Below are 144,179 nucleotides of genomic sequence, written 5' to 3'. Positions count from 1 at the left end.
GAGAGACCCATCCAGCTGGCAGGTGTGTTTGAGCTGTCGTTTCATTGTTGCCACGCTCCCCCCGAGTGAAACCCCCCCCCCCCCCACGGGCCCGATTTTCGGCCGAAAACAGTGTAAAAAATAAAGGGAAAATACATCAGCAAACGGGCTTCTCTGTTGTTTGTGCTTAGTGACTAAACAGCTCTGGGGAGGGACTGAAGCCGGGGAAGCCTCTAAACAGAGGCTCGCTTGTGGGTTGAACTCCGCTCGCTCGGAGAAAAAAAAATGGCTATCGCTTTGCCGGAAGATCAGAGGAGAGAGCCAGGGGGAGGGACTTTGTAGAAATCACAACAATGGTAACGCACAGAACTTTCCCGCTAGTGTTGCAGATTGATTGCAGGAGTGTAGCGCTTTCCGGAGGGTGAATCCACTTTTGGGGATTTCCCTGAAAGCGCTACAAGGAAGCGCTTTTTGCGGATCGGTTTCAGGTGTGTGGCAGATTGTCAACGACGTTGTGCATAATGGCAAATCAGTAGCGTTTTCAATTGGCAACCATTGTGCGATTTTGAAGGCATGCGAAAAGCCCCTTAGTTCTTGCTCTCTCTGTGGTCTTCATAACTTTGTGAGAGAAACAGGCAGGACTCAAAATCATGTCGTTAAATTTATGGGGGGGGGGGTTTGAAACTGGGTCTCCTAGTCTAATTGCTACATCACACTGACTCCATTCCCACACAGAGGTTCATTATATTATTCTTCCTCTTTTTCTTGAGCAGTAAGAATTGTATGGATTAGGTCTTTATTTCTACATGGGTAGCCTCACTCATTACTTTAGAGACATGGGAGGAAGAGGTGAATCATAATTAAAAACTGTCATCTGAAATGCTAGAGACATTGCTCTGTTCATGTGGGAGCAATTATTTGCAGTGTATAAAAATATAGGAGTAAGTTGCCCTCCTTTTAAAGTACTAATAAGCATAATTAAACTGAAGTAGCATAATGAAGTAAATGGAGCGAACCTAAGCTGATCTGTTAGGAATACTACTGATACACAGAAAGCATTTCAAGAAACTTTGTTGACTCCTGAAGAATTCATTGCCAGTGCTATCCCAAGTTCAGTTATACCCTTGATTTCTGAATGATTATGAAAGGTGGAACACTGTTTCAGATTGCGCAGATGCAAAACCAGATCCACGAGGATTTAAACGAAAGGCATTTGCTGGGTACTACTGCACAGCTACAACAGGGCAATTACTTAATTTTAAAAAATGGTGCACCATCGCCACCACCCCTGCCTCATATCACTAGCGACATTCCACCTTGCTTTTTAAAAATCATAGCTGCAGGAAAAAATACACCAGAGGAAAAAGAATGGTGCGTAAGGCAGGCACAGGATCCAAAGTCAATCTTAAAGGCTTACTGCTCTGTAAATCTGCAGTAAGCCATGTATGCATAACAGGCCATTATCTTGAATATGCTTTTTACACCCACAAAACAGAACAAAAGAAAATACAATTATAATTACAGAACGGGAGGCAAAAATGGATGAAAGAAGGAAAGCGAAAGCGATTTGATTTCTTGCTGCTGTGCATGCCTTTTTCTCACAATAGCGTTGCCACGTATTCAGCAGGTAGGAAGAAGTCCTCTGACAGATTTAATGTATGTCTTAGAACAGGCTGACATTGTTCAGCATTAACTAAAATACGTTTTCCCTGCACAGAGCTAAAAAAGCAAAACTCTGATCTCATCGCCATCCGCATCACCACCCATTAATCACCGCAATTTTCCAACAGGGCCTCAGTACATTCAAACTATTCTCATGCTCTCTAAATAGTCTTGAAAATTGGAATCGCGAGTAACTTTAATGTCCTAAATTAGCTGATGCCCTTATCCTGTGATTTGTTCTATATCAATTTGCTCCCGCATCAGGAGCTGATGCCAAGCCCAGATCAGAAGCCAGCTTGGTGCAGCGGTTAAGAGCGGTGGCATCTAATTTGGCAAGCCAGGTTTGATTCCCCACTCCTCCTCCACATGCAGCCAGCTGGGTGACCTTGGGCTCATCACAGCCCAGTTAGAAGCTGTTTCCACAAAGCAGTCTCTCTCAGGGTTCTCTCGGGGCAGTTGTAAGCTGCTTTGAGGCCCCTTTGGGCAGTGAAAAGCAGAGTATAAAACCAACTTTTCTTCTTCATCCTTAGATCATTTCTGAAAATAAATCCATCTGCTCATATTGGGGTAGCTCCTGCTCCTATCCTTCCACTCAGCCAAGGAAAGTTTGAAGCTTTTCTCAGTTTATGAAAGCTTTCTTGAACTTAAGTAGCTCTTCTTTAAATGCCAGCTCCTTACACTTGAGGAAGGGATCCAACCATTCTCCAATGAGCCTTCCTCAAGTGTAGGGAGAATTTTGGGGATTGAATTTTTGACTTAGAAAATAAAAAATCTGAAGTCAAAATTCAATCCCCAAAATTAAGGTCCATGTCAAGTTTAGCCAAACATATAATACTGTCCTTTAGTACAGGGGTCATCAACCCCCAGTCCGCGGCCCGGTGGCAGGCCGCAAAGGCCACGGTACCGGGCCACCACCAGCCACGCCTGCCTTCCCCCGCCGGCAGCAAGAAGGAAGGGAAGAGGCAGGCGCAGCCGCCGGCATGGCGGTGACGCAAACGCGCATGCGCACTGTTGCCGCGAATGCACGTTAGCGCCCCCTAGTGGCAAAAACATGCACGTGCAGTTGCCGCGCATGTGCATTAGTGCCACCTGGTGGCGAAAACACGCATGTGCGGCAATTGCGCATGTGCATTTTCGTAGCACCCGGGCCGTCGGCTCTTCCCTCACTCTGGAGGTGGTCCCTGACCTGAGAAAGGTCGGGGACTGCTACTTTAGTAAACTTAATTTATGCATTAAATGGATGAGGCTGGACTCACATGGGTTCTTACTACCACACCTATCTCTTCTAATGGCAACCAAGACATTGATATGCCAATGTGTACGGTCTGCTCACTGTGTTGCATTCCTCCCCACCACGATAGACTAGCAAATAGGGCCCTAAGTAAGACTGGGCTTATTGCATCTGTTCTGCGCTGCATGCTCTAAAGCAGGGGTAGTCAAACTGTGGCCCTCCAGATGTCTATGGACTACAATTCCTATGAGTCCCTGCCAGTGTTTGCTGGCAGGGGCTAATGGGAATTGTAGTCTATGGACATCTGGAGGGCCACAGTTTGACTACCTCTGATCTAAAGTGATATGATGGAATCCAGAGGAACTGAAGATGAGTGGAATAGGCCAAAGAGGAAATGACTGGAAACAGTGTTAGCAAGACCTCATGAGGTCTCAGTTATCTACCTTTTATGGCTCTGTGCCTTTAAAAAGGTAAAGGTATCCCCTGTGCAAGCACCGAGTCATGTCTGAGTAGGGCCTGGGGATCCCTAGTTTTGCAGCTCATCTCCAGGCGACAGAGGTCAGTTCCCTGGAGAATATGGCTGCTTTGGAGGGTGGACTCCATAACATTATACTCCACTGAGGTCCTTCCCTGCCCCAAATTCCACCCACTCCCATCTCTGCCTCCAAAGTGTCAAAGTATTTCCCAACCGAGAATTGGCAGTCCTACTAGAGTTGGATTGTTCATTTCAAAGTAAATAAAAACTTCAGGTAGTGCAAGTCTTCAACATCTTAGAACTTTTTTATCTCTTAAGACTACTTATCCCTCAAATAACTGTTCGAAACAATAGACCCAGTATGATTACTGTTTTGATAGAAGGTTGTCTAGAAACCCATTTGCGCACCTATTTGTGTGTCCCCCTCCCAATGAAATGAAAGAATGTGCGATTAACAAAACCATTGCACATCATACTTATGACAGCAATGAAATGAATTCAGCTATCTGAATTATGAGCTACTATTTTCTGAAGTGTGCAGGCTACATGTCTCACAAGTTAGTACAGACTGTGCTTTGGTGACCATCAAAGAACAGAATGTAAATTGATGTCCCATTTCTATTATTATTATTATTATTATTATTATTATTATTATTATTATTATTATTATTATTATAGAAACATAGAAACATAGAAACATAGAAACAGAGTTAGAAGGCACCTCATGGGTCATCTAGTCCAACCCCCTGCACCATGCAGGACACTCACATCCCAATAGCTCATCTACTGTAACCTGCCACCCCTTTGCCTTCACAGAATCAGCCTCTCTGTCAGATGGCTGTCCAGCCTCTGTTTAAAAATTTCTAATGATCGAGAACCCACCAATTCCCGAGGAAGCCTTTTCCACTGAGAAACTGCTCTAACTCTCAGAAACTTCTTCCGGATGTTTAGATGGAATTTCTTTTGAATTAATTTCATCCCATTTGTTCTGGTCTGTCCTTCTGGGGCAAGAGAGAACAATTCTGCTCCATCCTCCATATGGCACCCTTTTAAATACTTGAAGATGGTTATCAGATCCCCTCTCAGTCATGTCCTCTCTAGGCTAAACAGACCAAGCTCCCCCAACCTTTCTTCATACGTCTTGGTCTCCAAACCTCTCACCATCTTTGTTGCCCTCCTCTGGACACGTTCCAGTTTGTCAACATCCCTCTTCAACTGGGGTGCCCAAAACTGAACACAGTACTCCAACTGAGGACGAACCAGAGCAGAGTAAAGCGGTATCATCACCTCGTATGATCTGGACACGATAATCCATTTGATACAGCCCAAAATCCCATTTGCCTCTTTAGTCACTGTCACACTGCTGACTCATGTTCAATGTATGGTCTACTAAGACTCCTAGATCCTTTTCGCACATGCTACTGCCAAGACAAGTCTCCCCCATCTTATATTGGTGTATTTGGTTTTTCCTACCTAAATGCAGAACTTTACATTTGTCCCTATTGAACTTCATTTTATTCAGTTTAGCCCACTTCTCAAGACTATCAAGATCATCCTGTATTCTGTTGCTGTCTTCAGTTGTGTTTGCTACCCCTCCCAGTTTAGTATCATCTGCAAATTTAATAAATATCCCCTCTAATCCCTCATCCAAATCATTTATAAATATGTTGAACAACACAGGCCCCAGGACAGATCGTTGGGGTACTCCACTTGTCACTCTTTTCAAAGAAGATGCTTAACCATTAACAAGTACCCTCTGGGTACGATTTGTCAACCAGTTATTGATCCACCTGACAGAATTAGGATCCATACTGCATTTTACCAACTTGATATCATGTGGAACCTTATCAAAAGCTTTACTGAAATCCAGACAAACTATGTCCATGACATTCCCCTGATCCAGCAAGGTACTCACTTTCTCAAAAAAAGAGATAAGGTTGGTCTGACATGACTTGTGCTTGCGAAACTTGCGAAACTTGCGAAACTTGCGAAACTTGCGAAACTTGCGAAACTTGCGAAACTTGCGAAACTTGCAATAATGTTATTGTTATTGTTATTTGACTGGTATATTTATAGCACATTTCCCATCTTCAGATAAGGGGAAAAGACAATCAAAGTAAGTGCTTCTAACAAAGGCATAGTATCTAATTCAGAAGAACCATTTTAAAAACCCATCTGAAATCCAATGCAAAAGCATCTCCCAACTTGCGGGAAACATTTTTAATTTTTTAATATTAAACACGGAACCTGCGGACCTACTCAGTTTCCAACAGTGGCTGTCCTTGACTAATAAGAAATCAATAGCAATGTTGATACCAACGCCTTCCCCTTGCAGTGCCAGTGCTAGCTTGCCAGCAATGATAATATGATCTGGAGGAAAGCTGTCACTATTGCTTATAAACAGAATGTTTCAGTAGTTTGATCTGCTCTTTTCAGAAAGAAAGAAAAAATGAAGCCCACAGAAGCCCACAGAAAAGCCCACAGAAAATGATCATTACATTATCTTTTGGGGACAATGATCAATAAAATAAAAGGAACTTTCCGTGAAATATAAACAGTTGTTCCTTACAGGAAATCGTAATTTCTAATGCTTTACCTTATTCAAAAAATAGACATTTGATCAGCTATATATTTCTCCTGACTAATCTGCTATTTATGTCCCTTTGATGTCTTATTATTGTCTGACGTTTTCCATACTTTTAATTCCAAAGCAAACCAATTACTCCCCTGACATTATTGTTCTGTCTTCAAAGCATATTGCGGAGGATCATTTCTACAAAAATAGAAATGGAACTAAAAATAACCCCTATTGAGAGTTTATCAATTTTGCCTGTTGAAACTTTGTGATGAAGAATCTTTGTATCAAATCCAAAAAATGCATCTATCTTCTGGTGCATTCATTGATCTGCAATTACTGGTAAACTAAGGCCAATAGATTGAAAGGTATTAAGTGAAAGCTTTAGAAATGTCCAACCAGTTCAATTAATTCAGTGCTTCCTTTGAGAGGCGGAACAAACAAAACAGGGAAATAGAATATTTCTTGAGAGAAGAATCTTTTGATATGATCATTGAGATTAATTATTGCGGCACGTGTTAGGTCAAATTTGATGTCACACATCATGTTTAAATGCCAGTGCTTATTTTGAATTGGTATTCTGAAAGATCAAAATCTCATACTGTATGTAAAGGGATTCAAAAGAATGTATCATAAAATCTGTGCCACAAAGCTGTTGTAACTTAAGCATTTTCACACAATAGATTGTTTGGGTTGCCTTAAAGTCCATCTAATCCAACATCTATCTCACACAATGGCCAACCGGTTCCTCTGGAGGGCTAACAACAAGGCTTAGAGACTGAGACCATCCCCTGACATTGACTCCTGGTTCTGGGATTCAGAGGTTTACTGCCTCTGAATGTGGAGGTTCCCCTCAGTCACCACGGCTAATAGCCATTGATAGACTTATCCTCCATGAATCTATCTGATCCTCCTTTCAAGCTGTTTTTTCCTGTAGCCATCACTACTTCGTCTTGCAGTGTTCCTTATTTTAATCACTTTCTGTTTAAATTACCGTATATATTTGCATATAAGCCGACCCGCATATAAGCCGAGAGCCTCTTGTGGTGCAGAGTGGTAAGGCAGCCGTCTGAAAGCTTTGCCCATGAGGCTGGGAGTTCGATCCCAGCAGCCGGCTCAAGGTTGACTGAGCCTTCCCAGCCTTCCCAGCAGCCGGCTCAAGGTTGACTCAGCCTTCCATCCTTCCGAGGTTGGTAAAATGAGTACCCAGCTTGCTGGGGGGTAAACGGTCATGACTGGGGAAGGCACTGGCAAACCACCCCATATTGAGTCGGCCAAGAAAACGCTAGAGGGCGTCACCCCAAGGGTCAGACATGACTCGGTGCTTGCACAGGGGATACCTTTACCTTTACCTATATAAGCCGAGGAAGCTCATTTTGCCTCAAAACCTATTGACTTGCATATAAGCTGAGGGTGGGAAATGCTCCATCATCACAGGCTCTCCCATCCAGCATTGCCATTCCTTTTGCCATTGAAGGCAAAACAAAAAAAAAGATCAGAGTCCCTCAGTCAAACTGTTGATGTCATACAAGCTGCCAGAGCAAGCTCAGCTTGCAGTACACATTTGCAAAAGGCAATGCAATGACTGGCTGGCTGGAGCAGGCTTTTATTTCAATTACCGTATATACACACGTATAGGCCAAGGAGGACTTTTTCAGTTGCTGAAAAATCAGGCTTATACATGAGTATATAGAGTAGTATTTCCTTTTGTCTGTCCTGAATCTACTGTCCATCAGTTTCATTGGATACCCTTGAGTTCTAGTATTTTGGGAAAGGGGGATAAGGTTCACTTTATCAACTCTCTCCACCCATTGTATAATTTTATAAACCTCTATCATATCCTCCTTAGTTGTCTCTTTTCTAAACTGTTAAATAACCCTTAGGGCCTAGTATTTCACTAATACTGCTTCTGTTGAGGAATTCATTCCCCTGATGTTTTCTGACTTACCGGATTGTATCCAGTAGCACTTGCACCCTCAATTCTGTGATATAACCACAGATCTTCCAATGTTTTCACTTCTGGCAAGAACTTCTAATAAGTAGATATGGCAGCATTTTTAAACAGTTCTTTTGTCACCATGCCAAGTTGTGGCAGGCAATGCAACCTGGGGATGAGGTGTCCCTTGCCCTCAGGACTTGGAAGCTCTGTAGTCAATAGGCCAAGCCCAGTTGGCCTCTAAAGCCAAAGTACCACATCTTGAAGAAGAGATGAGTTTAGCTAATTTGCAAAAGCATTCAACTGCAGCCTTAAAACACGGTCAAACTGCTGCTGAGGCCGATGGTGATGTTTCTTGAAGTCATAATCAGATAGTGCAGTCAAATCAGGTCACACTTTATATTGGCCTGAATGCTGGAATTCACACAGCAACGTTATCAACTCCTGAAGTAAATGTCTACAGATAGATCCTCAGCTAGTTGATTTAACTGCCACTAATTGGCTGCCAACGATGCCAGCAGTCAAGAGGGTCCTTTTGCCCTTCAAACAACTTACTCTCCCCTTAATGTTGTTAAAAGTGGAAGCCTTTCTCATGTCGCACCAAATTACTGCTACTTGGGTGTTTTATGATATGACCGCTCAGCCACTTATTGCTAGAAGAAGAGCAAATGAGCTCCTTGTGATAGCTAATAGAAGCAAATGGCCTATAAAGAAGCCAGTGTCTAACTTGATAAAGAGGCTAAATTGTCCCACTAGTTACCAATACTTCTTATTCGATGCTAAACCATAACTCCTCTTCACCCCCTCTTGGGATCTCGACGGGTAATGATTCAGATGAAATTTGTTGGAAGACGGATGAATTTGAGAATATGTCAAATTGTTCATACTACAGTCAAGTCAGTCAGTCAAACCACCTGCACTACATCCTTTATTAGTAACAAACAATCCTGAGAAGGGGAATGAGGAAGAATGGTCTCTGATCCCAGGATTCACTGAGCCCCCAGCTATTCCCATGAAGAACTGTGAACCCATGTTATTCGTCAATCTTCTGCACTGTGACACTGAACTGACCTAATTACTCACTGATGATACTATGAGCCCTTCAGTTGCAGTTGTTAACACTGAGAAAGGGCTTGAACGATTGAATATACAATCCCATCCCCTTGAAAATGCGATCCCCACACTTCACTGCTGTTCAGCACAGGAAAATATGATCTCATGGGTGACATATCTGTACCAGTCACCTTAAATTCCATTGACTGACTTTTAAAGGGCTGTATATCTGAGTGGCAGTCAAAATTTGTGGACAACAACTTTGAATGATACGTAAGAAAATTTAACATCATCTTCCTCCAGGAACCATGGTGTCTGGACACTTTGTCCCCTCCTTTTCAGGGTTTTCACTCCTGTGCTTTACCAACTATTAAATATAGCCCATTTGGGAGTGGTAGTTTGGTGACCTTTATATCTGTTGACCTAGAGAAGGGGTGGCCAAACTTTGACTCTCCAGATGCCCATGGACTACAGTTTCCATGAGCTCTGCTGGCAGGGAGTCATGGGAATTGTAGGCCATGGGCATGTGAAGAGCCACAGTTTGGCCAACTCTGACCCAGAGGGAGAAACCTAGCTATTGTTTTCAACTGATTGTAAGTAACTCCAAGTCATACAAATTACTAGTAAACTACTGAGACATATCCTTTGAATCAATGTTTAGATACCTCCATTTAAGAACACTGGAGAAAGCAGAGAAACTACTCCCCAGTGCTGATGTGAGATTTTAATATCAGAGTGATCCAGGATGTTAATAGCTTTGTGAGAAAGGAACAAATCAAACTGGAGAACTTATGGTATCTCTTGTAGTCTTCCTTTGGATAGGGCAGCCTTTCTCAACTTTGTTACCACCGAGAACCCGAGAAACATTCTTCAGGCTTTGAGAAACTCCATAAGTGGTGTGATTATGCAGAATAAGGTTGGGAAGCATAACTGTGTACATGCCCACCTGGGGTCCCTCCCCTTCCCACCTCCTCCAGGCCTATCATTGGCCATTTTGGGAGGGGGAGGTCAACGTGACCATATATGGTCATATCGCGATAAATATATAACAAATTTTAAAAATATATGAAAAATGAATTAACTCCCACCCATTCAGGAAACCCTTCCAGGGATGTCAAGAAACCACAGGGTTTCACAAAACCCTGGTTGAGAAAGCCTGTGATACGATTTTGAACAACAGTGCTGTTTACTTTTCTGAACCTGGCTTTTAGATTTGGTTTGTGTAGATTTCATGACACTGAACAGGATAACTCTAATGCAGGCTTTGTCAACCAAGGTTTCATGGAACCCAGGGTTTCTTGATGGCCTCGGAAGATCTGGTAGCAAAGGAACCCACCTTTTTGTTTCAACGTTTTCTGCAAATGGTTATGTGTTTTCCTGGTTTCCCTTGTCTGTTCAGGACTTCAGTCTCTGGATCAAAGTATCCACTGATTTGGCCATGCTGAGAATTAGAAAAAATGCATGCCCAGTTACCAGGGGATGAATAAAATTGTTGTGTTTGGTGTTTGTTTATTTTACTTCATTTACACACACTTCCAAAGCAAAACTTTGTGGAAAATAAAGGTTTTGTCTGCCTGCATTTTGATAGCAGTCATTTTAGAAAGAACACAGTTCTTCTAGTTCTTAGAATCTTAAAAGGTATTTAAGGCAAAGGAAAAGCATGACAAATTACTGTCTTGTTGGACTTTTCCCAGAATTCTTTCTCCAGCAGCGAACAACATAATTGTATATTCTAAACAAAATACCTTTCCCGTGTCCAGAAATAACTGAATTTCCCTCCCTAGATGAACAGGCAGAAGCAAGGATTCTTCTTCTTCATTTATAATCAGTGCACGAACATTTTCGTTGTGAAGTAATCTGTAACAGAACACTAGTAATGTCTTTTTCATAAAGCAAAAGACAGTACTGTGCAGACTTTTTGTATATATTAAATAGATCAAATAATAGAGCCAAACTAAACATGAGACAGCTATGGGTTTATCCTAGGGGTTTCCAAAGTGGGCGGTACACCCTTGCTGGGGGGAGTGGAAGGATCCAGGGTGGTGGTGAGAAATTTTGGGGCAGTAGGGGGGAAGCAGTCTGACCCTTCCTGTTACGGCTACAGTTTCTTAGCAACATTCGAAGGTGGTTTGGCATTGCCTATCTCTCTGTAGCAGCAGCCCAAGACTTCCTTGGACTCTCATCCCAAGGCCAGACCTATTTAGCTTCCTGAAGAAAATGACAGCTTCAGAAAGGTGGCCTGGACAGGATCAGATTTCTGCTGAGCTCCTTTTCCTCTTCAGACTATGACCTTCCCAGGCTCCAGCCCAGATCTCCAAGAATGTCTTGACCCAGGGTTGGTAACCTTTCCCCAAAAATCTCAATCTTTGGGAGGCTGGAAAAGCCTTCTCCTGTTTGCATGTGGCCACTGGATTTTCCATTGCTTGCTTCTTTCTCTCTCTTTCCCCATCTAACTTTCTCCCCAATGAGGACCAAAGCGGCTTTTACAAAGAACTTATATATATACTACTAGGAAAGCCCATTTATAAAAACGGGCAGTTCCAGGGCCTGGGAGAAGGCTGGCCAGACCCCCCCCCCACTCACGGGGGGCTGTCCCATGGGCCAGGAGAAGGCTGTGTCCGTTTGTAGTAGATCTAACATCAGGAAGACAAGTGTGTTTGTGTTGGGACTTTTGGACTAGAGTTGGTCCTAGGTCCCTCCAGAGAAATAGAGCTGCACAGTAACAGAATATTGTTGGCCTTTGTGGATGAGGCACACATCCAGACTCATAGTGTTTCAGGTTTAAAAGAGAGAATCTTTACTGGGTAAGATTATTTACAGAAATATATATTAATCTGCTTTGTGCATTGTGATGCAATCCCACTTTTGTGAAAGCAAACTACCTCCCCCCATCACAGCGGTGAAGTGCAGCAGAAACTTTCCACCCCAGCTGCATGTGTGCATGCAGAACTCCAGGGCGGCCCATGTCCAGCAGGTCAAATCTTCCCCCATTTGTACATGGGAAGTGGTGGGACAGGCTGCCCTATCGCAAGCAGCCACTGGCAGCCTGGTGCATGCAGCCTCCACCTTTATAATAGGAGATAGTCAGACTACTAGGACTATCTCCTCTCTCTTTTTACAAAGTTGCTTATATTCACAATATAACTATTTATTCATTAAGCAGTTGCTGCTGTGCTTCTATTTTACATATTTAAACTCTGCCAAAAGTTGCAGCCCTCCAGAATCACATTCACTTTGGTTCTCTTTACACAATATGCCTACTGCATTGGCGGAAGCTGAACCTTCCAGTGTGTGGCTTCTGTGCGATCTGGTGGGCCCAGAGACTGAAGCGGCTTGCCATATGGGTGATATATAACCCCATGTGGTTTGTCTCCATCCTGCTGCCAAACTTTCCACTCAGCAGCAGATAGAAGAAAACAATCCATGCAGCGAATCGCACATGTGACTCACTCTGTGGAGCAGCTGCCCTGAGAGACACAAAAGGGCTGCTTTCACACAGGCATGATTCTTCACCGTGCACTTACTCATTTGTTGCACATGAAGGTGCATTCATCCATAAAGTGGCAATAGAGCAGTCACTCTGGAGCAGTGGAGTATTTCCTTGGTCTTCTGTTGTTCTTACCAAACCCCCCCCTCCCCCTCCCGCCGCTAGGACCATCAAAGGACTTTTTTCTGGCTTTAAAAAATAAAATTTAAAAGTAGTAGTGATGCTACTACTGATTTTAAATATTCGTCCCAGTGTTTTTGGACATCTTCCGGCAGTTTGTGGTTGACCAGATCTCTTAGCTTAGCCATTACCACCAGTGTTTTGGGTTTCATGCTCCATGAGTCCCTTTGAGGAGCTGCTGTTGCTTCCAGCCAGCAGCAATAATTAGTCTTGCTGCTGTTGTTGCATGAAAGAAGAATTCTCTGCACCCTGTTTGGGTATACCTGTAGGGAAAACATCCGAAACAAACTTACATTTACAGTATTTGCTGGCGTATAAGACTACTTCCCCCCCTGAAAAACATGCTTCCAAGTGGGGGGGGGTCGGCTTATACGCCGGGTGCACTTAAGTTGGGATAGACATAGCTGCCCATAGTGGCCTCCTGATGCCCGCCCACCTCATTCTACATACCATCCAGTATCGCGTGGTATCCAGCCCGGCCGTGGCGGGTCATCAGCATGGCTGCGGCGAGCATCAGCAGCGAGACAGGGGTGCCAGCCTTTTTGGCGTGACCGGCCTGTTCTGCTCAGTGGGAAGCAGCGGCGCTCCAGCCTGCCCCTTGTCTACGCACATGCGCACTTGTGCACTAGGCTCTTGCAGAGACGTTTCAATGGAGAAGTATGAATTTTTAAAAACATTAGTGGGCATCATGGGACCTTTAAAACATGGAGAAAGGGAATTGGCTGCTTGGATTGATTGACAGGAGGAAGCACGACATGTATAAGAAACGTTGCTCTCTTCCGCCATTTCCAGAAGCAGATGTGGAGGGTAAGATGAATGAAAACTGGGACTGGGAGGCACCATAAAATTCAGTGCTTTGACATTTAGTTGGCATAATGCTATTTTTGCTGCTCTGTGGAAATTGCCCTCAATTTTAATATCTTTTTCATTTCTTCATGCACTCTATTATTTTCTCAATTCCTTGTACGTCCACCACATATGATAAATATTATATTTGTATTCTGACTTTCCAGCATTTCTTGCTATGTCTTTGGATATAGTGTGCCACTTAAAGAACATTTTATACCAGTTTTGCTTTAATATGCTATTTAGAAAACTTAATGTCTTTAGTCCCTGGACTTTCCCATATGTATACTTTCTTGAAAATGTTGTGCCCATTTTATCATGTGATTTTTAAAATCATACAAGACATTTTGTCATACAATATTGCAGTAACAATTTATAAATTTTTCCTAATGTATGTTTTGGTTCTCCGTTAATTAATTGTTTAAAAATTATATTCATTCTTCTTTAGCTAGTTGTTCCTTCACTTTTAGTACCATTTGATGGTATAATAACCATGGAATGTTTCTTCCTTCATCTTGAACTGTTTGAATGTCCTGGCTAATTTTGTTTTCAATACTAAGAGAGAGAGAGAGAGAGAGAGAGAGAGAGAGAGAGAGAGAGAGAGTACCCAAATCCTGCGAGAAAGATTATTGCAGATGATTAATACTTTTATTTATAGATTGCCCACATTCTTGCCAACATAATAATGGGGTAGGGTCTGTAGAAACTGGCATCAGTGAGATAACAGCCTCTCCCAGTGTCATCCCCCCCCCCTTTTGTTCCATCAAGCAGCCATGGGAGCTTAGGCCTGATAGCAAGAGCTTGCCAGGCCTAGAGGGAATGTGGGCAGTGGGAATTTAAAATGCAACAGTTTGAGATTATCCATTTAAACCAGTGGTCCCCAACCTTTTTCAGGCTGGGGACCAGCGGCAGCAGGGTGGGAGATTGCCCGGCCGTGCACACGCAACGCGCAACGCGCAACGCGCAACGCGCAACGCGCAACGCGCAACGCGCAACGCGCAACGCGCAACGCGCAACGCGCAACGCGCAACGCGCAACGCGCAACGCGCAGCTGGGCTGTGCATGTGCGCATGCACCATGCGTGGCCGAAACGGGCATGTATGGCACTTTCGTGCATGTGCACACGTTTGTGGCCAGGCATGGCGCATTGCGCGTGCATGGCCTTGCTTCCCTATCCCCCCCTTCCACAGTAAGAAGCTTGCTGGGTCGCAAGCTTGCGGCCTGGGAAGTTTCTTACTGTGGGGGGGGGGCAGGAAGAGGGAGCTGCGGCCCGGGGACCACCGATTTAAACAACATGGAAAGCAAGGGGGAAATGTGCAAAATGATTCATGATAAGGAATTGAAATGGCAGCCCTTTATATGAATACTTATGCAGTGGGTTGGCATGGACTTTTTAATGCAATAGCTGACTAGTGCTTGGCCTAAGGAATGGGGGATGAAATAACAGACAATAACAGAGAGAGAGAGAGAGACTCCCTTCGCCCCTCCCCCTCCCCATTTACTTTCTTACCTTCAAGCTGCCTCCACCTCAGCCCCCACTGGCGGAAAAGGCCTGGCTGGGCCCCTGGGGGTGGAGCGGCTGCTGCCTTGGCCTCGGAGGTAACGTGGCTACTGCCTTGGCCACGGGCTGTGTTTCAACCACTGCCTCAGCCTCAGGGGCGGAGCAGGGGGTGCTAACTAGGCCCCTGAGGGTAGCATGGCCACTAGCTCGTCTTCCAGCAGCAGTACGGCAGGTGCTGCCCTGGCCTCCTCAGTTGCCTTGGACTCTTCTGGCGGCGCACTCCCTTGGGTGGGACTACAGATGTCACGTCTATTCATATCCGATTGAGAAGGCACGCCAGATGATGTTCCACATCAATAAAAGTCAGTATTTGCCAGGAAGGTCATATAAAATCAAAGGCATAAGTGGCCCAGAATTCCAGGTGGAGTTAGTTTTACAGGAATGTAGACAGTGAGATTATGGGGGAGGGGGGGGGGTCTAGGCATTCCACTTTTATTAAGCAATGACTTGGCCTTGTGGACAACAACAGGGACTGCAGTTGCCAGCAGTAGGCCTCAGGGTTCAAAAGGGCAGACATCATCAGCCAAGTAACAGACTGTGCTAGCCAAGGGGTGTCTGTGGCCACGTGCATTCCTTTTGAAGGGAAGCATGTGGCGGGGGGGGGGTAGCTTTCCCTTCCGCCTTACTGCCTGGAGATGAGCTGTACTTCCAGGGGATTCTCAGACCCCACCTGGGGGCTGTCATCCCTAAACCTCAGTGAGATACAGTGATACACAGTCACCCCTCCAATGCAGCCATTTTTGCCTGGGGAGCTGATCTTTATAGTCTGGAGATGAGCAGCAATTTCAGGAGATCTCCAGGCCCCACGTTGTTGGTATAATGCCTCCACATAGTGCCCCCTGGCCTATTCCAGGTCAAGAAAATATTGCAGAGAGGAAGTAAGGTAGCCAGGTAAGTGTAGATTCTGGAATTCCAAATTTCCTAGGTGTACATGAACCTGACTTGGGTCAAGACTGTTGTGCACAGGGAGACCTCCTCTCAGGGTTGCCAAGTTCCAAGTGAGGCACTTAAACCACAGCAAACTATGAGTTAGCGCCTGTTGTATTACAGTTTATAACGGGCTTTACTACTAATTTTAAAATAAGGGAGACAACTTGTTCTCTTTATGGCCACAGCGAGAAGCTATCAAAGCACAGTGAAAGCATGTATCTATGGCCAAGTCAACAGTGTATAGCTCAGGGGTAGTCAAACTGCGGCCCTCCAGATGTCCATGGACCACAATTCCCAGAAGCCCCTGCCAGCATTCGCTGGCAGGGGCTTCTGGGAATTGTGGTCCATGGACATCTGGAGGGCCGCAGTTTGACTACCCCTGGTATAGCTATTATGCCTCAGAATGAAGCCATAATTTTGCTGGCAAGTCAGCTGTTAGGCAGCAACCCCAAACTCTTAATTTGAATTTTATCACCAAAGCTCATGAACAAAAATGCTTTTATTATGAATAAAATTGTATCAAGGTTTAGTGTTCTGGTCATTTTAATAGGTCAGGTGCCTGTCAAAAAAAACTCAAACAGTTTCTTCTTTTTCTCTAGCTATTGCTTTATATATCACATGATTAGAAGGCCGAAAAAATAATGAATCATTGAGTTATTCAAAGCATACCTTGTTGGCATCCTTCTGTCCTTATGCTCCCTTTTCTGATACACTAAACAAGATACCATGTGTTTATGTTTGTTCATTAGGGATGCCATGTTTAAAAGGTACAGCTTGAGTTTCTTACTCATTAAAATAAATTGAGTGCCAGGATGTATTTCTCTGGATATAAATGGAACTTGAGCATATTTTGACAATTATGTGACATTTGAAATGGCAGTTTTCCTTCAGTCTGGCTTTGCTGAAATCCTCAAAGGCAGATGAGTCAATTTATTAGATTCATCCGAAAGGAATGTGATTTCCAAATGCTCATGTTGTTTGTTGGTAGTGCACTTACAGAAGCATAATAAAATTGATTCCAAATTAAGAACTATGAACAAATGGTCTGTACCATATAAATCCTCACTCCCACCCCAGATTTCACAGTCATACAAACTGTGAGTTGTACAGATGTGCTTCTGTTTATGTAAGGTGAATAATTATGTCTTTTTTCTCATTTCTAGAGAAATGAAAGGCATTACATGAATCGTCAAACAATTATTGAATCAACAATTGGTCAGATTCAGCCTAGAGAGGACAGATGCATGCTGCCAGAAAAATAACCTTGTTTCTCTTCTTTCTATCTCTTTGTCTTTTTGAGAGCCAGCTTGGTGGTGTGGTTAAGAGTGGCAGTCACTAACCTGAGAACTGGGTTTGATTCCCCACCCTTCCACATGCAACCAGCTGGGTGACCTTCAGGCAGTCACAATTCTCTCAGAGAGCCTCACCTACCTCACAGGGTACGTGTTGTGGGGAGAGGAAGTATAAGTATGTAAGCCATTTTGAGACTCCTTTTGGTAGTAAAAAGCAGGGTACAAAAAACAGCTCTTCTCTTCTTTTGGGACAAGATTGCACTCAAAATTCCCCTACCACTTATCACCACTTATCACTAATATTTTGAATTCTGCAAAACAAACATTTACCATAACATTAAACTATCAACGCTGTCATCATGTTACAAGGGGAGTACTTTTAGTAATCCAATATGAATACCTACATATTTATGTAAGAAGCAATCATCAATAATGTTTCCTTCATGGAGCTTGCCTGCTATAAATCAACTGGATTGATTGAACATAACCACTTTTCTTTTTCCTTTTTTCTTTTTTGCAGTAATACATAATTTCATTAATTGGGTATGGCTGAGGGTAAAGGCAGGCAAATAAATATTTCAAATTAATAAATCAGCTAATTAAACTATTCCATTGATGGAATAGTTGATGGAATTTGCAGGGATTTCCACTATGAACTTGCTAACATTTTAGCAATTAACAAAATACATCCAACAAGTTGATGAAAGAACTATCTGGTGTATTCTAATGCAGTCAGGCAGAATAATAACCAGAGGTGGTGCTGAGATAGCCTTACCTATGGCCTGGCCATGGCAGGCAACCCCCCTCCCCCTTTCCATTCCTCTGTGCTCATTGAACGGAGAAAATTGGGGGGGGGGGTTATATCACATGACATGGTGTTATCAGCCCCATGTTCTATTAATTTCCCCCAATCTCTATGTAGAATTCCTAGAATATTATTTGCCATGGTCACATAACTTCCAAGTATTTGCCCAGAGGTGATGTCACTGCATTGCCTGCTATTCTCCTTCACCATGTCCCTTCTACCAAGGTTCCCAGGATTCCCAGATACAGGCCTGGCATCTCTTTGCTGAAACGCTAAAAGAAAAGCAATTGACATTTGGATGTACCTTGTTTTCGGATGTACCCTTCTTACAATACATATTTTGAATCAAACGATTGACTCTAAGATTTTATCAGAGTTCAAAACGATCAGCATTTTGGAGTGGTTTTCATCTGTACACTCACTACATTCAGCATGGTGGATGACCAGGTACATTCTACAGATGCATGGGGACAATTTTCTGCCTTGATTAGATAATAGATACTCCAGAGTCAGTTAAAATGTAAATCTATGTGCTGTGTTTTCCCTTGCCCTGTGGGTGGTGGTTGCCAGCATTCACTGTGCTGGTGCATACTCACAAGCGACTATATTGTTAACAATGGTTCCCAGGCAACACTGCAAGAATGTATAAATCCAAATAAATATGCTCTGTTTACTGAGTCAGGCAGAGAGCCAAAATAGGTGTTGGGATGCTTGAGAATCAAATAGTCAAAGAGGTTAAATAAACAAACCTCAAAATATATTCAGCTTCAACATTCATGCTGAGTATACCTCACTTGAGCTGGCCCAGGATTTTATAACAGCTTGGTGTGGTGGTTCAGAGCAGCAGCTTCTAATCTGGCGAGCCAGGTTTGATTCCCCACTCTTCCACATGCAGCCAGCTGGGTGACCGTGGGCTCATCACAGCCCTGATAGTGCTGTTCTGACCGAGCAGTCTTGCCCGGGCTCTGTTATCCCCACCAGCCTCACGGGATGTCTGTTGTGGGGAAGAAAGGGAAGGCAGTTGTAAGCCACTTTGAGACTCCTTTGGGTAGTGAAAAGTAAAGTATAAAAACCAACTCTTCTTCTATGCCTTGGGTCTTTCCCAAAGGCATGGTGAAAGTGGCCATACCTTGGACCCAATCTTTTACACTGAATCACTGAGGAAAGGTTTAATTTCAGGGCTGAAGATCCATCCTGAGGCCATGGTCCGACCACTACTTATTCAATCCCAAAATCAAGGTGGCTCCAACACCCTGCAAAATAAAGGGCTTGGTTAAAATGGGCTGCCTGCAGAGGCTTATGAACCTTTCTGGGTTCTAGAATGCTCTGGGGGATTTTTGGATTCCAAAAAAATGCTCCATTGAGGTTGCAGTAGAAGCATGGAATGTGAAGCTCCTTAAAGCTATCTACAAGTTTGCCCCTTGATAACTACTTTTCCTATTGGGACAAACCTCATCTCCCAGGTTTATCACAGAGCTGAGTGATCTGAAAATGGCTGGAAGACATCTAGAATGGATGAAGAACTTGTACTGGTGGAGAACTTGTACTGAAACTGATAAGTCACGTTATATAGCTCACTAAGTCCTATGAAGTGGCAGTAAGAAATGTTACTTTTCTGCTACTAACCATCCATATGGAATATGATGTAGCCAATTATCACCCTGTCAATAATCTATCCTTTCTAGGCAAAACGAATGAGAGAGCAGGAGCAGACCAACTCAAGGTCTTATTTTTTATTTGTTTGTTTATTTATTTTGCAATTTCTCTTCTGCTCTAGTCCCTTTTAAGTCTGGTTTCAGTCCAGTCTTATCAACCAAGATGGCTCTGCTTGCTTTAGTTGACACCAGTTTGAATGGAGGCAAAGGTCAGGTTTCTTTTATCTGCCTTTGATACAGAGATTAGGGGAAATCCTAGGGGGCTTTCCGCACAAGGACCAATGTTGCCAAATGTTTTCAGAATGCAGAAACACTATATTAAATAGTGGAATTTTGTCATTCCGCATACCTTTAATTTTAGTGGAATATTGAAGTCCCAGTAATGTTGTATTCTGGTCTTGCTGGAATCGCAACAAAGGAAGCGAGATTTTGCTGCGCTTCTTCCCGGCGCTGGCCGCCAATCAAACAGAACAGCCAATGGGCTGTTGTGTTCATGCTCCCCAAACCCCCTTTTTTTTTTTTAAACGCAAACACACCAGTTGCAACGAATCTGTGTTCAATCGTTTCAGAAAGACCTTTTTTGCTGGTGTAGGAGCTGGCGTTTACACACTCCTCAAGTAACCCACCCCCCATGGGTGCGATTTGTGGCCGAAATTACGGGCAGTGTCGAACAAGGGGCTGTATTGTGCTTGGGAACTTTAAAGACACTTGCAGTAGGGAGCTTTGTTTCACTGTTAATCACCTCTGTGGAGGGACTTTAACCGGAGAAGCCTCGCTCGTTCATTGCTTTCACCGGTCTAAGGGGGAAAAAATGGTGATCATGTCTCCGGAAGTTTGGGGACATTCTTTCTACCGCTACATTGAGAACGCACATGTCTTTTGCTGATGTGTTGCAGCTTGTGCTCAGAAGTGTAGCGTTTTTTTCAGGGGGAATCCACTTTTCCTGATTCCCCAAAAAGCGCTACAATAAAGCGATTTTTGTGGGAGTGTTGCAGATTGTGTGCGACATCATGCAGAACATTGAATTAATAGCGTTTACCAAAGGTAAGACTTCTGCTACATTTAAGTCATGCGGAATGGCCCTAGGACATGACCCAGAAGTGATGTCACATCCTCCCTGAACTCCTAGGGAGTGCTTGGTTAACATGGTCTGCCCACAGAGGCTCATGAATCCTATTGGATTCCAGATGCTCTGGGTGATCTTAGGATTCCAAACAAGTGTTCTGTTGAGGTTGCAATAGAAGTATGGAATTTGAAGTGTCCTATGTGTTCCACATTCCTATTCACACTGATTTGCTACCTAATTCTTTGTTGTTTTTAATGACTGACAGGTTTCAATGATAGAAAGTCAATCTTAAATTAATTTGTCTTGTAATTCTGTTCCTGATACAGCTCCTTAGAACTGTTTCCTTGTGCCTAAAAGGTAAAGGTATCCCCTGTGCAAGTACCAGGTCATGTCTGATCCTTGGGGTGACGCCCTCTAGTGTTTTCATGGCAGACTCAATACGGGGTGGTTTGCCAGTGCCTTCCCCAGTCATTACCGTTTACCCCCCAGGAAGCTGGGTACTCATTTTACCAACCTTGGAAGGATGGAAGTCTGAATCAACCTTGAGCTGGCTGCTGGGATTGAACTCCCATACTCATGGGCAGAGCTTTCAGACTGCATGTCTGCTGCCTTACCACTCTGTGCCACAAGAGGCTCTTTCCTTGTGCTACTTCACCAAAAATAAGGAAAGATGGAAGAACTTCTGCCTAGGAATGGTGAAGGTACCTTGAGCCATGAGGAAAAGGGGTTATAAATATTTTCATTAACAAATAACAGTATAAACATTATAGAGCTCACTCTTGTTTCATAGAAGGGTTGCTTGCAGATTGATTTTATTTTCAAGTGCTTTCTCCTTTTTGTGTGTATTTGCAAAACAGGCTATTGTTTTTCTGGTTTTGCAAAATCTGCCTGAGATGAAGCTAGGATGAATCAGGACAGGTCTATTTAATTCCATTTTGCATTACAACAAACAGTTTCTTTTTAAAGGAATGTGTTAGATTCCCTTTGGCAACAGCTGAAAAGTGTGAGCTGGTGGCATATTTAGCATTTCTCTCAAGTCTAGAGAGCTGGAAATAAGCTGATCTGAAAATCAGGATGAAGGCTAGATAACTGACTTTAAAAATAGCCTCCACTACCAACCCACACATACAAAGCTATTGGTTCTATATCACAATTTGAGCTGTTTTGTTAACGTGAAGCGGTTAGAGCTTATAGGTTCAAATCTGGGGGCCAAATTTTACTCAGTTAGCAATTCTGAGGTAACAATATCAGAAATAATTTCAAGCTACAATTTATTTCTTCTTTTCTTCTTTTGCTTTCTTCGTAATTTAAGAACTAAGAATTTAAAAAAAATTAGCCTTATCAACAGTATAAATTTTGTTGTGGCCTCTCAGAAGTAATCTTAGCTAATGAACATCCACAATAGCTGAATATTTTAATAACCCTCTCAAAAGAAATTTCTCCCTGGCCTCAGCATGTTTTGGGGAATTGAAAAAAAACATGCATTTATGATAGGGTTGCTAGCTCTGGGTTGGGGAATACCTGGAGACTTTGGGGGTAGAGCCTGGAGCGGATGTGATTTGGAATGGGGAGGGGCCTCAGTGATGTATAATGCTATGGAGTCTACGTGCCAAAGCAGCCATTTTCTCCAGGGGAACTGATTTCTTTAGTCTGGAGGAAGAAAGCTATGAAACCAGATTTGTTTGTACTGGAATCCCACTCAGTGTGCATTATTGAGGATTCCTTCACTAGCTTGTCAAGGATTGGATAATAAACAGGACTTATAATTTGATTAATAACTTATGGCATTATTATTTAAATATACACAAAGAATTTTTTGGGGGGAGGGGTTGTTTTGTTGTGGTCTCACCTGGGGATTGACATCCCTAATTAAGGAGTCAATGGCTGATAAAGAGCAGTCACAAAAACACTGTTCTGGGGATGTCCTAAGAAAGTGAACTTGCATTTGAGCTGCAGTTAATGCATTACAGTGTGCAATCATGTACAATCATCTCGGTTTAAGAACCATCAATATGTGAAGATAGCGCGAGGATTCAAATTCAGCTGGATATTTAATTCCTGTGTAAAATGGAGAACATTTCCTTCTGGCCTCTTTAAGCAAGAGTAATTTGTTGAGTAGCTCTCTTGTCTTCTTTGTTAAAGGACTCAAGGGACTCACTGGATACAACTGAGTGATTCGAAAATCTACAGCTCTGTTCCACAAGGACCAACAGCATTCATGGGCTGCTGCTTGAGTGAAGGCAGGGAGGTCTCCATTGCTAAGCAATCTAATTTAAAATGAATTATTGTTTTCTGTTGGCAGAGCTTAAATATGCAAACGGGTATAGCACCAGCTGCTTAAAGAATAAATAGCTTTACTGAGAATTAAAAAAAAACTTTTTGAAGAGACAGAGAAAGAGGAGATAGAAACATAGTAGTATAACTGACTGTGTTCTTCTTCCTCTGAAAGTAAACAGAGAGGAAGTATGCTCAAAGGAGTAGGAAGTCTTCCACTGAGCCAAACAGGACACTGGAGGAATACCAAAAAGTTTCTAATCTCACTATGCAAAATACACATCTCCTCCCATGCCCCCTATAGGACATTCTTCATATGGTACTGAATAAAGCACACTACAGATCTTGCATATTCTAACGCTTTGTTCATCAAAGTAAAAATATTTGTTCAGCTTATTTAGTTGTATTGATGTATTTAGTTGTATCAATTTGGATAAAGAACAGTCCACGAAGTCTGTTTTTTTTTCCTATCTGTCAAGTTACTTACTATATTTGCTTTAATAGTTTTTAGCCTATCCGTAGAGTCCCACAAACATGCAGAAGCCCTACCTTGACTGGGCTTGCTCCCATTTTGTTGCTTGGTACAGTGGTTTAGAGCAGCAGCTTCTAATCTGGCAAGCTGAGTTTGATTCCCTGATCCTCCACATGCAGCCAGCTAGGTGACCTTGGGCTCATCACAGCACTGATAGTACTGTTCTCACAGTGCAGTCCTGTCAGAGCTCTCTCAGCTCCACCTGTCTCACAGGGTGTCTGTTGTGGGGAGAGAAGGGGAAGGCGATTTGTAATGCTGCTTTGAGACTCTTTCAGGTAGTGGAAAACAGGTATAAAAACCGACTCTTCTTCGCTCCAATAGAAACTTAAAACCGCCTGCAACCTCACAGGGTGTCTGTATTCCCCTCCTCAATTTTATCCATACAATAACCCTCTGATGTAATTTAGGGTGAGACTATGAAACTAGCCCAAGGTCAGTCATGGAGCTTCATGGTGAAATAGGGTCTCCCATACCCTCGTCTATAGCCATAACACCATGCTATTTGATTCCCCATGTGTCCACATGCAACCAGCTGTGTGACCTTGGACCAGTCACAGTTACCTCAGAGCTCTCTCAGCTTCACCTCCCTCACAGGGTGTCTGTTGTGGGGAGAAGGACGGAAAGGTGATTATAAGTCGCTTTGAGACTCCTTCGGGCAGTGCAAAACAGGGTATAGAAACCAACTATTCTTCTTGTTCTCATCCCTTTCACTATAATTTCAAACACACCAGTCCAGGACACAAAAAAATAAAATCATGGGCTGTCTTCTTCACAGTTTAAAAAGTTTTTCTTCTATGACTCTGTGTGTGCATGTATAATTAATGATGATCAAAAAAAGTAGCTCCCATTAATCCTTCCTAATTATTTAGCTTCTAAATTGTCAGAAAAATCCAAAAAAGCATATAACATCCCAGACTGGCAGGATGTATCTCACAGTGCAAAGCCCTGAGGATATTATGAAGTGTTAAGGTTTGAAGCAGGCCTGTTTCTCCTTCTGGTAGTATATAATACCCGGCAGTATCTCAACATTCTATGGCACATTCAGCCCGTGTGTGACCGGGAGGTCTGCTCTGCTTTTTCCTACTTGTCAAGTTACTTACGTTATTTGCTTTAATATTTTTCAGGAGTCTCACAAACATGCAGAAAGAAGCCTTACCTTGATTGGGTTTGCTCTCATTTTGCTGCCGTCGCCAAGTTTGTTTTTAGAAGGAATACACTGAAACCATATAAGGATCCCAATTTGCGCTGCAGTATGCCTCTTAATCTGCTGTGTTTTAAATACTGGCCTAGGAAGAGGACTTGGCAGAATTTGTAGAGCAATGGTCCCTTTTCTTAAGTAGAATGCCTTGCTTTCCACATTTATTTTTGGTCGATAAATAAAATGAATTCTGTTCTCCCCCTGCACAAAACTTTCCCTTTTAACTTTGTAAATAAGGTTGCTAGTCAAACAGAGATCAAAGTGCTGTGTTATATAAAGTCGCTCTTCCTTTGCACCTCCTACTGTTCTGTTAGACACAATTACCATTTCTGCACAAGGAAAATTTTCCTGGACAGCCTTGGCATGTTGGCGGCATATAGAGTCCGCTCCACATGACGTCGCCAACATCCCGAGGCTGTCCAGTAGCCAGGTCGCAATTTGGCCATTTTAACTCACAATTTCAGGAATTGAGAAAACTGGATTTACCACTCTAAATTTCACGAACTAGTGAGCAACCATAGATAAGACCATATGGAGGGGGAAACATGTGGTAGTCTGGCCAGCTTTGTCCCGCCCTCACAACCCCCCCTCCCCTCTCCATTTCCTGCTACAAGTAATTTTTTTTAACGGCACGGTCCGTGTTGCAGCGTGACCACAAACCTACATTGCCAAAGGTGAAATAAAATCTTTAAAGTGTCCACAATCTTTTTTGGGTCAGCCAGGCAAAACACAACCTATTTTTTGTTTTTTTGGAGGTGGGGAATGAGCTGGGTGTGATCGGGCAGCCTTCTCCCAATCATACTGAGTACTTTGCTTTTAAGCCAAACATTAACACAAGGTCTGAGCACCAAACATTAACACAAAATGTCTTTTTGGGCTTCAGTTACCTGTCCTGCCTTCTCGCAATTTGGGAAGGCAAAAACAGCCCTGTTTGCATTTTCTGGAGGTGGGAAATGAGCTGGGAGAGAGAGGTGGGTGGGTGATCTGGTTGCCTTCTCCCGATCGTACAGGGGTCTGAGCACCTTGTTCAAAAGCCAAATATTAGCACAAAATGGACTACAGTTATCATGTTCAGGGTCTCAGAAATCCACCCAGACAGAAATAAACTGCAAAAGAACATGAATTCCAAAAATGGGGGGGATGCTGTATTGTTCTGGCATTTCTCTAAAGCAACATGACAGTGTTGATTTCTATTAAAAATGCATCTATGTTGTGGCATTACTGCATAGCAACATGGAAGAGCCTTTAAAAAAATAATTTGAGAGCTGGGGGGGGGGGAGGATTTCAGTCCACGAGAGAAGTGCTGTGCTGTGATTGGTGGCTTGCTGTGACTGACACGTCAAGGAGTGGAGGGAGAAGTTCATGTTGCTTTCCTTGCAGCCTCGTCAGGAAGCAAAAAGTTAATGCTGTGATGAGGCAGAGGGGAAACACAAGAGGGGTCTCCCTGTGAGGAGGGCTGCAAACGCAAGATTTACCATCCCACATTTGCAAACAGGAAGCCTCTTGTGTTTTACCCCTCCGTGCGGAAATGGTCAGTATAATCACCTATATACATTGAAAGAGTTAGGGAACCCTGTTGCTGCATTGTAAAGCAAGCAGTCTGTTTTGATCCCAACCCAAGTATCAAGACAGTACAAAAATAGTTGTCCATTGCACACACAAAAAGTCTTGCTTTGTATTTAAATACTTGTTGATGATCCAGCATTTCAAGTTATTATTTTAACTCAAAATCGTAGTCCTTAAAAGTTCTCTATTCAGTTCAAATGTCACACAAAAACCATAGTTTAATTAAGATAACTATAGTTTGATGATTGTCTGAATATTTATGTTTATGTTTAGTAGGTTTATATCCCGACTCTCCCTACAAGTCAGCTCGGGACAGCTTACAAATAAAAAGGCAAATACTGCAAACTTTACAGTAGTCAGTACAATAAAACAGTAGAATCAATACTCCACCCCCAGTTAAAACTTAAAACAGTCAACCCAAAACAATAGCAATAACAAGATGGCGGACAAAAAAAACAACAACTCCCCAACCCCGCTGCCCGTATCACATCATTACAGCATATGGTGAATGTGGACCAGTCCATTAACTTTGTCTGGTTAGGGTACAACTTTAAGTTGGCTTATTAACTACTGTATTAGTTATGGTTTCCTGTGACGTACAACAGTGGACGTTCTGCCTCGTTTATTTATCTGTGGCATGTGTAGTTTAGCCAAGAGAATTGTCTGGCAGTCAAGCAAGGGATGTTTGAGATGGCTTGCCATTTCCTGCTAGTGTTCCTGGGAGGAATGATCACCCAGATCCTTGGAGGTCTCCCATCCAAATGCCAGGCACAGTCAGCCCAGCTCAGCTTCTGAGTTCTGATAGGATCAGGCCTGCCAGGGCTATCCAGGTCAGGGCATTCTGGCTCAATCCAGGCATGTCTTCAGTGCCACTTCTGCAGCAATGGGTACAAGGTGTGATTCCAGTTGTTCCTATATTTAAAAAGTTGGGAAAAGAGAGCAAAGCTGATGATTCCAATATTTGTTGAATGATTGAATCTGAATTATTGTCAAAGAGTTAAATCCTGTTTTCACAAACTGTCCATAGCTAAAATGGTTTCATGCCATGTCCAAACTGGGCCTTCCCTTCTTCTGGGAAGGTCAGAACACACTTTATTGGGTTGGGGTGGGGAGACAATACTTACGTGTGAGCTCAGTCAGATCACAGGTGCCCAATTTGACTTGTAATCACAGGTATGATCATGGTAACTTCTTTACCCAAGTAACTATCTGAACCATTTACAGTAAAGTCCCATTGTGAGTGTAGAAAAGCCCTCCTGCATAAATCAGTTTTTGCATAGTTGATGGAAAGCTATGAGGATGGCAGCTCTCTTAACTTCATCAGGCAGGCCATTCTATAAGGTGAGAATCACAACAGACATTACAAATGTATGGCCAGTGAATGATGGCCCTTCTCGGATGAATAAAGCTGTCATGGCAGAGCATAAAGGTAAACATAGTCCTACAGACATGAGGGCCAAGGTCATGAAGGGCTTTGTATGTTATAACCAATACCTTGAATTGAGTCCCGCAATTGATGGGCAGGCAATGGAATGACCGCAAAATAGATGTAATATGCATGCTTACGTCTGTCTCCTGATAACGGCCAAACCACAGCATTCTGCACTAACTCTGATCTCTGTGTTGATTTTGTGGGGAGAACAATGTAAACTCTTGATGTTAATGTGGCATGGATTCCGATGACCCAATTGGCTGTATCAAAGTAAGGGGCCATCCTACAGGCTATGCTGACCGCTTGGCTACCACATCAAAGGGAGATCTGGATAATGATATGTGGAGCTGGGCATCATCAGCATATTGATAACCAACCCCAAAACTACAAATGATTTGGCCTGAGGGCTTTACATAGAGAATGGAAAGCATGGGAATTCAGTCCCGTGAAACCTTTCAAGATGGGTTCCACACTGGTCTCAGACCCCTGAACCTGGTCCATTACAAATGATTTGAACCAGTTTAACACACGTCTCCCAAATACCTACTTCTGCCTCCAAGTGCCCCATCAAGATGGCATGGCCTGGTCTAGAATACCAAAGTATACCAACAGTCAAATACTTAAAGAAAATTGGTACAAAATGTTTTATAGGTGGTATGTAACTCCAAAAGTGATCGCTAAAATTGCCAAAAATTGTAACAACAAATGTTGGAAATGTGATGATAAAGTAGGTTCTTTTTTTCATATGTGGTGGAGATGTGAAAAAGTTTATAAGTTTTGGGCAAAAATACATACTATTATGCAGAAAATGTGGGGTCTTAGATTCCCTATGAAAGCTGAAGCTATGTTATTAAGTGTTCCTCCTCAGTGCCTCCCAACCCACACACAGAGCTTCTTCTTCTACGCGACGACGGCAGCAAGACTAGAATTGGCCAAGAAATGGAAAACGCAAGAACTACCCTCGACAGAAGACTGGCTGAATAAACTAGCTGACTTTGCCAAGATGGCTAAACTGACACTGATAATTAATGGAAAAACAGAAGAGGCCTTTCAAGAACAATGGGGCCCTTACCTGAACTATCTAAAAAAATAACACAAAGGGGATTGAAACAGGGAACCAAATGTATTAAATGAAGAGCATAGTCCTCTTTTTTCTGTATTGACAACATAGATTGCATATATCTTACTGTCTTTAATTTTGGAAAATAAAAATAAAAACTTTATAAAAAAAAAAAAAAAGATGGCATGGCCCACCCTTTTAAAGCCTGCAGTTAAACCCAATAGGAGCAGCAAAGAGGCATGACCTTTGTCTACATTCGGATGGATGTCATCAACTAAAGCTGGCGGAACCTGAAGCCAGACCAAAATGGGTCCAGAAAAAGAGGAGTTATTCAAGAATATCTGGAAGTGATCCACTACTGCTCTTTCAATCACTTTGCCTGGAAAGGAGAGATTAGAGCCTAGGAAATAATTAGCTTCATGTTTCTGTAGGGATTTGAGAGGAGGTAGTAATTGACTGATAACCACCCTTTTTGAGTGGCCAAGAGAAGGTGCCCAGAGTTAGTGATTGATTTGTGACAGATATTAAGAAGAAGAAGAAGCGTTGGTTCTTATATGCTGCTTTTCTCTACCCGAAGGAGGCTCAAAGCAGATTACAGTTCCCTTCCCATTCCTCTCCACACAACAGACACCCTGTGGGGTGGGTAAGGCTGAGAGAGCCCTGATATCACTGCTTGGTCAGAACAGTTTTATCGGTGCCATGGCGAGCCCAAGGTCACCCAGCTGGCTGCATGTGGGGGAGTGCAGAATCGAACCCAGCATGCCAGATTAGAAGTCCGCACTCCTAACCACTACACCAAATTGGCTCTCAAAAGGCGTAGTGATGTGGTCCCCATGTTATTTTAGCAGCCAGGCACTGTGTAACTAACTTTTTATCTTCTCATGGTCTTGAACTTCACTCCTAATCCTCATTCCACTTGATTTTATAATCTATTGCTGTCTGATCCACCTGTTTTGATGTCACATCCTCTCTAGTTTGTTTGCTTAACAGATCTGATGTCACAAACAATCTTGAATACTAAGATCAGTTGAGTAAATTCTAAGATCAATGGAATGCTTTTGTTATATTGAACTGCTATTTTCTAGGTTTCATCTATGAACGGCACCTTCTGGGTACAAACTGACTGTGTCAGTCCAGAGTCCCAAGCTCTTCGAATGGAAGTACATAATCACCCCTTGCTCCTTAGAATGAGAAGTTATTAATATGGGTTCAGAATTTGCATCACAGCATCAAAAGTATTGTAGGGTAGTACCGCTCACCATCATACTATTAGAGTCCAGTAGCACCTTTAAGACCAACAAAGATTTATTCAAGGCGTGAGCTTTCGAGTGCAAGCAGCCTTCGTCAGACTATGATCTTCTTACATGACAGGAAATATATAGCAAAAATCAATTCTGTTACATCTGTGTCACAACCATGGCTATATATTCCCTGTCATATAAGAAGATCATAGTCTGACTCTTTTTATTGAACTACTTCAGACCAACACGGCTACTCATTGAATCCATCATAGCATTAAACAAACAAAGAACAAGAATGTTACACTGATCTTTGAATGTTCTTGATATAACTCACATGAAGTTTGATTTTTATGGGCAGGATAAGAGCTACATAACAATGCTGCTTGCATGGAATATGCTGGCAATTATTTTGTTCCAAACCATGTAAATGTCACCTCGGTAGACATTAAAGAAAACATTTCTTGGAAATCACCTGCTGCTGTGTTGTGCTATAGAATATGTCTCTTCTGAGAATGATTATTCTTCTGACAGTGCAGTTCAATGCAGAGCAATTCCAATGGACTGTTTAGGATTGCACTGAAAGATTCTCAGGTTCTCATGGAGGGATGGAAGGGTTCCTGGTCACACAGCCTTTTTAAAAATAATACAGGTCTATACATAGCAGTAAGTTGACTTAAGGTATTTGAGAATTGTATGAGCATTTACCATAATTCTAGGGAGAAGGGACTACAGAACTCTGAGATTCAATTTTGCTTGCTGGGATGGCAGGCTAAAAATCTAATAAACATAAATAACAAACATAAAATATCTCTGTGCCCTTTGGATGCACGCTTTCTTTATATTTTTAAAACCCTTCAAATAACTTCAGAAGCATGTTATTAAAATGTTGACATACACAAATGAGAATATTATTTCTGAAAGTTCAACCATGGGTTTTTATGTACTGGTTCAGTTGCAAGATTACTTTAAAAATAGTATTCACAATGAAAGTAGAAGTAACAGCTACGGTATATTAGCAACAACATACCTTTCACTTGTAGGCCACTGGAAGCCTAGTTGAGACTCCTTCAGGTACTAAAAATTGGGGTACACAAAAAAAATCTCTTCTTCCGAAAAAAATCTTTTTTGTAGTTAATTACTTCAACATACCAGTATGAATAACAGGTGGAAATTCATTCATTGAATAGGAGGTTTTCTAGTTTAAATAACAGGGCCCTTCTCAGACACAGGGTCCTTCCCCCAACTGAAGCTGTGAAATTCCCCTGGCAGGACCTACACCTGGTCATAGATTAGCAACTGCTAGCCGAATGCTTTCACCTGCCCCCTCTGCATCCAGAGAGGGAGGAGGGGGAGGCTCATGCTCAAATGAACCTGTTTTCTCCATGGGGACTGCTGTCTGGAGACCAGTTGTAATTCCTGAAGATCTTCAGGACTCCCCATGAAGTTCCAAAACAAAAACTTGTTGATCCCACGATGTAGAAGCTGAGAAACAAATTGATAATTGGCTGTGTGATAGTCTGTTTATTCAAAATACACTTTATTGCACAGCCAATTTTTTATTCTTTTCTCAGCTCCGCTGGTGGTTGGCAACCTAGCTGGCTGCACATGGAGGAGGCATTAAATTAGAGTCCGCCACTCTTTACCCACTACACCACACTGAAGACTGAGTGGGAAGTGGGGGGAAGAGGAGGTCCAAACCATGGTTTATGCTTTTGCCATGTGGGCAGCTCCTACAAAGGCCACAATCCAGGCATGGGTCCTAGTGCACAGTGTATCCCTGGGTGCACTAGGCTTTGCCTTTAATAGGAAATAATGGAGTTTGGGTGCGGCACCCAAAGAGGGTACCCCCCAGAATTGGACCCCCTGTCCCAAACTTCTTGTAATTTGGGGGGTCTTCAGAGAAGAGGGTCCTCAAGCTACACTGAATGTTTTAAGTCTCTAATTCAAACCTCCACCCTCCCAGGCCACAGACAATATGGAAATGTGAAAATTGCCTTTGACTGTAATGGTGCCTTTGAGTTTAATGGCTGAATCCCTTTGGAGATGTCCAAATTGATTCAGCCAGCCCTGAATCTGAATCAGCTGATTCAGACGGCTATTCAGCAGTCTGAATTGGGTCCCTCCAAACCCAAAAGAGGCTGATTTTTTTTTTTGGCACATGCCTACTGCCAACTGGACCAGTCTTTTCTGCCATATTAATGTGTGCCAACAATGCATTTTTAAGCCAACAACAGAAGAAAGTGATTTTGCATATCCCCAAACACTTAGAAGTGTTTCCAAGTTTAATTATGGCATTCCCAACACATTTGTGTTGCCTGCTGCCATTTTTCCCCAGGAAAATCTGTCAGATGCCAATACTAGGTGAAACAGCATATTAATTATCCATCTGATGAAGTCAAGAAATAGATTAACAAAGTCTTAATGGTACCCAGAAAAAACCTGTTGCAGGACACTTCCTTCCTTCCTTCCTTCCTTCCTTCCTTCCTTCCTTCCTTCCTTCCTTCCTTCCTTGTGCACCTACCACTGTTTCTCTGGGCACCAACTGCACACACACACATACACACAACCTCTAGCCTATCTTTCTCAGCCAATTATTTTTTCCCTCCAGTAATCCAAGGCTAGTGTTAAACTCATATTGATATGTGCATCTTGCTTTTAAAAAATGATGGAAAACAAAAACAATAGTGGAGCTTGTACATCAATGAAAGGGAAATGACTATTTACATTCTGCTAAGATGGCTACTGAGGAGTAAATACACCTTGAAGAATCTCTAGTTCCTACTTCAAAAAACACACTCAGCATGGATATGAGGGCAATCTAGGTGTGGCATCTTTCACCCCATTCATCACCAGGGTTGATTCTGCTGATCTGGCTGGCTAAGCAGATGACCCCTATCTTCCTATCTGCTCCATTTGCATCCCTCCCAATGCTGCACACTTGGTGAAGAAGACAATCAACCTAGGTAGGAGTATAGCATTCTTCTGTCAAGGATATAGGATAGCTTTGCTGCCCTGCTAGAAGCTCCAAATAAGTTTTTTAAAAAAACCCAATGTCTCTATCAACAAGATAGAGTTCAATGAGATCTGAACACAATGGAAAAATGGGCAAATGAGAACATGATGCAATTTAATAAAGATAAGTGTAAAGTTCTGCATCTGGGTCAGAAAAATGAAAAGCATGCCTACTGAATGGGGGATACGCTTCTAGGTAACACTGTGTGTGAACGAGTACTTTTGGATTGTAAACTAAACATGAGCAGGCAGTGTGATGCAGCGGTAAAAAAGGCGAATGCCATTTTGGGCTGTATCAACAGGGGCATCACATCAAAATCACAAGATGTCATAGTCCCATTGTATCCCCACTGGTCAGACCACACCTGGAGTACTGTGTGCAGTTCTGGAGGCCTCACTTCAAGAAGGACGTAGATAAAATTGAAAGGGTACAGAGGAGAGCGACGAAGATGATCTGGGGCCAAGGGACCAAGCCCTATGAAGATAGGTTGAGGGACTTGGGAATGTTCAGCCTGGAGAAAAGGAGGTTGAGAGGGGACATGATAGCCCTCTTTAAGTATTTGAAAGGTTGTCACTTGGAGGAGGGCAGGATGCTGTTTCTGTTGTCTGCAGAGGAGAGGACACGCAGTAATGGGTTTAAACTTCAAGTACAACGATATAGGCTAGATATCAGGAAAAACATTTTCACAGTCAGAGTAGTTCAGCAGTGGAATAGGCTGCCTAAGGACGTGGTGTGCTCCCCCTCACTGGCAGTCTTCAAGCAAAAGCTGGATACACACTTTTCTTGGATGCTTTAGGATGGTTAGGGCTGATCCTGCATTGAGCAGGGGGTTGGACTAGATGGCCTGTATGGCCCCTTCCAACTCTATGATTCTGTGATTCTATGAAACCGACCAATAAAGGAAGACCAATCACACAGGACAAATAAAGAAGAAAAATTAGGCACCGTAACACTATCTGGTTTTTCTCATTGGTATGCAGAATACATATTCCACAATTCAGAAGAGAAAAATGGGGGGGGGGGGGAGTTGCAGAGTGCAGACACAGCATTCAAAGTAACGCCCCATCTATTCAACTTCAGTGAAAATCTGAAGTCAGCTATTGCATGCATAATAGGCCTAGGAAAACTTGTTATTTCATACCTGTAAAAGCTACTTCTTGTCAAAAGTAGATTTTATTGGACTAGGCGAACAAATGTTCTGATTCAACATAAGACAGCTTGATAGAAGTACCTTCCATATGGATTGCATAAAAGGGGTTATAAAAACATATAAAGCATTAAAAATGATGAAGAGGGACTACGTATGTGAAAAAAGAAAGAATTTGCTAAATGTCAAGAGCAACCCTTTCCAACCCCCTCAAATATTCTGCTGTGCATTCTATTTGGTTGAAAGGTGGGACATCTATCAACTGATGTGCAGCAGTTTCAAAAAGAAATTACAACATCTGCCTTAATGTGACTGGTTTACTGTGACAGCCTAGTTAAGAATTTTTCTTTTCATATATTTCTCATGAGGACAGAATGGATTCAGTGTGATGTCTGTAGTATATTTTCATCTCTTCTCTATGAATTATTTGTGTTCCCATCTGCAATTTATTCTGAAAGCTTTCTTTTTGATTTCCTGTAGGATGCCGAGAATTTTAAGGATGGGATTTAGCATTCAAGTGCCTGCTGAGATGAAGGCTAAGACTGAAATTAATTCTTGACATTCCTGGGTCCTTACTAAATACATAGAAATAAGTAAACAAACAGCACATGTTTCATCTGCATAAGCAAAGTTCGAGGCTTGTAGATTTTTGCAGTAGGCAGCACTCACCGAACAAGTTTCAGATAGTGGTGCATTTCGGTAATTTTAGACTCTGGATTCAGTAATCTACCCCTCCCCATATAGCATTTAGTTCAACCCTAAGAACACTTTCCTGAGAGTAATGCTGTGCAGAAATTTGAGCAGATCTGCATAGCAACGCTCTCAATGTGTGTTACATCACCAAGGGCATGCTGAGCCATTAACGTATCCCGGGAACAAGCTAAAGCACCCAGGTTAGAAGGCATGACATCAGCTCCCTCATGGGGTTGTTGCAAGGACAGAAGGGAGAATCATGGATACTATTTCAAGCTTCTTGGAGGAAAGTCAGAATATGTGATAAGGCAGATGCAGAACATGGTCCACCTCAGCAAATAAAAAACAAAACAAATACATTCTTGGGGTGTAATGCATATTTAATCAGAAGTATGTCCCCCTGTATTCAGTAGGCTTATTCCAAAGCAAATGTGTACACTGGATTGCAGACAGCTACAAAATCCCCATAACATATGGAAGATGGGAGTCCAGAGAGAATCACTGCACACAAAAACACTCACAGTAGTTCGTAAAACACTGCACACCATTATTTAAGTGTCATGTGAGAGAGGTGTTTGGGGAGCATTATATGAGCAATCCTGTAACTTGTGAAATGGATGATGCATGGATTTTCCATGGAATTATAGCTTCTGTCCATGTGAAACACTGATGGGATCTTGCACCATAATGTCTGCAGGGAGCTAAAACCAAGGAGACATCTCTTCCTTATCCCAACTTGACTGTGGCCAGTGACAGACACTAGTTTCTCCTTTTCTGTGGAGGCAGCGGCATGCATGGACTCTTTGACCTTGGTGTAGTGCTAGAGCACCTGTAAGCAATCGCTGTACTTTTAAGGAAGGACTGCAGAAAGACTTAAAAAGCAAGGCAAGTGCAAGGAAATAAGCGTAAACAGTTGGAAGCAGTGGAAAGTTTAGGAGCAGGGATGGAGGAAGTAAACAATTAGTCAACTTTGTTTATGATCTGCAGAGATTGTGGAATAAAATAGCATTATGAGGTTCTGCAGGTCTTGGGAACACGAACGTCAAAAGTTAGGTGTTGAGCAGTCTGCCAGCTGGGAGAAGTGAAAGAATGCAATTAAGAACATTGCAAATTAGCCTTGCTGCCTGGAGCTGGAAGAAACTCAAGGATGCCTTGCTGTGTTCCTAAATAGAACAAAGTCAGAGATGGGCTGTGAAATCAGCCTTAAAAATGCTGCCTTGTGGTGGATGGGCCAGGTGAAAGGGAGGGCACTGGAATGCAAGTCTCACCTGGTGCTCCTGCTGAAAGGATGTGCAGAGGTGTTTCACCTGCCATCTCTGATATATGTGCTGCCAACATTCAGGACAAAAATAGTCAAAGTTCTGGGCGTGCCCAGGCAAGGAGGAGGTGAAGGAGAATATAGAGAAAATCAGAGAAAAGAACAAGAAGCTTTATAGATCAGTTAATTCTGGTCATCATTCTAATACAGAGAAGGTTTTCTGTCAATGTCAAAACGCATTTATTGTAAAAGCAAAGTGAAAATGACCCTGCAGTGTGAAGAAGCCCAGTAAAAATAAAAATGGTGCTTAACTAGGAACTGTTTTCTTACAAAAAAGATTGAAATGGAAAGCGTCGTGGTAAACTGAGCCAGCTTGGTGTAGTGGTTAAGAGTGGCGGCCTCTAATCTGGAGAATCGGGTTTGATTCCCAATTCCTCACTATGAAGCCAGCTGGGTGTCCTTGGATCAGTCACAGTTCTCTCAGAGCGCTCTCAGCCACACCTACCCCACAAGGTGCTTATTGTGGGGATGGGAAAGGAAGGCAGTTGTAGGGCACTTTGAGACTCCTTTGCGTAGTAGAAAGTGGGGTACAAAAAATCAGCTATTCTATTTCCAGCTTGTCCTTTCAAGCTTTGTTCTTCTGGGCCTGTAAATGTAAGTGACAGCTACTGTCTGAAACAGTTGGGGATGTATCCAACCATGCAGTTCTAATTCATGCATTATGGAATGTGTAGGTTGAGTGCAGGGTCTCCACAATGTCTGTAACAATCTGTAAGAAGCAGGATCCCTGTGGAAGAGTGGTTCTCACCCTTCCTTATGCCGTGACCCTTTAATACAGTCCCTCATGTTGTGGTGACCCCCAACCACAAAGTTATGCAAGTGTTCTTTCACAGAAATTAAAACGAAGCTGACCAATAGTGTGAAGATCCATTGTATATAAATTGTTTTTTTCCTGGGGTTTCTCAGTTCAGCTCTGCCTCTTGTCCCACCATGCCGATCTCGCTCTTTTCCACTGCTCCAGACAGACTAACGCTCTATCTCGATCTACCCCGCAAGGCTGTTATGTAGATGGCTCCCCCCCCCCCCTGCCAGCCAAGCTGCTTGCCCTACCGTGACCCCTGTGAAAGTGTCGTTCGACCCCCAGGTTGAAAAGCCCTGCTGTAGAGCTTGCTCCTGGGGCTTGTGACCAGTGCTACAAACAGGGAAGAAAAGCATTGGGGGGGGGGGGGTCAAGGGAGAGCAGGAAAGAACCCCTCTAGTCTTAGCTTCCTGAGAAAGGGCATATATGCTTCATGTCAACAAGGAGTACCTTAGTTATATTAACAGATAACTGATTCATAACCATCAGGGAGCAAGGTCATGCATAACTCTAACAGTAACTCTTCAACTTCTAACAGGATGCCTTTTAGAATGAACATAATGTTTAAATATAATTTGCATACAAATAACTTACCTTCAGTCACATAATAAAGATTCATGGACTATCCCAGATTCAAGACTTTATCATAACACTTTGGTATTTACTTGGATATCAGAATGGATTAAAAATCTGCTAGCCAGGGACCTGGCATTTGCGAAATACGGTTCAGCAGAAGGTATCCATCATTCACTATGGCCAATAAAGAGAATAGTGAAGGAAAAGATACTCACTTTCAGAGAAGTGATTTATTGAGGATTTGGACTAAATATTAAAATAGAATAAGCTCAAACTCTTATTGTTAAAATCTACACTTGAAGCTGATCTGATTTTTTCCAACAGGAAAAAAAAATACAATGTTTAAGATATAAAGATAAGTTAACCAACCAAGGCCAAATTAGGATAAATATTCAGTGGTTTGAATACCTCCCAATCACAGCTAAGCTTAAATCAGAGATGAGCAAACTTACAAAAACAGTGAGAATGATGACTGAATTTGAGATGATACTGCAACAAGATAATCTGTACATACAAGGTCAGGTTTATGAATTATTAGTTAAATTTCAAACAAAGTTAAAAATGGTATGGTGAAATGGATGCAGAACTTAAACTACAATGTAGGTTTAACTGAATGAGAACAATTATGAACTAAAAACATCAAACCTTCTAAATGTCAAACTTTGACTGATTATGCATGGGCCAGGAAAGGCAGGCCAGCACCTGCATGCCGCCAGGACTAATCTCACTTACGCATGACGTCATCGCCGTCTAAGCTCCCTCCTGGCCCTGGCCCGCGTTACGGCCTCTGATGGCCCACAGCAAGTGAATGTGGATTCTTCTACATTCCCTGTCCTGCCATGGCAGCCAGCAGAGGGCTTAGCTCTAAATGACCTTAAAATATAACTCTAAAATATAGATACGAGATTACAAAACTATGAAAATGCAATACTGTTTGACCGATCCGGCAGTCTACTTCAAGAAAGAGGAGAGCAGTGCATGGGATCCAGAGCAGATATCAGATCTTTGTTAAAACCTGGTGGAGAGATTGTGTTAAATTTCTTGTTCAATTCTAATTCAACAATTTCCTGTTGGATTCTGCCTTTAAAGTTACTTTGTAAGAGGACAGTGCTTTTAGATCAACAAGAGAATGACATGGAAAACTAATAAACTTGGTGGTTTCTGAATACTGCAATTTTAATGTCAGATTTACGTCCATTGTTTCTTTGGCATAAGCACTAATGTGCTTGTTCAATCAGAAAGTAGAAGACATTGTTGATACATGATTCTAAAAATTACATTGCTAGATGATTGCACTGGGAGAGTCTTCTAAATAGTTGGAAGAATAATAGTTTAGCAGCAAAAATATGCCCTTCTGAAATCTATCCCAGTAACAGCACCAGAGAGGAGTTTGGGTTCTCATTTAATTGTTGGCAGGGATGGGGGGGGGGGGGGGTGAGAATGAACAGGGGTAATGGCAAGGCCAGATATGAAAATGACACTGGAGCATTCAGCTGTACTGTGCTCTGGCTGTAAAATGTTGTACACTTCCCCTGAGAACTACATCTCATGTTTTGCTAATGATTTCTTAATGTTTAAAATCTTGCAAAGGTTAGCATTTGGGTAGAAGTTATGAGACCACAAATGAGCACAAAGTTAAAATAGTTTAAACATATTAATACGCTTGAATACACCTGGCATTCCATCAGGTATCTGGGAGAAAGTAAATTTGTTTCAAACCATAGGACAATGCCTTACGTTGACCTAATTGATGTGTTTTCTCATCTGTAAGTGCTCCATGATTATCCCAGTTTCGACGCTCTTAAAAACTATTGTCAATAGTTGAGGGCTGCAGTTGGAACAAATTCCTGGGAGTAAATGCCACTGAATAAAATAGGAATGCTCCCAATGTTCACCTGCAGTAGCTTTGCAATCATGATTTCACTTGTGACTATGCGATAAAACTGTTTGCGAAAATAAGCTAAGGGAGGCTCTATTGTGGATCCAGAATTTGGCTGCTTTCTACCTATCACCCTGCTAGCCTCTCTGCTGAACTGACTTTTTTGGAATAAATGTGCAAGCCCACACTTACCTTTTTCTTTTGCAATATATGGAAGAGAGCAGAAATATCATTAGGAAAGGTTGACTAACTTGTTCCTAAAACAGGCATTCCATCCCAAGTACAGCAGCCTTTTCTGAAGAGTGTTTCCTTTACCCCTAGCAATTGCTAACTGTTAAAACCATAAGGGTTCAGATGTGAATATCTGTTTGTGAGGTGGGTGATGCTGCTCAAATGAGTTTCTAGTTTTGCAGCCAGCTGGCAATTGCGGCAGGGAAAATAATGCTGATGTGGGTGGGACTGGGAAGAGGTAGACTTTCCCTTTCCATAAGGATACCACCTTGATCTTGATGCAATCTTTCCAAGGTTGGAAAAGGTTGAGAACTACTGTGCTAAACAATTCCCAGGCTTAAGACCCTGTTGGGCGGAAGTCTGTGAGGAGTCACACTGAAGAAAAATCTCTACCTTCAAGAGAAGAGATTGACCACTTACTACCCTTTGCTCACAAGAGTGAACAAGAACAGCTTTAAAAGGACATAGGGACTGCATGCTGCATTGCATTTAAACAGCCAATATGCGGAGGACAAGTTGTGACGATAATGACGTCGCAGGCCACTTCAACTAGCCCTTGATGAGAAAAGTGGAGTATAAATAACTCATAAGTACAGTGTGAACTCTTCATAGAGTAGCAAACCCAAATAACTGCTGTGTTGATTTTGTCACTTAATACATTCTCACTTTTAAAAATACACAAAACAAACATGAATACACAAGCATAGTACTCAACTTTGAAGACTCAGTAGCCTAAGATAATAAAGTAATTACAGCCTGAAAATCAGTATTATTTCAGTGATGAGGGACAAACTAGATGTTACCTTTTTTAGCAAGTTGGACTCTCAATCACCCATCGGCTGCAGGGAAGGTCATTTTGAAAATGGACCGGACTGCAGTCCTGCTTGAAACTGCACCATAGGGAGAGAGGGGCACCCCTTCCCCTCCACAACATGTCCCCAGCCAAAAGGAGGGATAGAATGCAGTTGCTTGCATAACTTTGCAATTTGTGGAATTTTTGGAACCGTTAGAGATGGCAGAAGACAGCAGAACAAGTGCCCAGAGAATACGGGCTCTGCAGTGCTAGCTCATGAAGTGCCCTGAAAAGTACTAAGCAGGCGTATAAAAGTGCATTCGGTAAGCAAAAACTGTCCCATGATGCCGTCAAGGCCATGCCTGAATGTACTTTGTATAATTAATGTCACATCTGCACAACAGCCCACACAGTCCATGGAGAAAGAAACAGAAAAGGAATCTCTGGCTTCGTTTTGCTCAGGGACTTCCATAGCCATGCAGAGAACAAGTTCATTTAGCTCATTTTCCCCAAAAAGCCATTTAAATTGATGCCACCAACCTATGGGCTAAAGCACAGGTAGACTGCAGGGACTAGGTGAATGCCTTTGCCATGTAGGCAAACTCGGAAGAATATGAATTGGATCTTCGATTTCCCTTTTCGTTTTGACTGCCTCATTCATTTGACGGACTTCTCTTTGATTTAGCACCACTTTATCCGGTACAAATTTTGAACTCATCTCAGTTTTTCATCTCATTTCCATAAAAATGTCACACTGATTGATCAAAATACAATGCGAGGCACTTAAAAAAAACGAAATAATACAAACGAAAGGGTCTCAAGAAGTATAGCTTACATTGAGAATGAATATGGCAATCAAGACATAGGACCCAGCATCCCAAGGCAGATTGCACTTCTCCTGGTTTAGACAGAATATTTCCATAATGAATTCCACATCTGAAGTTGAACTACTTAACATTCTATTGCTTTTCCAGAGTATCTTTCCAGGCAGATATGCTGATTTCATTATATTTAAAGTTTGTGGTATTCAAAGACTTTGGGTTATTTTTATAATGTGCCGTTCAAAATACATTTGAACTCTGCTTGGGACGAAGACAACATTCATCATGGTTCTTCACCCATGATGTGACCCGTTACCTCCAGACTTTCCCCTATAACATGGCTCAGTTTATCTGCATTAAGAATGGAATCCATGTCTATTCACTTATTTATTTACCTTTCCCCTTATTTTAAGAAATGTAAACATTGTTTAAGGACCACTTTGAACCTCATTGGGGTATATTTGATATTTGATATACCCTCTCTACCAATATTCTCTTAAGTTCAATGTGGCTTTTCTGGAAATGCACTCAAGGAGAGAAAGTGGTGTGTTGATAATGGAACACGGTGAGGAGACTTCCTAATCAGCCTTACCAGTTTGAAATGCGATGTCTATATTTACTTTTTCTGCACTGAATGTCAATTTTGTAAATGCAAAAGGAAAATGGCAGGTTTCAGTTTTCTGACATCGTTTCTAGTAAAGCAGAGGAGGGAGACAGATTGTAGTTTTTAGGAGAGAGATTTGAAAGAGGCACTTCTTGTGACTAATACTATAATTATTTTCTTCTGTGATCTGTTTTATTTATTGCATATTGATTATTATGTGATAAAAAAAATCTTTGTGTGTACTGTTGCCTTAAATTCAGGGCGATCTGCTGTTATAGCTAGCCTCTTTTTAAGGGAATCTTCTTACATTCAGGATTGCCTTCCTGTTGAATAAACATGGTCGATTCTAGTGGACAGTTTTAAACTTTGTGTCTGACCTAGAGACCATGTGCTAGCACTGGCAGCTAAAATGTGTGGGTTCCCATTATTCAGAATAGTCAACTGACGAAGGAGAGGCATTAGAAGTTCTCCTTGGGAATGGATATATTGTAGACAGGAGGAGTATCCCTTTTAATTGCACCCACTTGGTGGAATGTATGAAATAAATAAAATGTTTAATTCTCTTTAGCTTGTCAGAAATAATGTTTTGTACATTTTCAGACTGTATTTTCCTGCATTTCAATAATATTTCTAAATCAATATGCTTTAGACTCAGTCTTTTAGACCCAGGCTTCAAAGCATTCATATAATTCCTCTAAAGCCCATACAAAGCACTTGTAGGGGGGAGTCTGTTTACAGTATGAAACCAAATTTGAAAGTAATTTAAGGCCATTGTCTTTCTTCATTGCATGGAGCAACATTGGAGCTTACAGCACAACTGCCCACAGCCGAAATACTTAATTTCCATGAGTAGCCCTGGTGTGTGTGCAAATTACAGAAGTTCTTCTCTCAAACGTCTTCTTGCTTTGAGCACACCTATACTAACTTTCTAGTATAGGTGGCTGAGATAGATGAAGCACAAACTAATATTGAAGTTAGCTATTTGTAAACAATGTGCCCAACCGCACCACACCCAGGGCTTAACTCAGGGGTAGTCAAACTGCGGCCCTCCAGATGTCCATGGACTACAATTCCCAGGAGCCCCTGCCAGCGTTTGCTGGCAGGGGCTCCTGGGAATTGTAGTCCATGGACATCTGGAGGGCCACAGTTTGACTACCCCTGACATGGTTAACAGAGAGTCTCTGCATTTTTCTTTTTCCCTTTGAGATTCTTATAGAAATGTCACCAACTGCCTTCACTTGCCAACAAGCCTAGAGAAAAATGTCCTTTCTCTTTAGTAGAGTCTTGGCGTACAGAAATGAAGTTTGGCCTGGAAGTAAATAATACCCCGTGAACATAACAAGACCTGAAGCCTCAAGCTACTGTTCACAATTTTCCGCTATATCTATGTGTAACTCTATCAGCTGACTGAATATCTACTTGGTGCATTGGTGCAAAGTGGGTTCTACCCATTAAGCTCATGCTAGAATAAACTTTATTTATCTTTAAAGCAGTACAGATTCCTGTTTGTTTTTGCTACAGTATGGGTTGTAGCAACCAGCAGGAGGGTGGATGGCTGGGTCACGGGGCCATTATCTGTGCCACCGCCTCACTTCCACGGGTAACTCAGGTGTATTATGCATGGCAAGAAACTTTGCAAAAAGTCTGCCCCAAAGGACATTGGTGTGTTCATTTCTGCGTGTGGGGCTGGTTTCGCCACAGAGAAGCCGTCCTACTGCATTTTCGATTATGCACAGCATCCCCCTCCCCCCAGCAGCCACTGTGTCTTTTCAGTGCAGTATTTAAAACAAGGTTTAAAATTACCCTCCTTGTATAACAGTCTTGAAAATGCCTGTTTTTGCATGCATAGATGCTAGTGTGTTTTTGATTTCCTCCCCTGTACACCAGTGAGGGAATCGGACAGCCTCTAGTCTAAGGTGACCAGATTTTAACATTGGTAAAGCAGGACACCATTGACCCGGGGGGGGGGGAGGGTTCTTGATTTAAAATTTGGTCTATATGGAGCAACAAAAAGTTTCATAGAATGCATAGAACGCAAAAATAGTATTGTAATATATATATATATATATATATATATATATATATATATATATATATATATATATATATATATATATATATATATATATATATATATATATATATATATATATATATATATATATATATATATATATATATATATATATATATATATATATATATATATATATATATATATATATATTAATTTCAGCATAAGTACAATTTGCCAGGTGCCCCCAGATGTCCCTCCAAAAGTGGGACAATCTGGTCACCTTACTCTAGTCCCTCATCGATTAATGGAAGTTTGAGGCACCCCTTGTTTGGTGCAGACCCTCCCATCTCTTCTATGACAACATTACATCAGCAGAGAATTAAATGTATTTATTCCCTCAGAGACATTTGCAGGCATTCCAATACACTCTCTGCGAGGAACAGCATACCTCTGAGGGGGAAAGGCTGTAGTGTTTTCAAAAACTCTGTGCCTCCAAGGAACTCTCTGTGCCTCCAAGGAACTTTCTTGTTGAGGTCTCCATGTCCATGAACTACAATTCCCCTAATGCCCTGCCAGTAGCATGTGCCCCAGAGTGGTGGTCATGTGACACTGCAGCTGACCATGGCCTGCCAATGAGCATCTAGCAAAATGGAGGAATCACTCCCCACTATTTGCCATGGTAAGTCTGTCTTTCAGATGCATAATCCTCATAGAAAAACACAATCATTTTTAAAAACGATGATTTAAAAGGGTCAGCGTGGTGGCCTCAATGAAAACCTTTACATGCATCACCCACCCTAGAAATGAGAGAATATAAGTCTGGGGGAAAACCAGAAACTATGGTAAAACCATAGAGTTTCTGACAATTCCTATAGCTACCCCATGTTGCAAAGAGCCTCTTGTGGCGCAGAGTGGTAAGGCAGCCGTCTGAAAGCTTTGCCCATGAGGCTGGGAGTTCAATCCCAGCAGCCGGCTCAAGGTTGACTCAGCCTTCCATCCTTCCGAGGTCGGTAAAATGAGTACCCAGCTTGCTGGGGGGTAAACGGTAATGACTGGGGAAGGCACTGGCAAACCACCCCGTATTGAGCCTGCCATGAAAACGCTAGAGGGCGTCACCCCAAGGGTCAGACATGACCCAGTGCTTGCACAGGGGATACCTTTACCTTTACCTTTTACCCCATGTTGCTTAGAGATTTTCCTAGATGTCATGAAGGACCACGCATTTTTCAAAAACTGTTTCTATTCAGAGTAGTAGTAGGTAACGAGGTCTGTCAGTGGGAGGCCTAATGAAAGACTCAAATAATCAGAGAGACATATGTAAGACTTGGGAATAGGGTGTGTACATTTCCAAGGGGGATGTGTTGCCATTTGTATGTGGCCTGTTTTACTCCTGTGTGGACTGAGAACTTAGAGAATCTCTGCAGAGCAGGGAAAGTGGCTTTTTGAAGACCACAGTTACTAACATCCTCTGACCCTGGAGAAGTGCTGTCCCTCTGAGCAAGAGGCCTTGCTAATCTATTTCCAAATCACTGTAATTTAACACATCCCTGCTTGATGGAGGCTCTGCCTTCCTAAAGAAATAATTACTATTAATACAATGAGTCATTGCCACATTGAATGTTGTGTTAAATAAGGCTTTGCTCTGGTAGCTGTGCTTGACAATTTTATTTAGGCCTTTGTTGGGTTTCGAGCTGGTGTTCGTTCTCCTTCCTCGTATTAATTTTCTTCCCCATATTAATTAAGTTTCTACATATTAATTTTCTTGTATCAAAACTGGTTGTTGTTTCCATGTAGAGATGAGGAAATAGAGGTTTGGGTGCATGGGGAAAAAACAGTGGGTATTTCTTCACAATTATTTGCATCTGCTTCTCAAACGGTTGCTGGCTTCAGCCATAATCACGAGATCTGTCGCACAAATGAAGGAGAGTAATAGAGAGAAACCAACCAGATCTCTAATTTCTCATAGAATCATAGAGTTGGAAGGGGCCATACAGGCCATCTAGTCCAACCCCCTGCTCAACACAGGATCAGCCCTAAGCATCCTAAAGCATCCAAGAAAAGTGTGTATCCAACCTTTGCTTGAAGACTGCCAGTGAGGGGGAGCTCACCACCTCCTTAGGCAGCCTATTCTACTGCTGAACTACTCTGACTGTGAAAAACTTTTTCCTGATATCTAGCCTATATCGTTGTACTTGAAGTTTAAACCCATTACTGCATGTCCTTTCCTCTGCAGCCAACAGAAACAGCATCCTGCCCTCCTCCAAGTGACAACCTTTCAAATACTTACAGAGGGCTATCATGTCCCCTCTCAACCTCCTTTTCTCCAGGCTGAACATTCCCAAGTCCCTCAACCTATCTTCATAGGGCTTGGTCCCTTGGCCCCAGATCATCTTCGTCGCTCTCCTCTGTACCCTTTCAATTTTATCGACGTCCTTCTTGAAGTGAGGCCTCCAGAACTGCACCCAGTACTCCAGGTGTGGTCTGACCAGTGCCGTATACAATGGGACTATGACATCTTGTGATTTTGATGTGATGCCTCTGTTGATACAGCCCAAAATGGCATTCGCCTTTTTTACCGCTGCATCACACTGCCTGCTCATGTTTAGTTTAATTTCTGCCCCACTTTTGTGTCTGGCGTGATCGCAATGTTCAGTTGCTCCACAAAGGCAACTCAGAACGAAGCAGGTTTTCGCGGGAGCTGTTTTTAACTTGCCCTTAATCTTTCCAGTCAGAAGGGTCACTAACAACAGTGACTCCCACAGTGGGTTCCTTGGACGATGGATACACACTCTACAACAGCCTTTCTCAACATTTTTACCCTTGAGAAACCCTTGAAACATTCTTTAGGCTTCGAAAAACTCCACAAGTGGCACAATTGTGTAGAATATAACCATAGCTGTGTACATGCTCAGCCAGGGCCCCTTCCAACCCATTACAGACCCATCAATGACCATTTGGGGAGAAGGGAGTGGGCCGAAATGACCATGTGGCCATATCACCTAATAAATGTTTAACAAGCTTTAAAAAATATATAAAAATTAATTAACTCCCACCCATGCAGGAAACCCTTCCAGGGCCATCGAGAAACCCCAGGGTTTCACAACCCCCTGGTTGAGAAAGCCTGCTCAACACAGTAAACTATTTTTACATTTAAGAGTGAAGTAGAAAGCAGATTTTTAAGTCAGAATAAAAAGGTCTGCTGGCTATCAGGTGTTTGAAATATACTAGTCAAGATCCTCAGAAACCACAAAGCTGTCTCTTGCCATTGACTCTGTGAAAGGGATCCTTGGGATACTCTACTAGCAAAAAAGTTTGTGGGGCTACTCATGCGAATAGATTAGACAATGTTTGTTAAACAAATAGAATAACTGCAGATATTGGTATATCCTGTTGAGGATGGAGTAGTTTCAATGCACTGAGGCTCTGGTTTTCCGAGCAGCAAACATTCTGCATTGCAATATCAGATTTGCCTGAGAGGAAGAGGGTCCTGGATGTAAAATAATCCCCCTTAAAGAATTACATGCAAGGTGTGTGTGTGTTATTAGTGTACGTAACTTTAACTTGTATTCAAACGTTTTGAGGGGTTCCAAATGGGCATATGTAGAAAAGAAATCTGGCACTTCAGTTGAATAGGGTAGTACAGCACCCTTTGCTCTTAGATGCAAATATTGTCTCAGGGTATCTGAGCTACACAGTGCTGAGTGTAATGAGTATTTCAGTGACATAAAGCAGGAGAACTCTGGCATTTCAACTTCTGTTGATTTTACAAGATGTTTTCCTTGGCTACAAGGACCACAGAGCTGTGTCCGAATACATCATTTCATAAATTACCCAGTTCCACACGGAACTGCAGTAGGGATTGAAACACACAACATGCTTTCCTCTTAGGAAAGAATCCAGTGTTGTGTGTTTCCAAGTTCTTATCATAACTTGCCTGCCATAGTCCAGAGATTTTGATTAAATGCCGGGGGGGGGGGGGGATCTGCAAACCAGCAAGTCAGGGTAATTCTTCTACACTACTCAGGTGTCTTCAAAAAGAACCAGTTGGAAAATAGAAGTTTACAGACATATTAAGAATGTCACTCAAAAGACAATCTTACTCAATATCTGCAGAACCCTCTATTTGCATTAATATTTCTATCAGAAGTACAGGGGCTCAGTGCTCTTTCAGACAATCGTTCTGAAACACTATTTTATTTTTCTGTACCGAAGAAGGAATCAGAGATTCACCTGTTCATCTCAAGGGCAACCAGACCTTTCTGGGGATATGTTTTGTAAACGTACATGCCAGATCCACACATGTTTTAGAAGCGACATGTTTGATTTAATTTAAGCAACGCTTTCCAACGGAAACAGACACTTGACAAAGCCTACAGCATGTGTTCTTTTGGTGATGCACATCCACCCCCCTCTTTTATTAATTTGCATACAGTTTTTGTGAGTTCATAAGGTTTCACATCCAAATCACGATACAGTTACTAACTGATATGCTGTTGTTAGCCTCTGTAATAGTTACAAAGGGTTTGGCATCAGGATGCATTTATTCATAGTTGACCATACATTTGTTTGTGTGTGTATGTTTTATATTAGGTTTTATAAGGTATGGGTTACCAAACTGAGATGGAGATACCAGCACAGAGAGGGGGGGAGTGCTGGATAACAAAAGCTGGCCTCAGAGGAGTCTCTTTAACCTTTTCAGTACAAGATTTCGTTCTTGTTCCAGGCTTTTGCTGAATACAGTCAAACTCCTGGGGTCTACTTACAGCTCTGAAGTCTGGTTCGATGGTGCTTATCGTCTGACAGGAGGTCAATGAATGTGTCACTATAAGAGACATGGAGTCGGCTGCTCCACTGAGGGTCTCCTTTTCCTTTTCTTGAAAGGTACGATGATTTATCTTTGGGGCTTCCACTTTTCCTGTCAACGGCATTTAGCTCCATCAGTTCCAGCTCATGCTTGGCCGCCGTCTCTAAAACTCTCTGCTTATTGTAGTATCTGACAAAGTTGTTGATGATGGGGTGGATTGGCAGTGCGATGGCTATTACCCCGCAAAGAAAACTGATGGCAGCATTGAGTTTCCCCAGTGTGGTCTTTGGATAGATGTCCCCATAGCCCACAGTCGTCATGGTTATTATTGCCCACCAGAAAGACTGAGGGATGCTCTTAAACAATGTCTCCGGGTGGTTTTGCTCCATTGTATAACCGAGGGCAGAAAACACAAAAATCCCAACAGCTAAGTACATCAGCAGGAGCCCCAGTTCCTTAAAGCTCCTCTTCAGGGCATAGGTTAAAGTCTGTAGACCTGAGGAATGGCGTGCCAGCTTGAAAATCCTTGCAATCCTCATGATTCGGAGCGCTTGTACAGCTTGCTGCACATTGGTTAACTCCATCAGTCTGGCCCCCAAATGGGTCAATATCAAGCTAATGTAGAAGGGCAGTATTGCAAAAACGTCAATAATGTTCATGAAAGAAAGAGCAAAATGCAGCTTATTCGGAGAGGAGATGAGTCTGAGGATATACTCAAGGGTAAACCAGCCTATGCAAGCTGTCTCGATCTTATCCAGTACTGGGTGCTCCACAGATTTTCCTTCAGAGTCCACCACCTGCAGCTCTGGAATGGTCCCCAAACACAACACTACTGAGGAGATTAGGATAAATAGAAAAGACAGGACCGCCGTTACTCGAGCTGGGTAGGAAGATTCCGGTTTCTCCATGAATTTCCAAATGTATTTTTGGCATTTTTTCCAGCGGTTTTCTGAGCTGTCCACTCCCAAGTCGTCCAGAATCAACTGGACCCTGCGGGCTATCTCTTCGAGCTCCTCCTTTTTCTCGCTGAGATGAGTTTTGCAGCAGTCGTCCAGGAATTTAAGATCCACTTTCCAAAATTCCATTTCGTTCTTGAAACAAATGGGGCATATTCCTTTCTTCATGTGAACCTCCCCAAAGTAATACACGTCGACGATGCATTTGAAGGCATCAGGATCCCTGTCAAAGTAAAATTCTCTCTTCCCAGGGTCGTAGTCATCGCAAAGGGAGAAAATAGTGTCATATCCCCCTGGCAAGCAATTCATAAGCTCTGCCAGTCTTGTAGTCGGGTACTGGCTTAGATGATCACTGTACAACACCTGCCTTACTCCTCCAACATTGACAATTATCTCTATTTCTTCACTGTTTTCTGACCCGTCGCTGTCCAGATCTTGGAAACTAATGTCATCTGCCATGTTTAGTTTCTTGCAGCCTTATTGTTCACCCACGCACAATTTTTTTTTTATTGAAGCAGCTTTACCAGAGCGATTGAGAATCAAGTCAGCTGTATATTAATAAATCTCCACTGAAAAGAAGGAGCAGGACTCCAGAAGGGTTATGGAAGGAAGCCTATAGCCCTGTGGGACATGCCACAAGCAGCATGCAAGGAAGAGATGAAGCATCTGGCTGTTTAGAAGCCAAAGCAGGGCTTTTTGACGAGAAAGCTGTTGCTCCAACAGATTTGTACAAAGCAAAAAACAAAAAAAAACAAAAAAAAGGGAGGAGGAAACGCTTAAAGAAACTCACCCCAACGCTTGTGGTTGTTTTCAGTTTCTCTTTTTTCCTGTCCTTTATTCCTTACCAGAGACTCTTGGACTCTCAATAAATCCCTTGGATAAAGAAAAATGAATTGACAGTTCTGAGGATGGGGGAAGTCATCTCAACTACAAGCTTGTTTGTCATGTCTCAGCTTCAGAGGCTGACCGTGGAAATCTGTGGAGTTTCCTTGGACAAAATGATCTCCTTGAGTTTTGCGCTGGCTAGTTCTCGCAGCGACGTGAAGCGTGCCAAGAAGAAAGTTGTGCTTGATTTTTTTTCCCTCCCCCTTTGCTGTTTTAAAGCACAGTAGGAATTCCAGCCTGACTTCAAGAGCCTTTCACAGTCTACCCTCTTCTGGCGAAATGCTGCAAAAACACGAGGTGTGCTGGGGAAAACCATCAGGCAGTGCAATGCCCATGTAGATACACAGGGCAATGTTTTCTTACAACCCGTTTGTTCTTAATTACGGGGGCAAGGGGCGTATACAGCGTTTGATAATGCAAGGAAAGGATGATTTTATTTATATATTTTATTTATTTGATTTCTATTTGATCATAAATAAACTGCTTAAGGGTCACCGCAGCTCTTCTGTGAAGAAAAAGAGTTTGTTTTTTAAAGAGTGGTTTTACTTTTCTAAAAAAAAAAAAAGTACATTTCAGTAAATGCAACGGAGGGGCTATATTCCACCTACATGAAAGGAGATCGTTGTCTCTTTGGAGAAATGTCTCGTTATATATCCAGGGGAATGCAACATTCTACACTTTAATCATAGTCAGTGTGTGGCAGCGTGCAGGTTGTGAGATCAACCTTCCACAAAGTGAGCACTGTTGAGGTTTTAAGCTCCGTGCTCCTCTACCCATGCAGAGATGATCTGTGCTAATTATTCGCATGGCCTGGATAAATTTGAATTTGCTCTTCTCCTCACTGTGCCTTAGATGTAACAATGCCTTAACCCAGGGGTGGTCAAACTGCGGCCCTCCAGATGTCCATGGACTACAATTCCCAGGAGCCCCCTGCCAGCATTTGCTCATGGGAATTGCAGTCAATGGACATCTGGAGGGCCGCAGTTTGACTACCCCTGCTTTAGACGTAGAAGGATGTGACTGTGCTTAGAACTGCGTTGTCAGAGCTGATGTTCAGTGCCTTGATCCATCAAATGCTTGCGCTACATTTGCCAAGAGTTACCACATCCCAACCTGGATGAGGCTCTTGTCCTGCTGTTATGACATAATGGATCACTGCACCCGTGGCGGGTCCAGCAAATACACAGGAAAAGTTTAATTTCAGCATTCGCTTCTCCATGCAAAACGTGGCTTCTAGTTCCTGTGCTTTCCAAGTTATTTCATGAAGGGCGCCTTAAGACCTGATAATAACTGGCTGTTGATTTGATCCTAAATGAGCCTGATTTTGTTATACCACAAAGTTTTTTTTCCAAATGACCATGGAATGGAACAACACAAACAAATTGCATACTACAGGGGGGTTAAAACACTACATCCTGTTATTGCAAACCCTGTGGATCCAGACAAAACAAAGGAGGAAATGAATTGTGCACTAGATGCCGACTCGGTCTAATTATTTAGAGCTTATTGGAACCCCTATGAAAAGGGAGGGAACTGATACCCAGATTTTCATACAGGAATAGACTTGTGTGGTTTCTCCTTTGCCAGTGTGGCTGATGGTACAGCATAGGAGCAACAAGGCTTCCACAGGGCAGATGACTCTGCAGTTTCGCAGGTAGTGATGACAGCCACCAGGTGGGACCTGGGGATCCCCTGGCATTATAGCTCATCTACAGATTAAAGAGATCAGTTCCCCTGGACATTTATGACTGCTTTGGAGGGTGGACCCCCAAAGTCTCCAGGCATTCCCCAACTCAGAGGTGGCAACCCTATTGCCAGCAGCAGCCAACCTCTACCTCCAGGTCACTGGAGTTTCACCATTTTTATTTTTTAAAATCACCATTAGAGTTCTTTTGCATCAATACGACATTACAGGAATGGGTGTAACGGGTTTTCTGAATACCCAGCTTTCATGTTTAAGAGGGTGAATCTAGGCTTTTTGTTTTAGAGATATTCCTTTCTTCTTTCATCTTTGTAAGTGGTGGTGATAGAGACTTATTAAAAAATTAAAGTGGCGAAGTCAGAGAACCTGCTAAACATATAGCCACAATGGTATGTCAGTATAATGATATTCTAGTGAAGATGGGTAGGAAATGGGGGCTATGGGGTCAAGGTCGGGGACACGGGATGCTGGGGGGGGAGAGGGAACCAAGTTCTCCCACCTGCTTGGCAGCCATGCAGGTATTTATTGTGATCTTCCTCAAGTTTGATGACTATTGGAGAAAACATCCAATAGAAACATCAAGAATGCGCACCAATTTACTGTGGCGAACCAGGTAAAAACCATTTCTCAACAGCATGAAGTCAGCATGAATTAGGTCATCTATGCATCAATTATTTGCCACTGGTTTGATGCTGTGGGGTAGCAGGATTCTCCCCCCCCCTTTTCCGCTTCCCCACAGCATCACAGTCCTCATACAATAGCAGTGCCCTTATCCCCCACAGTGGCCATTTCATCGCCCTGCCAATTGGGCTTTTCTTACAATGAGCAGGTGAGTCTCATTATAACAATATATCAATCTGAACTCCTAGTTTTCAATTTGTAAAAATTAAGTAGCCCCTTTTGTTGCAGATATAAGCCTTTCCCTTCATATTTGCACAGTAAAAGGGACAATGGGCTGACTAAGGAAGGAAGGAAGGAAGGAAGGAAGGAAGGAAGGAAGGAAGGAAGGAAGGAAGGAAGGAAGGAAGGAAGGAAGGAAGGAAGGAAGGAAGGAAGGAAGGAAGGAAGGAGGAATTCAGAGAATTTGATTTACATACTATTATAATGTTGAAACAATATTGCAATATTCAATTGCCAATATAAAATTAAAACTGAAAAAGACTTGGTAGTCCAGGAGGAGGGGAATACTCAAGGGAAGGAAAATGTAAAGAAAACTGCCATGTAAAAGCTTAGTTTATGCTGTATTGGAAACTATATCAGCAACAGCAAAGCCACTCAAGCGCCTCTCTGTGCAGAAAACACCATATTCCAAGAAACATGCCCCATATGATGCCTTATTTCTACTTGCTTATGATCAGTGGTCCCCAACCCCCAGTCCGGGGACCGGTACTGGTCCGTGGATCAATCAGTACCGGGCCGCAGCTCCTCCTCGTCCTCCTCCCCGGCTGCTGCCTCGAGGGCTGCCCTGCCACTCTGCCGCCAGCTCACCTTTGGTGCTCTCCAGCGGCCGCCATGGCTGGGGCTCCCCCTCGGCGTGGCACTGCGCAGCTGCTGCTGGCAGCGCCCCCCAGCGGGCGGCAGGAAGTCAGGGGTTCCAATGGGAAAGCAAGTGGAGCAGGGGCTCAGGTGGCAGCGATGTCCCTTGGCAAAAGACTACCCCCCCCCCCCGGGCCTCAGTAAAATTGTCAAGCGTTGACTGGTCCCCGGTGATATAAAGTTTGGGGACCACTGCTTATGATGGCATTTTTATTTATTTTTTTGCAAATCAGCTGATTAAAGCTGCACAATTGTATAACGGCATTTCCTTCTAATCAAAGGTACACCATACAAGCTTTGGATCGTGCTTTGTTTCTACCAGACAACTGTAAGATTTGAAACATAGGGCAGGAAAAACAAGGCGCTCAAAAGATATGGGTATCTGAATTGTTATTGCTCGGCACAAGGCAAGTTCATGACTTAAACCAGTTTTTTTTCCTCCTTGCTGTTTGACATTTAGGCATTTATTTTTCAACCCCCTAATTTTCACTGGAAAAAACTAAGAGGACATTGACATAGCAGAGTTCCAAAACAAAAACTGTATAACAATGTGCCCACACACCCATAATGTTATTTGCGCAGGGAGTTTCTTTCCCCCCGTTCTTACTAAGAAACTTGGTGGGGAGAAATCAAAATAAAAAACTTGGGGGGAAAAAAACCTCTAAGTCACAGACTGCTAGATAATTACTGTCAGTTGTGGGATGCTCTGAACAAAATAATTAGTTATGCCATGAGATCTATAAATAATTCCATAAATCAAGCAAAGCAGCATGTAACATATGCTTGATACCTCTTAAAATATTCCTGTATCTGAGTCATACCATCAAATGAACAATACATTCTGGAATTGTGAGCAGCTATTATTTATTTACAAAAATGTAAATGGATCTAGATCTAGAGAGGGGAAATGGTACATGAAAGCAATTTAGTGAAATGATTGGAATTCTCAGAAAGAAATCTACAGATTTTGGCTTCTGCCTTTCTAAGCATGGGCCAATCTCCTTCTCCTAGGAAGATGCCACGTGTATTTTCTTTGTGGTATTCTCCCTTAGAAAAGGTGAGATGTCAGGATGAATTCTCCATTGTGGCCTGCATGGACATTAGACAAGTTGTTCCCAGCCATGTTATCATTCCAAAAATAAAACCCCAAAAGATAAAAACACAAGCCATACCTTTATTAGGTAAAGGTATCCCCTGTGCAAGCACTGAGTCATGTCTGACCCTTGGGGTGACGCCCTTCAGCGTTTTCATGGCAGACTCAACACGGGGTGGTTTGCCAGTGCCTTTATTACCCAACAGCAAATAACCCAAGGACTCATAGCTATGTGCAAGCTCGTCTGGCAGCCTTACAGATAATCTGTGTAGGATCCAAAGATTTACTTTAGGCATCCCCTAGACATACTGTACTACTATCCACTTTTGAGGATCTCTTCTGTTTCTAAAGTGGTTTGCTATAGATTTAGGGAAGGCACTGTATAAGAAACACAAATTGAAGGTCTACAGTAGGGATGGGCACAAACCGACTCACAAACCATTGTTCATGACGAATTTTGGTTGGTTTGTGGTTCACAAACTGAAGTTCGCAAACTGCAGCCTGGCCACAAAACTCCATGAACTTTTAAGGCAGTTTTTGGAGGTTTGTGGGGAGCAAAAAGCAAGGTCGAAAACTCCTGTTTCTCCTCCCTGCAAAAGCTGCCAAAATATTCCCATAAAAGCTGCAAAAAGATTATAAATAGCTGAGCTGCAGCAGCAGCCTGCTCCAGGGACTCAGGTGTTTAAAGGGGCTTTTTTGGTGGTGATGGGGGGGGACTTTTTTGGATGGCACTGGAGGGGAGACATAGACTCCACCTCCCATAGTGTTTTCCCAAGCCAAAACCACCCACAAGGGCGTTAATTGCCCCTCTCAGAGCACATTTGGCAGTGATACTGTCAGAATTATGTCAGTTGTGGCTAGAGTGTTATCCCTAGGTGTAAACTGCACGGAGCTTTTATTCCAAACCTAGGTCGATTCAGTCCCTGCCCTCTACACAGAATGTGATTTCCGTTTTGATTTGGGGCGATTTAAAATTTCCTTCTGCAGCAAGAAAGATTGATCCGGAGTGACCCTACCTTTATTGTGCAATACCTTAGAGTGCTTTTAATCCTGAATATATTATAAAATCGCATTGTTTTGAATCTGGGCTCTCCTCTGTGGTAGAGGACCCATGATTGGCCACAGGTGGTCATGTGACAAATTTGCCTTAAAGGAGAAGCCCCTAATTTCTCTCAACTTCTGTCTGTCTTGGATTTTTTTTCTGCCTTCTTCGATCTTCTTCCCCCCCTTCAAGAAAACAAAGAAAGAGTCTCCATTTGCCCCCCCCCTCTTCGGAGCCTCCCTAACCACGTGCAGAAGACTTTCCTGTTTCAATGGGGGGGGGGGAGAGGAAGACTTGAGTTCAAAGCGATCTGAATTCAACAGGATTGACAATGGAATGAACAAAGTAAGTGCAGACTCTGCCGTAGTGTGCCTCTGCTGTTGCAGCAAAAAGTAGGACAGGAATAGTGAACAGTGGTTTACATGTACCTCATTATTGATTTCTTATATTTCCTCCTCCTCCTTCCTCTTTTCTTGGTTTAACCAGTCCCAAAACCTTCCTTCCCCTTCACTTCCCATTTCCCAAGTGAGCTGGGCTGTAGGGCTGCAGGGCAGCTCGGCATGGAAAGAAAAAAAGGCCTTTTAAATAGCTTATAAAGGATCAATCCTTCACTGGTGCCAGAGGTAGGGAAATACCTGTGCACCTTCAAGGCATGTACTTTGTTTTCTGTGGCTTAGCATAATTTGGGGACTTAAAAAGATTCCCTCTTGCTAAACATGCATTAGCGGAGCATGAAGCTTGTGGATTATTCTGAACAAATCCCTAGCTCTCATCTGGTTTAATTAAGGAACAACTCCCAGCCACACAGGTAATTAGGACGAAGCCGTAAACGGGAAACGATAAGGAACCTGTACATCAAAGATAACGTCAAAATATGCTCCGAAGGCCACTTCTCCCATTACTTTTTGCACTAAGGAAGGCATTGCCTGGTTTCCCCGCACTGCTTCCAAATGCCTGCCTTGCATTTGGAAGCAACTGCACATGAATTAATGAGACAGCGCTAGGAAGAACAGTTAGTCTAAACCAGGGGTAGTCAAACTGCGGCGCTCCAGATGTCCATGGACTACAATTCCCAGGAGCCCCTGCCAGCGAATGCTGGCAGGGGCTCCTGGGAATTGTAGTCCATGGACATCTGGAGGGCCGCAGTTTGACTACCCCTGGTCTAAACTGCCTTGCTAAATGGTGACTTCAAAGCTCTTTTTATTAATTAAGGAGACAGTCAGATGTGACAAAGATAACTTTTATTTGGCTTGTTCAGTGACAATCATAGATGAGGCTCCTTGATTAAATTATAGGAGCTTGCTTGTCCACACAAAGGAAGGAATGTCCAGTGCTGAGCCCTCCGTGCAAACAGAGAAGGGGTCAGGCCTTGGGGTCGGGGCTCCTACATGCACTGACCTCTTCGATACCCAAGGGTCACTGGGCTGAGAAAAGCGCCTGATTTAACTCTAAAGTTAATGGGCAGTTTTGCAACATCTGCCTGGGAACTATGCAAAATGCTGTTCACAAAACTATGCAAAAATAGTGTTTTATCAGCAACCTGATAATTTGTTTAACAGCAGGTTCCTAACCATCATAATTATGTAATGATTGCATCCTGGGAATTATGGAATAGCCGACAAGTATTATTGAAGCTCACACCTAATGAAGTGAGCCTCCCATGTGGATCAAAAATATCTAGGGCTGAGGTACGTATTTCTGTGAATGCAGGGTCACCCCCAAATTCCCAGAGAGATATAAAAAGTTCCTCACATGTCACTGAAAGGGTAGGGACCAATCAGGAGGAGAGGGAAGTGTGTGACATGACAAGGGGGACAAGAAACACACACAACTGGGAGGTTTGGGAGCAGGGAGGAAACAGGCAATTAATCAGCAGAAGAGGGGGAGGAAGGGAGGGCTGATGGGGTGGGGTTCCTCCTCCTCACCCATGAGTGCCCATGGGTCCCCCTCTGATTCGAGACAGCATGATAAAAGAATCCTGTTTACGGGTATTGTTAATTACATTATCAGCTAACAGGAAGCATAAGCAAAGTTAAAATATGCACATTGATTCAATCAAGAGGCATAAAAGAACGATGTAATCAAGCCGTTGTATCAAGATTCCATTTTACGTAGGCTTGAGTTGGTCTTTGGAGAGGCACCGTATACTTTTCCTAACGGCTGAATGAATAAATGTTTCAGAAGCGTAAAATCCTTGTGTCATTTCTTTGCATCCCCCCAAAAGCTGTCTTTCCTCTGCTTCAAATTTGCAAGGCCCCATAGCGTTACCAAAAAGCATGGTAATTTAGTAATTGGTTCAGTAGCCCCTCTTGACTATAGCCTGTGCATGAATCCAGCTTTGGTCCTGGCAGTGCTTTTGTAGTATCACCCAAGGGCATTAATATATAGGTTCAACCTTCCCAGTCCAATATTTCTTCTTAAATTCTATGCTACAAAATAATGGCTTGGTCTCACAGTGATGCAAAGGATTTCCATCGGGAGAACAGGATTTCCTTGCTGCAGCTCCAAAGAACACCTGAATTGCAATCCATTTACTATGCTTCTGTTATAATTGTGTACTGACAAGCCCTTGCTTGAAATGGTTATGGGCAGTCCCAGGACCCCCTCCTAGTGCACAAGGGGGAGTTTGTCCATGAACCTCCCTTCATAATAGTGTTCCTGGTACACCTAAGTAAAGTATGGCTGGGCCAGGAAGTGTGCCCAGGCATATCTACCTGCCAGAGATAGGCCATGCTTGCTCTAGCGAGGTCTCAGCCTCCAATAAGAGGATTTTGGCTATCACAGAGTCACCCAATTAATTGCACCGGGGAACTGATCTGCAATTTTCTTTTGTTTGTTTTACTCAAGAATGTCTCAAACAAAGGAATTTTCAGACTGTTTACGAATTTTCAGACTCAGACAGTTTATGCACTGGAGGTTTCATGCCGGGCTGCAGGCTGGAGTTTAGTCCTGGCAGGTTGCCCCACCTTTTCCTGCACCCACATGGGGGGCAGTGACGTTCCCAGTACATACACGGGCTCTGAGAATTTGCTAATCCATTCAATCCCCGGGGCTATCGCAGCACCTGGAACTATTCTTTTCCTTATTTCTTCCCTGCTTCAGTTATCCATCCCAGCCAGTTTTCCATTCATATGCACCAGGTTGCCAAACTCATTTTAGCAAAGCGGCTCTATCACAAGTACCTATTCCGGTATGAATGCATATGTTGCAGCTGCCTGAAAACCCTTTTTTGAATTACCTCACTCTGGAGATTTTCCTTTAACTCAAGGTTTCTTTGTCACAGAGTGGCTAAAACAGCTGGTCTCTGTTTCTTTATCTCATGCTGGTAATTCGCTTAGAAAACTTGTTCTAGGGTAGCCTTCCTGTATGTTTTTACCACTGAGAAACCCCTAAAACATTCTTCAGGCGTTGAGAAACCCCAGAAGTGGTGTGATCATGCAGAATATGGTTGGGACACATACCTGTGTACACGCCCACTCCCTCCAGGCCCATCATTGGTCATGGGGGGGTCAACATGACCATATATGGCCACATTACCCAATAAATATTTTAAAAATGTAAAATATATATTTAATTTGAATTAACTTCCACCTATTTAGGAAACCCTTCCCAGATTGTCAAGAAACCCCAGGTTTTTCCAAAACCCTGTTTGAGAAAGCCTGTTCTAGGGGCTAGCCACCCAGCCCTGGCCTCAGGATACATTTTTAGCTATTTAAACATCACACTTAAAACATACTTGTGTGTGCTGTTCCTGAATCTACATCACACCCTCAGCCTCACACACTGGTTCATCTGGCCGCTTCTGTTATCTTCACTGGACTTCACCATTTCATGGAAGGTAGCTATTAAACCTTTTTCTGACCCTAAATATTAATCCTCTTTCCCACCATCTCAAACTGTTTTCATTCTTCTTGTAGGCTTGTTTAGTTTATACAGCGTGAATGTATTTTACAGACTTTTTTCAATAAAAACCCTTTTTGGTAAATTTCCAAGTTTGTCTCCACCTCTACATGTAGCCAGCTGGGTGACCTTAAGTTTGCCACAGCGCTGATAAAGCTATTCTGACTGAGCAGTAATATCAGGGCTCTCTCAGCCTCACCCACCTCACAGGGTGTCTGTTGTGGAGAGAGGAAAGGGAAGATGAATGTAAGCCCCTTTGAGACTCTGGGTACAGATAAGTGGCATATAAGAGCCAACTCTTCTTCTTCTAAAAGGCAGTTTGGTGTAGTGGTTAGGAGTGCAGACTTCTAATCTGGCGATCCAGGTTTGATTCCGCACTCCCCCACATTCAACCAGCTGGGTGACCATGTGTAGTCACAGCCCTGATAAAGCTGTTCTGACCGAGCAGTAATATCAGGGCTCTCTCAGCCTCACCTCCCTCACAGGGTGTCTGTTGTGGAGAGAAGAAAGGGAAAGCAATTGTAAGCCACTTCGAGACCCATTGGGGTACAGAAAAGCGGTATATAAGAACCTACTCCTCTTTATGTTATCCCCTCTTACTTAGCAAGTGTCCTAGAATTAGGAAGTTGGCCATCATATATTCAGGAGACAAGTCTATTTTAGTAGCAAGTCGAGTACAATATTTCCGGTCAGTTCGCCAGGAGAAAGCACACAATGCATACAAAGGACATACTATACCCCATGATGATGTGTTGAATCCCCTAAAATATATTTTATGCTTATGATTTTAGTATTTAATAGGTTATGCATATTAATTTCATATGTAGTATTAGATACTAGAGGCATATGCCATTTATTATTAATGTTGACCCAATGCTACAATTCTCAGTTCGGTAAAACTTCTGCCTGTTTGGGGATTTCCCCCCTCCCCGGACTTTAAATCCACAGTTCTAGGCCAAAAATATCACACATTTAGAAGCAGCATGGATTGCTTTAAGTATGTGCCTTAAGCTTTCTGATTTCATGGCATTTCAAATGCAATTGGTCATGGCTAGTGGAGGGAATAATTATAACCTGAAAATAGTCAAACCTGCAGCTCTAAAGAGTGCACAACTGGCATTTGAAAACCAAAGCTTTGAAATTATTTATTCAGAGTTTCCAACCCTAATGAGAATTGACATTGTATCTTAAACTATCAATGTCTCTCCTCAAGAAATACGCAAATAAAAACAGACTAGAGGTCCAAGAAAGCATGAGAGGAGAGAGGGTTAATATTATTTTATCCACATAATATAAATGGAGTCACAGTCTTCTACATAGATTGAAGTGGTTGCCCATCATAGTGTCCTCCTTCACTGTGACCCATGTCTTTTTTTGCACTCCAAGATCCTCTGATCTTCCCAGGTCAAAGTAAAGGTAAATGTATCCCCTGTGCAAGCACTCGGTCATGTCTGACCCTTGGGGTGACACCCTCTAGCGTTTTCATGGCAGACTGTCTTATATGTCTTAAATCCATCCTCTTTATATCAAGGCAAGGTGTCTCAATTAAAGCACGAATTTCCCCCAAGTATTTTCAAGATTAAGTATTTGGGCTGTCTGAGTATGTTAGTCTAGGATCTTTTGTGTGGCCCTCTAAAGATTCTCCTCATACCTTGATCATGAATACTGGCCAAGTTTGCAGGATTATAACTGAGGCTCCCAAGATCCCCCTCATAATGCAGACTTCTCTAGTAATTCAGTCAAGAATCCCAAAAGGGCCATCAGCCCATCTCTTGGCCACTGTCAACAGGTTTGAGTCATACCTGCCACCCAAGTTAACTGAGCACTTACAAGTGGATGCATGTCTCTTCCCCATTACATCACCCAGGTTCTCCTCTCTAGAAGGTTTAAAGTGTTCTATGGAAGCTTGGATCCTGGCCTTCACAGCAATGGGTTCTCAAATTGTAAGGTTGCACCAATCACAATACAACCTACCTTTCACCAATAGGCAGCTGGATCCTGAAGTTTTGGCTCAGTGCTATTGTGCATCATGGTTCTGGACCAAATTTGGCCAATATTACTGCTTCCTCTTTTCACACTCCAGCAAATTCAATCCTGGTTCTACAGCCAAACCTTTTTCCACTATTGATCCTGACCTCCTTAACGCAACAATTTATGTTTTTGTTTCTCGTTTTTTCTTCCTGTCCAGAATAAGCCCTCCAAGTCTTTCCCCTTGTCTTTTAGTTTTTCCCTTCCCCATGCCTAGCCTGCCAGCTTTGTAGCTGTCACATTCCCCCTCACCAGTGATCCGTTTCTCCAATTAAGCTGAGGAGCTAGTTTCTTGGGGAGCTGAAACAGCTGTGAGCTCAGCAGGTGAGAACACAGCTGACTGTGTCAACAAAGGCTGACAAGGTGGAACCCCAGCCAGGAATTTCAAGCAGTGATCCACAAAATACCTGTGGTGGCATGGAAGGAAAAGATATTGGGAAAGTGAAACCTATGAAGGACTGATCAGGGAAAATAGCATGAAAGTGCACACTGTTGCTTCCACAGGATGGGCTGCTCACAGACATGGACTGCATTCATTCTAAAATGAGGATTACTACAACACTGTGTCGTATGCATTCTAAAACAAAATGATTCAGCCTGGAAACCAAGGAAGAAAAAAACTACCCATATGTAAGCAGTCTAGATTGGCTTGTCCACAGAGAAAAATCCAATTGCAAATGATTGCTATGGTACAACAGTAGTATAATGTCTACTGAGTAGTATAATGTCTACAGAATAATGTCTACTGAGTAGTATAATGTCTACAGAATTGCACTAATTACAAAAGCTACCGTCTACTAAAAAACCCCAGTGTCCAGATCCATCACAGTCACATCCTTTCCTGCCTGAAGCTATTCAGGGGGTGAAACCACACTACAACCCTCCCTCTCTGTTACAATAATCATCAGGTGATTACTGGGTCATGTGGAAGTTGCCACCAAGGGATATTATAGGGGCTGATGGAAATGGCACAAGACAGCCAGCTTGGTGTAGTGGTTAGGAGTGAAGACTTCTCACCTGACAAGCCATGTTTGATTCTGGACTCCCCACATGCAACCAGCTAGGTGGCCTTGGGCTCGCCACAGCACTGAGAAAGCTGTTCTGACTGAGCAGTAATATCAGGGCTCTTTCAGCCTCACCTCCCTCACAGGGTGTCTGATGTGGGGAGAAGAAAGTGAAGGCAACTGTAAGCCACTTTGAGACTCCTTTGGGTAGAGAAAAGCAGCATATAAGAACCACCTCTTCCTCTTCCTCCACATCTTACAATGGCTTGAGAGTCATGCTGCGCACATACCATTCCCCCTGTTTGTTGCTGATCCATTCTCAAGACTCGGCTGCTAGTTTGCAACCAAACGGCATAAAAGGAGGTGCTTTCACGATGCAGCATTGTGTTGAAGCTGAGCAAGTTTGTCATTTTAACAGGAGCGTTCCATATCGCCTAGGTCTGCAGTGATGATAAGTATAGGCAATGACAGGCATACATTACAGATAGCTGGATATTCCACAATCTCTTTCTACAGATAAAATATAAGACATCAGTTATCAGGATGCCATGAATTTAAAAAAGGGGAGGAAAGCAACCCCATGGGGTATCATATTAAGGCCATCAAATGGAGAGGTGGGGGATTTAATTAATTCTCCCCACCATGCTCCTGATTAAATTGTGCCTCTGATGCTACTATTTAAACTGTACATACAAATAGCATATAGTACCTGTGTGTTATTGTTCGCAAGAAGATCCTCAACTGTCCCTTCTACCCAAGGCCACAATCTGATTAGTAGTCCTTGCAGCTGCTATTTTTTAAAAAATCCTGATCACAGAACTCCTGTGTGACATCTAGTTTGATCCCCAACCTCCAGTATTAACTGGAGCCAGCTTGGTGTAGTGGTTAGGAGTGCAGACTTCTAATCTGGCATGCTGGGTGTGATTATGCGCTCCCCCACATGCAGCCAGCTGGGTGACCTTGGGCTGGCCACAGCACTGATAAAACTGTTCTCACCAAGCAGTGATATCAGGGCTCTCTCAGCCTCACCCACCCCACAGGGTGTTTGTTGTGGGGAGAGGAAAGGGAAGGCGACTGTAAGCCGCTTTGAGCCTCCTTCGAGTAGAGAAAAGTGGCATGTGAGAACCAACTCTTCTCATTATTATTTGACCAGCTGTATTTTAGGAAGTGGCTCCAATTACCTTGCCCCTTTGTTGTTCCTCTCCATTAACATTTTGTCCCATTAAGCAAGTGTTTTAGTTCCAGGCCATCTTTGGCTTCTAATTAAAACATCACCCATTGTGTTTTGTTCCTGTTTTGCCGTGAAGCAATTACGGATGTCATCATTAGAAAATTTAATTTGACAAACGAAACATCAACCTCTGTCCTAGGCAGAGGTTGGATATCTACTTTTTCTGGAAATGTAGAGTTAGAGAATCCTAGAATCATAGTTGCTGTTCTCTGCAAAACTGTGCTTGAAAGGAAACAGCAACCCATTCTTTGAAATATATCCAGATAAGTACCTAACGAGGCAGTGCTGTTATTTGCCGCCAATTCTCCTGAGATCACATACGCAGCCATGCTGCAAAGAGATTATTCAGCAAGTGAATGGCTGGTTGTTTTGCATACTCATTTACATCCAAACTAATTGAGTTTGGGTGGACAAGTGGCTCTTCCAAAGTTGCAGTATTTACAAATTTGTTTCAAAGTTCCTGTTTCCCTGATTCGTAGAAACTTCATGTCTCAACTACTACACATTACAGGCAGATTCTTGGATACCACAGACTTGAAACTACCCTGCAAGATAGTGATGTACCTAGCCTATTTGGCATCTCGGGTCAGTGGACAGGACATGGTGACACGGAGGTGGGATGTGCATCATGAAGAAGAAGAAGAAGAAGAAGAAGAAGAAGAAGAAGAAGAAGAAGAAGAAGAAGAAGAAGAAGAAGAAGAAGAAGAAGAAGAAGAAGAAGAAGAAGAAGAAGAAGAAGAAGAAGAAGAAGAAGAAGAAGAAGAAGAAGAAGAAGAAGAAGAAGAAGAAGAAGAAGAAGAAGAAGAAGAAGAAGAAGAAGAAGAAGAAGAAGAAGAAGAAGAAGAAGAAGAAGAAGAAGAAGAAGAAGAAGAAGAAGAAGAAGAAGAAGAAGAAGAAGAAGAAGAAGAAGAAGAAGAAGAAGAAGAAGAAGAAGAAGAAGAAGAAGAAGAAGAAGAAGAAGAAGAAGAAGAAGAAGAAGAAGAAGAAGAAGAAGAAGAAGAAGAAGAAGAAGAAGAAGAAGAAGAAGAAGAAGAAGAAGAAGAAGAAGAAGAAGAAGAAGAGTTGGTTCTTATATGCTGCTTTTCTCTACCCGGAGTCTCAAAGTGGCTTATAGTCACCTTCCCTTTCCTCTCCCAACAGACACCCTGTGAGGTGGGTGAGGCTGAGAGAGCCCTGATATCACTGCTCGGGCAGAACAGCTTTATCAGTGCCCTGGCGAGCCCAAGATCACCCAGCTGGCTGCATGTGGGGGACAGCAGAATCAAACCCGGCATGCCAGATTAGAAGTTCGCACTCCTAACCACTACACCAAACTGGCTCACACCTTGAATAACTCTTTGTTGGCCTTAAAGGTGCCATTTGACTCAAATTTTATTGAGCCAGAATGTTTGCTTAAATGTTGTATCTGGTAGACTTCATCCAGACCTGAATAGCCCAGGGTATCCTAGGCCCATTCCGCACACAAAGCATAATGGACTTTCAATGTGCTTTGGCAGCTGGAGTTTCCTGTGCAGAACATTGAAAGTGCATTATCTGTTGTGTGCAGAATAAGCCCTAGTCTAATTAGACCTTGGAAGCTAAGTAGGGGCAGCCCTGGTCACTGTTTCTATCGTAGTCCACTTAGGACTACCACGGTTGCAACACAGAAGTGGACAGTGGCAAACTACTTCTGAAGAATCTCTTGCCCTGACTTACCACTTACCATAGGTCAGCTGTGACTCGACACCAAAACGGTTAAAAAAAAAAGAAAAGTACACTCAAATAGGAAAAAATGTAAAGCACAACACTGGTATCTCCGTAGTATGCATAGGCAGTAGTTTGGAATTCTATTTAAACTTTTACAATTTCTAAACTCCTAAGTAGTAAGAGGGTGTGAAAGTTCCTTCTGTACTGGCTGCTTTGTCTTTTATTAAATCAGATCTCTCTAGTAATGGGAATTCTCTTGTAAATCCACCTGGACTCTCTTCCGCTTTGTAAATAGAAGCTAACCTTTCAAATGAGGTGCCACAAAGTGACTCACACCAATCCTATCATGCCTCTCCTCTGGTCAGAATTACCTTTCACGTCCACTCAATCTGCTGCGGCTGTTGTTTCCTTTATGGCTGCCATTCAACCCCAACAATGTGACCTTGCTGTGAATCTCATCTAGAACACGTCGTCCTTTCATTCTGGGTTGAACATAATGTTTGGACAAGAACAGTATTTTATTCATGGAAGTTGTCTTGTGCTACGCTCGCTGGCTGTTTGGACGATGGCTTCTGTATTGTTATGCCCAGGCTGCTTTCGGATGGGTGCCACATTCTTGAGCTACAGTCAGAGGAAATGATTCACTGTGCAATCTTTGCACCCTTCCAAGTCAAGTTAATCATCTTAAAAGGATGCAACTTGGCTTAGGCGGCGATGTGGAATGGTATATTAGAGGCCAATCTCATTGGATCTCAGGGAGGGTCAGTACTGGGATGGGAGACCACCAACGAAGACTTCACAGACCAATTTTTTTTAAAATCTACACTCTATGGCCCAGTTCCAAAATAGTAAAAGGGTAATAAATTAACTTGACACAATCCCATTTTTTTTAAAGGTATAGGATTATTAAGAAACCTGTGTGGGTTACACAGGTTTCTACTTAGAGTAATAATATTTACCCTCAAAGAAGAAGAGTTGGTTTTTATAACCTGCTTTTCACTACCAGACAGAGTCTCAAAGTGGCTTACATTCGCCTTCCCTTCCTTTCCCCACAACAGACACCCTGTGAGGTAGAAGAGTTGGTTCTTATATGCCGTTTTTCTCTAGCAGAAGGAGTCCCAAAGTGGCTTACATTCGCCTTCCCCTTCCTCTCCCCACAACAGACACCCTGTGAGGTGGGTGAAGCTGAGAGAGCTCTGGCAGGGCAGCTCTGTGAGAACAGCACTCTCAGTGCCTCTCTCATGTCCTGTGGAAGCTGTTACGGAAAAGGCACAGACTCTAATCAACATTAAATTATGTAAACACTTTAAGTGTGCAACTCTGATGAGATTTCTTATGCTAATTTAGATGAATAACCTCTGGAGATCAATTTTTCCCATTAAACACAGATATAAACCAGTGAGACTAAGCCTTGGTTTGTTTTCTGCAACTATTTTAGTGTGTATTTAGGAAATGAACAATTAGACAACAAGGCATTCATTCCCTCTAGCAACCCAAAACAGTTTTTGTTTATTAAATTGTAACCCTTCCCTCAGTACTGAAAGTATGTTAAAATGCACATTTCTTTACATTTTAATTGCCTGATTTTAAAAGACAGTTAATCAATGGCAAACACTTTTAATGAAATGCTAACCCAAACCAAATGATGTTTAAACAAGGATTTAATTATCGAATACAAATTCCTGTGCTGTGGTCAGATTTCATAGTCCGTAATCATTGGTGATTAATTTCCCTCAGTATTGCCATGGAAACTGTATACGGGTACATATACATATACTAAATGATACATGTGATGCCAGCGGTCAGGAGACTGGTCTGCCGAAGCAACCATTCCTCATTGAGGGTTGTGAATACTGCAAGAGAGAAGGGCCTTCAGGCTTCCATCTTATCTTTCTGAGTAGAAATGGGGCAAGGGAACAGTTTGTCCTCGGTCCTAGGCTTCATATGTCCTTAGTCACATGATCCCCAGGACACATGATCCCAAGAAAGGGGCAAACAGGCCTCCCCATTTCCTGTCAGAAAAGTAGCAAGAAAAGGACCATGCCCCTCATTGTCCTTGCAGAGTTTCTGCAAGCAATGGGCCATTTGGGAGGAGAATTGCCTGATGGTATCTATGATTGCCAGCTGGGCTGGCTTGTGTCCCATATATCATTTAGCTAAACCAGCCTTTCTCAACTTTTTTACCATTGAGAAACCCCAGAAACATTCTTCAGGCTTTGAGAAACCCCAGAAGTGGCACGGTTGTGCAGAATATGGTTGGGAAGTATAGTTGTGGACACACCCACCTGAGGCCCTCTCCTTCCCACCCCCTCCAGGCCCATCTTTGGCCCAACATGTCCGTATATAGTCATATAACCTGATAAATGTTTAAAAATTTAAAAAAAATATTAAAATGAATAAATTCCCATGAATTCAAGAAACCCAGGGCTATCCCATGGTTTCAAGAAACCTTGGTTGAGAAAGCCTGAGCTAAACATTCAAATATCTTGTCTGTCCATATAGGGCATGCACACACATGTAGGACCAGACAACGCCAAATTTGCTCCCAAGCTGTAAACCTGAAGTTTAATTAATGGTTAATCCTCTGAAGACACGCTAATTTCCCAAATTAGCCCTGTTCTTGCATTACAGACAAAAAGATAGCTAATATAACTTACCAAGAGAGTGACTCATTTTGAAACAGTTGAAAGTTGCCTTGTATGTTGCGTAATCTTGGCTTTTGGGCTATATTACTTTGAGAAAGATTTTATAAAACGCAAATGTTGCAGTGGTTTGAAATGTGACAGGTCAGTTTGTTTAGCTTGTGTGAACTTCCTGAGGTAATCTGTAATCTTTAAAAAATTATTTTGTTCCTTATTGGGGTGAACTTTAGGGAAGCATGCTTTGTGTATAAACTGTAAGGGTAATTTTTTTTTTTTTGCTTTGCCTGCACAATTTAACGCCTATTTGTTGCTCCAGGCAGTTTGCTATTTAAAAAAAACATCCCCGGGAGAAGGGAGAGGGAGGCGGGTGCGAGGACAGGACACTGGAAGCGGAGATGGCGCTTCTTCACCTCTATACATTTCTTTAGTGTATGGCTTGCTGTTGCTCTCCTGTAGCTCGTGCTTTTTAGGCTACTTTATGCGATGGAGGATGTAGCTACCGGTTTGCTGCTTAGACACTGGATGTTGGCAACATCGTGCAAAACACCAAAAATATGGTGTCTTCATAAGGCAAGCATTTCACTATATTTATTGGGTGCGGAATGGCCCTGGCTATATTACTAAAGATGTAACGATATGTTACAAGAGGGCTCTGCAATGTTCCAGTGTATTTTTAAACCTTTAAAAATAGTCATAGGTAATCCAATTTGGACAGGGGTCATGGTACTAAGGAGGGGGATTTAACCTGAGTTATTTTTCCAGTAGAAATCTCCTATTAGCACCTATTGGATGAAGGAAATAGGTACAATAGTGGTAGCCTGACCTTGAGAATGATGCATTCAAAATAATAGTTATGAAGGGCCAACATTTTTCTAAGCACTGAAAAGTTTGGTCCTATGAAAGAAGTACAATATCACTGTGCAACTGTGAATAATGAATGTTGTGGTGAAAAAATATTGCTTGAATAGAGGCCTGTTTTAACAAACAGACATGTGTCATACTAAGTGGATAAATATATTATAGTTTATTACTATATTAAGGCTGCAGCGTATCTTTAAATCCATCTGTTTGTTTTTTTAATTCAAGAATTTAAGCCTGTCCTAACTCCCATGTTGTTTGAGCAGGGAGCCATGGCTCAGTGGTAGACTTTCCAAACATAAGGTCAAAGGCCTATCTTCCAGCATCTCCAGTTAACAGGATCAAGTAGTGGGTGATGTCAAAGATTTCCACCTCAGACCCTGGAGAGCCACTACAATCACATTAGGGAATGGTGACCTTGACATTGTTATAAGATGTGTGCTGACTCCATCTTGGCTAAATTCACTTGAAAGAAATGCTTTTTTTTGGCGGTTTGAAATGAGCAAAACCTTCACTCTGAGTTTTAAGGGAAGCGAACAGTCAGGAAGGGGGGGAGTCAGCTCAATTGCTTTCCAGACTTACCTCATTCCCCTTTCATACAAATGCTAATACAACTAGACAATGGGATTGTCAAACTCCACCCCCCAGCAGGAAACAGAGATTGGAAGGTATTCAGATACTTTTATTAGCATAAGATTTGATATACATAAAACAAAATTTAAAACAGAAACATATTCCTGGCATAGACATATGGACAACAGTAATATGGACAACAATAATAAAGCCTTATGTCGTACAGTCAATCTGCAGCAGTGCCACCACTGCCTTAGAATAGTGGTCCGCAACCTTTTTAAGGCTGCGGACCGGCGGCGGTGGGGAGGGCGATGTTGTGTCCATCTACCTTAAAGGGAGCTTGTGTGATAACAATGGACCAATGATCTGACTCCATATAAAGTAGAATCATAGAATCATAGAGTTGGAAGGGGCCATACAGGCCATCTAGTCCAACCTAGTCCCTGCTCAACGCAGGATCAGCCCTAAGCATCCTAAAGTAGTTTCATTAAACTTTTGGATTGCCTACTGAATTGAGGATCAGGCAGGTGAGACCTAGGTTCAAATGTCAGCTCCGGCATAAATTTCATGGCCTACCCTTGGGCCAGTTTTCATTTATCTTCTGGTTTCTAATGTCCACATATGGTTCCTTGGAAGAAGGATAACTAATGTGACAGAATTACATATCAAAGTGATGAGATATTTTTTAAAAGGAACCTGATTCATATTGCAAATGAGTGATGGAAGTACAATTTAATCCTGAAGAGGAAATATCAGTGTTCAGCTGGAGCTGGACTTTTGGATCTCTTCCATCAGAAAACAGAAGCTCTTAGGGAGAACAGAATTGTTGGCAGTGAGGATACAAATATTTCAGACTCGTCCTGTTTGACATAATGTTCAAGTGGCATTCCATGTCTGTTCGTGGAAGCTGCTATGGTTTCGTTTCAGTCAGCATGCCAGCTGCCACCTTGCATCCAAGCCAAATTTGCACAGCAAAAATAAAACACAAACAGATGCACTGTTTTGTGTTTTATGTTCCAATGAGTACATGAAGCAGGGCAATTCAACAGGATTCAACCTGTTTGGAATTTAATACTAAAAGAGCATCATCGATCAAGTATCTACTTTAGATGCCAGTGGGCGCAAACATGCCAGCATGGAGCTGCTGCGCCTGCGCGTTTGCACCTGTGCCTCCCACCCCTTCAGTGCAGTGCTCGCTGGCGGGCACAATGCACAGGCTCAGAGCTGCCGCACCTTGCATTTGCGCCCACGCTCCCCACATTGCAGGCAATGCTGCGGGGGGAGGGAGGTGCACCCACTGGCGCGCTGGTGCCCGCGCCTCCCTCCCCCCGCCACGGCCTGATACCAAGGGTCTCACGGCCCGGTACTGGGTCACAGCCCGGGGGTTGGGGAACATGACCTTAAAACACAGAAATACAGTCTTATTTTCCTAATGGGATGATAATGGAAATAATGAAAAAGGGGAAGGCACGTAAGAGGGTACCATGCCAGTGAAGTTGAAATGGCAAATGGCTTTCCATTCACCCCATGAACAAAAGAGGGAAAATTTTGCATTGCTCAATGTGGCAAAGAGGTCTGTGGCCAAGAATCCACAGTTCTCATAAAGTGGGAATAGGTATTGATTATATGGGGACCATTCATGGTTTTCCACTGGGACTCTGCTTTGCATATCTGCCATAACATTGTCCTGATCTGCTACATGTTAGGATGACTCAGGGGCTTTTTGCACGCCTTCAAAATAGCACAATGGTTGCCAATTGAAAACGCTACTGATTTGCCGTTTTGCACAACGTCGTCGACAATCTGCCACACACCTGAAACCAATCTGCAAAAAGCGCTTCCTTGTAGCGCTTTCAGGGAAATCCCCAAAAGTGGATTCACCCTCCGGAAAGCGATACAGTCCTGCAACCAATCTGCAACACTAGCGAAAAAGACCTGTGTGTTAACATTGTTGCGGTTTCTACAAAGTCCCTCCCCCTGGCTCTCTTCTCTGATCTTCCGGCGAAGCGATCGCCATTTTTTTTTCTCCGAGCGAGCGGGGATAAACGCACCAGCGAGCCTCTTTCTGTTTAGAGGCTTCCCTGGCTTCAGTCCCTCCCCTTTAGTCACTAAGCACAAACCACAGAAAAGCACGTTTGCTGAAGTATTTTCCCTTTATTTTTTTACACATTCATTCAGCCGAAAATCGGACCCGTGAGAGGGGGGGGGGGTTTCACTCGGAGGAAGCGTGGCAACGATCAAACGATCAAACGACAGCTCAAACACACCAGGCAGCTGGATGGGTCTCTCCATTGCAACGAATCTACCCAGATTCGTTGCTATGGGTCTGTTTTTTTTTTTTAAAAACCTTTCTTAAAGGGAAAGGGGCTGTTTGGGAGCATGCTAACGGCTGCCCATTGGCTGCTTGACGGCCAGGGGCGGGACGAGCTTGGCAATAGCGCTTCCTTTCTAGCGATTTCTGCCGAGACCGGAAGCCTGTGGGAAACGCTACAAAACGCAACTGGATTCCACCACAAAGGCAGGTATGCATAACGACGAATTCCACTACTTTAAATGCCGATTTTTCATTCAGTGACCAATTTGCAACAAAGATCCCGGTGCGTAAAGCCCCTCAATGTTTTATTGCCCAATGTCCAACAAGGCTGGCTTCCTTGCAAAGGTACAGAGAGCCTGTGCCTCCTTGTTTGGAGATATAATATTTTCTTGTCACATCATTAGTGGTGATAAGTACCTGCTTCCCTTTGATCATATCTGGAAAGGGGCAAGAGGTAACCTGATGGTCTTCATTTGCCATAAGTTGATACGTGTTTTAGATTTGTTCAGAAGCCAGCTACCCTAAGCAAGAGACCCATATAGTGACTTCCTCAATCTCCTAGGAAGGCATTTGTGAACACTTGAATGTCATGTGAGGAAGTGCCTAGAGGAATTCCTTGTTAAAGGAATCGCATCATGTAACCACCATATGGTAGAACTAAGAACAGTCCTGGGGGTAGATTGAGCCATTGAGGATCAGAATTGCTAGCAAACTTGTGTTTGAATCAGTTTTGGAGGACCCTCAAGTACAGTCTGACATGCTGGACGGCCACAGTGGTGGAGGACTTCAAACCCAACAAGGTCTGGATTTGCAGCACTTTTTGTAATCTGACCCTCCAAACCAAAAAAAAAAAAAAAAGAGTTTGGATGGCTCTAGCCCTTTGAGTAGGAAGATAGGATCTATTGAAGCAAGAGCCTAAGAACTCTGATAAATTCTACAGACTGACTGGGCTCTAAGCAGGACTTTCCCCACTTAATAATGGAACCCAAATCTTCTAAGGCGGTGGTCCCCAAATTGGCTGCAAAGGCGGCCGATTAGCTTGTGGCCCGGCAAGCTTCTTTTTGTGGGAGGGGTGAGAGGGAAGCAGGGCCGTGCATGCGCGTTTGCACCATGCGCGGTCGCAAACGCACATGCGTGGCACTCCATTCGTGCGTGCGAGTGCCGCACATGCGCGTTTGCGGCCGCCCTCCCCACCGCCGACGGTCCGCAGCCTTTAAAAGGTTGTGGACCACTGTTCTAAGGCACTGGTGGCCAGATGGGCAACAAAGAGCCAGTCATCTAGATATGGGTAGATACAGCGAGTCAGATACACCACCACCTTTGCAATGCATTTTGTAAAGACTCTGAGTGACCTAAGCTGAAAGACAATACAGTGCACTCATAAGAGGAATTGTTACAGTTGAACCTGAGGAACTTCCTGCATGCCACATAAATCATAACATTGAAATATGCATCCTTAAGGTCAAGGACTGCAAACCACATTAGGTAGTGGTAACATATGTTAGGGACAACATTCTAAATTTGGACAGCGCTGCCAGGATCAACACTGCTGATGATGTGCAAACCTGTTTCGATGCTTTTCCATCACTTGCTCCATAGAGGTGAGAAATGTCTCCCACAAAGCCTCCTGGAACCTGCAGACTCTATCCTGCCTTGCACTGGGCATAAACAGCCAGCATGCTTGGCATGAGGAAGCATTATGCCCTTCACCTAAATGAAGGAGACACTCGGAGTGTTTGTGGTTTGAGTCCATTTTCATGCTGCATCGACGTCAGTCCTTAAATAAGACTGAATCCCTGACTTTCAGAAATAATTTTTTAAAAATACCTGAAGAGTTGGAAGGTGAAGCACCTGCTCACTATGGCAGCAAAGAAAAAGCTGAGGGCACATGAATGTTTAGGCAGGAAGATTCCTGCTCTTGGCTGAAGACAAAGGGGAAGGGGAGCCTACTGAAGCTTCCTGAAACTGTTGGAAACTTGCAAAATGCAGCGGGCCTAAGCATGCAGAGTCCCGTGTGTGCCTGCTGTTACGTCTGAGAGTTCAAAGGAAGCAAGGAAATTGGGAGTTCAATCATCTCTTTAATAGGACCTTAGCATGGCGGTACAAGAGCCAAACTGAATCAACAGAGCCCCTCCCCACAAAAACCCCAACACAGGCAGACAATGGGTCTTCCCGCTAGCGCGCACTATTGGTCAGTTTTAGGTTTTAATTTATTGGGCCCAACAGATGGGATCTAATGGAACATTGGTCAATTACATGTTTGTAATTGGACCTCAAGCTTGGTCGCTGGCAGATCCACAAACACAACATCTGCACAGTAGATGTAGCAATGAACCAACTGGGTTTTTCATTTTGGAAAGTAGGAAAATAAGATATCTCAATTTCTGGACAGAATTTCCAGAGGTCAGAGAAACCAGATGCTGAGCTGCATTACCTCTTTCTGAAACTGTCCTCGCCGTAGCATAGAAGAAAAACAACAGCCTTGTGAATAATTGAGGGAGCATTCTGAACAATAGGTCCCTATATCTTCTTCAGAACAGTTCTTCCACTGAACTATAGATGGCTTCAGATGTCAGATGTAAATGGCTTCAGAACAATTATACACATGAATGGCCATCATCAGAAAGGAGGCAGGATTTAAGGGGAAAGAACCACAGCTATTGTATTGTTCTGCCAATGTTATGCAAAATCTGTTTGTATCATGGCCTTGGCACCTGAGCTGTGGAGATAGCGACATTTATTTCAAGCAAAATCACTCCCTTGTTGATGAAAAAGAGACCACGATCACATTGCATCTTGATACTGAAATTCAAAAGGGAGCTCACATCATCCTGAAAACATATGCTATATTTACTCAAAAGGAAGATGATACTAAGTGTAAGATTTCCATCCAAAACTCAGGGACTACAATTTTTTTTTACTGCTCAACTTGCCTGTAAATTGTATTTGAATTTAAGATTATTTCTTTTTCTTAATGGCACGCCTAGTCTTTAGGGGAGGGGGGGTGTTTCACTTCCAAGGTTGTTGTTCTTACATACTAACCTTACAGAACTGTCAATGAGTCCTCTGAATCCAAACTTGTAGTGGTGATGAGAAATTTTTGTTCAAGAACATTAGTTGCCCTCACAGAACAATATTAGGATTCCCTGGAGAGAGGGAATGACACAATTATGTGGTAGAGCTATAGTGGGAAATATTTTCTTGCCCTAAACATTCATTTGTGTTTGCCTGTAGAAAACATTTTGAGTAGACCAGCTTGGCGTAATGGTTAGGGGTGCGGATTTCTAGTCTGGTGAGCCGAGTTTGATTCCGCGCTCCCCCACATGCAACCAGCTGGGTGACCTTGGGCTCCCCACAGAGGAAAGGGAAAGCGATTGTAAGCCACTGAGACTCCTTCAGGTAGAGAAAAGCGGCGTATAAGAACCAACTCTTCTTTGTCTTCTAAGAGACTTTCTGCTCCTTTGAGCATACTTCCTCTCTGATTGCCTCCGGAGCAGAAGAATGACTTCAGACAGCAGCTAGAACAATTAATTAGATCTCCTCTTTCTATACAAAGTTGTTTCTTTCTTCCAAAAGCACCCCCCCACACACACACACACACACACACAAACAAACACATATCATTTTATTCCTTTTAAGCAGCCTGGTGCTGCACTCCTTCACATACCCAAGGGACTGCCTCTCCCAATAAGTTCCCCAGAGATCACAGTACTTTGTAAACACCAACTTGTTAGTAATCCCTGGTCCCAAAAATGTCCACCTGCCCTCAACCAGAGCCAGGATATTTAGGGGTTGGGGAGAGAGGTATTGGTGTTATCTGTATTGTTTATTTTAAACCACTCTGCACCCACTTGCAGGGAGAGACAGTATGTCATTTGAATAAATAAATAACATTAAAATATTCAAACTCTGCCAATACCTACCAGCCCTTAGAGAGCATATTATTTTGCTGCTAAAGTTTGGAATCAAGGGGCGATTCCACACCAGCGACGCCATTCCAGGCTGCTGCAGGTACATTGCTGTGGCGCTGCATGTGCCACAGCATCCAGCATCCTCATGGAGGGCACATTTCAGCACCAGATCATCTCCAGCACTGAAATGTGTCCCGCAGGGCAGGGGTAGTCAACCTGTGGTCCTCCAGATCTTCATGGACTACAATTCCCATGAGGGGACACATTACAGTGGGACACCCTTGGGAAACACAGAAGAGTCCCCATGGGAAACACGGTGGCATAGGGTGAGGGGTGTTGCAGTTTGCTGGATGGTGGGATTGCATTCTACGCAATCCCACCTTCCTGCACACTAAACAAATAATGCCCTGGTCCGCCCTGCGGCACCTAGATGCACCACAAAGCCATCCAGGACATTGTTTGTCCCCTGCAGACCTCTGTAGGGCGGGGAGGGGCTGGACTTGGGAGGCCCAGCTCTTCCCATCCTAACAGTCCTGCTGGAGGACCAGCCCTACTGGCCCCCACAGTGCTGGAAGAATCTGTGTTCCTTAAGTGCATGGCCCGATCCACGCCAAGCTCAGCAGGGCAACGGCCTGGTGGCTGCATCATATAGACACAGGAATTAGCCCCAGGTCCATATAGACGCCACCTCAGCCTTTACCACTCGTGTGAAATCGGCCAAAGTTTCACACAAGAACACATGATTATTTGGGGGAACGTTCATATGCAAATTGCAAATAAAGCAATTATATTGTACAATTCTTTATAAAAGAAAGACTCATTAAATACCTTTTCATTTTCTGGCCTCTCATGTGGCCTAAGGGCTGTGTTTCTGAATCACAAGCTATTTTTAAAACCTAGGGCCTTGCCCCATTTAGCAGAAGCTTAATGTGTGAAAATGGGCAGCTGAATCCTCCTCTGACACACAGGTTAATAACAGCCTGGTAAATAATACAGGAGCTAGACAGTTTTTCTCCAGGCTATTGGCAACCCTATTTTTAAACAGGCAGGACTGTGTCCCAGTATCCAGATACAGAAAACCAGAGAATACAAAGCCAAAAAAGAAAAGTAATTTAAAACCTTTTTTAACATTTCAAAAATCCTGGTTTCGTTAATCAATATATCCTTATCCATGGTTCCTCTATATATTTGTGAAACAGCCTGAGGGGAGGAACATGTCCGGCTGTCCAAGTTGGAATAGGTCCAATCACCCTGATTGGTCCTGCCCCTATGTCTCCCTCCCTCCCTGGATGCTAGCCATGTTCCTCCCAGCCACGCCAGAGACAGAGAGAGAGACACACAGAGCCCTGCCAGACCGAACACAAGTCCTCATTCCCTCCTATCGCTCCTGCCACGAGGGAAGCGGAGAGAGACACAGAGAGAGCTGCCCCAAGCTGCTGACCAGCTCTGCTTCTCTCCTAAGAATGAGCTCTAATTACCTGCTATGGCTCCTGCTGTGAGGCACAGAGACACACAGCGACAGGGAGAGAGAGACATAGAGAGAGATCTGCACCTCCTGGTGTCCCCTGGGTCCTAGCGCCCATTGTATTCCTGCTTGCAACGGGCTTTCTTGATAGTATTAATATAACACTCAAAAGCTCACTCAAAATTGGTCCTATGTCAGGAAACAGACTCAAAAGAACAATGCAATCGCATTCTATCATGATCAGACAAACAGGAATTGGCCATGCTAGAGCCATAACTAATGTCATATCTTGAGGAAGAGTGAGGGCAGGACTTCCCTGATATTCAGGAGGGTACATAATCCCTCCTGAATATCAGGAACACCAGGATGCTACCTGTCCCTGTCTCCTTCATTGGATTTTCTCTCCAAATCGCAGAGTTTAAGTATGAATGCCAGTAAGGGGGGCGGGGGGAGTCAGTTGTGGCATGGCATGGGGGTCCAGGATGTCTTTGCAGCTCCTACCCCTTCCAGCCTACATGGGGCAAAGCCACCAAAGTAGTAGTAAAGGCAGGAGAGGGAATAAAAGTAGGGTGACGGGTGCGGGTGGTGCTGTCACTTTCAAGAGCCACGTCAGGGAGGCGTGGCCAGGTGACATCACTTCTGGGGGTCCTCAAAGCCTGAAAATTTATTTCAGGGGCCCCTCCACAGTCAAAAGGTTGAAAAGGGCTGCTGTAGAGAACTGAATGTGAACATAAGATCCAAGGTGTGACCAAAACAGAGTTGGTATCCCCAGAAGTGAACAAGAAAGATGCTATGGCCCATTTAAGACACAGAAACCGTTGCTATATCCCTATAGCGTCTATATCCCACCTCTGTTGGAATAAGGGTTTGAGGTTAGGGTTGCCAGCTGTGGAGTGGGAAATTCCTGGAGACTTTCTGAGTGGAGTCTGAAGAGGTTTGGGGAGGAGAGAGACTTCAATGTGGCATAATGCCAACGAGTCTCCTTCTCAAGAGACCCTTTCATCCAGGGGAACTGGCCTGTGTTACCTGAGATCAGTTCTAACAGCAGGAGATCTCCAGCCCACACCTGGAAGTTGCCAAACCCACTTGGGTCGCCTGACAGGTTTCTCCTAGGAGCTTGAAACTGTGCCCTCTGTGCCATCCCTTGCCATCCTCTCTGTCAGATGGCTGTCCAGCCTCTATATAAAAATTTCTCCCTCTTTGGAAATCTTTAAACAGAGTCTGGATAGCCAACTGATGGAGAGGCTGATTCTGTGATGGTTCAAGAGGGTGGCAGGTTAGAGTGGATGAGCGATAGGGTTGTGAGTGTCCTGCATAGTGCAGGGGGTTGGTCTAGATGACCCACGAGGTCCCTTCTATGATTCTAAGGAGACTGACAGGCCTCTTTGCACATTAGTCTATAGCAGGGATTCCCAGCTGATGTACCACAGCACATTGGTGTGTCACAGGAGCTTCCGCAGGGATTAAAAAAAAATTCAAATTAAGATTTCCTCCCTTATATGGGCAGGTTGACCCGCCCCCCTTCCCAAAGTGACCAAAGATGGGCCTGAGGAGGGGGGAGGCAGCCATTTTAAACCTTTGTCTGCCAGGCCGCCTCTCATTTGGAGTAGATCTGTATCAGTGGCAGCTCAACAAACAAGGTGAGTGTTTTTGGTTTAACTTGGCAGGGGATAAGGAGTGACAGAAGGGCCTGCCTTGGCCTAGCAGTCCTGTAGTTTGCACTGTGAATGATTGCTAAGCTGTGGGAGGCCCCCCGGTGAGCTCTGAAAACTAGGGGGTAGCAAAGGGGCTTGCCCCAGCCTAGCGCCCAGACATGGACCAGCACTAGGCTGAGCCAGGCCCTGGTGAGCTCTGGGGCTTGGGTGGTGGCTGAGGGCCCCGGCTGGGCTGCCAGGCACTAGGGGGTTGGGATATGGCAGAGGAGCCTGCCAGGGAGGTGTGCCACTTCTGGGGGTGAGGCAAGGAGGTGTGGCAGATGACATCACTTCTGCTGTGCCTTGAAGCCTGTAACATTCTTCAGGGGAGCCTCCATGGTCATAAAGTTGTAAAAGACGGGTATATAATATGTGCCAAAATGTTATGAAGCCATCTTTTTTCAAGCACATGAAAACTTATACGCAGGATAAAAGTTCATTGGTCTAACAGGTACCGCTGGACTCAAACTTTGTTCTGCTTCTTTAGACCAAAGCGGATACCCTCCCAAATCTATCTTAAAGGCGGAAACAGATATTAATGGAGCATACAGTTCCCAGCTCCAAACTTGTGTTGAGAATCCCAAACAATTTTTTATTTTCCCCTAAATTCCCAAAGGCCACAACTGCCTGGGTCTGCACAGGCACAAACACACATACATTGCCAGTACGCTGAGAGGTCTCCAGTTCTCCTCCCTGTTTGTTGTTCTTCTTGAATTTCTTCTAATCACTATCTCCTAGCAAATTATAAATGTCCTAAATCAACCCTACAGTTTCCCATTAGAAAGCTTTTATCACATTCTCATTGCTCAAATATGCTGCAGCACTATCATGTTAATTGCCAGTTTGAAAGCATCTCTCCCTCTGTCCCTTCCATTTGTCAGGCAACCAACTGCTGTATTGTATTTGGCACTGCTGTTGCCAACTTTCTGAGAGCACAGAAACACTGCCCGCACCCTAAACAGGACTGTTTACACACTGGGAACTTCACTGCCCCAGCTCCCGTGCAGGAGCACAAATTGGGGGCAGATGTTGGCACACCGGGCCAAATGCTCCCCCATGTGGGTGCAGGAAGAGATGGGGCAACCTGCCACGGCTAATGCTCCAGCCTGCAGCTTGGCATGGAACCTCCAGTGCGTAAACGGTCCATGATTCTGGCCTCTACTAGAACGCAAGTTGTGACCCTAATTTAGTGCTGTTGGCTTTTCTCATCAGAACCTCTTTGAAGATTGAAATGACCAAAAAGAGCTAATACTTAAGATGTGCAATGCTTTTGAATTTTCAAAGTGCTTCACATAGAATAGATGAGTATTCTTTTGTATGTATAATGGGGAGGTGGGAGTTAAGAGTGAGCTTGGTTTGTCTCGCTTTGCCTAAGAGGGTAGTCATGTTGGTTCAAACCAATGGTCCATCTAATCCAGCATCCTGTATCACCCAATGACCCTGTAGGCCTGCAAGTTGGGAGCAAAATATGTTCTGTCCCTTTAATAGGGGCTTAATGGGCTGTGATGTGATTTACCTTCTTGCCATAATGAGCTTAAGTTGCCCATTTTTACCCATTAAAGTTTTTATATAGGGCACGGAGGCCAAAACCTTACTATGTTGTTGCCATTATTATTATTATTGTTGTTGTTAATTAGATTTGTTACTCGCCTCTCCCTGGAAGCTCGAGGCAAGTTACAACATATAAAACCCCAGTAAAACCGTGCAATAAAATCCATTAAAAAAGAATACAATATAATAAACAGAATAAAACAGTAACACAGATGTAGCAAAAACTCCAATCTCATCTATACTTCCCCAAGATAACCCATTCTAGAGGGGTGGTGGGAGACAGAGGGTGCCGATTACACTTCACTACTGCCGCTATAAGGGGGCCCTTGAGCTCTGATAAAAGCCCTAGAGCAGGGATTCCCATCAAAGGGCCCGTGGACGCCTGGGGTCTCTGGGAGTTCTGTAGAGGCGTGGTATGGTGGGGTCTGGGCTATTTTCTCAGCTCCTACTCTTCTTTTCAGTCTATATGAGGCAGAGTCGCCATAGTAGTAGGAAAAGTGGGGAGAGGGAGCTAAGGGTGTGGGGAGTGATGTCACTTCCAGGGGTGTGGTCAGCTGACATCACTTCCAGGGCTCTACAAAATCTGAAAAATTACTTCGGGCTGAAATAATTTGGTGAAAAGGTTGAAAAAGGCTGCCCTTGAGGAAAACTGTGGCAGAGTTTCACATCTGTAACCAACTAGAGGAGATGGTGTCCCTGGGTTCAACTTGTGAATGCCTTCCCATTCTGCAGGGGGTTGGACTAGATGTCCCTGAAGATCCTTTCCAACTGGTTGGCCACAGTGTGAAACAGTTTGCTGAACTAGATATACAGTAGGGCTTTTATTATGTCCTCTCACTGAGAGAAAGAAAGGGAGAGATATCAAGACTAACATAATGGGTGAATCCAAGGGTCATTTTACTTGTCTATTCCCCCTCCTACACCCACGTTGTTCTTGTGCAGCCTTTGTTGCCTGTGAGTTTCGTAGGCTGTAGCAGTAAGCAGGTGGGAAAGTTCATTCTGTGGAAAGAACTGCTTTCTGTTTGTAGATACTTGGATCCAGACCAATAAATATCTTTTAGAGAGACATGGGAGAATGGTGAAATATTCTCATACTAGAAGTCAATTCATTATAGCTACTTTCAATCTCTTTTATAAAAGGGTCCCCAGGCTTCTTCTCTTTCCTCTTGCAAGCTCCTACCTTGAGTTCCCAGGCATTTCCCCTCAAGCATGCTTGATGCTGCACAAGAAGTGGATGGCCAAGTACTGACAGGTCTCAAGGGTCACAGTTTCCCAGGTGGCCTTGACAGTGCTATCCAGCCCCAGAACATCCTTCAGGTGAAGCATGTGAACCAGGGAGATGATGCCCTTGGCTCATTCCACATGTGTAGGATAAATGAAATCAAATTTATTTTAATACAGCACTGTGGCCAGATAAAACAAATACATGTGTAGGATAATGCACTTTCAGTTTACTTTTGCAGCTGAATTTTCCTGTGCTGAACAGGAAAATCTACTTCTAAAGTGCATTGAAAGTGCATTAACTAATGTGTGTGGAATGGGCCCTTGAAACACACAGCCTTTAGGATGCTTAGGGCTAATCCTGTGTTGAGCAGGGGGTTGGACTAGATGGCCTGTATGGCCCCTTCCAACTCTATGATTCTATGATTCTACTGCTGCCAGCATGTTGATGCCGGTGTCTGTGACCATTCAGCACGCAAAGCAGAACTACTCTATAGTCAAGTGGCAGAACTGTCCCCTCCTGGGGCCTGGGCCACGCTGCTCCAAAGGTCTGCCATGAAGTGCCTGGTTCTGCCTCAAGCCCTGGAAAGCAGAGCCTTGACTATGGCCATTGCAGTCAGCAATATAGACTTCCACTGTGCAAAGATGAGCTCTACTTTCATTTGGGGATCTGACTGTCCTGATTCACAGGATTGCAACATACTGCCATAAAACATACTGCTGTAAATGACAGGAAAACATAGAAGAAACTCCTTCTGAGCCCTAGACACCAGACATGACTTTTGCCACAAGTTGGGCCAGGTTACTCCTGACTAAAGTGTCAATTGTCCCACTTTTGCACCTGGCAAATTGTAGAAATTAATATATATATATATATATATATATATATATATATATATATATATATATATATATATATATATATATATATATATATATATATATATATATAACAATACTATTTTTGCGTTCTATGCGTTCTTTGAAAAATTTTGTTGCTCCATATAGACCAAATTTTTAATCAAGCCCCCCCGATCAATGGTGTCCTGCTTTACCAATGTTAAAATCTGGCCACCTTACTCCTGACCCAAGTCTCATACTCTGAAAACCAGGCAGCAGCAGCTGCTGAGAACTAAGTGCCTACCTGCAGCAAAGGGAGGAGGCTGATGTTGGGGCCTTATTTATTCGTGAATTCAACCAAAGACCTTGAGGAAAGTTTGAAAGCTCTGAACTCTCAAATAAGGTTTCAACCCCCATAAAATATACCCCCTCACATTCAGGGGACTCTCCTCTTCAAGAAGACATGTGCTGTTCCCTTTGCTTGCATAAGGAATTAAGGAACCAACTTCAGCCTCCTAGGAGAGGCCCAGTTGAGACTGGGATTACAATTCAATCTTTCACCCCATTTTTTCTGACCTGAAATAGACCCAGGAGGGTTATGTATCCCATTGGGGTCAATATTTAGTGCATATGCAGACCTCCAATTGGACAAATAATGCCCCAAGGAATGCTCTCCCCAAGCACCAGGGTCCCAATCAGAATAAGGCCCCTGCAGTGCTTGAGAATTTAGTTTGGCTTTGAGAGCTGGGTTTGGTGGAATCATAGAGTTGGAAAGGATATCCAGGGTCATCTAGTCCAACCCTCTGCACAATGCAGGAACTCACAAATAGCTGCCCACCCACAGTGACCTCAGTTCCATGTCCAAGTGACCTCTCCCCCCCAATATCAAAATCTCCAGAATCCAGCCTGGCCTGGATGGAAATTCACCTACCATCTCACAATGGCGATCAGCAATTCCCTGGGGATGGAAGGAAGATCCACGAGAGATAAACACTGACAACTACCTTTCCCAGGAACGCAAGATGTGCTTGTCCACATCCTTTTTGAAATGATTCCATCAGAACTCCAGGTTCTACCTGAAGGCTGGCAGCCCTGTTCAGAAAAGATGCTAATTAGCAATTTGATGACAGCCTGCACACAACGCTAACATCAGCACCCTTTTGGAACATTCTTAGCATTTATTACATAATTAGTAATTTTCCCAGTTAGCCTTCAGATGATCTGAGTAACATCTAATAATGGATTTTTTTTAACTGCTAAAGATGTTCTTCTTTGAGACAGCCTGCTAATTAGTTTCCTATTTTTATTGCTGCTCAAAGTTAAAAATTGCTTTGCCCTTTCTGTTAGCAACTCATCTTTCTACTTGTCACTTGATTTCAGCTTTCGGGAATCAGAACTTGGACTTCTTTGGTTGGCAACTGGGTAACACATTGGAGCGACTCCCCTGATGCCAATCATGATATGCCTTATGGGAAGGCCCAACAGTTTAAGAATGGAGTCCATGACAAAGATTGGAAGTTAAGGCTCAGCTTAAGGGTGTTAGGGCTTGGTCTATAATAGTATGTTTCTATCCGTTTCTGTGGCCCAATTCTTTGTCTTGGCACAAAGGTAAGCAGAACTGAATATAAAATATTTACATTTTTAAAAAATGCATGCTCAGTAAAATCATTCCCCCCCCCCATTTTATTTGGCAATTTTCTAATTTTGGTGTGACTGTATAAAACAGGTGTGGCCAAACTGTGGCTCTTCAGATGTCCATGGACTACAATTCCCATGAGCCCCTGTCACCCCTAGTATAGAAGATGCTTATGTAAGATGCCATTGTCTTACACTACTGATACTTTCCCTTCATAGGTTTGCCAGCTTTGGGCTGGGAGATACCTGATTTGGAGTGGGCGGAGCCTGGGGAGGGCAGGATTTGGGGGAGGAAGGGACCTCAGCAGACTATTAAATCATGAAGTCCACCTTGTAAAGCGACTGTTTTCTCCAGAGAAACTTATCTTGTTCACCTGGAGATCAGTAATAATAGCAGAAGATCCCCAGATGTAAAGAAGAAGAAAACATTGTGAGATATAGAGTGATCTAGTGGTAGTTACCTGCTTACTGATAGAAAAACTTCAAATATCAATGAAAAGACTAAGTTTACATTATTTAATACAAAACCATGTAAATTTAGTCTTTTAATTGATATTTGAAAAATTTCCATCAGTATACAGGTGACTACGAGTTGATTACTGTGTTTCTCACAGAGTTTTCTTGTTGTTGTTTGCACCGTCCACCTCTGTGACCTCTTTTGCTTCCATCTGGGGCCTCCATATGACCCTAATCCAAACCAAATATCATAACAAAACAAAATCACTCCTCTGGCTGTTACCATGCGTATATAATAATGAAAAATCTGCATGTCCATCTGTCTATTTGTGGAAGGCATAACTCAGCAGGAACACTAGGCATTTCAAAATTGGCCACCAGCTTCAGAAGGATCATGGGACTTCTAGGGTCAAAAATGAAATAAATTGGAATATCTTGGCTGGGGTTATCTCCAGATCCCACCCCTCAATGCTATTTGCAATGACTGTTTTAATTTTTAAAAATTTCCTTGAATTTCAGACTGATAGGTAAGCTTGTGTGGATGTTAAAATCCAGATCTCCACTCTGCCGCAGAAGCTAGCTGGGTGACCTTCCAGCTACTAGTGTGCATCTGTGCTTCCATACATGGAGAGGCAGCAGTCATAATAACTAAAATATTGGGATGAATTTCTAGATGGAGGACATTTCTCCACAAGGCTATTTTAAATTGCAACCAGAGGTAGTTTTTTTCATCTCTTAAATAGTTTGTTAATAATTTAAAAATAATTTAAAAACCTGTTAAAAAAAACCTTACACATGTCACATATAGGATATGTTTCTATTCCAAGCCACTAAGAGGTATGGTGGCAGCTTCAAGGTGCAAAAACATACTTTGACATAGGGCAGAATATTGGCATAGATTTCCCTTTTAGAAGACTGAATAACTCACTCGGGTTCTATGTAATACCCCCTGACGTTTCGTGTAAACCACCCTGAGCCACATGGGAGGGCGGTATAAAAATCTAAGAAAATAAATTAACACTCAGATAGACAGACAAAACCAAACCCAAATGAACAAAATATGAAAGTTAGGCTAGAGTGAGGGAGAAAGGAAAAGACTCCTGGCAGCATCAGAAACCCTAACACAAGTGTGGAGTTTGTGCATGAGGTTGTCTTGGGAGCCTCAAAGACTCAACAAAAACCTGCCCAGACAATGTGACCAGGAGCCTCACTACAAAATAAGTTTTTCAGCAAGCACACTTTATCAAATGAACTGAGTTAATAAGCATGTGAGCTGAGTTTTCGAGTCCCTTCTTGTCAGAAATGTATACACTAGTAGCCAACAAGTGTAAGGGAATCTGTTCAACATGCAATTTGCATCCAAGTACACAGCGCCATCTGCTGGCTTTCTTAAACAGCTGGCAAGAGCAACCGTAGAATTCTTTCTTCTCTCTGCAGCCTCTTTTCTAGAGCTCATATTCTATTGCCCTGGTCCAAAGACGGTAATTCTTTTCAGCTTCATACTTAATGAGAGGCATGTAGGCTCATTCTTTGTGGGTGGCTAGAAGATGTGTGCCATTTTTTCTATAGTGCAACTGGATCTTCAGCACTTCTTATAATCAAAATCCCCAAACAAATCTAATGCATCGATCGATGTCTACTATAGAACTCATTTGACTTACGGTAACATTCTTCATTAAAGAATCATGAGTAAACTTAGCAGTCATGGGATAGGATAGCTGACCCTCTTATGGTTAAAAGACAGGAAAGAAGCAGTAGGAATAAGACAGGTTTTGCAATGGAGGGGAGTGATCAGTGGGCCCTTCAAGGTTTTGCACTACAACTGGCACTATTTAACTTGTTCATCAATGATCTGGAATTGGGAGCAGGCAATTTAGTGGCCACATTTGTGGATGGTACAAGATTCCTCAGGATGGTAAAATCAAATATGATGGTGAAGGGCTCCTGAAGGATTTCTCTACAACATCTTGGCAAAATTAGGGAAATGTAAAGTCATGCATGTCACAAGCCTGTCCTGGGGTAGTGTGTTTACATGTCAGAAATTTGCCTGCACGTAATAGTGTGGTCTTCTTCATGCCAGGGGCGTTGACTTTTCAATTTCCCGTGCAAGGGGCTGGGGCTGGGCCAGGAGCCCAGTGACATCATAGGGAGGAGCCAGTGACATTGCAGGAAGGGGCCTATGGGGGTGGGGCTGTGAGGGATTTAGGGTGGGAAAATGTACAGAGTTCAGAGTACTAGTAGCTATCATCTCACTTTAAACTCATACCCTGTGAGTACAAGCATATTTTGAGGCAATTCAGAACAGTGCCCATAGTCATGACTCCAAAAAAACCCACATAGCTATAACTTGCTTTCTTAGCACACTGTTTTAAAAGTCCACTTTAAAAACATAAATACTTGTCTCTTTGTTTTTTTCCTCTCACTATTAGATCAGTATAAGTGATTCCAAATAGGAATGTATAACACCTTAACTGCGCAAAAGAATACTTAACATATAATCTGGCCAGCAGCTCCATATCTTATGGAGATGCTCATCTGTATCTTACTTTAAAAAATGTAAATAGCTAATTTGTGTTCTTAATCAAAAGTTAAAGCTGTATTTCAGCTATCTGAAGGTGATTTGCTGAAGCCAAATGTGTTTTACAAGCTGAATCTAGAAAGCAAAAATTAACTATGCACTATCTTTTTACTGGCCTACATCACATCAGCTCCTGCTGTTGTAGTTCAAAGGGAGCAGCTTTGTCATTGTTTGCCGCTTGCATTCAATGAAAGAGTAATTAGCTTTTTACCGGTCAGACAGCAAAAAGCTCGCCAAAGATGATGTGTCTTTCAGGCAATGTAAAACATGCTGCTACAGGACACCGCATGCATGCTAGAACTTGTTATAATTGTGACCATTTCTTCACAAGACCAACCTCCTGCATCGGTGTTCTTAATGATTTGGATAATGCAGGCTTTCTCAACAAAGCTTTTGTGAAACCCTGGGGTTTCTTGATTGCCCTGGAAGGGTTTTCCGAATGATTGGGAGTTGATTTTTTTTTTTACATTTGTTAAACATTTATCAGATGATATGCCTATATATGGTCATGTTGACCCTCCCAAAATGGTCAGTGATGGACCTGGAGAGGGTGGAAAGAGGAGGGGCTCTGGGTGGGGATGTACACAACTATGCTTCCCAACCATATTCTGCATGATCATTCCAATGCTGGGGTTTCTTGAAGCCTGAAGAATGTTTAAGGGGTTTCTCAATATTTAAAAACTTGAAAAAGTCTGGGATAATGCAAAATGTTCTGCATAATAATTTGCTTCTTCAGGTATACATCCAAATTCCACACCCCTTTGTCTCATGTTTTCTGAACCCTTCCCTATAGCAATTTCCCCTTTGGATTATGACTTGTAGCTTCCAAGTGAGGAATTCACTAATTCAGAATTGTTTTCCCATACCTCTGCCATTTTGTGTCATGAATGTTCCTGTATTCACCCTGCATACTGCCCTCCTGCTCCCATCAGCTTCCACCTTTTTAAAAAATATAGTGTTGCTGGCTATAAATATATTATTTATAACAGATTAGAGTGGCGGCTTCTAATCTGATGAGCCAGATTTGATTCCCCACATCTCCACCTACGGTCAGCTGGGTGACTTTGGCCTTTTCACAGTCCTGATAGTTCTGTTCTCACTGAGCAATCCCATCAGAGCTCTCTCAGTCTCATCTAGCTCGCAGTGTGTCTGTTGTGGAGAGAGGAAGGGAAGGCCATTATAAGCCACTTTGAGACTCCTGGTACAGAAAAGCAGCATATAAAAACAACTTCTTCTTCAAATCACACAGCTCATTTCCCCTGAGAATTACTGCTTTGCATGATGGGTTTTATGACAGCTGCGAAGAATGCTTCCTTGTTTTGCTCAGTCAGGGTCCTGCCCGCACAAAAATGAAACTAATTTATTAATTTAACAGCCGAGAGGTCCAAGAACCCTATGCAGAATCACAGTCCTCCATCACAGATCGTCCACCTGAGCCCATCCCCTGACGAATATGGGGTAAATGGGTCTAAGCTGATTGACAGACCAGCCAGGACAACGAGCTGACAAATTCCTCAAAACCCAAAGAATGGATAGCCAAACTGTGATGATGGTAGTGTTTTAGTCCATGGACATCTGGACAGCCACACTTCCCTCCCTCCCCCTCCCATACAGAGAGGGTAAATGGTGAGCAAATAGGAGGGGACGAAAGTGGCGTGTATTTTTTAAATAAAATCAAAGTCCAGTAGCACTTTTAAGACCAACAAAGATTTATTCTTTGTTGGTCTTAAAGGTGCTACTGGACTCTGGTTTTATTGCGCTACTTCAGACCAACACGGCTACTCATTTGAATCTGTATTTTTTTTGTCATTGTTGCCCCCTACTTCGTCTTTCTCTAGGATAAAAACAGTAAGTATAGAACATTAATAAACCTGCAATAAAGGAAGAACTCCTGAAATTCATTGGGGTGGGGAAGTGCCCTATGAAGCGGCGGCTGCACAGAATTCGCTGCCCTTTTCTCGCCTCTCAGGCAGCGGTGGCCAAACTGTAGTTCTCCAGACGTCCACGGACTACCATTCCCATGAGCCCCTGCCAGCAGGGGCTCATGGGAATGGTAGTCCGCGGACATCTGGAGAGCTACAGCTTGGCCACCGCTGCCCTGTGGGCAGCCACTCACCGGTCGCAACGTCACGCAGCGCCCGGGAAGCGGATTCCCCGACTCCGGATCTCTTCCCGGTCCCGCCCCTGACTTTTCGAAGCGGCTCTTTCTTTCGCCCGGGCGCCGCTGACTCCTCCCTTCCGAAGCCTCTTACACCCCGGTATGATCCGTCGGCTTCTCATTGGCTATGCAAAGGAGAGAAGGTTGGGAGCGCCAATGAGCGGCGGCCACGGCTGGGATCGCTGCAACATTTGGAGCCGTGCGGGGAAGGGGGAGCGGGCAGCGGTGTGTGGGGCGAAGCGAAGGAGGCAGGCAGGCGCGGCGTCGCTGGGAAGGGAGGTCTGTCTGTCGGTCGGTGGTCGCAGCCATGGGCCCGTTTGCGGGAAGGCGCCTTTTGCTGGGTAATGGGCCAGGGCTTGCGGCGGGGGTGGGAAATGGGTGGGCGCTATTGCAGGGCTATGGGGGAGCCAGGGAGGAAGGGAGGGCATGAGCTCTATTGTCCCGTTGGCAAGGGGTGGGCTGCGTCGTGGGGAAGGACGGCCGCATGGGTTGTACGATCCCCGCGTCGGAAATAGAAAGTCTCGATTCGAAACTTGCCCGTGGGGAGGTGGGAGATGCGCTTTCTTTTTCTTTTTTCATTTTTTTCTGGAGTAGCTGATGTCGCCAGGTATTGCAACGTGACCCTCCGATGTGGATCTGGCTGTTTGTAATGGGTGTTGCTCCAGGCATTTTTTAAAAATCACAGTAAAAATATTACTACTCCCCTGGAAAGTAAACAAACAAAAAAAAAGGGAACAGTTTAATCAAAAAAGGATTTTTCTGGAAAAGCTGAGACCCTTAGTGATACAGTGTGGGGTGCATCATTCAAGTCCATCAAAAGTGTGAAGGGAGGGAAGGTTTCGTGATGCTTAAGGCCTCTCTCTCTCTCTCCTAGGGTCTGTCTACTCCTAGCCCCCTGCCAGGCAGCCCCAGAAGGTGTGGAGTCTGAAGCTTGCCCAGGGTGGTGATTCTGTATAGGCATGCTGCAAGGCTAGGGGCAAGTTTCTAAATAGGCTCTTAAGGTTTTTGTAGTGTGGAGATCCTTTTTTTCTTTTTTTTTAAGAAGCATAAACTGGTTTTTGTGCTGTCCTAAGTTGATGCAGGCAATATTCTAAAGACTTCCCTGCACATGTATATTACAAGCCTTTATTATTTTAATTAGTTACTGCAAACGTTCACATTTTAATATTAAAACCTGTCTGGAGAGGGAGACAATCTCAGCTATTTGTATAGGCATGGGGTGCATGTAGGTGTATACTCTTGAATCTGTGCCAATATTAAAAATGAAGCTTTCAAATCAGCATCAATCTAATAAGCAGGGATGGTATTTGAAACATTTGCACACCACATGCATTCTGAGCACCTTCCAGATGTACTGGTTGCACCATCAACATGCTTGTGCATTCTTGGTTTGGGTTGAACACAGTCTCTGTATCTGAAACCCTGGCCCAGGGTTAATTCTGGAATGATTTCAGCAGTTAGCAGTACAGTCTTAATTCAGAATCCCTTAACTAAGCGTATAGATTTTAATGGGCTTCAGACACTGACAGGCATAAGGATGGAACTTTCTATGCCAGAGGTCAGATTCATTAACTTAGTATCCCATTTAGTTTGGGGGAACCTTTTTCCTCTTTCCGCTTCTCCTCTCTTTTTAATATGCAACCTTTCAATCGTATCTTTGAATTGTGTGTTTTAAGTTTTTTTTATGTTTGCCACTTTGTGGACCTTGATGGGGTGGAAAGGCATTGTAAAAATGTTATAAATAAATGTAGTGAAGCCCTTTGTCTTCTTGGAAGAGTCCGTGGCTCTGAATTTGTCCTCTCTTTCTGATTCTAGGAACAGTAAGCTGCACGTTCTTTCTGGCTGTCAACAGCTTGTATTCCTCCAGCGACGATGTTATAGAGCTGACACCATCAAACTTCAACAAAGAAGTCATTCAGAGTGACAGCTTGTGGCTAGTAGAGTTCTACGCGCCATGGTAAGCTTATGTTATGTTGTTGGGGGGGGTGTTATAATGTATGCAGGTGTATGCTCTGCCTGTAGCTGTTTCGGCTGTTCGGCATTAGCCAGCCTACAGGCAAAGAGTCTACAGGCAAAGTGATTACCAGAACCTTTAGCCTGATCCGGAATTCAACTGGTAGCCACTGCAGTTATTGGAGGATGGGCTGGATGTGGGACCTCCATGGTGTTGCTGTGAGGACCCTGGCCACTGCGTTCTGGATCAGCTGCAGTTTCTGGATTAAGGTTAAGGGCAGGCCTGCGTAGAGCAAGTTGCAGAAGTCCAGTCTAGAGGTGACCATTATATAGATCACTGTGGCTAGGTGTTCCAGGGCCAAGTAGGGCACCAGTAATTTGGCTTGGCAAAGGTGATAGAATGCCAGCTATGCTACTCTTGTGACCTGAGCCTCCATTGAGAGGGAAGCATCCAGGATCATGCCTAAGCTCCTGGCGGAGTGATCCACTGATAGCTGCACCCTGTCCATATTGGTCCATGCTTCCTTGCATGGTCCCTTCCTGCCCAGCCACAGGACCTCTTGTCTTTGAAGGATTCAGCTCCAGATGACTCTGCTTGAGCCACCTCGTCACTTCTTCCAGGCAGCTGCCTAATACTTCTGGGGGAGAGTCAGGGCGGCCATCCATCAGGAGGAAGAGCTGGGTGTCATCTGCCTATTGATGACACCCTATCCCAAACTTCTGTACCATGAGCATGGGGGCACATGAGGATGTTAATTAGGATTGGAGAATGGACAGCTTCTGGTGGGACTCCACATGTAAGCTGGTGGTGGCTCTACCCTCCGTCTGTGGCCCCACAGCCATTGAAGGGCTGTCCCCCGTATTCCAGCGTTGGCAAGGCAGCGAGCTAGAAGCTTATGGTCGACTGTTGAATGCTGCTGAGAGATCTAGTAGTTCCAGCAGTACTGACCAGCCCCAGTCCAGCTGGCGATGGAGGTCATCCGCCAGGGCAACTAGCGCTCTTTCTACCCCATGGCCAGGCTGGAAATCTGACTGAGATGAGTCCAGGACTGAAGCTTCTTCAGTTAGCAACAGTGCTTGGTTGCTGCTGGGAAGGAAGGAGGCAGAGGCAAAGCAACAATGCTCTCTTGGGCATTCTACCTGGCCAGACCCTTGATGTGTCGAGGGCAATACTGCCAACGCTGCCTGGCAGAAGCTCTCCAGGCATCTGTCTTCTCAGAAGCCTTTTCTTGACACTCCCCCTTCTTCAAGGTGCATCGTGTGGCTAAGCAGCTGATCTAGCAGTCAGGCTTTGTTGTTGTTCCTCCCAGGCATTGCAGTCTTATCTGGTATCTTACCCTCTTCTTTCAGGCAGGTCTTTTTTCATCACCTTCAACTTCAAACCTCCTTGGGGCCTGTAGGGATCCTTATGAGGACTGGTGGTGCGAGCTGCACATGCCCAGTTGATCCTCTCAGAAGGGGCGAGAAAGTCTCCCAGGAGGTCAAGAGCGAGGCTTTTACCCACCACCTCTTCCAGCGTGATGTTTTCATTGTGGCGGCTGTCAGAACAAAAAGGATCTGCACTGCAGCTTGCTTGTTGACACACACTTGCTGTACACTCATGCTGGGCTGTTTTGTGGTGGACTTGGGTCCAGGCCCAAATCCAGAGAGGTTCCCAATCCTGTCAAAGCCAGAAGTTGCTATTTCCTTGTTTGTGTTTTCTTGACAAAGGTTATGTACCTTTAAAGAGCCTCTGAGCTTCTGGCCTTCTAGTCATGTGCTGTAGCATAGCTCCAGTGGTCACATTTCTGCTCAGGATGCATCTGCCAAAGAGCAAGAAGGCCTTGTTGGGAGGGGTTGCGATGTGTAGCAGGGTAGTGTGTTGACAGTTCTGATCTCTTGCTGCTTGTCATGCTTATGCCGAACGATACCCAGGCTTGCGTGTGGTTGTTGTTGTTGTTATTATTATTTAATTTTTTTGGCCCGTCACTCCCGGAATGGCTCGTGGCAGGTTACAAATGTCCAATAAAACGCATTAAATTAAAAACGGGCAATAAAACACAACAAAAGCAGCAACAACATGGTGAAATCACATCCTCAACCTCCCCCCACACCCTCCCCTCCCTAATTCCAGGAGAGAAGAAAAAGGGTCAAGATGACACTGACTGCTGCAGGGGGGCCATGCTCATCTTCCTCGCTGTCCCAAGCCTCAAGCATAGACCTGGCAGAAGAGCTCTGTTTTGCAGGCCCTGCTAAACACCGAAAGCTCCCGCAGGGCCCACAGCTCCACTGGGAGCTCATTCCACCAGGTTGGGGCTGGGACCGAAAAGGCCCTGACCCTGGTTGAGGCCAGGCATGCTTCCCTAGGTTAAGAGCAGTGGCCTCTTATCTGGAGAACCAGATTTGATTCCCCGCTCCTCCACATGCAGCCAGCTGGGTTACCTTGAGCCAGTCACAGTTCTCTTACAGTTCTCATGGGGCAGTTCTCTCAGATCTCTCAGCCCCACCTACTTCCCACTGTTGTGGTAGGCCATTGTAAGCTGCTTTGGGGCATCTTTGGGTTGTAAGAAACAGCTCTTCTTCTCTTGTGTGTGAGAGCTCCTGGAAACGGCTGCAGTCTTACTGGGATTCTTTTTCTCCCTCTGAAAGGTGTGGACACTGTCAGAGACTGACGCCCGAGTGGAAAAAAGCTGCCACAGCGCTAAAAGTGAGTTACTTTTCCAGAAGGTGGGGGAGGCTGGTAGTGATCAGATGCCGGGGTGTTGGGAAGGGCTGCGGCTCTTGATTTGTACAAAGAGTTGTCATAAAAGAGCATGAGCGCAGTGAGGCTTACAGCAGAGCAACTCTGCATAGAATTGCACTGCTAGGTAGTCTTGGACAAACGAGCTTTTCTCTTATTGGCTTTGAGTTTAAAGACTCTGAGGCCCTTTGGGACACCTGAGACTGCAAAAGTGCATAGCCCTGGAAGAGGCTGGAGCCATATTGCATGGAAAAAAGAACAGTCTTGTGAGGAGGGGAGGGCAAGGCATTACATATCTGCAGCCAAGCTTTTATTCAAAGCAACACTTTATTTATTTTATTTATTTATTATTAGGTTTATATACTGCCGTTCCTGATTAGGGCTCATGGCGGTTCACACAATAAAAGACTAAAAATACAATAAAACCTTTAGTATCTAGACTGGATTTTATCAGTCTTCCACCCTCTCACATATATTTATGGCCAGTTATCTGCTTAGAGCCAGCTTGGTGTAGCGGTTGAGAGTAGCGGCCTCTAATCTGGAGAGCCGGGTTCGATTTCCTACTCCTCTTCCACATGCCACCAGCTGGATGGCCTTGGGACACTCACAGTCTTGTTAGAGCTGTTCTTGCAGATCAGATCTGTCAGAGCACTCCCAACCCCACCTCCCTCACAAGGTATCTGTTGTAGGGAGAGGAAGGGAAGGCAATTGTAAGCTGCTTTGAAACTCCCTTCAGGCGGTGAAAAGCGGGGAATAAAATCCAACTCTTCTTTGTTTTTTATGAATCTTGCTTTTCTTTCAAGGAATTCTGTGTGGAGCTCTCTGTTCTTTCTCCATTTTATTCCCACTACAAACCTGTAAGCTTGAGACAATGTGAAGAGCCCAAGTTCACTCATTGACCTTCTTGGCAAAAAAGGGATTTGACCCTTGGTTTCCCAGACCCTAGACCAACACCCTGACTGCTGTAGTGCGCTGACTTTTTTTGTGTGTGTGTGCATTCATTCCTGTTGTATTATATTCTGATCGAATTGACTGGATACTAGCTTATTTGGTAATCCACATGTGCCGCATAATAATTGAATTTGAATCGGCCACTGCTAGAAAAACAACCTCTGAACATTGTGCTTTTAATGAATGTGATCACAGCCATGCAGTTCTTGTGGGCTATTATAAGAGATTCCTTTTCAAGCCAGATAAAAACAATGCATATGTGCTTTCTAACAGCCCCCTTCCTGCCGTTTTCTGACTCATTTTAAACAAATACTTTGCGTATTTTTAAAATTAGTTCTCAACACAGCTTATTTTTAGTGCCCAAGCTAAGCAAAGGCAGCCACACTGAAATAACGTGTTGCTGAATTTTTGTTGGCTAAGCCTGTCCTGTTGGGGCCAATTTCAGACCTCTTTTCTTCTCTGACGCATCACCCTAACATAAACTTCTTTCTCTCTCTCTCATACAGGGCGTTGTGAAGGTAGGGGCCGTCGACGCAGACAAACACCAGTCCTTAGGGGGTCAGTATGGTGTGAAAGGATTTCCCACAATCAAGATATTTGGTGCCAACAAGAACAAAGCTGAAGATTACCAAGGTAAATGTTCAGAGTACTTTTCAATTGTCAAATCTTTCATACTTAAGGCACAGACGATTAAATTTTTCTTGGAAGGCGTATCGTTTGGGACCCAAGGCAGACAGCCAATTAGATGAAACACAAAATCAATACTGCCAGCAGAGACATAATACCCATCAAACAGTCTGTACAAATCAGCCTCCAAAACATGATGCTTCTGGAAAAGCTCTTCCATTGAGCTCTGGTTTCTCCCCCTCCCCTCCCTGAAATATTAGTGGGTCAACCATCCTGAACTGCCTCAAAACATCTCGCGGCCTGATCAGTTAGGAAAGAGCTGCTATGAGCTTCTTCGTATGGTACTGTAGTTGCCACAAGACTGGTGGTACCTTATTCAGATGTCATTGTTCTCCTTTTCTCCCCAGTGGGGCCTCAGAGCAGCTTACAACATAATTTCCCTCTCCTCCATTTTATCCTAACAATAACTCCGTGAGGCAGGTTAGGCTGAGAAGCAGTGTGGGTTACGCAGAAGACCTCACGGCAGTGAGGATTTGAATCTGGGTTTTCCAGAACCTGGTCCAACAGACTAACACCACTCTCCGGCATGACGGTGTCCCAATGGATGGTAAAATGGGAAGGTACTGCTGTTTGTAGTTCTTGACTTTGTGTGCTCCCCCCCCCCCCCCAGTTGATAATAGTTTTCATCAGAGTCCTTTGGACAAATGTGGTTTTCCCCAGGCATATCAATACTATGATGAGAGAGGTCCATCGGAGTCGGTCAAACTCAGAATAGCACTGGATCTCCAGGACCACAGGCTGAGCCCTTTCACATCACTTACTGCCTGCTCCTTTTTAACTGTAGAAGCTGGGGGTTGAACCCAGGACCTTCTGCATGCCGTGCAGATGTTCTGCCACTAAGCCATAGCTTAGCCGTTATTGCAGGCACACTTCTAGGCCTTCATGGGAAGGTGTCAGCATCATGGGGCTGTCTTAACGTTGCTGCTCAGCATTTTGACTTGGCTTTCGTTTATGTCTTAGGGGGCAGGACCAGTGAAGCCATTGTTGATGGTGCTCTAAGTGCCCTTCGGTCACTGGTGAAGGATCGCCTGAGTGGCAGAGGAGGTGGATACAGTTCAGGCAAACAGGTACTTCTAGCCGACTACCAGTCATTTCCTTGCGATGAACAGGTTTCATAAATAAGCATGTATTGTAGATAAGGAGTTTTTGTATTGGGGTACTGCAGGTTACTTAGAGTGCTTTCTTTGGGCTGCATGTATTTCCATTTTGAACTTGCAAGTTGCATAGAATTTTAATATGTTATTTACTTGGTGCTTCAAGCTGGAAGGACAATGAAAGGACTATAGTTTGCTGTTTTCAATTATTTAATTAGCGTGCATTGCTAAATTTATTTATTTACTATGTTTATAATACCGCCTTTCCCCAAACGCTCAGGGTGGTTTACATCAAACAGGAACAATACAAATAACTCACTCTGTATTAATACAACAATAACAGTAAACAACATTATGGAATGATAACAGTGGCGGGGACAATAAGTAAGTGTGTACTGATGGCCCAGTGGGATGGGTGAGTCTGCAGAGTCTGGTTGAAGGGGGGAGGCTCGGGGGGGTCTGGTGGGAAGTGGTGGTTTGGGTTGACCTCAGCTAAGTGCCTGGCAGAGGAGCTCCCTTTTGCAGGCCCTGTGGAACGGTTTGAGTTCTGTCAGGGCCCTGATCTCCTCTTATTTTGACTTAAAGTTGTTTTGACTTAAATGGCACTATATGAAGGCATGTGTGCATAGCAAAATAAAGGCAGGAGTTTTAAAAGCTTGTAAGGGGTTCATAGTCTGAGGAAGAGTGCTTGCACTCGAAAGCTCACGCCCTGAATAAATCTTTGTTGGTCTTAAAGGTGCTACTGGACTCTGGTTTTATTGTAAAAACTGCTCCAAGATTCTCTTTTAACACATTGAGAGAACCACTAAGGTTAGGAATAAAACCATGTATTGAAAAATAGAAACTAGTTATTATCAGAGCTCGAAGTGCTTAAAAACCATAAAAGAATATCTTATCTTTTGGGCAGACACAGCATCTCAGTTCAGCCAATGGCCTAAAACATTTCGATCATATTGATCTTCATCATAGGTCAATATACAGATACACAAAGTTATTCAGTTTTTTCCCCCAATTTTCAACAGGGGGGCAAATACTTCCTTAATCTGTTCTAGCTGGTTCTGGTCCTGCAATATATTTGTATTGATTGTTATATGCTAGGCAGAATTCTCAGCCAGCAAATATTTCTGTTCTTCCCCTGGGTCTTGGAAAATCCTGCTCTGTGTTTCTCTGTGAAAAGCTCCGAAATGAGAGGTAGAATTGAGATGTGGAGTCCTTAGAAGAGGACAGGGCTCTGAGCTGCCTAGGTCTTTGTCAGTCTTCTCTTTGTTGCAGCCAATGAACAATAAGAACATAAGAGAAGCCATATTGGATCAGGCCAGTGACCCATCCAGTCCAACACTCTGTGTTACACAGGAGCCAAAACTGAGGTGTCATCAGGAGGTCCACCAGTGGGGCTAGAAGCCTTCCCTCTGTGGGTCCCCAGGCACCAAAAATATAGAGCATCACTGTTGCGGACATGGTGTTCTATACCTCGTGGCTAATAACCATTGATGGACCTCTGCTCCATGTGTTTATCTCATCCCCTCTTGAAGTTGTATGCTTGTAGCTGCCACTGCTTCCTGCATTCATTCACTCCATGTATTAATTTCTTTATGGGTGGACAAGTACTTTCTTTTATCTGTCCTAAACCACCTGCTTATCAGTTTTATTGGTGTCCAGGAGTTCTTGTATTGTGAGAAAGGGAGAAAAGTACTTATTTCTCCACCTTTTCCATCCCATGTATAATGCTGTAAACCTCTGTCATGTCACTCCTCCATCAACATTCTTGTCAGCTAAAGAGCTCTCACCTCTTGGACTTCCATTCTTAAGGAAAGTGTTCCATCCCTGTAATCATTTTAGTTCCTCTCTTGCATTTTTTTCCCAATGCTGTAATAATTTTTTTGACGTGCGGTGACCAGAACTGTACATGGTACTCCAAATGAGTCCACTCATGTCTTGAATAAATCTTTATTGGTCTTAAACAGGGGTAGTCGAACTGCGGCCCTCCAGATGTCCATGGACTACAATTCCCAAGAGCAAATGCTGGCAGGGGGCTCCTGGGAATTGTAGTCCATGGACATCTGGAGGGCCGCAGTTTGACTACCCCTGGTCTTAAAGATGCCACTGGACTCTGATTTTATTTTGTTCTGCTGCTTCAGACCAACACAGCTACCCACCTGAATCTATTAGAACACAATTATTTTGCCTTGCTATTTTCCTTCATTCTTTTGCTGTTTTTAAGTCATCCTCTAACCTTTGATCTGGTGGACGATAACGGACTCCCAGAATTAAGCTTCCTTTTGGGTATGCGATTTCCACCCATAATGTTTTTGTGAGTGAATCTTTATCTTACATTTTCAATCTTACTGGACAGAGGGTTATTCTAACTAAACTGGGGGGGGGGTGTTTGTTTTAAACCACAGAGCAGCCGAGATAGCGGAAGCTCAGACAAAAAAGACGTGATTGACCTGACCGACGACACCTTCGATAAGAACGTGTTGAACAGTGATGACGTCTGGCTGGTGGAGTTCTATGCTCCTTGGTGCGGACATTGTAAAAAGTAAGTGGGGCTTCGAGTTAAACATGTAGTTTTCTTAATACCGGGTGTGCATGGAAACAGATTTGTTCCGAGATAGGAATTTTGAATAAAAGAAATGATTAGCATTGGGTGGATAGGACTTGTAGAATTGGATAAAAACCATCCATTTTGCAGAAGACACAGATTTTGAAGTAAAGAAAAGAGGTACAGTAATGAGAGAGTAAGAGTCTCTTGTGGCGCAGAGTGGTAAGGCAGCAGACATGCAGTCTGAAAGCTCTGCCCATGAGGCTGGGAGTTCGATCCCAGCAGCCGGCTCAAGGTTGATTCAGCCTTCCATCCTTCCGAGGTTGGTAAAATGAGTACCCAACTTGCTGGGGGGTAAACGGTAATGACTGGGGAAGGCACTGGCAAACCACCCCATATTGAGTCTGCCATGAAAACGCTAGAGGGCGTCACCCCAAGGGCCAGACATGACCCGGTGCTTGCACAGGGGATACCTTTACCTTTAATGAGAGAGCAAAAGCACATTTGGGTAAGGAGTTAAGTTTTCATAGCAGCAAAAGCCCTTCCGTAGTATAACATATTGCAGCGTATGAATGGTGAAAACGTTAGGCTCACTTAAACAATACCTGTATGCTTGAAAATTTGCTGTCTACCTTATGTACAGAGGTTGCCATTGCACGCAATTCTTCAGATTATAATTTCTGAGTGAGTAAAAAATTGTGTATTTCAAAAATAAATTTCCCAGTGATGCCCAAAATCTGCAATTGGGGATCGAAAGACGTCTCCCTCCTCCCTCGTTCCCCATCTTTCGGGCATCACACCTCTAACAGGCATAGGCAGGGTTTGTTTGTTTGCCATGCTCAGTATTGCCTGTACTCTGAATTAAGCTACTCTTCCCAACAGCCTAGAGCCAGAATGGGCATCAGCTGCCACAGAAGTGAAAGAGCAAACCAAGGGGAAAGTAAAGCTGGCTGCAGTTGATGCTACAGTGAACCAGGTGTTAGCCAGCCGGTATGGGGTGAGTGACTGCATATTTATGTTACTGATGTTGTATTTTTTTTAAATCCCACCCTTCCTCCAAGAAGCTTGAGCAGTGTATATTGTTCTCTCCTTCTCCATTTTATCTTCACAACAACCCTGTGGGTTAGGCTAGACAGAGAGAGTGGCTGACCCAGCTTCTATGAATCCACAGATATCAGCACTTCCTGCAAAGTTGTGTGGCAGTTTTTATATTTCACCAATTATTGGTGGCTTAAGTTTGTTGATACATTAATGTTCTTTTATTTAGACCTAATTCCCTTCTGAACGTGTACCTTCCACTGAGTTTTCTCTTAGGCATGTGGCTAATTTATATTATAAAATAGGTTGGAATCTGGTAAATGTTGTGGTGGTCTATGACTGTAATAACACAGATTGAAAAATGGCAAAATGAGGATTTGCCCGAAGATTTCCCAAATTCTGTCTGTACTCTAGCCGCTTTGTCACACTGGCTCCCAGAATTCCGTTACAATAAAGTTCTTTCTCTCATTTGGGTTGGGGGCAGTCTGAGAAGTAGTCTGTTTCTAAGGCTAATGAAATGTTGATACTGTCAAATACTTAATATTTAAGACTTTTAAGGACAGACTTTTAGAAGAACAGCTGGGGGGGGGGCTGTACCCTGCTTTTTAACTACCTAGAGTCTCAAAGGTCACCCAGCTGGCTGCCTGTGGGGGAGCGGGGAATCAAACCCAGTTCTCCAGATCAGAGACCCCACTTTTAAACCACTCCACCAAGCTGGCTTTCAATTTACAACTTGACTTGGAGTCTTTACAATCATCACTGGGTGAAAGCATAGACAGTTTGCATTCCACATCCCAAGAATTCCTCAGCACTTTGTCAAGTTCCTTGTTTTGTTTTGAGATTTGATGCTTTTCATTCCTACTCTCTGTTCTGTTTTTCAATCAAGCGCCTACATTTGATTTGGTTATACTATAAAGCAGGGGTAGTCAACCTGTGGTCCTCCAGATGTTCATGGACTACAATTCCCATGAGCCCCTGCCAGCAAATGCGGGGAGCTCATGGGAATTGTAGTCCATGAACATCTGGAGGACCACAGGTTGACTACCCCTGCTATAAAGTGTGTAATTTAGATCCACCCATCTTACTTGGTACCACTCTAAAACCTCATTGCAGATTCGTGGATTCCCTACCATCAAGATCTTCCAGAAAGGAGAGGAGCCTGTTGATTATGATGGTGGACGGACCAGAGCTGATATCATTGCTCGAGCTCTGGACCTGTTTTCAGAGAATGCACCCCCACCTGAACTCCTAGAGGTGAGCTCTTCTCCTTTCTAGCTTGCTTTTGGGCTCTGTATTTTAGTCTCTTTAACTTGGAAACACAGACATGCCATTTATATGTTTTATAACAGAAGAAGGCTTAGGACAGAATCCAATTAATTTAAGTGCTGGAAACTGTTGTCTATATACATTTTACGTGCTTTCAAGCAGCTGTCAGAATTGGACAGCAATCCCCCATATGGGAAGAGTAGTTTAATGCCCCTTGTTGGTCATCTTTCCGATTCCTTTTCCAGCTCCTTTCTGCTTTTCCTCCTCTCCCTGTTTGTTCCTTTCTCTTGCAGCCTGTCATATTCCTTCTCCTTTCTCTTTGTTTTGGGTTCTTCTGTCCTGAGTTCCGGAGGGCATGTCAGGGTGTTCTTTTAAGGCAGCCACTGGGTGATGTGTGGTCTGCCAGGCAGCTTCAGCTGCCTCTTCATCTCCTCCATATCCCCCATTGCTCGATAGTGGATAGGTTTTAATGGGGATAGAGTCCTAAAACTTTTTATATTTCAAAAGTATCTTTCTTATTTTTATCAGGTGTATTTTATATATATTGAAGGATTGGTAAGGAAGGGAAGAAGTTACTGGAGAGGGGAACACTTGGCCTGCCTACTGGAAGCTCAGTCATAAAGCAGTGTGTTTTTGTTTTGGACAAGTCCTCGGCCTTTTATTTTGGGTAATTTATTATGGGACTTTTAAACATGTTTTAAAACATGTTGGAGATGAACTTTTATCTTGTAGGGGTAGATTGTTTAGATTTGAAACCCTGCTCTTGTTGTTAAGGGAACAGAGTAGATAGTTGGAACAGCCGTGCTTGGTGTTGGCCTGCAGTATTTTTTTTTTCACGTCCCAGTTCTGCAAATGGCCTAGAAGTGCTGGCTGGTGAAACCTTGTCTTGCTCTAGACCAGTGGTGCCCAACCTTTTTATCACCGGGGACCACTCAACGCTTGACAATTTTACTGAGGCCTGGGGGAGGGGGGGTAGTTTACTCCTCTACTCTCAACCACTGCCCTAACGCTCTCTGGTCGCTATGGTAATGTTTAAACATCCCTTCAAAATAAGATACAGACATGCCACAACAATGAACATAAGGAACGTTTTATTTTCATGGAAATTTTAACTCATGACAATGACAAATCAATGGGAACCCTGAGCTTGTTTCTCTGCAACGAGATAGTCCCATCTGGGAGTGATGGAAGACAATGATACCTGAAGTGTGTTGTGAAGGGCCTGGGGGGGGGGGGGGAGGCATCCTTCGCGGCCCACCTCCAATTAGTTGACGGACCACGTGTGGTCCGCGGCCCACAGGTTTGGGATCGCTACTCTAGATAACCAACTCTAAATCATAAGTTCTTGTAGAAATAGGGAGTGGGAGGGGCAGGGGAATACAGAAGGACAAAGTCAGACGAGTCTTTGAAAGCTAAGAATGCAAAACCATTGATGACTTTCTTTCTCCAAAGGACCATGTAAGTGGTTTGCTCTACCTTTTATTCACCAAATAGATACAAAGCTTTAGAAACAGAACAAGACTCGTTAGCTCAACCTCAGCTAGCTAACTACATCCAGGATTCTTGCAACTCTCCTAAATTGTTCTTTGAAGAAAAGGAAGCAGCACAGCCAGGAAACAATGAGGAGTGTAATCTGGATTCAGACTGTTTAGTAGCTTATCTATTAAAGTTTGTTGGAGATCATTGTGGACTTCTTGGCTCTCTTTTATCCCCGGGTGGGGAATGTTCATAGGTGGTTGGGAGCGGGGGGGGAGCTTCCAGCACTGTGTTCTGTCTCTCACAAGTGGACTCATTGTGTGCTGGTGCCCATGCAGTTGTCCCTTGAAAATACTTGGGATGGAGTGGAAAAAGCCAGGAGCCAGCTTGGAGCCCTGCAACCCAGGAAAGTGGGACAATAAAAGGGGGGGAGGGTGTTCATGCTTTTTCGGGTCTCTGTTCATCATCTGTAAATAAAGGAAGGCGATATTTTGTTTTAAACAAAATAGATCTCACCTGTCCTTTGTAGAATGATCCCTTGTACAGACTTTACACAACCTCATAGCTTATTCATGATAAAGTAAGTGGAAGAGACAATTGCGGTGTTTTTAGATTGCTGGAACCCTTTCGTGGACTTTCCGCATGATGTGGACAAAAATGAAACAATGGTTTGTGGCTTTGACGACTAAGGGGGGATATGAAAATATAGGGGGGAAGTGATCTTTGATTTTTTTTTTTTTACGTATTAGCATAGTGCAATACATAACAATTGGGTTTATTATAATGATAGCTAAAATTGGAAGCCTGTTCTCTCTTCCCTTTTCATACTTTTTAATTATAATCTTCTTGATTGTGGTGTATCTTAAAAAACCTTTGAATAAAGATTCATGGTGAAATCAATAATGGTGTGCTCGCCACCACTGTACTCATTTCCCCCCCCCAAAAAAAATAAAACTGCCTGCAGTCCTGCCAAGGTCCCTTAGTGTTGCAGTGGTGAGCAAAGGCCCTCAGTGGAGCAGATAAGCCAATGGAGCTTGGATGGCTATGAACGTAAAGTCAGAGCAGGACAAGCCCATAGCGTTGGGAGCAGAGTAAGGGAAGCAACTGGAGGCAGGGAGGAGTTTGAAACTAGCCAATGTTGCAGGGCTGTTCCTTTGCCCATCGTGAGTCCTGTTGCTGGGAGTAAGGTATGTGCTTCTTTCTTTTTCAGATTATTAATGAGGATGTCTTGAAACAAACATGCGATGCTCACCAGCTTTGCATCATTTCTGTTTTGCCTCATATTCTAGATACAGGTAAGCCAACATAAAAGCATTTGCCCCTCTTGCTTTTCTACTTAGTATGAAACATATCCCCTCATTTCGTGATTCTTCTCCCCCCCCCCTCCAAAATCAGGAGCCGCAGGTAGAAACTCCTACTTGGAAGTCATGTTGAAGATGGCAGACAAATACAAAAAGAAAATGTGGGGGTAAGTACCGGATATTTTGTCTTTCTTTAGAGGTGGGGCCCCTTCCTGTGTCTGCGTTTTCCGGGGTAGGACATCTTCATTATGCCAAGGACTTGTGTAGGCTAGAAAAACTGAGTACAGCTAAGTGTTAGCTTGGATCAGGCTTTCATGAAACCCTGGGGTTTCTTGAGGACCCTGGAAGGCTTTCCCAAATGGGTGGGAGTTATGAAGAAGAAGAGTTGGTTCTTATATGGCGCTTTTCTCTACCCAAAGGAGTCGAACCTGGCTTGCCAGATTAGAAGTCCTCACTCCTAACCACTACACCAAGGTTCTTAAACCTTTATTGGGTGATAGAACCATGTATGGTCAATGTCAACCCTCCTTGCCCCTTCCCAAGATGGCCAATGATGGGCCTGGAGGGGATGGGAAGGGGAGGGACCCCAGGTGGGCCTGTACTCAGCTATGCTTCCCAGCCATATTCTCCACAATTTCACCACTTCTGGGCTTTCTAAAATCCGGAAGAACGTTTCTCAATGGTAAAAAAAATGAGAGAGGCCGGCTTGGATCTGGGCTTGGGCTACTACCACTATTGTCCTGCTTTTGTGTCACACCTCAGTGGCACTGATGCGAGTCCTCAGGTTCAGCTTCACTGCATCCGTCAAGTTTCATGTCTGTTCCTTCAGTGCCAATAAGCATGGTTCTGTTTCCTTCCTTCCAAGGTGGTTGTGGAGTGAAGCAGGAGCACAGCCTGACCTCGAAAACTCCTTGGGAATTGGAGGATTCGGCTATCCAGCCATGGCAGCGGTTAATGCTCGGAAAATGAAGTTCGCACTCCTGAAAGGCTCATTCAGTGAGCAAGGGATTAATGAATTCCTAAGGTATAAAAACCTATAAGCACTTACAGGTACTCAAATATCATACTTAAAGGTAAAGGTATCCCCTGTGCAAGCACCGAGTCATGTCTGACCCTTGGGGTGACGCCCTCCAGCATTTTCATGGCAGACTCAATACGGGGTGGTTTGCCATTCCATTCCCCAGTCATTACGGTTTTACCCCCCAGCAAGCTGGGTACTCATTTTACCCACCTCGGAAGGCTAAGTCAAGCCGGCTGTTGGGATTGAACTCCCAGCCTCATGGGCAGAGCTTTCAGACTGCATGTCTGCTGCCTTACCGCTCTGCGCCACAAGAGGCTCTATATAATACTTAGGAGGTACAAATATTCTTGAAAAGGGGGAAACAATAATGTAATAATGGCAGAGGTGATGCTTTAATATAACAATTTAAATTAGTGAAATGTAATAGAGATGGGTGATGGCTTTCTAGATGAGAAAATATTTTATTTGGGGGGGGGAGTCTATACAGGGATTTAAAGATTGAAAACGTATGGGTTTCTTTTGTTACTTCTAAGCCAATAGCTGCTTCAGAGTAACTCCAATGGTTACTGGTAATAAAATTTGAGACTTACTCCAGCTTGAGCAAGTTTTATTGTTACATTATGTAAAAAAATGTGTAAATAGTTCTATCTGTTCTTTCTATGAGCAATGGTTTACCAGAGTGTTTGGAATCCAGAAATACAGCATATATTTAGCGTTTTATTTCACAGTAGATTTGTTCACAACTCATTACTATTAACACATGGATCTGTTTGTTTTCGGATACCTTCACTTTCTCAGTTACTCCCTTTTTGTCTCGGTAAGGAACAAGCCTTACTTCCAGTTTCTGAATTCTGTGCTTGTGGTTGTTTCATTCTTTGACTTTAAGTCAGGCATTTTCTTAAGTCAGGCATTTAACCCTTTTTTCTCCTAGCTGAGTATATTTAACTCTTAACAGGAAACAAAATCTGCAGTGTCCATTGCCCAGCAAAAGCACCTGAACTTGAGTCTGGAAAACTTTACAGTCTTACGTGTCAACTGAGCAGTTTCTGAACAAAAAGTAGGCTTCTATATGACTGCGGTGTGTGTTTGAGATGACAACGATAAAATTCTAATTCCTTCCTTCCTTTAGGGAGCTGTCTTTTGGGCGTGGGTCCACAGCGCCGGTAGCGGTGGGGGGGTTCACAAAGATTAACACCGTAGAGCCATGGGATGGGAAAGATGGTGAGGTAAGAACTCTTTAATCTCTGAATGCATCATGTTTTCACTTTTTTCTCTAGCAATTCAGATGTAGTCTTGTGGCATGGGATGAATTTTCAAGAGTCATGTTTCCAGACTGACAGTTCCCTTCAGATTAGTTTGCTAACTTGCAAAGGCATCTTCTTATCTTGTAATGTTGCCCTATGCCCCCCGCAGGGCTTTATGCTCTGCAGGTACCAATTTATTAGTCATTCCTGGCCCCCCGGGAATCTTGCCTGGCCTCGACAAAGGCCCTGGGCCTCTTCAGTCCTGGCCCCAGGCTGGTGAAATGCTCCCAGAAGAGCTAAGGACCCTGCAGGAACTTTTGGCATTCCGCGGGGTCTGTAAGATGGAGCTCTTCTACCAGGTCTATGGTTGAGGCTAGGGCATGGAAGATTGGAGGGGCCTCCCTGGAAGATACTTCCACCTTAAGCATAGAACATTGTAATGGTGGTTGTCGGCATGTGCAGTCCCTCTGGCACCCTGAAGGCAGTCATATAGGGAGGGTCGATAGTTTTTACCACAAAGCTTGATTTAATATTAATTGGATTTTAAAAAAAGGTATTGTTTTTATGCAGGGTTTTTATTATGTAACCCATCATGAGACTGCTTTGCCATGAATGGTGGGAAATAAATCTAATAAATAATAAAATCCATTTTTCCCTCTTCTTGGTGATTTCATTGAAAACTCAGTTCTAGCACTTTTTGTCATGTCTTACTTTATTTTTTGCCACCTCGTAACACCTGATCTCTGCTCAAAGCTACGCTGAATGTTTTTAAAGCTGTGATTCTGTTTTTCTGTTTTACTGTCATAGTTGATACCCTTTTCCTGTTATATGTCGGTGTCTTCCTTCTCATTACTTTCCCTCGATGACAACTCTGGGTTTCACTCCTAACTTTGGGTTGCTTGTTAGAAGGTAGAGCTGGAGGCCTCTCTCAGCTTCTTGTTGTTTTTTCCCCCCTCCTAATTGGGGGGAGGCATTTCCATTACGCTGATGGAAAATTTAGTCTGCATCTGGCTCCCAGAGCAAGTGTTTTATAAAGAAGCTGCTGTTTTACCAGGGCTTTGAGCAAATGCAGCAACATTAATTTTTGAAGCTGCTAGAGAGAATTGCCTCCAGCTAGCTGGAATAAGTTTCTTTACACATGCTGTTCAGCACAAGCAAAAATCCTCTAGCTGGAATTGCTTTCTTAAAACCCTAACTTAAGAGCAAAATGCATTTCCTAGAGCAGTAAGCTGCAGTTCTGGATGAAGCGGTGGTTTCCCAAAATCTCCCACCAGTGTAAAAGTTCTCATCAGTAATTCGCCATGCCTAATGGTTTCATTGCAACCGTTTGGCCTTCCTTTCAAAATCGACTTCCCGGCTGCAGTGCCATCCTCAGACATGATGTCCTCTGTGTGAACTTCTGAGTGCTTCCTGTTGTGATTCAAGAAATAGGTTTTTTCTGAAGTGCAAGAACTCACTGGATTTGTCATCTAAATGAACCCATATTTTGCTTTCTTGTCTCCTAGCTACCGGCTGAAGAGTATATTGATCTCAGTGATGTCGATCTCGATGACTGGGACAAGGATGAATTGTGAGAGGCTGAAGACGTGTTTAGTTTCTTGAGAGACTTGGGGTCGTGGTTTGGCATCCCGTGGATATAGCCAGCAGCCTTTTTGCTGAAGGAGGTCCCTCCGTCAGTTGTCAGAAACATTGTAAAAGTGAACTGGGTTCCTCTCAAGAAAACCATCTGAAAATTCTATGAATTTTTCTTTCTTTTTTTTTGTATCCGGTAAAATTGATTGTATCTTGCACAACAGATCTTGAAGACAACTCTGATCTTTCATTGAAATTCTCTCCTTTTTGGCCTTTGTCCATCTGGTATGTACTGTTTGACCGTGACCTGAGGTTTTTATTGTAACTGGTTTTAAAATGTGACCTTTCCTCCCCTCCAAACGGCAGTTGCTCTAGCCTTGATTTCAATGAAAGAATTAAAAAAAAATATTTTTGACACATGGTGTTGGGTGTTGCGCAGAGCTACATGTTTGGACTTAAAGATTGTGTGTCAGTTCCATTCATACAGTAAAAATTTCAGGGTTCTGTCTCAGTTTACCTGGAGACAATACAGGAAAAGGAGGGGATTTATTGCTTTAACTTCCACTTATCTTTCAAAACACTACGACGGAAAATCCATTTTAGTGGATTTTCAAGGATTAAATTTCTTCTACCTTTCCTTCCTTCCCATTTTCTGCACAGCTTTGAGCCTTAACTAACCTAGATGGATGAACTTCATCTCATGATCTTGGTCTCTTCTATTTGAGCCACTAGAAAGGAATCTTATTAGAGTGGACATATTCAATTGAGATCCTGCAGATTGTTTTGTGGCTCTGGCTGAATTGCTTCCAGGTAAAATGTAGACACCATGATTTAGGTGCCTTACAGACAGTGTTGTCTTGCTTTCTTCATCCAACAATCTGGAGTCAGTATTAAAATTATTGCACCCTGCCATCAGAAGCACACAACTTCGGAAAGCAGAGCTATGACCAGCCTATCTTGTCTGATGACTCAGTCCACTTCCACCCATTGGGCTTTGCCTTTCGTGTTTTTGAAGCTACCCTTTGAGGAAATTTTAACTGTTAAGGACATGACATTGCTTCTGTTACATACTGTGAGGATGTTTGTGCGTTTCTTCTGAACTGAGGAGATGGTCAGTTTTGTGCACTACTTCTTTATTCTTTTACAATGAATACTAGTCAGTAACCTTTTATTGGCATAATAAAATATGTATAAGACATAAAAATAGGGTTTAAAATCTCAACAAAATAATGAAATAGGCCATGGGGAATAAAATAGGTACAATGAATACTAAGAGGATAAACACAAGAGTGTTTGTACCGTACTAGTGTTTGCCTTGCAAACTGCCAGCCAGTCAGTGCCTTAAAATTTCATGGTTACACTTTGCAGGAATTTCATTATTAGCTGTTTCATCAGACACAAATTTCTGAGGAAATAAGTTATTTTATTTTCTCAGTTCTCCCCCACATTTTGCTCTGGATTTGTTTTTAGAGATGATAAGAGCTTCAGACTAAATGTAGCAACAGGATAAAAGGGATGGAGGTGTTCTGTGCTGCTTTAACTATTCAGTGGCAACCTTGTCCCACGTAGAACAAGATTTGTAACTACTGAATGGGTTATGAATCCTACTCTCTCATTTTTTTGGGAGGGAGGATGATCTCAGTGTTAAACCCAGGGTGAGGCATCAAGTATGAAACACACTGTGTAGCAAATAAAGTGGGGGGGGGGCACAGTGGAGACAATTTAAATGATGTGTTGGGCTGGAGAATGGTTAAGGATACCCTGAATTTGAGGTGAGGATGTCTAGTTTGCCTGTTGGTTTAAAAAAAAAATGAAAATCATTCAGAAGAGACTGCATTGCACCCTGCCAGGTGTTAGCATTTCATAGATCCCCCTAAGAAATTAAACTCTCAGTTTGTATGTAACGTTACTTGCGGCAAAAGGGTTATGGTTTGTTGATTTAGTTGTACATTGAACTGCCACAGATCCGGCGACTTAAAATAATAGTTTATCTTTTAGCTAAAGGACAGCATCTTATTTTATTTAAAATCACGGTTGAGATTTTTTGTTTTGTAATTTACAAAAGACAACAAAAATAAATAAATAAAACTGTAATACCTTTACCTTATGAAGCACATTTTCTAACATGATCAGGAAAGGTTTTTATGAACCTTAACCCTTAAAAGGGAACAGGACAACAGTGGGAACAATAATAAAACTTGTGTCCAATTATTTAGCATTCCTACAAGGAAAAGGCTAGGCCCCTGTCAATACAGCCCCCTTATATTCAAAAGACATTTTGGAGTGGAGATGCATACATATTAACTTTGTTGCTCTGATGATCCATATACCCAGACTTTGGTATGTCATGCTTCTCTTAGCTGCAGTCCAGAAGGCTGAGGTCTATCTTGAAATACACATAAGGGTAATATTCTTGATTGCCAAGTTGTAAGCCGGGAATATCCATAGAAGCCTAGAAAGAAAAACTTCAGTCACATAAACCATTCACGAAACCATGTGAGGGATTACTGTATTGCAATGGTCCCCAACCTTTTTATCACCGGGGACCAGTCAATGCTTAACAATTTTACTGAGGCCCGCGGGGGGGTTAGTCTTTTGCCAAGGGACATCGCCGACACCTGAGCCCCTGCTCCACTTGCTTTCCCGGCCCCCACTGGGGGGCGCTGCCAGCAGCAGTTGCACAGTGCCATTTCAAGGGGGAGCCCCAGCCATGGCAACCGCTGGAGAGCACCAAAGCGGATTCGGTGGCAGAGTGGCAGGGCAGCCCCCGAGGCAGCAGCCAGGGAGGAGGACAAGGAGGAGCCACGGCCCGGTACCAACTGATGCACGGACAGGTTGCGGTCCCCGGACCGGGGGTTGGGGACCACTGCTGTATTGTACCAAACAGTGGTAAGTTAAGGTGATAGCAAGAGAGGTTACCATAAATTGTGCAGAATAGTTCCTTGAGAGAGGATTATTCCTACCCAACCTCTCATCTAGATCTTAGCCCAACCTGCTTTGGTTCAGCAAAGTAGCTGCATCGTATGCGTGTGGATCTGTCAACCTTATTCAAAGGCACAGACAGCCTTTGGGAAAGTCAACTGAAGGTGCCGTGGCATTTCCTTTTTGAACTTTGTAAAGTTTGTTATTTAAGGGCACTGCTGGACCTATAGGGCAGGGGTGGCCAACCTCCGGCCCATGAGCTCTTGCCATAGTAATTGTAGTCCATGGACCTCTGGAGAGCCACAGTTTGACTACCCCTGATCTAGAGAAACCATTTGCTCACTACTGTAATATTTCAGATCCTTTTAATTTGTCACCAGCCAGCCTGTGGCACTTCTGTGACCTATCTGCAAGGGGGGGGGGGGTTGGTATAAGATGTACAATTGGTGTGACTTTAATCAGGCACTGATACACAACTGTGAGGTAGGTTCTCATTACTCCCTCAGACGTTACAGCCAAATAGACTCAATACATCAGATTTCAATGAAAAGAGAGACTGTAAGGGCCAGGTCTTCTCCCTGCATGGATTCAGTGCTGAGAACTAAATAACAGTTGGAGAAAAGCCTGTTCTATTAGTAGGTGTATGATCACTTGTAACAGGCAATTGGGGTGGGGGGGGGAGGATACACAGGAGGGTAAACTGGGTAGTGAGTAGAAGTTTGGAACGGTAATCCTAACTGGTTTATGGGTGAGAAAAGTGGAGAAATTAACAGATGTGTCTCTACACTCTTAAGGAGATGAAACTTACTAATGAGAGGTGGTGATCTAAGCCTCCCAAACAGCTCTCAATTTGCTCTTCTCCCGCCCAGCCATTTGTATATATATTTTTTGTCTGCAAATTGCTGGTTTTATAGTTTACCATGTGGGTGATGGGAGTGCTCGAACTTGACAAGGATGTGGGGAGCTGAGACTTGGAAATATTTAGGGGCTTAGATTTTGTGCATTTGTTTGGTTTAAGTGGCAGCTGCGGTTGTAAGGTCATGGATCATATATTGCGTCCTTTGAGTGATAGACCATGCTTACATCCATAATACTCGCTGCTGCGACTTCATCCAGGTGTTTGAAGACTGCGTTAAGGACATCTCGCAACCTCTTTGCTGATCTCTTACTGGGCTGCAGTAGCATCGTCTGGAAATTCACTGGAAGTCCATACCTTTTGAAATAAAGTTATGGGGTAAGCTGTCGGCTAGCTCTATTTATTCAGAACGTGACAAAACACTTTATTCGGAAAATAGGCATGATGTCACAGTAATGATCTCCAATGATCTGTTCAAGGTGGTTAACATTAAAACGTAAATTCTGTAAAGCCCAACGGTAAAAGAAAAAGCTGGAACCAACCATCCATCAGCAGCATTAGGCAACATATAAAAACATCAATGCATAAACTCCATAACTAAACTTGTGGCAAACCTCAGTAGTTTACTACCTAAATAGCAGCGACATGGAGGCATTGGGGGAGGATGTTCAAGTGATGGGGTGCCACCACCAAGAAAGCCCTAGTTTCTAGTTCCTCCAGCCATACCTCTGTGGGTAGGAGTCTAGAAGAGGATCTGGACAGTACAGGAGGAGGTGGTCCTTCAGGTACTTTGGACCTAGGCCATTAAAGAATTTTAAAAGGTAAGCAAGCGCTAATACTTTGAATTATGCTGGAAACAACCAGCCAGCTTCTAAAGATCTTGCAGCCCAGATGATCTCTATATCTGTCCCCGAATAGCAATCTAGTCACTGCATTCTGAACTAACCGAATCTTCAAGACAATTTACAGAAAGCTGTTTCAACTGTGTCTGTATATAATGTTTCACTTGTTAACATTAGCTATTATTTCCTCTATCATTTTGTTCTATCGGTGGCCATGCCTTCCTCTAGCATCTGATGCCTCTGTTGACACAACATTCTTTTCTGGGGTTGCAAATATGTGTTCTATCAACAGTAGGAACCTTGTGCTGGAGTAATGAGCAGCCATAGGAAGGCTCAAGCATCATGTTGCTGAAGGATATCTGCATTATCTAAATGTGACAGCCATTGCAGCTTGACCCTCAAAAACATCACATCTTGACTACAGCAAGCCAGTTTGGTGTAGTGGTTAGGAGTGCGGACTTCTAATCTGGTGAGCCACCTGGGTGACCTTGGGCTCGCCACGGCACTGATAAAGCTGTTCTGACCGAGCAGTAATATCAGGGCTCTCTCAGCCTCACCTCCTTCACAGGGTGTCTGTTGTGGGGAGAGGAAAGGGAAGGCGAATGTAAGCTGCTTTGAGACTCCTGGTAGATAAAAGCGGCATATAAGAGCCAACTCTTCTTCAGAAATATCTGGGCTCTCTCAGCCTCACCTCCCTCACAGGGTGTCTGTTGTGGGGAGAGGAAAGGGAAGGCTATCACAAGCCCCTTTGAGACTCCTTTGGGTAGAGAAAAGCAGCATACAAGAACCAGCTCTTCTTCTTCCTTCCCCGTATTAGTTTGTGAAGTTGCAGCACCTTGGGCATGATTCAGCAACCACAGTGAAATCCTGTTAATTTGGAGAAGAGTCAAGTGGGTGCTGAAGGCCTTTTAAAAACCGGAATTGCTCACCCCTGCATACTGAGCAAAGTGGTCCCCAGTATATTGACCAACCTTACCTGAGGACAGATTCTGTGAAAACTCTGAGAGCCTTTATATGAATCCAGGCCACAAATGCTTCACTGAAGTTAACCTTCAACCAACGCAACAATGGACCCTTGGGTAGGAAAGAAGTGACATGTTACTTGCATTTGTTTTTGTTACCATCTGTATGTGTGTCCCCTCCTAAGTCAGACTTTGTGGTCCATCATCTTGTTTCCCACAAGTGGCTGACTATCATCTACAGCGGTGGTCCCCAACCTTTCTTCGGCTGGGGACCGGCAGGCAACTGCCCCACCCATGCTGCGCGCATGCGCGCTGCGCGGCCGAAATTCCACATGCGCAGCACTTTCGTGCACGTGCACATGCGCGAAAGTGCCGCGCATGCGCAATTTCGGCCGCGCAGCGCACATGTGCACATGCACGGCACAGCCCTGATTCCCTCTCCCCCCTCTCCCGCAGTAAGAAGCTTCCCGGGCCGCAAACTTGCGGCCTGGGAAGTTTTTTACTGCGGGGGGGGGCGGGGAGAGGGAACCGCGGCCCAGCGCCCTGGCCTTCGCGGCCCGGCACCGGGCCACGGACCGCAGGTTGGGGACCACTGATCTACAGAAAGCAACAATGGGTGTAGTGATGATTACAAGGTATAAAAACAGCCTTGCTGGGTCAGAGGTCACTGCCTAACTAGGTTAACCCATGCTGCTGAGCATCCCAATAACTGGCATTCAGATTGCTTCTGAACATGGAGGCCTCATTCAGCCGTCATCTAATTTTAAAACTACTCAAGCACTGTGCAGATGAGGGACGTGGCACACGGGGGGAGGGAGCAGGGTCCTGGCAGAACTAGCGGGAAAATGAGTTTAGTGACCCCCCTATATTCAGACGGTAAATCTGTGAATATCTGTGCCAGGAGAGAATGTGAGGGGAAGGCCTCTGCCTCTATGCCCTGTTATTGGCCCTCCAGAGGAACTGGTTGGCCATTGTGTGAGACAGGATGCTGGACTAGAGGCGATCTCGGGCCTCATCCAGCAAGGCTCTTTTTATACCCTGTAATCACTATGCCAGCTGTTGCTCTCTGTTGATGATAGTTTTTTATAGTTTGCTATTGGGAAACTAAAGCTTTCTGTTCTATAATCCATAACCACCTCTTACGTTCACGTTACTAAGGCCAGGCATGTCGACACTGAAAACGTTCAGGGGGGTTGTATTCGAGGTGACACGAAAGGGCCAAAAATTATATTGCGCAGTGAGTGCAATTTGGCTGTTTTGTCAGGCACCAAAATGTGTTGGATGGTCTCTCATCACCCACAGGAACAATATCCTGCCCATGTGAAATACTATAAAAGTATGAATTTGCCTATGTTTTTTAAAAGTACACACAAAAGCTTGTGGGAAAGGACTGTGACACCAATTATTTCAGTTACTAGATATTAAGCCCGCTGTGGCCAAAATACAGCGGGCATGGTGGGTGGGTGGGTGGAGGGATGGGGCGAAGGAAGGAGGAAAAGGAGAAAGAGAGACAGACAGAAAGAAAGGGAGGAAGATAGAGACAGAAGAAGAGGGAGAGAAACAGGTAGCCAGACAGAGGCAGATGGAAGAGAGGGAGGAAGGGAGAAAGGGAAAAACAAAGGGAATGCTGGGAGGAAGGGAAGGATAAAGGGAATGCTGGGAGGAACAGAGGAAGGTAGGTGGCCTGAAAGGGGACTTTGCGGCCTACTGCCGGGCCCAGGGGCTGCCCCAGGGCCCGGCAGAAGGCTCGGGAAGGGGGTGGCAGGCTTCGCGGGTCCTGATTGGGCCCTCCGAGTTTTTATCCCGGACAGAGCCCGCCCTATCTCCTCCCCTTTATCTCTTACTCCTTTATTTAATCCGCTCCGCAGGAGCGGTTAAAGATATCCTGCATTTCTCCTCAATGAGAACCCAAAGCACTTTACAACAGCCCTGTGAGGTAAATTGGTTTAAGAGTAAGTGATTGGTCCAAATTCACAGTGCATTTCCAGGGCAGAATGCAGATCTGAATCCCGCTCTCTCAGTTCCTAGTCCAAAGACTACACCATGCTGGCTTTCACCATGGCGGCTAAGCAGAAATCAGTGCACCAAAACTCAAGTCCCTATTTGCAGGCATGAGTTTCTGGATCAGGCAATGCATTGGATCCAGCAGTAATTTCCAGGGATGGAAAGGATGTCTGACAATGGAACAGGATTCTCTCCCCTCCCCTCTCCTGCTTCAGCCTGAAATGTCCCCTAAAATGCTATTCCAGGAGGTAAGAACAGTATTAGGGGTGAGACAGAGGTCTGCAATGGAAGCAGCAAAAAATGTACTTCTGGATCCAACTTAGTAAGTACTGTAAATGTCTAGAAATTCCATTCTTGTCAGTTCAACTTGGGTATAACCAATGCAATCATATGAGAATGCAGCAACAATGTGGATGGCAGAAGACTACAGTGAGGCAATTTGGACATCCAGAGCAGCAGCTCTTGGCACAGGTAAAGGTCTGAGAAACCCCCCAAAAAACCCCAAAAAACAATTTTTTCCAAGCTGTTTACTCATAAAATATGCACCCTACAGTAAATTTCGTATTTAGTGCTTAATCCTGCTGATACCACATTTAATGTCACATATCACTGACTACTTATTTTTTAAGAGTTTCAAGAGCTAGGCAGGTAGAATTTAAGACACCACATGTACCAACCAAAAGATGCCTGCGATATTTGCCTGCAGTATTTAGTTACAATCCATGCAGCACTCATCTCCCACAGATGCACTGGCAAGGGGGGAAATAAAACATACTGTGCTTTAAAAAGCATACTGTACTTTTAGCGTTGACAAAAATACAATTCGCTACCGTAAGGAAAGGCAACAGTGAAAACAGCACAATTACTGTACTGAAATACAATACTGGAAAGCCCTTACGATATTTGAGTGTCCTGGCTATTATAAGTTATTTAAGAGACTGTGTACTCACTTCCCCTCTTACCAGGAAGACAATTGTCTAACCTACTTACCATGTAGGTGATCTATGCAAACAAATTCCCCAGTGAGCGTTAGGCAAGGGCAGTCACTTTGATATGCACTTACATACTGCTGCTTCTTATCGGAAGCCAATTTCATCATTTCTTCCCTTTCACCTTTCAGTTCTTTCTCATCAAAATAGAATTCCCGCACTATGAACCTTAAGACAAACCAACACATGACTGTCATTCAGCATCTGAACCTTATGAAACAGGCACATTTAAAATTATGTTAACTGTCTTGGCATTTTTAGCTGTATAATGCAAAAAACGGCATAAATTAAGAGACAGGAAGGAAGGAAGGATCCATGTTAACATAGCTCCAGTTAAAAATAGCAGTGACTGTCCCAGGGGAGAAACATTTAGGGGCTTTTCGCACGCCTTCAAAATAGCACAATGGTTGCCAATTGAAAACGCTACTGATTTGCTGTTATGCACAACGTCGTTGACAATCTGCCACACACCTGAAACCAATCTGCAAAAAGCGCTTCCTTGTAGCGCTTTCAGGGAAATCCCCAAAAGTGGATTCACCCTCCGGAAAGCGATACACTCCTGCAACCAATCTGCAACACTAGCGAAAAAGACCTGTGCGTTAACATTGTTGCGGTTTCTACAAAGTCCCTCCCCCTGGCTCTCTTCTCTGATCTTCCGGCGAAGCGATCGCCATTTTTTTTTTCTCCGAGCGAGCGGGGATAAACGCACCAGCAAGCCTCTTTCTGTTTAGAGGCTTCCCCGGCTTCAGTCCCTCCCCTTCAGTCACTAAGCACAAAGAACAGAAAAGCCCGTTTGCTGATGTATTTTCCCTTTATTTTTTACACATTCATTCAGCCGAAAATCGGGCCCGTGAGAGGGGGGGGGTTTCACTCGGAGGGAGCGTGGCAATGATGAAATGACAGCTCAAACACACTAGGCAGCTGGATGGGTCTCTCCGTTGCAACGAATCTACACAGATTCGTTGCAATGGGTCTGTTTTTTTTAAAAAAACCTTTCTTAAAGGGAAAGGGGCTGTTTGGGAGCATGCTAACGGCTGCCCATTGGCTGCTTGACGGCCAGGGGCGGGACGAGCTTGGCAATAGCGCTTCCTTTCTAGCGATTTTTGCCGAGACCGGAAGCCTGTGGGAAACGCTACAAAACGCAACTGGATTCCACTACAAAGGCAGGTATGCATAACGACGAATTCCACTATTTTAAATGTCGATTTTTCATTCAGTGACCAATTTGCTACAAAGATCCCGGTGCGGAAAGCCCCTTAGTGTATTTTTCACTTACTGTCTTAGTAGTATCAGTACTTGTTGGTATAACAATAGGGAAGTTTTATGGGGTCTTGTTGTGCTTTATTCTTCTATTGCTGTAAACCGCCGTGAGCCCAACAGGGAACGGCGGTATATAAATTCAAAATAAACTAAAACTTTTTCCACATATTCCGTATTAATGAATCCCATGCTAGCCTTACAGCACATCCATGGTGCAAAATGTAGGGAAACTCAAAACCAATTTTACTATAGTGGCTCCACCCCATTCCAAAGTATCCAGTACTTTAGAAAGTGCTTTGAATTCTTTCTTGAATAGCCTTAACCCCTCAAAGAACTGCAGGCCACATTGTTTCTTTATCAGAAGCCAGAGCACTGAAGTGTATTTTCATGTGATCTTAAATGCACTATTCCCACATAGATGGTCTGAATGTACGCTTTATACTGGCTGTGTTTGATTTCTGGCTCTCTTCTTCTGGTCTCATATTAGCAACATTCCAGTCGTTCAAAGCCTCAAAAGTGGAAAATATGGACATGTAGAATTTAAGAGCATTAATGGATACTGGCATGAAGTGTATGGGTGGTTTCTGTTCAACAAGATAAGAAGGGATGTCTTAAAGCAGTGGTTCTCAACCTTCCTAATGCCGTGACCCTTTAATACCGCATGTTGTGATGAGCCCCCAATCATAAAATTATGCAACTGTTATTTCACAGAAATTAAACCGAAACTGGCCAATGGCGGGAAGTTCATAATTGTATATAATTATTGTTCATAATCTATATAAATTGCTTTTTTTCCCAGGGTTCCTCAGTTCAGTTCTGCCTCTTGTCCCACCATCCCGATCTCACTCTTTTCCACTGCTCCAGACAGACTAATGCTATCTCGATCTACCTCACAAGGCTGTTGTGCGGATGGTGCCCCAGCCAAGCTGCTCGCCCTGCCACAACCCCAGTAAAGGCTCGTTCAACCCCCAAAGGGGTCCCGACCCCCAGGTTGAGAACCACTGTCTCAAAGCATTCCTCCTCCCCTTATGGCATACAAATAGACAGTACTTGTTTTCTCTTGCTTTGGCTTTGAAGTCCTCCATCACTTTTCGAAACAGAGTTACCGTGAAGAGTCCTCCCTCTCCATCTTCTGCAATCATCCTGCAGGGGTGAAATGTCAAACACTTAGTGGACTTGACCAGCTTACCTCTTCTGGCTTTTATTTAGGGCACATGACTGTGAGGCATGCAGGCATGTGCTCTATTGCTACATGTGAGTTTGGGAATCCCCCCCCCCCAGTTGCTTTTTCCAGTTCTTTGTGATGAATAGAAAAATACTTCAGGATGGTTCAAAAGCCCGTTTAAAACTCTCCAAAATAGCATTATGTTGTTTTCAATGAGGAAAACAAAAAAAGTGCAACAGCTGTAAGGCCATTTTGTACAGTACCACAGCCTAAAGTTGCCAATAGATCTGAAGAAAAAGGTCCTCTACCTTTAAGAAAGACTTAAGTTTCAATTGCTCATTGTCAGGCATTCAGTCTCTATTAAAAGGACAGGATGTTTTTGTCTGTGACTTTTTTTCTTGAAATGCCTCTATGGATCAAATTCACCCCCTGCTGTCCTCACTAGACTTGCTGGGGGAGGGATGATTCTTTTTTTTTTTAGCAGTACCCCAATTCCTGCAGGCTGCAAATTAATGGTCTGTGTTTGTCCAGAGCTGAAGACAGTCAGAACAGTTGTGTACTCATAGCACCATCTTCACAGCATCCCTGTAGACCAGGCAATTCTCAAAAAGGTGTTCATTCTAAATTACCTGTGCTAAAAGCCATCATCATTGTGGTTTTCCCTCACTTCACTACCAAAGCAAGCAGAGAACAAGGCACCTGAGTTTTTAGTTGTGTTTCAGCAGGTGCTGCAGCTCTTGTATCTCAGATTCTTCTATCCAACTGTTAAAGGTACAGTAGTCTTGCTTCTCATTGTACAAAGTAATTCCTTCACCTAATTGAGCTTCTTCAAGAGGGGTTAACATTGGCAGCCTCTTATCTGGAAAACCAGATTTGATTCCCCACTCCTCCACATGCAGCCAGCTGGGTGACCTTGGGCCAGTCACAGTCCTCTCAGAGCTCTGAGCCTTGCCTACCTCACAGGATGTCTGCTGTGGGGAGAGGAAGCTGATGTGAGTCTAGCTGGTTGCAAAAAAAGGTTATTAATGAATCCTTAAATCCTGTGCATCTTTCTACATATCTTGTCCCGTGATTGTCATGGAACAGGCCAAAAAGGGAAACTTCATGCAGAGAGTAAAATTCTAAATTCCTTGTTCTAGAACAGGATTCATCTGAGTTCGAGGCCTATTATCTCTAGCAAGTCTTTACCATGCTATCAGGATACTTTAATGTCCTTGAGTTTCTCATTTACTCTCTCGGTCCCAGGGCAGTAAATGAGAGGTAGGGGGAATGCTTTGTTGTTGTTAGGTGCAAAGTCGTGTCCGACCCATCGTGAGCCCATGGACAATGATCCTCCAGGCCTTCCTGTCTTCTACCATTCCCCAGAGTCCATTTAAGTTTGCACCGACTGCTTCAGTGACTCCATCCAGCCACCTCATTCTCTGTCATCCCCTTCTTCTTTTGCCCTCAACCGCTCCCAGCATTAGGCTCTTCTCCAGGGCGTCCTTCCTTCTCATGAGGTGGCCAAAGTATTTGAGTTTCATCTTCAGGATCTGGCCTTCTAAGGAGCAGTCAGGGCTGATCTTCTCTAGGACTGACCGGTTTGTTCGCCTTGCAGTCCAAGGGACTCGCAAGAGTCTTCTTCAGCACCAGAGTTCAAAAGCCTCAATTCTTTGACGCTCAGGGGGAATGCGAATTGTGAGTAATTAGTAAGAAGGAGGCCGAACTCACTTACTTTGTAGAGCGAGGAACCACCATGTCAGAGAGTGATTCATATGTTTTTTGCCACTGTGTATAACTTGACCTGATACAAGAAGAAGAAAGGTAAGACTTAATAACATTTGTCTTTTTTGTGATGATACCTTTTTAATATTGAGAACAAGAGACAACATTAGCAAAGACTTTGATTTTATGAAAGTAACAAGATTTGAATTTAAATCCTGCTTCTTTTGCTTAGGTCACTTTCACAGTGAATGCTCATATACCAGTTTTGGGAACTGGCTTTGCTGTGTACAACTGAGCTTTGTTTCAGGAAATCCATAGTTCAGGCTGCAATCCTAAGAATGCTTTCCTGGGTATAAAACTGAACTTGCTTCTAAATGGATTTGCTTTTAACACCTCTCTTGAACTTGGTCTCTGACATAACCTCTGTATTAATGCATTCTAAGTAGTTATACATGTCAAAAGTCTATTGAAGTCAATGGTCTCAGAAGGGTCTAATTCTACTTAGGCTGGCACTATGAATGGCCTGTAAGGCACCATTCTTCAACTTTAAGGCCCCCTGTCTGCAATATTTGAGCCATGACCTTTCTTCCAGAGTGGTTGAAAAGAACTTTGACTAAAGCAATATATAAATGCTAAGTATTGCCCTGAGTCCTTGGAAGCTAGGAAGGCAACTAATAAATGTTTCAAGTACATATATGTTTTAACTCCATCTGCATGAGGACCAAAGTTTCTCACTTGGGAACTACAACAAGGAGAGTGATGAGATATTCGGAATTCAATACGAAGTCTTCTTTGTTCACTATGTCAGTTAATGTGCGTGTCAAGAGATTTCCCCTGAGAAAAGATAAAGACAGAAACGATTAGTAGAATAATTCCTCAGTGCTATAGATCCATTCGGTATCTAGATGGTGCATGGTTTTGACAGCTCCATTATATGGCTGGATATTTGTAAGGGGACCTGTAGCATCATTTGCACTCCAATTCTAAGTCCCACAAATTTTATAGGAAAGATATTAAGCCCCCAAAACTTCTATGAAGTACTTTCATTTAGCCCTCGTCCAGGAAATTCTCTCTGTCTATTAAGTTTTAAATTTATCTTCTGCTCCTCTACCATTACAGCCACAAATCAAGTCCCACTTATTCATTTTAAAGCCCTATTCCTGCAATTGGCATCATGGACATATGTATACTTACGCTGTTTTTCTTTCCAGATTCAGGAGGTTTCCCTTGATGCTGTTGTACACAGCTGCTCGGGTTTTTAAGTCTGTTTCTATCTGTGTAATTTGCTAAATATAAAAAGGACAAAATCCAGCTCAGTAATATAGACTCTATTTACTTATATAGTACCACAAATCCAGAAAAAATTAATGAATGTGGATTTTACAGCTAAAGTACAAGAATTAAAGATACTGTTCTGGTTTGGTCACACATGCTTTCCTTGAAATGCTACAGGGGAACAGGTGACTTATGTTTTAGAAAGAGAGACATTTGAGATGACATCCTTGTTTTTGCTTGAGTTTATTTTTTGTACATCTGTGTAAGAATACTAGTAGAGGTCCAAAGGGTCTCTGAGGGATATCTGAAGGACCACTTAACTGCCTGCGCCCCTCGCAGAGCTCTTCGCTCTGTGAGTTTAAACAGGTTGTTGATCCCTGGCCCATGCCTGGGATCAACAAATGCCTGACCTCAACCAGGGCCAGGGCCTTTTCGGTCCTGGGCCCTACCTGGTGGAATGAACTTCCAGAACAGCTGAGGGCCCTGCCAGAGTTCCGCAGGGCCTGCAAGACAGAGCTCTTCCACCAGGAGTTGGGTTGAGGCCACGGCATAGGTCTATATGGCCCCTCTGGCACAACTAAATGAAGAAGGCCGTTATTTTCTTAGCTTTACAGGAAGGGAATTATGGAGACAGAAACCATCATTTGCACAATGATCAATGACAATGAGCTATGATTTGAACTGAGAGAGAGATGTTAAGTCCAGATATAATATCCTCTCCTACTAGGGGTTGCCAGATTCTCCCTAGCTACCAGCAGGGGATGGGGAAGATAGGATTGCCAGATCCAGGTTGGGAAACCCCTGGTGACTTGGGGGTGGAGCCCGGAGAGGACAGAAACCTCATTGGAGTATAATGTTACAGAGACCACCTTCCAAAGCATCCATTTTCTTCAGGGGAGCTGATTGTTGTCATCTGGAGATAAGCTGTAATTTCAAGTCATCCCCAGGTCCCACCTAGAGGCCGGCATCCCTATTCCCTGCCTGAGGGAAAAGAAGTAAGTTTCCCCCCCTCCCTCATATTGTATTCATCAGTGTGAAATAGGCCATTGCTTTACAGTGCAGGTCACAACCCCTCAGGGTTGTTTGGCCCTTTACCAGGCCCCCCTTTACTGGGGGTCGGCCACAGTGTTGGTGGCAGCCACATGGTGTGGCCTCCTCTGCGTCACCTCAGAACTCATGGAAACTGTGGAGGAGGTGAGCAGGAACTGCGGCACATGCGCATGCCCTCCCGCGCGCACATGTGCGCGTGTGCTGCTGCCACCCCTGCTGTAGGGGCCGCAGCATTAGGGTGGTTGAGAACCGCTGCTTTACAGCTAGGATTATTGCATTTTGTGCTGTAGCATGTCAGCTTGCTTTAACATGAAATTCAGAGCCTCTACCTACATACATAGTGCTTGGATTTCTTTCCACTAAAGTCATCCCCAAAACTCTCACTGACTTAAAGATCACCTCTGTGACTCACAATTCACCTTGAGATCATAATTTTATGGTGTGTTTCCATGAGAAATAAAGATTGTGTTACCTTTGCTAATACTTCTGAAATATTCTTCAGTGGCTGTTTGATGGGATACTTAGCCATGTCCCACTCAAACCTTGTGAGATAACTAATTAGATCAACTGAAAAAATATGAATAAATCAATTAAAGAAGCATTTCAGTAAACAATAACACTTAAGTTAATATTCTCCAGTCAAGATCCAATTCAACATAACAACTTGTATCCAATTTCTGGGTTTCGGAATAAGTCCCATGCAGGGGAGTATACATGAACAGAGTTTCCACTGGGGAAGGTCTGAATTCACTTTCAGCTCATCTGATTACCCGAGCAAATGGTATAGCTGATCCATTCAGACAAACGTGTGAATCAATCCACATAAATCCTTCCCACAGAGCCTGTCTCTCAGCGCAAGGCAGTTAGTTCCCTTGATTCTGAAATCAATGTTGGCTTCAAACCAATCCAAAGTACCCAAACCTTTCCTAAGGTTTCAGCCATGTTTAATACAGATGCCGAGGAGTTTTGCCACTGATGTCATCGTAAATCTGTCTTTGGGCCTCTCATTAAAGAAAATGAGACATACCTGGGGCTAAACGTATTATCAGAGAATTAAAATACTACAAACCAAATTCAACAGTTAATGGGATTATTAATGAAGGAAACATTTGACTGGAGGCCAAATCAGGAAACCAAAACATAGGCCCAGCATATCTGATGAGTTCTCTTGCTTTCTGAACAGGATCCTTTGGGGGTCGTCTACTGGGCCATAAAACTGCAAGGTTTTCTAAGCAAGACCTTTTTAGTACTGAAAATCTCTCCCCAAAGTTGTCTGCAGGTGTCTCAGAAGAGGGCAGCATTTTCAGTGTGCTAGCTTTACTTTCAAGGGCTACTTTTATTTTGTGCAATTGTCACATTTTATTTACTGTTTTTAATGATAGTTTTTGTATATGATAGCTTATGTCAACTACTTTAGGGTAGAAATCATATTACTTATTTAATCAAGAAATCAATGAATAATAAATAGAGCTGATCATTTCTGAAATATGCCGACATGATGTTAGTACTAATGACTCAAAACTGTGCCAGAGTCACCAAGAGGGGACTGAGATGGAAACAGTTCCAGCTGTCTGCATCAGCCTCCAGGATTTATTAATTTGTTGAAGAAGAGTTGGTTCTTATATGCTGCTTTTCTCTACCTGAAGGAGGCTCAAAGTGGCTTACAGTCGCCTTCCCATTCCTCTCCCCACAAGGGAGGCTGAGAGTGCCCTGAGAGGCTGAGAGTGAGGTAGGGGAGGCTGAGAGAGCCCTGATATCACTGCTTGGTCAGAACAGCTTTATCAGTTCTGTGGCAAGCCCAAGGTCACCCAGCTGGCTGCATGTGAGAGAGTGCGGAATTGAAACTGGCTCGCAGAGATTAGAAGTCCATGCTCCTAACCACCACACGGCAAGTGTAGTCGTGTAGCCAGGCAAGGGACACTGGGAGGCAGTTTGCCATTGCCTGCTGCTGCCACTCGAATCCTTTGAGGTCTCCCATTCAAATACCAGTCAGAGTCAACCCTGCTTAGCTTCCAAGATCTGTTTGGGCTCGCCTGAGCTATCCAGGTCTGGACTGCCTTAGGGATTCGTGGGATCTGTTTTTTTATGAGATCTATTTTCACGTGAAATTTGGTTTGGAGAATAACCTTTGGTGACCCTGTGGTGGCTCTCCGTCAGCAGCCCTGCATGCAAATATATAGTGGTGGAAAAGCTGCTTGAGATTAAAACCAGACTCTTCACAGGACAAAATGGCTGTGGCCTAATAAGCTATACACAAAGCAATGTGTTGTTTGAATCCTTAATAATACCGCTTCAAATATTTTGTACAGAAATGAGCTATTTTTAAAAAACTCAAATAGCAGCGTTGTAGAAGTACAGTTGTGCTGCTGGCTGTGGGGTAAACTGGCCCTTCAGTTTTCCTTTCTTGGCTGTTCTTAAAGGAATAGAAGCAGAAACTTCCAAGAACACAGAAACTCTAACAAAACCATTCAAAAGGGAGGTACACTCTTCTAAGCCCATTCGGGATGCCAGTCTCTGGGTAGGAAATGGGGATCCCTGGATTTACAGTTCATGTCCAGATAACAGAGGTCAATTCTTTTGGAGAAAATGGCAGCTTAGAAGGTGAACGGTATGGCATTATACCCCACTGAAATCCTTTCCCTCCCCAAACTCTCTTCTCTGCAGGTTCCACCCCCAAAGTCTACAGATTTTTCCCAAACTGGGGCTGGCAACCCTAAAATCTTCCCTCCGGTTCATTCAGTGGTCTCAGAATGTAACTCTTCATAGGATTGCAGTTTATGTCAAATGCCATTCTTCCTTTGTAACTTAGGAAAGAATGTCGCTGTATTATGAACCAACCATCTTGTATATTTTTTAATATTTTGGCTTGTATTTCCAGACCTTTGCACTTCTCTTTGCATATTTCCTGATACAGCTATTCATCATGTGGTTGGATTTATTTAAGTTAAAAACAAATTCTAATAACAGTCAAATGTAAAGTAGCCATGTGGGTTTATATGTGTGGCTGTGTGAAGAACGGCATTTCCTAAATAAGTCTTTAAAGGTTAGTATAACTGCTAGGCCTGTAAGATGCCAGGCCTGCAAGATGGATCTTGCACTTGCGATCAAGCTGTCTCTTTCCTGCATGTGGGGCATGCAGTTTCAGCACCCTCTCCTTTTGTCACATGAAACTCGGTCGCTTTTTAGTACCTGAATTTCTTTCCCTAGAGTTTCTGCAGTACCAGCAAGAGTCACTTTACAGTCTTGGATTTCATGGGAGTGGAAAGTCTAATGTGCATAAAATGAACATGGAGCTAAAGGGCTCCACCTTGATATCTGTCACATAAAATATGTATAAGATGGTTCCCTTTGGTCAAAAGGCAATAAACTACACTTCATACCAAAACATGCACAAAAAGAGGAGCTGTGTTATGGGACTGCATTTGCCATGGTCTTTCAAACATACCAGATCTTCAGGTTCTGATTGGCTGGTGCCTGTTTAATTCCAAATCTCACCCATGGTGTATTTTTCTTTAATTACTCTTTTTTTTTCAAAAGAGTTGTAGAGCAATAGGCTGTAATTCCAGGTGCTCCCCAGTTCCCACCTAGAGGCTGGCATCCCTAATTAAATATCACTCACTATTATTATTTATAGTTAGATCTGCATACCACTCTCCCACATAAAAGGCTTCTGGTTTATAGATTAGAATCCCATTGTCCAGCTAGACATATCTAAGAGGCATCCAATTTCCAATCCCAAAATCTTGACATTCACTGGGAAACCTTGACATTACCTTGGGTAAGTCATAGTCTCTTAACCTAGTCTACCTTTCAGGGTTCTTATGAGGATAAAATGGGGAAGGATTGGCTATGGGCGTGGTCCCTTGATCTCCTTGGACAAAGGGTAGAATAAGAACGCACTAAAAAGTGTGTTTTCTATATGCACATTCCTCTTCAGGCACAGAGCAGCTGCCTCCATTGGAATGAATGGGACAGTCCACCTGCAGAAGAGATCTGTATGCTCATTAGAGTACTGGGCCTCAACATTTAGAGACAGCAGGTACATCCGACTGAAGTCAGTGACAAAACTCCTACGAGTGTTAATGGTTTACATCAATTGTATATGAATGGCAGTTTCTATGTAGGCTTTATAACCCCAAACGTCATGTGACAATAAATATCAGCTGTCCTTTGAGTTCTTCCCTTCCCCTGTTAAGACCTCATGTCAAAATGTCACAATGTTCTATATTTCTCCAACCCCCTGCCTTAAACAAACAATAATGGGAGAAGAGAAACATGAGATGTTACAACATCCAAATAGGGGGTAACTTCTATTAGATGTTGAGGAAGGGGTAGGTGAGAACTAGTCATACAGCTGCAACTACATATATCATCACATCAGGTTTGTGAAGGTCAGTCGCTAAGTGGGATAGACTAAACTTATTTTGTTGAGACTCTTTTTTAAAAAAAAAATCATGTAATGTAAATTCACAGCAGTTGATCACACAAGAAAACACACAGATGCATACAATGAGTTTTTACCCAACCCAGTAGCCCCACCATGTCCTTTTGTCATGCATGCAACTGAGTGGTTAAAGAGAAGCTGAAAAAGTTAGGGAAAGGAAAGAAACCACAAACAACATCAAACCTGCTGTTCTCTGGGTCATAGGGAGATGGTGATCAAGCTACGAGGTGGTTGTTACAGAAATCCGTCGTAACCAGATCACTGTACCCCTCCAACCAGACATAGACTCAAATCTATCCTTAAACCCAACAAAGCATGCTTGCAACACACGTCACCCATGTTCCACATACTCTTTAGACATTTCATTTTATTCTTCATTCCTGAAACACAGTAAGTGTGACTGATTATTAAGATTCCTGGCTTACATATAATTGTTACTACCTTTAAGGGATTTCTGTCCAAGAACAGGGATTCCACTTTGTTCCTTAGTATAGCCTGTCTGACATTTCAACAAACCATTAAAAAGTAGTTATCTTCCTGTTAAAGCACTGGAGAGATGAGAGAACTAGGCAAACATAGGACCGGGATCCATGTTCTCTGGGTGAAGCACAGGCTAATCCATCTTTTCCCTTAGAAAGTTGATGGGCTCCAAGCTGCTCTGCCCTAGACTTCTGCTTGGCTTGGAATTGTATACAAAATCACCACAGAAAGGAACTCTGCCTTCTGAAAGTTAACAGGCCACTAACAAAAACAATATGGTATTTGAATATTAATAATAAAGCAAAACATTTCCTGCATTCTGCAGGGAGTTGGACTAGAGGACCCTAGAGGTTCCAACTCTATGATTTTATGATTCATTAGAAGAGCTGGTTTGTTGTACTCTACTTTCTACTATCCAAAGGAATCTCAAAGTGGCTTACAGTCACCTTCCCTTCCTCTCCCCATAACAGACACCTTGTGAAGTAGGTGAAGCTGAGAGAGCTATGAGAGAACTGTGACTGGCCCAAAGTCACCCAGTTGGCTGCACATGGAAGAGTGGGGAATCAAACTGGGTTCTCCAGATTAGAGACTGCTGCTCTTAATCACTGCACCAAGCTGTTTTTTTGGTGGATCCTTAAGTCTTATTCTATCCTTCTATTTCAAATAACTGTTTGGCCAGTTCTGCTCTGCTTTCAGCTGAGCCTGTAACCTGCCCTCTGCCATGCACCACTTTTCTAAATTCTGACCTCAGCGATGTGTTCCTCATAATCATTGTCTTACTGATGCTACTGATGCCAGGTGAGTTACACTTGTGGGTCAGGATCCTGATAAGTTAGTACACAGCAGCATTTATGCTGAAAAACCATTTACTGATTTTCAAAATAAGTTTCTTGATCTGGTTAGGGGGGTGATATGCATGTGGAAGCAGCCATCCAAAATACACAGTCCTTGCTGTACAGAAAACCACACACACAATTTTCATGTGCCGGGTTCCTCTTCTTAATCCAATAACCGCTTCCTTTTAAAAAGCTTAAATACTATTTCATAGGAGGGTGCCTGGATTCTGCATCTGTCCACTATGCTTTCCCCGCTATACAGATATACAGGATTTTTAACTTTTAAAAATACTCTATGAACTTGCTGTTTTTGGCTACACCCCACGCAATCTGCTGGAGCAGATGAGATCCCGTTTCCATTTTTATTTACTTCTTTCCATTAAATTATTTTTTAAGTAAGAGATACAAGCTAACAGTTCCCATACCCAAACCAGAACATGGGATACAATTTATATGCCGTTATAAGTAGTGTATACTTCCATCAACAGCAGTGGCTCTGTGTAACATGTCTTAATAGGTTGTTTAACCCACAGTTGGAATTTCCTTTCTATCGGCAACGGTGTGAAATAAGCAGTAAAAAATAAAATATAATGCCAAATTGTAATATTATATGCAAAAATGAAAGAACAAGCCAGGGAGGCATGAATAAATTATTTGGGTACATGGTAAAACTGTTTTGAAATCAAACTATCCTCTTTGCCAACAACCAGGACAAAGAAGGAAGAATCTGCCCCAATTCTATGCCAATTGAAGCTAGTTCCAGAGCAAGAATAGTAATTCCTGAACATTTGGGCATAATGAATCTTATATGTTTTCCCTGGAATCAGGATGCTAATAAATAAGTAAATAAGCAAGCACAACATTTCAAGAACATAATGGTTTTATAGGTCCTACCTCCACTTGCTAGCAGATTTTCCTGTACTTTATCTTTTGAGTCTTCCAAAACTTCTCCAATATACTGAGCAATTTTCTTTATTACGCTGAAGAGAAGTAAAGACAGGTTAATGCTTGTTCAAATACAATAGTGAAATACACAGGTTTGTTTTTGTACATTCTTTATAATCTGCCTTTTCTCATTATGATTCAAGTGTAAGTCAACACAATCCACAGGATGAGGCACCTAGCAATACAGTAATCCTTGGGTTACTGAAATCTGGGGGTTGGGGAAGTATTAGACATGATAAGCAGTGTAGAAAATAGTACCACAAGTGGAAAACAATTCAGCAATAATGCAAGGTAACTTTTAGCATGATGAGGCAAACTAATTTTTTTTAATGTAAACATTTTATATCTGAGACAAGTTTATTTTATTATATTATACTTGTATACTGCCCTCCCCTTTCGGCGCAGGGCGGTTTACACTGAAGTTAGAGATGCAGTACAAGAGACATGCTCTTGAACGTACAACAATTTCTAATAGTAAAACTTATAATGGTAGAACATTTAACAGAAAGACATTGTGGCTTTATGCTCGACAACTGTGTTATTACTGGCTGCCCTGTGGTTCAGCTTGTCTGCAGGGTGTGGTTTACGGTGGGAGGGGCTTCTGGGCTTTACAAATTTGTCATCGTAATGCTGTTGAGGTAACCAGGCCCTGCAGTGACCCCTGTATGTGAAATGTTCAAAAGGGAGCATGATTATAGGTATAGCCTGCAGTACTCCAATTGGGAAAGCACACCTAAGATTTGGATGTATATGGTAGGGCTGATACACCCCAATCAACACCCCACTGCATCCCCGGGAACATCCATCAACGGTGCCTCCCACAAAGATTTCCAACAGGAACACTTCTGATTAGGGTCACCAGCACTGCCTTGGCAAATGCTGGGACATTTTGCGGGCACAACCTGGATAGGGTCAAGTTTGATGAGGATATCACTTCTGTTCTAGGAAGTTCCCCTAATCTCTGGCAAAGACTATTAAGATGCAGGGAAATTCTTACAGCAACACTATGAAGGCCACTGAAGGCTAGGAGAGAGGCAAGCTCTGTGCTGAATCTTGTGTCTCCCCAAGCAGTTACCTGGTTGGCTTGTTCAGAGCTTAGTCTGTTGTTCATAAGCTGTCTAGGACAGAGGTTCTCAACCTGGGGGTCGGAACCCCTTTGGGGGTAGAATCACCCTTTCACAGGGGTCACTGCAGAGCAAGCAGCTTGGCTGGGGGGGGGGGCACCATCTACACAACAGCCTTGTGGGGTTTGTCTGTCTGGAGCAGTGGAAAAGAGCGAGATCAACATGGTGGGACAAGAGGCAGAATTGAACTGAGAAACCCCAGGAGAAAAAACCAATTTATATACAATCATGAACAATGGATCTTCATGCCATTGGTCAGTGTTGGTTTAATTTCTGTGAAAGAACACTTGCATAATATTATGGTTGGGGGTCACCACAACATGAGGAACTGTATTAAAGGGTCGAGGCATTAGGAAGGTTGAGAACCACTGGTGTAGGATGATGAAATTTTTTAAAGCCATTGTCTAAAAATGATACCGCCGAGAGAGATAGCCCTAATGACTCTGGCCATTTACCAGTATAGCTTTATCCTTGGTGTATTTAAATTCATGTTATTTACTTAAGGTGTTTCTATACCCACAGGTACATCCTTATCCATGGTTCCTCTATATTTGTGAAACAGCATGGGGGGTGGAACGTGTCTGGCTGTATGAGTTGGAATAGGGCCAATCAGGGTGCAGGCAGCAATGCTGGCTGCACCCTGATTGGGCCTGCCCCTACAGCTTCCGCCCTCCCTCTCTGGATGCTAGCCATGTTCCTCTCAGCCGCGTCAGAGACAGAGACACACAGAGCCCTGCCAGACTGAACACGAGCCCTCATTCCCTCCTATTGCTCCTGCTGTGAGGGAGCCAGAGAGAGACACAGAGAGATCTGCCCCAAGCTGCTGACCAGCCCTAATTACCTGCTATGCCTCCTGCTGTGAGGCGCCTCAAGAGAGAGAGAGACACAGAGAGAGATCTGCACTTCCCAGTGTCCCCTGGGTCCTAGCGCCCATTGCATTCCTGGTTGTAATGGGCATTCTTGCTAGTGTTTATATAAAAGTGTTTATTATATACCCACATAGCAGGATCTGTGGCCTGGTGTTATAATATACTGTTCAAATATTGTCTCAGTCATCTCAAATATCTCCTCAGTCACTTGTTTAAGAGCCCACCCAAATTTCTACAAATGAAATATTGATTAACCCCTCAATAGCTTTAAACTGTAAAATAAGTGGTTTGGGTATGATTTTAACCTTAATTTTGAAAATTAATTTATTGTAAGTTTGTAGATGTGTATTTTGAATCTTACTGTTGTTCTATTGTTATTATCTGCCCTGAGTCAGCCAGAGAGTGGCAAGCCGTAAAAATAAACATTATTATTATCTTGGACCAGTCAATTTCTATCAGCCTAAGCCCCTTGAGCTCCCACCCCCTCCCGAAAAGGAAAGGGCAAGGTGCAAAACTAATGGGCAAATAAACCATCTGGCAAATCCCGACTCATCTGGACGCATGCCCTCCAATTTACAAAATAATAAGGTTGAACTTTGCAGTGCTTCTAAGCTGTCCATCCAGCAGATTTTCTATCTTGCCCTTCCCCCAAGGAGCTCAGCAAAGCATACACTGTCCCCCTCCCCTTTTCATTTCTTCCGCACATCATCCTTGCTAGGCTAGGCTAACAGTTAGGCTAGACTAACAGAGACAACCTGACCCAAGGCCCCCTAGAGATTTTTGTGGTCAAGTGGAGATTCGGTCCTAGTCCAATGCTCTTAACAATTAAGCCACACTGGCAGAAGGTATCCTGTAACCTTTCTAGTTAAGTTCCTTCTGTACCCCTTTGCCAGTAATTTTTAAATGATGGAGACAGCGAGAGAACACGCGCTATTTGATAAGGGAACAAATTAAGAACGAAGAGGCAGGAAACATCAGAGTGCCAAATGGGGCCTTATTGTGACATGGAAAAATACTCCCTCTCCCTGTGTAAATAAGTAATAAAAGTACATGGAAACAATAGACCCTGTAAACACTTGCCCCTGCCCTGCTGTCCTGGCCAGAAGCAGTGCTGACAGGTTTCTACTGCCTAGCTAGGTTTACCAGGCTTCTCACAGGTGTTTATCTAATAACAGTTCCCCCACCAGCAAGTTCCAGTGGAGCAGAAATGTAAATGCCTAGCTTCTTGCCTATCGCCTTCTAGGTGGACTTGGTTATCTGTCATGTCAACCCTCGAAACCACAGGTGTCTTCAGCACTGTTTAACGCCACCGTTTGGTCAGCTTTGTGAGAACAACTATTAGCCCAGTGGGTCAAGATGTGAGCTCCAATACATCCCTAGTTCTGATCTCACCCCTTGTGAAAATCAGCCTGATCCTACACAACTACTGAGAAATAAGAAAAGTGTGGCGTGCAGTGGTTAAAACTGGTGACCTCTAATCTGGAGAGCCAGGTTGGATGGCCCACTCCTCCACATGCAGCTAGCTGGGTGACCTTGGGCCAGTCACAGTTCTCTCAGAACTCTCTCAGCCCCACCTATCTCACAGGCTGTCTGTTGTGGTGAGAGGAAGGGAAGGCGACTGTAGGCTGCTTTGAGACACCTTTGGGCAGTGCAAAGCAGAGTATAAAAACGAATTCTACTTCTTCTAAACATGGGGCTTACTCCTATGTAAATCTGAGGTAGATTTGCAGTGGTTTAAGTGGCTACAATCCAGCACTAGGACCTGAGAGACTCCAGGTGGAATCCCCCTGCTGCCATGGATGCTTGCTGAGTAATCGTGGGCCAGTGACACCCAGCCTAGCCTACCTTACAGCCTTGTTGTGAGGATTAAAAAATGGAAGAATCAAGCTACTTTGGGGCCCCATGGGGGCGGGTGGTGGTGGAATAAGATACAAAGAAATACTTGAAGAGCCTTAAGCAAACAACTATTGCTTTGTTTCTCCTCCCACTCCCCACTCCAGTCTGAAATACGGAGTCAATAAAATCAGGTTTCCTTACTAGGCTTCAGTAAAGATGACTTAGGCAATATAAATAAACATGGCGTATTAATGTGTTACTGTTTCCCAATTGCCCCCATATGTGTGGCAAGGTTTTAGGGGCATTTGATAACTTTCCCACCTTTTCCTTACTTCTTATACACATCCCTATCAGATCAAAATACAACACACTCTCATTTTAGAGTGACAAATTTAAACAGATTTAAACAAATATCGAGTGTGGAGTTGGTTGGGTTTACTGCTGTTGTTAGCTGGTATTTTGTTATATATTTGGTACTTTACATTTCCTTCTTATGTCATTATGTTTTAAATTACCAAGGGCCTTCAGAATGGATGGGAGACCTCCAAGGATTTGAGGGGTAGTTCCTCCAGGGAACACCAGGGGCCACGACAGAGAGGCAGACAATGGCTAATCACCTCCAAACGTCCCTTGCCTAGCTGCCAGACTAGCCCCAGATCTCCTGACTACACTACACACACCGTACTATCAATAAATAAATTGTACAGAAGCTTCCCTGTTTAGTCCTATAGTATAGCGATCCCCACATGTGGTCCTTTGACTAATTGGAGGTGGGCCCCGAAGGACGCCTTCTTCCCCCCCCCCCCAGCCCTTTACTTCATCCCCCCCAGCCCTTTACAACACACTTCATTGTTGTGGCGTGTCTGTATCTTATTTTGAAGGTATGTTTAAACATTACCATAGTGATCAGAGAGCTCTAGGGTAGTGGTTGAGAGTAGAGAAGTAAACTACCCCCCCCCCCACCGGGCCTCAGTAAAAGGTATTGAGTGGTCCCCGGCGTTGAGTGGTCCCCGGTGATAAAAAGGTTAAGGACCACTGCTATAGTATACAATAAAAGGTAAAGGTAAAGGTATCCCCTGTGCAAGCACCGGGTCATGTCTGACCCTTGGGGGGACGCCCTCTAGCGTTTTCATGGCAGACTCAATACGGGGTGGTTTGCCAGTGCCTTCCCCAGTCATTACCATTTACCCCCCAGCAAGCTGGGTACTCATTTTACCGACCTCGGAAGGATGGAAGGCTGAGTCAACTTTGAGCCAGCTGCTAGGATTGAACTCCCAGCCTCATGGGCAGAGTTTCAGACTGCATGTCTGCTGCCTTACCACTCTGCGCCACAAGAGGCTCCTGCATAGTATACAATAGAAAATATAATAGGAATTATACCATGTTTCACAGAGATTTGCTCATTTAATCCCACCATCGGCATTGATCTGTGAGGATTCCAGAATTCTTGTTAGCTCACAATTCAATCCGATGCAGAATAAGACCCTGAATCCACTGAATTCAATGGATTAAGAAATGAGTAGCTCTGTTTAGGATTGCCCTGTCATCATGGAAAATGCAGATTTTGGGGCATCGTTAGAGTAGCTCTCCTTTGAGTAAAATAACATCAAACTTGCCAACTCTGGCTAAACAAGTCAGAGAGAGGTCAACCCTGGGACATTGTGTGCTATAAAAACAGTACCCGTTGCTATCTGTATGTAGTAAATAAGGTCTATTTTACCTTTCAGCAAAGGTATCCAGTTTCCCCAACTCATCTGAGAGGCCAACAAGAGCATCCAGGGTTCCTACCTGCAGAAGGAAATGCAAAAGCATAAACAGCCACTAGCATGCCCATCAGATCATTTTCAAAAAGCAGCCTTTATTTAGCAAAGATCTAAATTATCACATTTGTAAGCACATGTATGGTAAGTCTGGGAAACTTTTTCAATTGAAACACAAGGCTGTCCCATGATACCAGTGCTGCCTTCTTTCTATTTTTGGTTCCTCAAAGCTTTGTAATAAGTCATAATATTAAAATGCCATAAGTGAAATCCTGAACTGCTAAAGTAAGTGTACGTTTGCTGGTCAGCTTCAGCAGGAAAGAAACACAAATACTTCACTCTAAAAATGTCTCGCTAATAGCACCAAAGCAGTTGCGCCAAATAAATTACTCCTGTCTGGAGAGACAGTTTGGTGTAGTGGTTAGGAGTGCAGGCATCTAATATGGTGAGCCGGGTTTGATTCTGCACTCCCTCACATGCAGCCAGCTGGGTGACCTTGGGCTTGCCACAGCACTGATAAAGCTGTTCTAACCGAACAGTAATATCAGGGCTCTCTCAGCCTCACCTCCCTCACAGGGTGCCTGTTGTGGGGAGAGGAAAGGGAAGGTGACTGTAAGCTTTGAGACTCCTTCAGGTAGAGAAAAGCGGCATATAAGAACCAACTCTTCTTCTTCTTTCTTAAAACCAGCTTCCCCTTTTGTATGAAACAGCACCTTAATCATAGTCTCATGATTGTGATACCATAGTCTTTTGCCGTATGACCACATGAAAGGGGGAATGGAACTCCAGCTAAAGTCCATTTGTGTCTGCTGGCAATTAACCTGTTTATTAATTATGCAAAACAGGGTTATCGCTTCCGTCCTTGATATATAGACACGACTAAAAGAACAAGGACAAAATAAAGGCTATTTGTCACCCTTAACTTCAATGACTTCTGGCTTATACTGAATTGGATCTTGGTGCTTCAAGGTCAGTATTGTCTAAGACTGGCAGACACTCTCCGTTGTCTCGGGTAGTGGCCTCTCTCATCATCTACTGGCTGATCCTTTTAACTGGACATGCTGGGGAACTGAACCTGAAACTTTCTGCATGACATACAAATGTTCTACCAATGAGCTACAGCCACTTTCTTAAATGCCTACGCCATGTCATTAGTTCTGTAAGATTGCAAATTCATACAAAAAAAGAAAAACGGGCATTGGCAAAAATGCGTGAAGAAGAACTATATTGCATGGTCACAGCTGATGCTGAATAAGAGCTAGAATACTCTCACAAAGAAAGTGAACACATTTTCATCAATATTCTTTGAAAGCTGCTCAATGTTTTACTAAAAGCTCAAACTCTGGCAAGCAGAGTTATAATCTGACTAAAATTTCATCTGCAATCAAATCCTGCACATCTTTCTGCTACATTAAATGGGGCTTATTTACAAGTGAATGTTGCAGCTGCAATCTTACGACCACTTACTTGGGATAGGTCCTTCTGAATTCAATGTGACGTATCTATACAAAGGAGGGCTGGCTGGAGATCTCCAAATTCTCTTTAACACTAAAAAGGAGGCTAACCTGCTCACACCCCAACAAAACCAACCCTTCTCCAGAGCTGTTATTAGCTTCCATGATGGGGGGAATCCCCCATGTTCAATATTCTGACAAGCATAGGTTATGATTATCCAGTTCAATTACAATAGATCTTTGGTGATGAAAAGATGTACAGAAATCCAGCTAAAATCCACTTGTGTCTGCTGATAATTAGCCTATTTATTCATTACGCAAAATGTAATGATTGCTTCCATCCTTGATATAAAGACACCGAGAGTGGTGATATATAAATAGACAACTAAATAAATAAAAGAACAGGGACAAAATAAAGCTACTTGTCAACCTTATCTTCACTGACCTTGTACAATTATTTTAGTATTTCCGTGCATATCTATCAAAGAAAGAAAGAAAGAAAGAAAGAAAGAAAGAAAGAAAGAAAGAAAGAAAGAAAGAAAGAAAGAAAGAAAGAAAGAAAGAAAGAAAGAAAGAAAGAAGTTTCTGTCCCTTTAGTATTGCTGAAATTATGATTTTTTTCCTTTTCCTGCCTCTCCCCCCTCCCCCAAATCCTTACCTTGAGATCAGGGATGATGAACTTGCTGTTGCTGGACAGGTTGGCTTTGAGAGTCACAGTGTTCATTCTTTCCCAGGCCACCAGATTTGCTTTATCCCCCGGTGCCGAAATTAACCAGAATTCTGACATGGTGTAAGCAGTCCCCTTCGCTCCCAGTCACTGTAGCCAAAAAGAACACACACATTCATATTCGAAAAGCAGAACAAAGAAATTTAAAAGCAATCCTCTCTGTTTCAGATTAATTTTTTCAAAGGCAGAAGGAAGATTAATATTTTAGCCTGCAAGTACAGAGGAGAGAGAGAATCAAGTCACCTTCCAACTGAGCTCTTGAATTAAATGTGACCTTCCACTGAACGCCAGAAAAAGAAAGCAACAGTTCCCTTTTTTTTCCTGATCTGGGTTGTTTCATCTGGTCTGTGGGGAGGAGTTTGCTCCAGACATTAGTGGCCTGACACTGCAATCCCCAACTTTTTGACTGCAATGTCCAAGAGCAGTAGAATCATAGAATCATAGAGTTGGAAGGGAACCCATGGGTCATCTAGTCCAACCCCCTTCACTATGCAGGACACTCACAACCCTATCGCTCATCCACTGTAATCTGCCACCCCCTTGAAGCTTAACAGAATAAGCCTCTCCGTCAGATGCCTATATTGTGGCATTGTCTGAAATGCAACTTGTGGCAGTGGTGGAAAAGGCCCTCATATCACAGCCAATTCATGGCGGCCATGTAGAGCTTGAGGCAAGAGCGGTTCAGAGGTCATTTGCCTGCCTCTGGACTTTCTTGGTGGCCTCCCATCCAGATAATAAGCAGGGCTGAGCCTGCTCCGCTTCCAAGATCAGGCAAGCTTGGGCCATCCAGGTGAGGGGAAATACAACTATCTAGTCTCAAACAAGCACACTGTCAACTGCCTTTAAATTTGTCTTTAAAGGATTTATGTGACATCCCACAAAGAAGAAGAATTGGTTCTTACATGCTGCTTTTCTCTACCCAAAGGAGTCTCAAAGAGGCTTACAATCTCCTTCCCTTCCCCTCCTACAATCTCCCTACAGTTGCTAATGGGATATTCAAGTCATGGAAGAAGAAGAGTTGGTTTTTATACCCTACTTTTCACTGCCTGGAAGTGTCACAAAGCAGCTTACAATTGCCTTCCCTTTCCTCTCCCCACCACAGACACCCTGTGAGGCTGAGAGACCTCTGATATTACTGCTGGGTAAGAAGAGCTTTATCAGTGCTGTGGTGAGTCCAAGGTCACCCAGCTGGCTGCATGTGAGGGAGCAGGGAATCAAACCCGGATTGCCAGATTAGAAGCCCGCACGCCTAACCCCTTCACCAAGCTGGCTCTCTAAAGACTTATACTCCTCTCTGTGCAGTAAGGTCAATGGGTTTAGAAGGATTCAGCACTTTCTACCACAAGAATCACCCTTAAAAAGATTCACAGTAATAAATAAAAAGAACCCCTACTCTTGGTAAGAGGGAAAGTATTACTACATAATCTCCAGAGTCTTGGGCTGAGGGCTTTAATATCACCTCTTATCTAACCTTTTCAACTGGAGATGTCAGGGACTGAACCTGTGATCTTCGGCATGCAAGGCAGAGGCTGGTTCACTGGCCACAGCCCCTCCCCTAAACTAACCAGAGGGGCTAAAATACTGGCTCAGTCTTGATGGAGTTGGCAACCTAGACTTTTTCTCTTCAATTTGTAAAATGCAAATGAGCCAGATGACCTATTGTATAGGACAAGAATGGGATCAAACAAGTGCTTTATTTCTAAACATGCCCCTCTATTGATTGATTGATTTGATTTATAAACCACCCTTCCCTAAAATTCGGTTTAGGGTGGTGTACAATATGATTGATAAACAAATAATTAAATAAGCCTACGTGTACACTGACAGTCTCTGTACCCAGAAGAGTGTGTCTGTGTGTTTGAGGGGGAACCCCCCAATAACATATGACAGAGTTGACTATCCAAATAGTAGTATCCAAGTAGTATTCACAGCAACGCTGGATAGAGCCTACTGTACCTGATTAAGAGAATTCTAATGTAAAGGTTATGCTGGAATAAATTCTGTTAGTCTTTCAAATGCCGCTGGGCTCTTTTATTTTGCTGCAGAGTAACACAGCTGTCCAGCCACAATTCTCTCAAAGGACAGCGTCTATGCCCCCCCCCCCCTCCCAGCCTTCTCTCCAGGAGGGGGCCTTTGGAACTTGCTCTGTGACAGCAGACCTCCAAAAAACGCAAAGGTGCCATTTCACCGCTGGCTATTCAAACGCGTGTCCTTTGGGTATCCAGTTCCAAAAGGTAAAGTGCGAAATTAGACCTGTTTGCATCGACTGCCTTGGGCAATCCGAACGTTTGTGCCTCTCGGGCTAACCCAGACGGGTCAAATAATTGGTTTCGCTGTGCTCAATTGCAGTCACTTCTGCTTTATTTAGGATCATAATAATAATATTTGATAGCGGCTCATCGAGCAAGAAAAAGGATGGAGAGAAAGGAGGCAGGCAGCCAGCCAGCCCCTTTGCCCACCTGTCCACCCCAGCCTTGTCCTCTCCCTCGGTGCCCCTCCGCTCTGCTCGTCTTTTCCGGCCTCGGATCCCCGGGGGGAGTCAACGGAGGCACCGAGCCAGCAGCGACGGCTCCGCTCTGCCCGTCCGGGGCGGCTTGGAAAGGAGCTCAGCCGCCTCCCGGCGCAGCAAAGCGCAGACCTGCCCTGCTGCTCCTCTCGCCTCGGAGAAGTTTGCCGCCTTCGGCTCACGAGCGGCGCCACCTGCCAGGATGCTGCCGAAAAGCCGGCCCGGAGGGACCCTGCCGCCTCTCTCTCTCCCCCCAAGCGCGCCGGAGATGCCTCACCTGCCCACGCCGGCGCGCCCTGCTCCTGGCCGCCCTCGGCGCCTCGACGGGAATCGCCGCCCAGCCGCCCGTCGCTGCTTCGCCAGAGGCGGCGGCTGCTGCCGCTTCGCATTCTGCACCAGGTCTTGTACAGCCTCGGGCTAGCTGCTCCCCCGCCCCGGCGGGGCTGGCTGAAGCTCCTCCCCCTTCGCATCTCTTAGCTCCGCCCCCAGGGATGCAGCCCCGCCCATCCTCCTGGCTGCCCTGGACGGCTCTTCCCATCCAGTTTGAAAAGGTTGGCGGCCTGGTCCCAAACATCCAGATCCCCTTGACTTAATCCAGTGGGATTACTTCCCTGGCAGATGTAAATGGTGCTCCCAATGTAGAAATGGGTTGCACCAGAATCAAGCCGTGGTCTGCCTAAGCCAGATCCTTTTTCACATTCTGACCTATCAGTTGCCTTGGGAGGCTCAGGAAGAGGGCACAGGGCCAAAACTTTCCTCCGCTTCCAGGAACTGGTATTAAGGACTTTCATGTGGCAGTTCACCGTTAATCTGCCTCATCTCCCCCTTTAAAGTCTTTGCTGCTGCCCATCCGGCATGGCAACTTCTGACAATGAATTTGATTTGTTGGCCAAGACTTGGATGGCCCAGGTAGAACAATCTTGTCAGATCTCTGAAAGTGAACAGGGTTGGCCTGTTTGGTGACAGCCAGCTTGGTGTAGTGGTTAGAAGTGTGGACTTATAATCTGGAGAGATTCCCCACTCCCCTACATACAGACAGTTGGGTGAGCTTGGGCTCGCCACAGCACTGATAAAGCTGTTCTGACCCAGCAGTAATATCAGGGCTCTCAGCCTCACAGGGTGTCTTTTGTGGGAAGATGAAAGGGAAAGCAAAAGTAAGCTGTAGAGAAAGTAAGAGGTAGAGGTAAGAAGGTAAAGAAAGGTGGCATATAAATTCTTCTTTTTCACCTCCAAACTTCTCTTATCTGGAGAACCCCTCTTGGCTTTGACTTGAAGGCACTTTCTACCAATTCCTTGTTTAGTTAAGAAGTAGGTCTTTTCTCTCCCCTGAATCTGTTGTCCATCAACTTCATTCTCTACTTATCCAGAGTGCCTTGTCCAAACAGGAAAATTCAGTTTGAAATGATAAATACGGTGTACTATGCAACCCAGGATTTACAAGTCTATCACGCTGATATAATGGTACAGTTGTATTAACAATGGCTTGGTGTTTCTGCTTTTTTATTATTATTGTTTCTGGGATTTATATACCGCCCTTCTCAAACTCAACATTTTGGGGCAGTGTTTCTGCTAACTTTTGTTTTTGATATGTTACATAAACCAGGCTGAACAAAGTTCAAGACCTGAGTGGAACAGGCTTTCTTGGCAGGTGATGGGTTCTCCTTCTTTGGAAGTTTTTAAGCAGAGACTAGGTAGCCATCTGACAGAAATGCTGACTCTGTGAACTTGGGTAGATTGTGAGTGGATAGGCAGAGGGATTTGTGTTGGTGCTTGGCTCTTGTGTTTGGGTGGCACATTTCTTCTGGGGTGAACTGGCCAGGGATTCTGGGTTTGTTTTTGGCATCATCTGGGCATGAATCTGGAAGCTATGTGGATGGACAGGTGGTTATCGGATTCCTACATTCTGCAGGGGGTTGGACTGGAAGTCACTTCCATTGCTGTGATTTTATTATTCCAATGGGACTTTTAGACCAATGAAGTTTTATTCAAAATATAAGCGTTCATGTACAAGCACACTTCTTCATATAACCCAGATTATTAACATTGTAAATTTTAAAACTTTTTTTAGTATCTGAAAGGTGGATTTTCCCCTTACCTTTCTAATGCTAAGAGAGAGGATTCCAGTCTGCACTAGTCACTGTGAATTAGCGCCTGGTGGTTATGACTTGATTAAAATGGAGAAAAGATGAGATCTTATATAGGGACATTGAACAAAGAATGAAGGTTAAAATAGAAAGTGCCAAAGCAGGATTACAGCTGAACATCAAGAAGACAAAAGTAATGACTACTAGGGCATTACGTAACTTTAGCATTGATAATGAAGAAATTAAAATTGTTCCAAGATTTTCTGCTTCTTGGCTCCAAAAGGAGCCTACAACCAAGAAACCAGAAGGGTGTTAATATTGGGAAGGGCAGCTTTGAAAGAGCTAGGAAAGATTTTTAAGTGTAAGGATGTGGAAGCTGGACAATGAAGGAAGCTGACAGGAAGGAAGTTGATTCATTTAAAATTAGATGCTGGAGGACTTTTACAGGTATCATCTACCACCAGAAAGACAAATAAGTGGGTTGTAGTTGATCAAATCAAGCCTGAACAGTGTCCCTAGAGGTCAACATTACTAAACTGAAGTTTACATATTCTGGCCACATTATGAGAAGACCAGAGTCTCTGGAACATCACATATGTCCAAATCTACAGATTAAACAAGAAGAGTCGTGGATCTACTGTCTCATGGCACTACCACAGCACAAAACATAGCTCTAAAGCACAGATCATGATGGATCCTTAGGATTTTTGTGTGGCATCACCGCAAACATACCATCAAGTCACAGTCATGTCTATAGCCACAGAGTGCACCACAAATATCATGGAGCCACCACTTTGTGGCACAACACAATATGTCATTGAATAGTGAGTTGGATGTGACCTAATGCAAAAATCCAGAGGATCCAGGCTTTGGAATTCTGTTTTTGCACTCTGGTGGCTCCATAAATTGTGAATACATGATTTTTGCTATACAAGCTTTGTGTTGGATCACCTTCAAACTCACTATCCAGTAACATATTGTGTCCTTCACCATAGATTACACTAGAGAAATCATATTAACTCATGAGGACTCATGTTTTGGAATCATATTTTTGTGCTATGGTTGTGTCCACAAAGCAGTGGGGTTTGGTGCTATGGTTGTGTCCAAAATACCTGGGGTTGAATTTGAGGCTATGGACATGATATGTGACTTAATGGTGGATTTAGGACGATGCAATACAAAAAGCCTGAGGATTCTTTAGGATTTCTGCTTTGGAACCACGTTTTTGTGCCATGGCGGTGCCATGAAGCAGTGGACCTGTGATTTTTCTAGTACAATCTGTGGCTATGGGCATATGTGATTTTATGCTGAGTTTGGTGTGACCCAACCTCAAAATTACGATCCATGTTTTATAATTGTTTCTCTGCCATGGGTGCCACAAAGCAGTAGATACATGATCTTTGTGGTGTTGCCTGTAGACTGACATGCTCTACAACACAACAGTTTTATTTTGTTTCCATGTGAAAACCATGCAAATTCATTAAGATCCTTTTGAAATTACCCAGATGCGACTTTTATACAGTCCCACTAC

General features: G+C 43.5%; 3 protein-coding genes across 6 annotated transcripts; 1 reads left to right on the top strand and 2 right to left on the bottom strand.

The window, feature by feature from the left end:
* Positions 1 to 26,409: 26,409 nt before the first annotated feature.
* KCNF1 (potassium voltage-gated channel modifier subfamily F member 1) lies at positions 26,410 to 50,782 on the bottom strand. 2 transcript variants are annotated; one of them, XM_077310698.1, is made up of 2 exons: positions 48,691 to 50,782; positions 26,410 to 27,215 (listed from the first exon to the last, which is right to left on the bottom strand). In XM_077310698.1, coding segments are annotated over exons 1-2 (1,458 nt in total). In that variant the 5' UTR covers positions 50,147 to 50,782; the 3' UTR covers positions 26,410 to 27,213. The 2 variants fall into 2 exon arrangements, with proteins under 2 accessions (XP_077166813.1, XP_077166805.1); XM_077310690.1 differs by lacking the exon at positions 26,410 to 27,215 and having other exon boundaries at positions 48,251 to 50,782.
* A 39,040-nt stretch (positions 50,783 to 89,822) lies between these two features.
* On the top strand, positions 89,823 to 108,964 carry PDIA6 (protein disulfide isomerase family A member 6). The gene is made up of 13 exons (XM_077310712.1): positions 89,823 to 90,031; positions 91,506 to 91,647; positions 94,272 to 94,329; positions 95,820 to 95,946; positions 96,961 to 97,067; positions 99,497 to 99,633; positions 100,519 to 100,633; positions 101,788 to 101,928; positions 104,627 to 104,711; positions 104,812 to 104,884; positions 105,583 to 105,741; positions 106,868 to 106,964; positions 108,488 to 108,964. Exons 1-13 carry the CDS (start codon positions 89,998 to 90,000, stop codon positions 108,554 to 108,556), a joined length of 1,344 nt encoding a protein of 447 aa, XP_077166827.1. The 5' UTR covers positions 89,823 to 89,997; the 3' UTR covers positions 108,557 to 108,964.
* Positions 108,965 to 110,432: 1,468 nt separating this feature from the next.
* ATP6V1C2 (ATPase H+ transporting V1 subunit C2) lies at positions 110,433 to 141,008 on the bottom strand. 3 transcript variants are annotated; one of them, XM_077310726.1, is made up of 14 exons: positions 140,842 to 141,008; positions 137,990 to 138,148; positions 135,838 to 135,905; positions 130,238 to 130,323; positions 128,378 to 128,407; positions 124,056 to 124,150; positions 122,453 to 122,544; positions 121,994 to 122,092; positions 121,269 to 121,337; positions 119,440 to 119,532; positions 117,204 to 117,297; positions 114,151 to 114,248; positions 112,560 to 112,689; positions 110,433 to 111,006 (listed from the first exon to the last, which is right to left on the bottom strand). In XM_077310726.1, exons 2-14 carry the CDS (start codon positions 138,116 to 138,118, stop codon positions 110,911 to 110,913), a joined length of 1,179 nt encoding a protein of 392 aa, XP_077166841.1. In that variant the 5' UTR covers positions 138,119 to 138,148; positions 140,842 to 141,008; the 3' UTR covers positions 110,433 to 110,910. The 3 variants fall into 3 exon arrangements, with proteins under 3 accessions (XP_077166841.1, XP_077166849.1, XP_077166857.1); XM_077310734.1 differs by lacking the exon at positions 140,842 to 141,008 and adding an exon at positions 138,302 to 138,436; XM_077310742.1 differs by lacking the exon at positions 128,378 to 128,407.
* Between the last annotated feature and the right edge of the window lie 3,171 nt (positions 141,009 to 144,179).

The sequence above is a fragment of the Paroedura picta genome, chromosome 1 (assembly GCF_049243985.1).
Source record: "Paroedura picta isolate Pp20150507F chromosome 1, Ppicta_v3.0, whole genome shotgun sequence".
Lineage (NCBI taxonomy): Eukaryota > Metazoa > Chordata > Lepidosauria > Squamata > Gekkonidae > Paroedura > Paroedura picta.
Note: the sequence above shows the minus strand (reverse complement) of the source record. Positions and strands in the feature narration are given on the sequence as shown.

Coding starts and splice junctions, on each gene's coding strand:
- PDIA6 (XM_077310712.1), top strand. CDS start 89,998: ATGGGCCCGTTTGCGGGAAGGCGCCTTTTGCTGG. Junction 101,929..104,626: donor CCCCACCTGAACTCCTAGAG/GTGAGCTCTTCT, acceptor TTTCTTTTTCAG/ATTATTAATGAGGATGTCTT. Junction 104,885..105,582: donor TACAAAAAGAAAATGTGGGG/GTAAGTACCGGA, acceptor CTTCCTTCCAAG/GTGGTTGTGGAGTGAAGCAG.
- KCNF1 (XM_077310690.1), bottom strand. CDS start 50,146: ATGGCAGATGACATTAGTTTCCAAGATCTGGACAGCGACGGGTCAGAA.
- ATP6V1C2 (XM_077310726.1), bottom strand. CDS start 138,118: ATGTCAGAATTCTGGTTAATTTCGGCACCGGGGGATAAAGCAAATCTG. Junction 128,408..130,237: donor AAATCTGCTAGCAAGTGGAG/GTAGGACCTATA, acceptor ACTGTGTTTCAG/GAATGAAGAATAAAATGAAA. Junction 124,151..128,377: donor TAAAATGAAATGTCTAAAGA/GTATGTGGAACA, acceptor ATATTTTTTCAG/TTGATCTAATTAGTTATCTC.